We start from the raw sequence: 123,381 nt of genomic DNA, 5'->3' as shown, positions 1-123,381 counted from the left end.
TGTATACCATTCTCATGGTACTAATGGACTTTACAGAATCTCTCAATATAGTTATTGACGTTCAATATGCAGAAACAATTGTTTTACATTGAAACCATTGAACTTATTCCTGATGAAACAGAATTAACTTCATTATTTATACAATTACAGGAAATAGTCAGGAATAGAAATTATCCCATATATATATATAACATACATCAGATCCCATACAGGTCTGCCAGGTCCTCTAGCACAAGGTAATGATGAAATTGATCAGTTATTAATAGGAAATATGCTGGATGCCTCAAAATTTCATGAAAAAGCACCATGTTAATAGCAAAAGCTTAAAAAGGATTTTTCCTTGGCAACAAGCCAAGGAGATTATAAAAAAAATGCTCTACCTATTCCTTCTATAACCAAACTCCATTACCTGCAGGAAGTAACCCTAATGATATACAAAGAAATGAAATTTGACAAACATATATGTTTCATTTTGCAAAATTTGGAAAATTAAATTATGTACACCATACAGTAGATACATTTTCAGGATTTCAATGGGCAACTGTGCTGAGTTCTGAAAAGTCTGACTCTGTGATTATACACCTATTAGAAGTTATGGCCATCATGGGAATACCTGTATAAATTAATACTGACAATGCAGGCTGGGCAGTGGTGGCGCACACCTTTAATCCCAGCACTCGGGAGGCAGAGGCAGGCAGATCGCTGTAAGTTCGAGGCCAGCCTGGTCTCCAAAGAAAGTTCCAGGAAAGGCACCAAAACTACACAGAAAAACCCTGTCTCAAAAAAAACTAAAAAGGCCGGGCGGTGGTGGGGCACGCCTTTAATCCCAGCACTCGGGAGGCAGAGGCCGGCGGATCTCTGTGAGTTCGAGGCCAGCCTGGGCTACCAAGTGAGTTCCAGGAAAGGCACAAAGCTACACAGAGAAACCCTGTCTCGAAAAACCAAAAAAAAAAAAAAAAAAAAAAAGAAATGCTCAATAAACAGAAAGGGGGAACTAAGACCCCCAAAGACAGATTGCATAATGCCTTATTTACCCTGAATTTTCTTAATGCTAATGAGAAAGGAACACCAGCTGCAGAGAGACATTGGACTATAGATAAAACAACTGAATTAAATCAGCCTGTGTACTTTAAAGATGTGTTGACCTCAGAATGGAAACCAGGATATGTGCTCCGTTGGGGAAGAGGTTTCGCTTTTGTTTCCACAGGAGAAGAAAAGCTATGGATACCATCAGAATTGATAAAGATTCGATTTGAACAGGAGAAACCTCTTAATAAGGAGAAATGATGCTCATCCACCGATGCGACAATTCTACAAGTCTTTCAAAAGAAAACTCACCAAATGAAGGTCGGGACAGGGTTCTGTCTTTACAAGAAAATAAAAATATCCATCTTCAAGAAGACAAAAGACCTTGGATATCTAGACATCTAAAGAAGAAAGGAAAACTATCTGAAAAAATTACCAAGCAAAGAAAAATCTGACCTAATGGTACCAATATTCTATTCCGGGTAAAAAAAATCTCACTACCTATACATCAATATTTCTTTACTTCTCAAAAAAGTTGAAGTCCCAACTCAATTGAAAATTAAAGCTGACTTTGCAGTTGGACTGTGGCTCTCTCCTCTAAATCCAAGCATGTTGTTAAAAGAAAAATTCAGAGTCTCTGTCTCCTATCAGAAGAACCACCTGGTATGGGACAGAGGAAAACCAAAATCTAGGGACTAACTGTTGTCACAAATCTCTTTCCCCTCTTACTTCTTTTTGAATCTTTAGAACCTTTCTTTAGATATATATTACTATCTTAAAATTTAAACTTTCTGCTTTGATGTTAATAGTGTTTAAGTTTTCTACAATGGACAATAAATTTTCCTAACAGCGATCTCTAAAGTCTCCAGAAGGATGATGGGGCCCCACAACAATGATTCTACCACATTCATAATAAAGCTATTGAGTCCATAAATAACACTCAAAGATCGGCTTTGGACTACAAACTGCTCAGGATAATTCCAAGGTGACTAGCTGAGATGGTCCACTGTAGCTGAATTTTTCCTGTGTCCTACCTGGTCAGCAGCACCTCAGACCCAAGTAAACACACAGAGGCTTATATTAATTAAAACTGCTTGGCCATTAGCTCAGGCTTATTACTGACTAGCTCTTACACTTAAACTCAGCCTATTTCTGTTAATCTATATGTCGCCACATGTTCTGTGGCTTTACCTGTGTGCCATTACATGCTGCTCCCTGGACAGTGGGCTGGCGTCTGCTTACTCAGCCTTCCTGTTCCCAGAATTCTCTTTGTCTGTTTATCCCGCCTATACTTCCTGCCTGGCTACTGGCCAATCAGCTTTTTCTTTATCAACCAATCAGAGCAACACATTCACAGCATCCAGAACATCCCACGCAGTCTACCATCTCACACTGCTCTAGCCAGAACATCAGGTGTGCTTTACCCATTACTATGAGACTGGTTATAAATGTCACAACTAGTCCTCATGAGACTTAACCATTGTTTTAGTTTTTTACAGGATCCCACAAAGATACTGTCACCCCCTAGACAGCAGGGAGCGATTCTAAGAAAACAACATCTCCTCTCCCAACAAGTCTTTGTTTTCTCAGGGTTACAGGTAATTGTCATCTGTAGGGGTTGGTTATATATTATTATAGGACTGGGAATAGAACAATGAAGTCTAGACTCAGGAATCTCTTTTGGAATAGAAAAAAGGGGCATGGATAGGATAGGATAGTAAGGTAGATTATTGTATCTACTTGTAAACTAAAATAGAAGCTATCAGTTTTAGATAATTTGCATTGGTATGGATTCTTATATATTGATACAAATTCAAAATTATATTTGTCATATTGTATATATGTTCCTACTTATGTTTAAAATATTTTTGTATATTGATATAGACATAAAGTTATTTTTGCCATGCTGAATGTATGTTCTACTTCTGTTTAGGTTATTTTGTATATTGATGCAAGTTAAGGATATTTTTATCATATTGCTCTATACATTTCTACCTCTGATTATATTTTTGTACATTGTCACAACTTCAAGGTCATTGTCCTCAAGCTGTACATCCATCTGTTTAGAGATTGTTTATTTTATAATATGAAGCTTTAGACTTTAAGCTTTATAGGTTGATAAGTATTACACATCAATAGTCACCCATGTGTGTCAAACTTATAGTCATGTTAGTTAGGTTTTCTAGGTAAATGGAGATATATTTTAGAGGGATAGGTAATCTTCAAACACTTCAAAGACCCAGAGAATATGACATTTAAATGTTTTAATAACTTAGAATTCTGTTGACATGAGACACGATTGCTCCTGGTAGCACCAATCTATTCCCGAGAGGATGTTGGGTTTTGAAGACACTCCATATGGAGTTCATCTTCTTGGCAAAAGTGACCTGTTGGCCAGAGAACTGCCCTTGCCTTGACCGCTGACAGTAAGCACGCCGCTGTCCAATCTGGGCAAGTAGGACACAAGGAAAAGCGACTGTTGAACCTTGCCAAGACAGGGTAGGACAGTCTTTTAAAATTTTCTGCTTCTGAAAATGGTCTATCAGATATTCTAGGCCTGTAGTCAAAAGTGGATGCCCGAACATTGCAGAGAAACTTTGGGTGACTGTCCAGCTGTTTCTGTCATCTCTTACATTTTCGGAAGCTGCTTGCCTGCACTTCCTGCTCACTCAGGTAATATTATTTTCCTTCAGCCGGGTGGTGGTGGTGCATGCCTTTAATCCCAGCACTCGGGAGGCAGAGGCATGTGGATCTCTGTAAGTTCGAGGCCAGCCTGGGATACAGAGCGAGTTCTAGGATAGGCTCCAAAGCTACACAGAGAAACCCTGTCTCAAAAAACAAACAAACAAAAAATTATTTTCCTTCTCAGGTCTTTGATGGAGTTGAAGACTAGATAGTTACAGTTCTCTCATATCTTAGCCAAGAGCACATCAGGTACAAGATTCAGATTCTTTAGGCTAGGACAGCTATTGGAGTAATCTCTGTAATATTAAAATCTCTGGATATTTAGTATGTGTTTCTTGTTTGTTCTTGTTGGTTGTAGTTCCATTTTTGTTTATGTTATTACCTTTTCTTCTGGACAATACTTGATAATTGTTCTTATTGTATATAGTTTTGTGTTAGTATTAGAGCCCTTTTATTTAGACGGAAAAGGGGAAGTGCTGTGGAATTCATTCCATTCAGCCAATGGCTTTGAGGTAGAAAGCCCTAGGGCACGGCCTTGTCTGCACATGTGACCATTTAAAAGCAGAGGAATAGGGGTCATGCTCTCTCTTTGGGGGCTCATGTGGCATGGAGCAGCTTGTGGTTGGTCCCCATCTTCCTTGGATAGGACAGTGGCAGCTGGACCAGCAGGATCAGCACCGATATCTCCTTGCTCTGTATCAGTAGTCTGTATTTCCCCTGTACCCCTTAATAAATTATTAAATAGATTTGTGTGGGCTCACACTTCAGGCAGGTGGATTGTAAGTTTGAAGCCAGCCTGGGCTGCATACAGAATCACTTTTGAAAAAACCATGGGCAGGGGGTGTAGCTCACAGAGCCTTGTGGTGGTATTGTGTTCCCCAAAATATTGTGTACCCTAATAAACTTATCTGGGGTCAGAAAACAGAAAAGCCACTAGATACTTAGGATAGGCAGTGGTAGCACATGCCTTTAATCCTAGCATTCCAGAGGCAGAAATCCATGTGTTCAAGGATACAGCCAAGCATGGTGACTCACGCCTTTAATCCCAGAAAGCAAGCCTTTAATCCCAGGAGTGATGGTAGAAAGCAGAAAGATATATAAGGCGTGAGGACCAGAAACTAGAAGCATTTGGCTGGTTAAGCATTTGGCTGGTTAAATTTTAGGTTTTGAGCAGCACAGTTCAGCTGAGAGCCATTCGGATATGAGGACACAGAGGCTTCCAGTCTGAGGAAACAAGATCAGCTGAGAAGTTGGCCAGGTGAGATTAGCTGTGGCTTGTTCTGTCTCTCTGATCTTCCAGTATTCACCCCAATAACTGGCCTCGGGTTTGATTTAATTAATAAGACCTTTTAAGATTCCTGCTACAGAGCCTCATTCTGTCTCCTGCACAGCAGATGAGTGGATGAATAAACAAAGTCAGTTTCCATGAGCTGATTGACATCCCAATTAAGGAAATACAGAGCCTGGGGAAGGGAGCACCTGGAAAGTCCCCGCTACTGTTGTGACCCTTGAAATCCCAGCAGTTCTGAGCAAGACGCCATTCCCCTCAGTCACGGGTTACGTGCCCTAAGGCCAAGTTCAGGTTCTCAGCCTGGGGCTGGGATGGGGATGCCCGTCAGAGCTCTGGGGTGGAGGGTTGTGGATGCTCGAGGCGTGTGAATCACCAGAGGGCCTCTGAGGCACCTGACTAACTCATTGATCCCCCAGCATCAGGGACTTCCCAGGGAGAACACAGATCAGAGACACCACTGGAGCTCAAGGCTCCATCATCCTGCCGTCACCCAGGACACTTGCACACTTCAGAACAGACCACCTTACCCTCGTTGAATTTGAGAGTGATTTGCGGTAAAGGCTGTATTTTCTTGACAGATGGTGACTCACCCACTCAGCTCTTATCAGTCACAAATGAGAGAAAGGACTTTGACAGCAGGTCCGACCTGAGCTAGGGGCAGAAGGGCTCCAGTGAAATGGAGACACAGGGCTGGATATGTGGCCCAGTTGGTAGAGATCTCATCTACCACTCAGGAGGCCCTCGGTTCAGTCCATATAAATCAAGTGTTGAGGCATAAATCTGTCAGCCCAGCACTCGAGGATTGGAGGCAGAAGGTCAAGGTCATCCTCAGTTACAAGGCAAGTTTTAGGCTAGCCTGGGCTACTGTGCCTTTCTTTTGAGCAGGGAGGTATCTCTGACATCCCCGTTCATCCATCCCACTCTGCAGGCAGGGAGACACGCCCACACCAAAATCCCACTTCCACACTGTCCCCTGTCACCTCATGCTCATGCTAGCCGGGAGTCAGGCACCCTGCTTGTTTCTCAGCCACTTAAAGCTCATTCAGGGCCGCCAGGAGCCAGCAGGTGGAGAGAAGAACCTGTGAGGACGGGGAGGCTTGAGGGGGCTCCATCCGTCATCTCTACCCGAGTTTGTGGCCAGAATTCAGCACGTGACAGGCCGCATACCTTCCTTCTGAGTGGACTTGCTGCCTCTATGGAGACCACCCTCTGCCATTCCTCATCCATCCTGTTTGGTGGTCTTCCGTGGAGGAATGGCTTATGTGCCCTCTGGCTTCTGGTGGGTTCTGACAGGCACTACCCTGGCCAAAGTGTCCATGGCCCCCGGTTTCTCCTGAATGGCTCCCACAGGTTGGCCACATTCCTCTCGTTAAGACTCAGTTTCTCCTGCCCACTGCCCCATCCACCCAGTCTTTCCAAGTTTCTCCTGTCCTGGACCATTTAGGGGATGTGACAACTCCTGCTGTCACAGCCCTAAGGACCAGCAACATCACTGGCCACTTCTGCACACCCACACCCACTTCCTCGTACATGCATTGGTTAGTGGAGTCTCTCAACGGCCTACATGAAGGGCCACCCCTTTCCTGCTGTGACCCGCACAGAGGGGTCGGGAATTCAGGCCGGGCCTGAGCAGCCCCTTCCCACACGGAGGCCATAGAGTCTGGTGGCAGCTGATGTCACTGTCCACCTGCCCTTCACTTTACTGGTCTTTCTGCATGGGTTGCTTGTGTGAATCTGAGCCATGGTTTCCAGCTGTTTCCAGATCCCACGTGTGGTATGATCAGTCTGCACACTGGGGATCTGTCTCACTGACTCAGAGGCAAACAGTGTCTCTGCCTCCCTGAGATTTCTGTCTGTCTGTGGGCTCAAAAGCAGACTTCTTCCTGCAGGCCCAGGAAAGAGCTGATCTGTAGTCTGCAGCCTGATATACATTTCTCAATTTCCCATCCAACTGTCTTCATCCTGGGCTCTGCCCCTTCGAGACTTCTCTGTGATAAATTAGCCTAATATAGTGTTTGGATAGGTGGCAATGAACCAGTTCTTCCAAATTTCCCCAAGTACAGCAAGCTCTTTAAACCTTGAGCTGGGCAGTGGCAGCACACACCTTTAACCCCAGCACTCAGGAGGCAGAGGCAGGCAGATCTCTGAGGTTGAGGCCAGCCTGGTCTACGGAGCGAGTTCCAGAACTGCCAGGGTTTCCCCAGCCGCAGTCCTGGGGGATTTTTCTAAGAGGAGCTGATGGTGGCTGTCTTCTGCAGGGAGAAGAGGGACAGTACTGGTGGGGTCTGGTCTCCTTTTCCAGTCCGTGAGCCAATCCCATGGCACTTCCTGCAATTCCAGCTGACGCATCGTCTCATGCAAATTGGCTGGAGCTGGCGTTTCTCTCCTACAGGATGGAGAGGGCTAAGTAACATGTTTAGTCCCGTTATTGTTTGGTGCCCTTCAAGTCCCCTCCCAAGCCGTTTCTCCCTGTCAGTCCTGTGACTAGAAGTTCCCAGAAGGAGAGAGGTGCCCTTTGCCTGGGATGAGACAGAGGGGTTGCTGCCCCAAAGCCCAGGTTTAACTGGGAGGAGTCAGGTCACCCCGGGAATAATTGCAGTTTCTTCCTGGCTGAGGTTAAAGGCCTGGCATTTGAATGAGGATCTAGTTTCAGCTCTGATCCATAGATCAAGAGTTTAAGAGGTGGGTGTGATGGCTCATCCCTGTAATCCCAGCACTCGTGAGGCTGAGGCAGAAGGATTGCTGCCAGTTTGACACTCTGTTTCAAAAGGGCAAGAGTTTATGGGTATCCGTGTACCACTGTACCATTGAAAAACGAAGCACTCCCTGCCTCAATAGACAAAGGGAGAGAGAGCCCTTTTAATTCATTCTTTTTCTTTTGTAAGCTTGTCTGGGTCAGCGCATGCCACAAGTGGACATTTGCTACCACAATGGAAGGGGCAGACTCCCTCTGCAGTCTCCCACATTAGATCATCAGGCCAGGGGCTGCTGGGACTCAGTTGGTTGAACCTTGGCGTAGCATGCAGGAAGCCCTGGGCTCCATCCAAAGCACAGAAAGCCGCCGCCGGAGGCAGTGGTGCCGATCTCTAATCCAGCACTCAGAAGGTGGATGCAGGGTGAAGAAGCTGCCAGCGTGACACGAGGAAGGTTTGCACCGTGGACAGGAGAGAGAGAACAGCCGGAGGCATCTGGAAGAGCCCAGAGCAGAGAGAGAAGAAGTAGACTGAACATGGCTGGCAGACTGGACCTGGCCAGGGCCAGGAGAGCGGGAGAGCGGGAGAGCGGGAGAGCAGAGCGGAGATGGCGAGACAGAAGGAGCTAGAGAATGGGACATCGTGAGGGAGCGTGGGAGAATAAGAGGACAGACAGGACCAGTACTGAACAGTGAGTTATTAGGAGGGGAGTAGCTGGGGGGGGGGAAGAGCCGGAGACTAGGGGAGGGGGCTTTGAAATGTATAACAAGTACTTGGGAATAGGGACTGAGGGAGCCTGGAGGCAGCATGGGCTCTGACCTACAGCCACAGGTACTGTCCATGGAGAGCCACGTGTCCCTTCTGCCAAAGCGTAGGGAAATGACTCCCGTAGATGGGAACGGTTTTCACAAGCTCCCGAGGAATGCTGGCTTTTATCTAATCGCCGGAACTCCTCCTCTAGTCCAGGCTGAGCTCATTTCTGGATATTTGGACAGCCCGAGACTCCACAATCAGAAGTTCAAGGCCATCTTCTGCTATACTCTTGAGTTTGAGGCCAACCTGGGCTTTTAGAGACCTGTTTCAAAAAAAAAAAAAAAGGTGAGCCTCACGTCAGCCCCCCCCCCCCACCGGCCCCCGGTGAGCCCCACTTTCTGCCCTGGAAGACACAGCATGCCTCGCCCGGCGCTGGCACACACCAGGTGTACTCTCTGTGTACTTTCCAGAGAAGAGGCATCTGGTTCGAATATTATTAGGAAATTCATAACAAGCTGAGTCATGCCTGGCTTGCCCTGGCTTTCACTTATCTCAGGAGATAAGTGACCTCGGTGGCCCGGAATCAGCCGGCTTCAGTTGCTGGAAGTGGACTGGGTTCCCACTAATCCCACCAGGAGGAGTCGGGCTGGCAAAGTCATGGGGTGAATTGGAGAAGGAGGTTTCAGACGGGCTCCGGAGTGAGGCAGAGCGGCTCACCACAGCTGTGACGCAGACAGCGCGGTGCCACTGGGGCCCGTGGCTGAGACTAGAGGGCTTCTCCTTAACCGCGCCTGCTCCAGCAGGAAAATGCTCCCTAAAAAACAGGGCTGGGGGGACCCCTGCCAGGTCCCAAGTCACACCTGCAACTTCATCTGCAAAGGATTTGGGAAATGGGCTCCTCGGATCCAGACCCTCTCGGGGAGAAAGGGAGCTCCCCCAGAGGCAGGGTGGGCGTGAGGGAGGCAGACAGCTGAATTGGTAGAGTACTTAACACTCACAGAGCCCTGGGTTCCATGACCAGCATCCTGTCAACTGAGCAGAGCGTGCTCACCCTTAATCCCAGCTGTGGTGGTATTGTGTTCCCCAAAATACTGTGTGCCCTAATAAACTTCTCTGGGGTCAGAGAACAGAAAAGCCACTAGATACTTAGGATAGGCAGTGGTAGCACACGCCTTTAATCCTAGCATTCCAGAGACAGAAATCCATCTGTTCAAGGATACAGCCAAACATGGTGACTCACGCCTTTAATCCCAGAAAGCGAGCCTTTAATCCCAGGGAGTGATGGTGGAAAGCAGAAAGGTATATAAGGCGTGAGGATCAGAAACTAGAAGCATTTGGCTGGTTAAGCATTTGGTTGGTTAAGCGTTCAGGCTTCTAGCAGCAGTTCAGCTGAGACCCATTCTGGATGAGGACTCAGAAGCTTCCAGTCTGAGGAAACAAGATCAGCTGAGAAGTTGGCCAGGTGAGGTTAGCTGTTGCTTGTTCTGCCTTTCTGATCTTCCAGTATTCACCCCAATAACTGGCCTCAGGTTTGATTTTATTAATAAGAACTGTTAAGATTCCTGCTACACCCAGCAGTCCAGATGTGAAGGCAGGAGGATCAGGAACACAAGATCATCCTCAGCAGGGTAGTGAGTACCAAGCAAGCCTGGGCTACTGGGGACCCTGTCCAAACAATAAAACAAACAAAAACATTCACTTTCGACAGCATTCTTGTAAGCCTGGTTTATGACTTGTGCTAGTTAAACCTGTCATTCACTCCTTGCCTGAGGCATCACAGTGCTCTACCCACTGATCCATCTCACCCCCCAGTCAAGTGCAGAGAAGAAACAGCGTACACCTGGAAATGATATCTCGGGCATGGCAATACACTCAGTTGATTACAGAAATATGAAAGTACTGTGTTGCTAATCACGGGGCTTCAGTCTCTTACTGTGTGACCGTGTGTTTGCTGCTGGCCAGGGCACAGTATGAACAAGACGTGCCTGGCTGGATAGAATTTGGTTTGTACTGTAACGAGTCGGGGTAAAGGTCAACGACATCAAGGGAGTGGGAAAGAAGAAGAAAAATTGAAGTGAACAAATGTTAATGATCTTGGAAAATGATTATAAAGAGAAATGACTTGAAACTGCTCATGCTTGAATGCCTTAGAACTCGTATAAATAAAGTCGGCCTGGGCTAGTCGGGGCCGTCAGAAAGACAACCAGAGATCAGACTCTTCACTCTTCCTGAATTGAGGCACAGCACCCCGCTGGAGCTGGACCCTGGCAGCAACCTGGCGGTTGGCTAAGGCTATAGTTTTTCCCCTTTCGGGCAAGTTTGAACAAGTCCCAGGCGCTGTTCTGATCTGGTTACTGCCTGAGATACTGTGGGGGCTGGCTCAGACCTGGTACGGGCAGTTCCCCTCATCCTTGATGTCAGGGGCATTGATGATTTTTCCCCCTTTGTTCATGGCATCCTCAGAGACTGTGGTCTGGTTTCAAGAGGCAGGAACGGAGGCCTAGTTTTTAACAGAGTTATTCGGAGCCTGTCATGGTATTTGCCTGGCCTTCTCATTCCCCATTGCCTGGCTTTCTCACTGAGGATTCTAGGGAAAGGATGTGGTCCTGGAGGAGGGCATGCTGCCAGTTAGCTCTTTCCTCTGAGGTCATGGAGGGGCCGAGCCTCATTTCTATATGCAAAGTCCATTGTCGTCCTTATTTCTATATGCAAATTCCTCTGCCAGAGCAGGGACAGACTTCTGGCTAGCAGCAATCCACACTCACAGCACTAGTTGGGAAAATTTTCTTCGCTTTGTTCCTCAAAACTGCTCCCAAGACAGGCGCCTCTTCATTTCACTCAAGACCAAGTGTATTGGGTGACCCACGCCCAGGGCTGCACAGCCATGCCACACAGGAGGGTAACATGTCCACGGGGAGAAAGGAAGTCTCTCTATTTGTGAATACACTGTATTTCCTGACTGGATATTTCAATAATTCCAAGATTTGGAATTTTTGGCTATTACAAATTGTGTTGATGACACATTTTTTTTTAAGATTTATTTATTTATTATGTATACAGTGTTCTGCCTGCATGTATGCCTGCACACCAGAAGAGGGCACCAGATCTCATTACAGATGGTTGTGAGCCACCATGTGGTTGCTGGGAATTGAACTCAGGACCTCTGGAAGAGCAGCCAGTGCTCTTAACCACTGAGCCATCTCTCCAGCCCCCGATGACACATTCTCGTGGGTGTTACTTGAGGCCCCTCTGCTGGCGCTGGTACCCAGAGGACCCGCGGCATCACAGCGCTGATGGACCGCACTAACGTTCAAGGATACCTGGTTTTCTGAGTTGACACAGTTTCTGCTTCCCACAGCGTCGGCTTCAGGCAGCACTGTGTAACTCACCGGGCCCGGTCCCCATCTGCGTCCACATTGGTGTGGTGGGCCTCAGGGTGAGAGGCCAGGGCTGTAGTTCACAGAGTGAGAAAAGCCGGACAAAAAGAAACCACCCAGGCACCCACGTCCTGTTTATACCAAGCTTAGGAACGGCCAGGACCACCTAAGCTGCTGTAGCCATGTGGGGAGCAGGGGAGGGGTTCTGGGGGCTTTGCCTCCTCTGTTCCTCTGCCCCCCTCTGCCCCTCCCCCACTTCCCTCCCTCCCTTTCTCCATTCTTCCCTCTCCACTTCCTTCCGGTCAGGTCCAATTTCTGCCTGTTAGATAAAAGCCAGCATTTCTCAGGAACTCGTGAAGCTCTTCCCTCTACCAAAGGAGCCAGTTCCCTTATCACCGGCAGAAGGGACAAATGCTCAAATGGCTGTCTGTGGTCCTACTGGCCCACCAAAGTGCACGCTGGCCTCCAGGACCACTCTGTATCACCAGTACCTGCTACACATCACAGAGTCCATGCTGACATCCTGGTTCTTCTCACCTCCTCCCTTACTCTAGATCCCCCCCTCGCCCCGCCCCAGGAGCTCCCCTACCCCAGCTACTCATTCTCCTTATAACCCTGCTATTTCAACCACGCACGGTCCTTTATCTCCTTCCTTAGTCCCCTCTGTACCCTCTCTTGGTCCTCATTGCTGGTCCTCTCTTCGTCTTCTGCTCTCACACCCCTCTCTCTCCTCTCATGGTCAGGTCCAGTCTACCGGCCACGCTCAAGCTACTGCTTTCTCGCTCTGCTCTGGACTCTTCCAGAGGCCTCTGGCTGTTCTCTTCCTCATATCTACGATTAAAAACCTTCCGCTTAACCATTTCTTGGGTCAGTGATGTCGTCAGTTTATACACTTCCTACTTCTTTCTCTGTTGTTCGGTGTGGAGTTTGTATTGTTTGTTTGAGACAGGATCTTACCGGGTAGCCCTGGCTGGCCTGGATCTCACTGTGTAGCCCTGGCTGGCCTGGATCTCACTGGGTAGCCCTGGCTGGCCTGGGTCTCACTGTGTAGCCCTGGCTGGCCTGGGTCTCACTGTGTAGCCCTGGCTGGCCTGGAGCTCACAGACACCTGGACCTCTGAATTAAAGGCACGTACCAGCCACTCCGATCCTGCGGTTGGATTGTGAGACAAGTGCTCACTACTATACCACAGGTTAGTCTTGAACTCTTGACCCTGTATTAACCTCTTAAACATGGGATTATAGGAGTATACCACTTGGCCTATTCTACTCTGTATACAAGTTAGCAAGCTGTATTCTTAATTGTGCCCTTTTAGTTTTTTTTTCTAGATGTATGTGTTTCAATGTTTGCTTGCATGTGTATCTGTTCACCACATACATGTTTGGTGCTCATGAAGGTCAGAAGAGGGAGTCAGATCCCCTGGAACCTGAGTTACAGATGGTTGTGAGCCACTATGTGGTGGGTGTTGGGAACTGAACCTGGGTCCTGGAAGAGCAGCCAGTGCTACAGACCTCTGAGCCACCTCTCCAGCCCCCTGTGTACTTTTCCCACAGTCACATCTGCTTGTTTTTCAGTACTGGGCTGGAATCCAGGTCTTCGTACACACTAGCGAGTGTTCTACCCCGACCTGCTCCCCTACATGGTCTCCTATATCTTATACTAAACAAAAATGTCGCCAGGCGGTGGTGGCGCACGCCTTTAATCCCAGCACTCGGGAGGCAGAGGCAGGCGGATCTCTGTGAGTTCCAGGCCAGCCTGGACTACCAAGTGAGTTCCAGGAAAGGTGCAAAGCTACACAGAGAAACCCTGTCTCGAAAAACCAAAAAAAAAAAAAAAAAATGTCACAGAGTAGTCTCAGTCTCCCCTTTTCCACCTCTGCCTTCTCTCTCCACAGCATTAGTTGAGAACTGTCCCTACCCGAGTCTCCTTCGGCAGGCTGGCCTGGACAGGCGTTAGGACCTGCCCTGGAAAGGGCCTCAGCTTGGTGTAGGCTCAGCTCTGCCTTTATCGAAGTCTTTTCATTTTTGAGACAGGGTCTCATGTAACTCAGGCCAGCCTCCAACTTACCATGTACCAGAGGCTGGCCTTGAACTCCTGATCCTTCTGTCCCTACCTCTGGCATGTTAGGACTGAATGAGCACACCCTGACGTCTTAATACGTTTTGAACAAGGGGTGGTCCTTTGGACTCATTTTACAATGTGCTCCAGACACACCTTCTGTGGCCGGCCCTGCTCCTCAGACCCTGACTCCATCGGGCTCCAGAGGAAGACTTGGTCTTGGAGGGGCACTGGACTCTGATGGGGGAGGTGCAGGCTGCCTCAGCAACCCCACAGCAGCCCCCTCCTGTGAGCACTGAAGAGCAGGCCTGTCTGCATCAGGGTTGCTGAGAATCAGGAAGATCCCAGCCCCACCCCTCCATTGATGTCTTTTTGATGTGATAAAACACACACCAGAAAGTTTATCGTTGAGGCCATTTCTAGTTTTTGTGTTTTGGTTTTTTGAGACAGGGTTTCTCTGTGCAGCCCTGGCTGCCCTAGAACTCGCTCTGTAGACCAGGCTGCCCTAGAACTCGCTCTGTAGACCAGGCTGGCTTTGCACGCAGAACATCCACCTGCTTCTGCCTCCTGAGTGCTAGGATTAAAGGTGTGCACCATTAAATATGGCCAAAGATTTTGTGTGTGTGTGTGTGTGTGTGTGTGTGTGTGTGTGTGTGTATTTAAAAAGCTTATTTATGTGTAGAAGTGTTTTGTTTCCATGTATATGCACGGTGCTGGTGAGGTCAGAAGGGGAATTAGACCCCTTGAACTGGAATTATGGATGATTTGTAAGTACCATGTGGGTGCTGGGAACTAAACCCAGGTCCTCTGCAAGAGCAGCCAGTGCTCATAATCATTGAGCCATCTCTCCAGTGCCCAGAGCTAGGTTTTGCTTTGTTTTTTAATTTTTAAGGCAGGATAGAATGACAGGAAAGGTCAGGTATGGTCAGGCCAGGCAGGCTCTCATCTCAAAACAAAAACAGAAGCCGGGTGGTGGTGGTGGTGATGGTGGTGGTGGTGGTGGTGGTAGTGCACACCTTTAATTCCAGCACTCAGGGATGCAGAGCCAGGCGGATCTCTGTGAGTTCGAGGCCAGCTTGGTCTACAGAGAGAGATCCAGGACAGGCACCAAAACTACGTGGAGAAACCCTGTCTCGAAAAACCAAAAATAAAATAAATAAAAATAAAAATAAAAAATAAAAAACAAACAAATGACAACTAATCCCTACTGAGGAACTATTGGGAATTAACTGATGGCTGCCGGGGTAGGGGAGTCATTTTTCTGGGGGTAGGGCTGGTAGATTGCCTTTGGACAGGAAGGCAGCACTTTTAATTGGATTCATAGTGGGAGGGGGGCACATGTTGGTGGGGAGTGGAAGGGAAATTTGGGCATGAATATGATCAAGATATATTGTGTGTATGTGTGTAGGAAATTGTCAAAGAATTAAATACAACTCTTCAAAACAAAAACAAACAGAAAAATCCGTGGTGACCCCACTCTCTGTAAAAGGGTCTGGACACACAGCTTCCACCATCAGGTCAGGTTGTCTCGAGGTCTGTTCTCCTAGCCCCTTCCATCTCCGGGGATCTTAGCCATGACCAAGCGGGGCTGTGGAGGTGACACCCCCCCACACACACACACACGCTGTCTCCCACTAGGCTTCACTTTCAGTTCCGTACGACGGCCCGACGTAAAGCTGCTGTTCTCTGAGCGCTGGTTTCGTTCTGGGCTTCAGGTATAATAAGGAAGTTGTCAACTGAAACGGCGCCTGTTTTTCCTCCTCCTCCCTCTCCTGGGTAGTTATACCAAGCTTCCTATCTCTGGCACAGCCCGGAGGAGGGGGAAGCAGCCCAGGCGGGCAGCACAGGTAGGGTTGGGCCAGCGCTGTCCTCTGGTTGGCTACCTGTGAGCTCAGCCCCGGGAGACAGTGATATATACAGCCCAGAAGTTCTGAGCCCCTGTGAATATTGTCACAACAGCAGCTTCTTCCCGGAGGCACAGGAACCGACCCGCACAGGACTTCTACTGAACAGGGGCCATGCCCCGCTCCAGGAATCCCAGCCCAGGGATGTCCCGGGACAGCAGCGACTTCCGTGGTCTCAGGTGGGTTGAATCCTTTCCTTGTGTGTGAACCCGGGCAATGGGTGGGTATTTCAGGGTCCCGAATGGAAGCTAGACGCACTAGTAATAGACCCCAAGTCCAGACTTGGCTCTGCTTCTGGCTTGATGAGCCTCCTAGGGTTTTTTTTCTTATTTTTATTTTTGTTTTTTTGTTTTTTTCTAAACGGGTTTCTCCGTGTAGTTTTGGTGCCCGTCCTGAATCTCGCTCTGTAGCCCAGGCTGGCCTCGAACTCACAGAGATCCGCCTGCCTCTGCCTCCCGAGTGCTGGGATTAAAGGCGTGCGCCACCATCGCCCCGGCCTTCTTCTTCAAAAAGACAGAACAGGGGCCAGCAGGATGGCTCAGCAGGTAGAGGTTGCCTGACATCCAAGCCTGACAACCTGAGTACAGTCCCTGGAACCGCACAGAGGAAGCATGACAGAATGACTCCTCTGCCCTCCACATGTGTGTCGTGGTACACACCCCCCCCACATACCCACACACCCCTAACCCACACATACACACACCACACACAACTCCCCACATCACACCCCTGCACACACACGCGCGCGCGCGCGCACACACACACACACACACACACACACACACGCACTATACACACAACCCCCCACATCACACCCCTGCACACACACGCACACACACACAAAACTTCCCATCACACCCCTGTACACACACACACACAAGCACATCCATATACATGGACGAAGAGAACCCAGGTCAGTCTAGCTGACCCACCACAGTGCTCGGTGGCTGCTGAGGGGTCTCCTGGGACCTGCAGCTGTGTTCAGGAAGGCACTGTGCTGGTGCCTCTGGGACTGCAGAGGTTGGGACTCTGGCAGGAGCCTCTGCCCACCTGCATCTGCCCCTGGCCTCCACAATGTTTAAGTGTCCAAGGACCAGCTGGGAGCATCAGAGAAGGGTGCTCAGGTGTGAGGGAGCCAGGCATCACCAACAGATTTGGGGTAACTGGGGTGACAGACTGGAACAGTGTGGGGTGTGGTGGCTCTCTTTCTGTTATGTAAAGGAAGGCCACCACAGACTTCTGTTGAGCCCAAGGTGATCTGCCTTCAGACCCGGCCTCTGAGCAGGAAGGGGTCCTCAGAGGTTTCAGGAACACCTACCTGCCAGGATGGATCTGGAGGATTCCCACACTGCAGGGGGTGTTCTCGGCACTTTGTAGGAACGCAAGAAAGACCCTACTTCTAAAAAAGATGGAGGCCCTGAATTGTCACCACTTAACAAGTGGGGCCAGGTGTGGCACAGGACAGGCCCACCATTTTGGGAAAGCAAGACCACCGTGTCTCCCATTCCAGGCATGCCAGTGGAGGCTCAGGGGTCTCCGAGGAGCACCTCCTACCCGGCAACGGAGCACCTCCTACCCGGCAGGTGGGAAGGCAAGAGCTGTGGAAGTGTCGGTACCGTTGCAGGGGAGTCCAGATGATGCATTTGCAGTTAGCTTCTCCTGGCCCTTGCTGGGAAGCTTCAGAGCCTGACAGACAGCTGTAGGAGGCATGGGCCCACGGGAGACAGCCTGAGCTCAGCAGAGCCATTGGCCATGGGGCTGCGAGGCCCACTCTGGGCCCATCATCTTGTGTGTGGGCTGCGCGTGCATTGTGTTGAGAAGAGGTTGCTTGGTGCAGGAGTGAGAAGATGGGATTTGGAATGGGATGTGGGCAGAAGAGTGCTCAGGCCTAGCTCTTTGTTCCAGCTCTGGGACTCTGACAGTGTGCCAGTGGCTTACGACCTCAGTTCCCCATGCCAGACAGTCTGATTCTCGGGGCCCTGTCAGAGTCGATGAGATCATAGAGGTGAAGGGACTCACAGTGTGTTTGTGTATAATTATTTATTTGTTCCATAAATACTCAGGGCCTGCCTGGCCAGCGGTGGGAACAGCAGGGAAGTCGCTGGCCAGGTATCCCTCGTGGGCCTTAGATGTGAGGCAGCAGCAAGCTTGGCTTTTAGCCTCTTACACTGGAAACAGAGGCAGTATTGGACATTCTGAGTTAGGGCAGGCTGGCCGTGTCCAGGATGTGTTCCTGAGGGCCTTCCATGGTATCTGTGAGGCGACGTGTGTGTGTGTGTCGAAGCCTACAGGGGCGGAGGAGGGAGTGCTTTGAGGCATGTGAGGCCAGGCCAATGTAACGATGAGGTCAGAGTGCAGTTTAGAAAATATGCCAAACACAGCCTCGTGCTGGGGAAAACCATGCCAGCTTGGTGTGACTTCTTTGGTCCTTTGTGGCTGTGAAATGAGTTGCCGGAACCACTTTCCTGTCTTAAGCTCTGTGATCCACGCATCACCCAGGCATTTCTGGCTAGGGTGGACTTTGTTCTGAAAGCTCTCGGCCGTGCAATAAATGTGTTTACATCAGTGGCTGGGTTGCTATGGGCTCCTGGTCTGGGCCAGGTCAGGATTCCCCTGCAATGACCAAACATGTGAGCAAAACAGTCAGCTGTCCGTGATGACTCCTAGATGGGCAAACGTTCACACTGAGAACCTAGAAAGATCAGTGGCCGTGTAACATGGGGAAGCGGATCGCTGTCTTCTCAGGAAAAACAGACTATCCAACAGAGAAGGTCTCTTTGGGGTAACAGGCTCACCCACTCTGGCCAGCCACACTCTCTCAGCCCCGGACCTGGATCTGGAACAGTGTTTCTAGAACATTCCAGAGAAGGAGCAGGCAGAGGGGCCGAGGGAGAGTCGAGCTGAGTTCAGTCAGTCGAGGCCATCTGGAAAGAGTTGCCAGGAGGTGATCATGGGATTGAAGGCCAGGACACCTTGGGCAGGAGGCTGGCAAATAAGAAGTCATGGGCTTGAGGTCAGGAGGTCGTGGGGACCCTGGGGTGGTCCTTCACTGGGAAACTTCACTGGGAAGCGTTGTGGCACCGCGTGGGTGTGGTGAAGTAGCATAGCAGCAGGAAGAGGCTGAGCTCATCTCCACACTGGGGGAAACTGTTTCCATAGCAACTGCCCCTTTTTAAAGATGGCGGCTGCTCCTTTCTTTCATCTGGGTGGGAGTGCTCCTACTTGCGGTGGGATGGACCCCTGAGGCAAGCCACCTCAGGGAAGAAGAGGGGCCTGAGCTGACCTATGATTGATGGCTTCCATGATTTGGTGGAACAGCTATCCTGGCTAAGAGAAGCCCCGACCTGTTTGTCAATATTTCTGGCTCAGCTTCCTTTGAGCTAATTTATATAGTCAGGTAGTTCATTGGTCTGAATCTGCCTTCTCTTAAGCCCGCATGCCCTCTGAGCCCCAGCTTTATCAGTTTAAACACCAGAACGTTCTGTTTTAGATGTACGTGGCATCTTACTCATGACTGTATCCCAGAGGCATCACTAGTGAGTGTGGGCAAAGTCAAACATTTTCCTCATTTTTTTTCTCCTCCTTATCCCACCCAGAGCTGTATTTTGGAAACACAAAAATAAGGCATCTTACTCTGGGGCTCTCAGGAACATGAGCCAGTTTCTACGTGAGGTGCAGTCAGTATTGTGGGTCTCTGCACGACCGTATGTTCCCGCTAAGGAACGTTAGCCAGCGCTGCTTTCTAGACTGCCCACCTCCTCCCCTGGCCCAAGGACATCCTCACTTCCTTCAGGATGGTCCATGTGTGACACCAGCAGTGGTGTGGGTCTTGATGGCCCGGATGATGGTGACCTGCTGTGGGGTCCAGGTCTCCCACCCCAGACAGAGGCTTGAGGGAGAGAAGGTGTCACCTGCTGTCACCTTCAAATCTCCCTGTGCTCACCACAGCAGTTTTCCACGGTTTACTGTCCTTTCGTGTTCTTTGCACAGATCCCACGCAGGGAATTGTAAATCTAGATGTTTTGTTTGAAGTGTATTACATTTTAATTAATTTAGTGTGGTGTGTATGTGTGTGGACTCATGCCGTGGCACTAGATGAAACTCAGAGGACAGCTTTTCAGAGTCAGAGCTCTTCTTCTACCACAGGAGTCCCAGGGATTGAACTTGGGTCGGCAGGCTTGGCAGCAAGCACCTTCACCCCAGAGCCATCTCACCAGCCCAATTTCAGATTCCTATTTTTGCCTCTGTGCCAGACCTATCAGAATATATTTAAGATAATTTAACTGGTTAGTAAAGGCAAGGGATGTGATGAATACATACTTTATCGTGTGTGTGTGTGTGTGTGTGTGTGTGTGTGTGTGTGTGTGTGTATGTGAGATCTGCCATACATGTGACTGTGGATATGTGTGTATCTGCCATGTGGGGGTGCCTGTGGAGGCAGAAGAGGACATCAGATCCCTAGGAGCTGGAGTTGTGAGCTGTCTGAGGTGGGTGCTGGGAACAGAGCTTGGGTCCTCTGGAAGAGCAGTACACTCTTTCAACTGCTGAGCCATCATGCCAGCTCACGGCATTATATATATTATGTCATACACACACACACACACACACACACACACACACACACATATATATTCCAGGCACCCACATCAGACAACTCACAACAGCCTATAACTCCAGCTCCAGGGGGTTCAACACCCTCTTCTGGACTCTGGACACATGTACTCACATCCACAGACAGACACATATACCCAAATTTTCTGGGCATGGTAACCTACTCTTAGTTCTAGCACTTGGGAGGATCCCTGAGTTCGAGGCCAGCCTGGTCTACATATTGAGTTCCAAGACAGCCAGGGCTACACAGAGGCCCTTGTCTTGCAAAAGTAAACAAAATAAATGATAGAAAGGGGGGAAGGGGCGTACAGGAGACCACGCAGGGGCGTGGCCCATGTTCAAGGCGTGTTCAAGGACCTGGGTTCCAGCCCCGGTGTTGAAAACATAAATACCACATGTAGGAAAGAGCACAGATCATAACACAGCTTGCCTGCCCTGAGAATGAAATGGGCCAGGTCGGGCATGACCGTACACCTCAGGAGACTGAGGCGTGACCGAGAGATCGAGGCCAGCCTGGGCTACGGTTATGAGAACTCGTCTCTAAAGCAACAATGGAGTAAAGGAAGAAAGGAGGGAGGGAGGGAACAGCACCCAGAACCCCCTCTTCCCTCACCCCCTCCACACCCACCCCTGCTTCTTGCTCCTCTCACAGCAGTAACAGCTTAGGTAGTCCCGGCTGTTCCGGAGCCTTCCATGTAAAGGAGACTTGGGTGCTCAGGGCCTCTGTGTTTGGGTTTTCTCTGCCGTCCTGGCCTTTGATTTCGCAAGGAGGAATGTGAGGGTCCTGCTTCTGCGGGGACAAAGGTCTCCTGACAAACCCGAAGTCACCTGGGGAGAGGGGTGATGAAGACAGGTCTGTGTCCCTCTGGCCACTCTGGTGGTGCCGCAGACCGGCTGGAGAATCTGATTCCATTTCCTTCTCTGGAAAATGGGGGTCGGGACCCCCTTCCCTGTGGGGTTGTGGAGGACTTTAAACAGGACAGCAGCTTTGGAAAGCATCACCAGGAGAGGGTGACATCATGGCGACGTGTGTGTGTGTGTGTGTGTGTGTGTGTGTGTGTGTGTATGAGTGCAGGAGGCATGGGTAACTCTTTGACTGAAGGAGCTCTTTGTTTTGGTTGTAGCCCAGTGGAGACCCCGAGGGGCCCAAGGAAGCCTCCCGCAGACAAGAGAGCCCAATCCTTGGACCGGCAAGTTCCCAAGAAGGACCCTGAGACCTCGAACTCTAAGTACCCCTCCGGGCCCACTTACAGGAAGGCGCTTCGTCGGACGGCCAGCGATGGGGCCAGAGCTTCTGGGAGCCCATGTCACTTTGCAGAGGCCCAGGGAGCTGTGGCCCCAGCCCTCCCTCTGGGAGAGGAGAGTGAATTTCTCCCCTGTGAGCAGGGACCCCCACAAGACACCAAGAAAGAGAAGCCCCCGAAGCAAGCCCAGCAGAGCTGGATGAGTGTGTTGCTGAACATCTTACTCCTGAGGGTTGGTCTGGAGGAGCCCAGGGAAAAAGCCAGCAGGAAGTCAAAGGGGAAAGGGGAGGCGAGCAACTTCCCAGAGGCAGCCGAGGAGCCGGGCCTCAGGAAGAAATCTCCAGAGAAGAAGACGGGTCGCAAGAAACATAGTCACCGGAAGCCTGCTGCTGAGGAGCCCACAGGGCCCCGGAACTCAGAGGCAGAAGGCCAAGGGGACGTACTGTCCAGCTTGGCTGCCTCACACACCGAGGAGGCGGACCTGGGGCTGATCCGCAGGGGTAGGCAGAGTAGGGTAACCCCATTGTCCCACCCCAAGGACCAGGGTGCCCTAAGTTTATCTCCTAAATGTCCTCAACTGAGATCAGATGCGGAGAGTGGGGGACATTTCTATGAGGTTGAACAGCTGAGCACTTGAGATCCCATGGGGTGCCACTGTTCCACATTCTGTGTGGCCTGGGGCTAGTGACTCCCCTCTGGGCCTTAATGCGCCCCCTCCCCGCCCCCATCTATAAAAATAGATAAAATAGTCGCTGTCGCATGGGTTCACACAGCTCACACAAACGAGTGCTTGGTGTGGGTGCACACTAGCTGGTATAAGGCGATGAGGTTTGGGGAGGGGTGGAAGGAGCTGATCTCCCACCCCTCGGGCCTATGGGTGCCGGCCAGGTGCTCTGTCCAGCCCTGGCTCTGATGCTGTCTGCAGTGTCTGCCCCTGGAGCCTTCATTCCTCCGTGATGAAAGGAGAGAGCAGGCCTCCAGGCGCCCCATAGCTGGGGATGTGGAGCAAAGTCTCCTTCGCTCCCCGGAGGCCTCGGCTGTATGCTGGAGGCTTTGGTGCCACCACACTGTGACTCTCATGAGAGGGAGAGCTGGTGGGAGGGGGGCCTGTCCCTGAGATACCCCCCTTTTCACTGGGAAATCCTGGCCAGTTTCTGATTTGGGGAAGGCTTGGGGGTGGCCGCTGCCTGGCCCATCGCTCTGTGGGATCCACTCTGTGGGTTAACAAGGTCAGTGGAGTGTCACTAACCCTGGCGTCGACGCATCTGACTTCCAGGGAGACCAGATTCTGAAGTCCCCCAGGCCTTGCCCACTGAGGGAGGCCGTGCTGAATCCTCAGAGAATTCTGCCCAAGCTGCAGGTCCCCCGTCAGAAGAGGAGCCCCAAAAGCCTGACCGTGAGTCCAGATGGCTAAGGTCCTTCTCTCCTTGGGGGTGGGAGGCTGCCACAAACTAGAGGGGCCACTCGGGGTGACTACTGAGCCCTAGCAGGGTGAGTCTCAGAACACGCCCAGCTTTCTTGCCTATTCCGTTGCTTCTGGCACTGATTTTAGAGTCTAACCGGAGGGAAGCAGAGGTACTAGAAAGGCTGCTTAGCAATGCTCCTGCCTCCGTGCCAGTGGGCACGTGACTTTGCTTTCGATCTCTTCCAATGTATTTAAAAAGATAGAGAAGAGGGGCTGGGCTGGGGTGTGGTTCAGTTGGTAGAATGCTTGCCTGGCATACACCAAGTCGGTAGTTGATCCCCAGCATCCCATAAATGGGGTGTGGCGGTGTACACCTGTAATCCTAGCCCTGGGGAGGAGGGAACTTCTCCCTTCAAGACCCTCTAATGAGCTGTTATGGATCTCCGAGGGAACCAGACTGGCCATGTTCACATTTGGGAGTCCAGTTCCGAACACTGTCTGTGTACTTAGGAGTGGTGGTACCCGTGCTCTCTTGCAGAGGATGAGCTCATCTGGAAGATAGTGGAATTGCTCAAGGAAGCAGGGGACCGTTTGGAGGAAGAGGTGAGGCGCCAGCACCAGAGAACACCTGCTGGGCTGCTGCAGCTCCGGGTTCGTGCCCCACCTGCCCTTCCCAGTTAGCCTTACTCCCTAATTCCTGAGGCCGCCACCCACTCTGGGCTGTCCCTGTCCGGGGCTACCTTTACCCTGTCCTCACGGCCGGGGGGGGGGGGGGGGGGGGGGGGGCCTGACTCACATTCTCTCACCTCCCCCACAGCAGGCGCAAGTCCCTCAGCCGGAAGTGGTTCCACGAAAGCCAACGCCGCCGCCCCCCAGGAAGAAATCCCAGGAAAAGAAGTCCAGTCTGAAGAGAGCCTTGTCCCTCAAGAGGCTTGCCCCCGAGGAACCCAAGAAAGTGGGCGCAGCCACTGCCTTTGGCCCAGAAACCCGGCCCAAGAGGCCCAGCTTCCTACCCCTGTGTATCAGCAGCCAGCGACCTTCCACCGCCAGCATCCACGGTGAGCGGGCTCTGGCAGTTACCATAGCAACTGCAGCTTCCCTCCGGCTCTGGGATCTTCCCAGGGCTGGGATTGGCCAGCCTTGTTCTGATGCCCACACTAGACCTCCTGCAGTGTGGAGAGAGGCGGGGGTGGGGGGGGGGATGGGGGGGTGGAGATGGAGAAGGGACAGGAGCTGGTCACCTCCACATGGCCTCACCTGGGTGCAGGCAGCCCACCTGGGCCCTTGACGGGACTGTATGCAGAGTCCTCAGTCACCCCCATCCTCTGCAGCTGGGCTGAGGAGGAGGTTTTCGTGACAGAGCTGGAGACAGGGGCCCTGGTTCTCAGCTACAATTTTTTTTTCTCTTACTATGTGTGTGTGTGTGTGTTTGCCTACATGTATGTCTGGTTACCATGCACATGTCTGGTATCTGTGGAGGCCAGAGGTGGGCATGCGATCCCCTGGAGCTGGAGTTCCAGATGCTTATGAGCCACCGAGGAGGTGCTGGGAGTCAAAGCCACATCCTCTTTAAGAGCAGCGGGTGCTTAACCACTTAGAACTTGGAACTCTTAACCACTTAGAACTTGGAACTCTTAACCACTTAGAACTTGGAACTCTTAACCACTTAGAACTTGGAACTCTTAACCACTTAGAACCCCCCCCCCACACACACACACTCATTTTGTCGTTGTTTTGATTTTTTGGTGGTGGTTTTTTGCTGTTACTGCTTGTTTGTTTGTTTGTTTGTTTGTTTGTTTCTATCTGTTTGGAGACAGAGTCTCACGCAATCCAGGCTGGTCTCAAACTCCCTGGTATACCAAAATGTCCTTGAACTTCTGGTGCTCCTGCCCACTTCCTAAACGCTAGGGTTAAACAGGCTCGTGCGCCACCTCTGGGTTTCTGCGGTAGTAGGAGTTGAACCCAGAGCCTTGTGCCTGCCAGGCAGACAGTCTACCAGCTGAGTGCCCCAGGCCCTCCCCATTTCTCTCTCTATCATCTCGTCTCGCTGTCTCAGACTGCTCCCTGTGTCCTACTGTCTGTCCGTATCTTGGTTTGTCTCAGGGGAGAGGAAGCTGAGATCAAGGGTGAAGGGATGAGGTCATAGTCACGTGGCCCATCAAAGCTGGAGCCAGAGTTGTAGGGAGCAGGGCTGGTCACATCGGTTCTTCCTGGACCTCAGGGTGGGTGGGAGCCGGCCTCGAGGGACACTGTAGCCAGAAGAGTTTCTGGCTTAGAGAGCACGGGTTTGGGGTCTTAAGAGGATGGATTTTTCCTGCAAGACGGTTTAGGCCATGGACGTTTATTCATGCCATGGAGCCAGGCATCTTCTGTCCCCCAGTGGACCAACCAAAATGGTGGCTAGGTAGGGAACCCATGGAAAGAGGGAGGAAAGGGCAGAGAAGCAGAGAAAAAGGTTTCTCTGGAGGCTGCAGAAGCTTGATCTGGGACACCAAACAGAGCCCCAGACTCGGCACAGCCCAGAAGCTCACTGAGCCCAACGGAGCCTGAGGTCAGGGTACACTGGTACCTGCCTAGGCTCAGAGCCAGCTGCTGGGTGTGGCCGACACAGCACACTTACTGTGCCTTTCTGCTCCCCAGACTCAGAGGAGCCTGGATTCCAGGAGGTCCTGTCTGTAGACGGTGCGTGCTCACATCCCTCTGAACTTCACACCCCAGCTGACGGTCGTGGACCCACGGAGAAGCCGCGGAGGGACAGAGCCTGGGAATCCAGTTAGTACTTTGCCCCTCAGAGACCCCCTCAAAGAACCTGTCTTGACTCTGCCATTTGAAGAAGAGAAACTGAGGCAGAGAGAGGAATACTGAGGCCTGTTTCAGCCTCCCTTTGGGAAGCCGCTGGCCGTGAAGACAGAGCACACTTTATCTGCTAGCCTCAGTTTCCTCTTTTCGCAAGGGTGGTCCTTGCAAGTTGCTGAAGGTCCTAACTGAATCCTGGCCTGTGAAGTAGAGGGGGCGGACAGGGCGTGGCAGCTCCTGTGTGCTGTTATTACTGTTAGGTTGACTGGCTTGAGAACTGGGTGATGATGGGAAGGGGCAGAGAAGGGAGCCATTGTTACCACGTTAGTGTTGGCGTAACCAGGCCTGGATGTGAAATACTGTCAGGTCTGCACATCTGGAGACATCTGGGGACAGGGGGAGCTGGAGATAGCAGTCAGTATTAGTGCCTCATAAGCATGGGGGCCCCAGTTTGCACTCCAGAACATGAAAAGGGAAGAGAAAGGACAGAAGGGAGAGTGTACAGACCTGTCCCTCTGAAGCCAGCACCGGCCACAGAGGCTTTTGTAAGAAACCCTGTTCTTTCCTCAGGAGAATTCAGGCGGAAGATCCTGGCCCTACTCCAAAATGCAGAGGAACAGAAGGGAGAGGAGGTGAGGACTCCTTCCCCCACCCCGCTGCTCTTTGGGGGAACCCCGCCCCGTTGCTTCATCCTAAGCTCCATCACCCTCCTGCTGAGTTACACAGTCTAGGCCACAGTTTACCTTCGACCTTCTCGAGGTCAGGGGCTGTGCCTCAGTTTCTCTCTTCTTCCCCACAGCAAGCTCAAGTCCAGGAGGCAGAGGAGGCTGGAGAAAACCCTGCCCCAGCCTGCAAGGTGAAGTCACATGGGAAGAAGTCCAACCTCCGACGGGCCTTTTCCCTCAGGAAACATGGCTCCAAGGATCCCAGGAGGACAGAGGCCTCGGGGTCTCCGGGTGCTGCCAGCCCGGAGGCCCGGCCACCCAAACGGCACAGCTTCCTGCCTATGTGTGTCAGTGGTCACAGAGCTTCCATCTCCAGCGGCCCAGGTGAGCAGGCCTGGTGTTACTGTGGTAACTTCAAGTCTTGCCGTGGGCTTTCTGCTGTGGGATGAGTGGGGAGGCGAAAGGGCCAGTTTTCAGCAAGGGCACCCGCCAGAAAACTCAGAGTTCGCTCTTAAAAAACGAAGGCATTGCTAGATCTGTGATTGACTGTTAGATGTCACCTGGGAACGCTAACAGAAACAGACCAGGGCACTGAAGGGGACCGCACTAAAGCATGAGGACCATTGGTGTGCAGTGATAACCTGGTACTTGCCCAGTGCCTGCTGTATATACCACTAACACAGTACTATCTCATTTAACATGGGAGGTCTATCTTATGATTCTCATCTGATAAAGGGGAATGTGAAGATCAGACTGACCGGGCTGAGCCTTGCACATTTAAAGGGAAGATGATTTTGCTGGGTGAGAGCCATGGGCATGTCCATGTGCTTTTTCAACTGCAGACTGTGAGGAAGCAGAGGGCAGAGAGGGAACACTGAAATCCCCTCAGAAGCAGGGCAGGGCTGGGACCTCCCCGAGGAATGAGGCAGATGCCTAACTCATTCATTTTTCTGCAATCCTGTGCAGAAGACCTGGAGTTCCAGAAGCTGGAGGCTGCAGGAGGAGAACCAGCTGGGTCCCCAGAAGTGCCTGTCCAGGCCAGAAGCCACACACCAGATGAGCAGCCTCTACCAGAGGGAGCCTGGGAATCCAGTTAGTATATCCTGCACCCACAGGGATAACTTCCGACAGCTCCTCTCCCAGGATGCCCCAGGCTGAGTAGGGGATGCTCCTAAGAGTGGAGAAGGCAGCTGAACTGCCCCCGAGATCCTCCAGTGGGTCCAGGGACCATCGGTGTGCTCTTTAAATTGGGGCTGCTGTGCCGGTCCAGACGAGGCTTTTGGGGTGTTAGTGCATTTCACGGGTGTAGATGGTTCCACCTCGGTCCGACTCAAGCTGCCAACAGTTGGTAATGACCTCTCTGTGAGTTTCCTGCATACTTGAGCCCAGACCGGCACCCCAAAGGCTGCTAATGCAGCTGAGTCACCCTCCTGTTGTGGGGCACCAGTGGCTGGCCACTCCGAGGGCAAGTCTCCATTCCTGACATTAGGAGCCCTCCATTTCCCCGGGGGGCCGGTGGAGCCGAGTGAGGTCACAGTGTTTATTTGAACAGCTATGCTGCTGTGGCAGTCTGTCTGTCATGGGTGCCATGGCAGTCTGTGTGTCATGGGTGCCAGGCGCCACTGGCGACAGCTTCTCATCCTTCCTTTCTTCCCTCAGAGGACTCCGTCATCCATAAGTTGGTGGAAGGTCTCCAGGAGGTGGACAGCGAGCTAGGGAGGCAGGTGAGTAGCCCTCAAACTCTCCAGGCAGACACAGGGGCTCATGCACCCTCCTCTGAGACCTGGGTTCCAGCCCTCCTTCTGAGTGACTGTGGTCATGTCCCTTAACCTCTCCAAGCCTCAGTTCCCTTTATTGTAAAACAGGGCTAATTCCTGCTTGACCAGACAGTGCCCATGCAGAGCACACCTGACCCATGGCAGGTGAGGAGAATGTTAGTTTAAATAATAGGATGCAGGCAGGCTAGGGTGATGGCCGGCAGGGAAGAGATCCTGAGTTCAAATCCCGAGCACATGTATCAAGAAGCCAGGCATGGCCTCATGCATAAGCCCAGAACTGTATGAGGGGGAGACAGGAGGGTTGCTGGGGTTCAGTGGCTGCCAGCCTACCTCCAGGGTCAGTGAGGAACCCTGTCTCAAGGGAATGAGGCAGAGCCCTAGAGTGGGACATCCAATATCCTCTGGCCTCTATATGTACATGTGTGTATACATTACACACACATACACCACACCACACACACACCATACCACACACACACACCACACCACACACACACACCCACACACACACACACCACACATACACACACACATGCAAACAAACACACACACACCACACACACATACATACATACACACACACACACACACACCCACACACACACACACACACACACACACACACACACACACACACACACACACACCAGAATGTTCAATGGCTCCCCAAACCAAGTCCTCAGACCCCAGAGACCTCGTGCCCTCCAACCCTTCAGATCCTGCTGCAAGGACCCTTTCTGCTGTGGCCGCCATGCCGGTGAGCAGTTTAGCTGGATCCGGTTCTCTCAAGCTTGTAGCTTATCTGTCTCCACACAGGCTCCTGACCTCCACCATCAGTCTCCCCTAGAGAGACAGGCAGGTCCCATGTGAGGGTGTGAAAGTGCCTCAGCTTTCCACCTTCCAAGCCCAGCCCCAGGACATCTGCATCTCACTACCCAGCCACCCAGAGCACCCCCCCCACCACCACCACGTACAGTAGGGAAAATCAACACTGTGTACTTCCCGAGAGCATCCTCCACCATGGCTGCCTGGAGGGAGTGTGAAGACCCCAGCCCTCCTCCACACACCACACTGCCTGGGCCACCTTGTCCCAGGTCCTTATTCCACATCCGTGTGCCCGGAGGGGGGGGGGGGCACTTAACGGACGGGTGCTCACACAGATACTAGGGAGCAGGCTGGGGTGGGAGGCTCTCTGCCAGCAGCACTGACGACCTCCACTTTTGTTCCAGATCCGGCAGTACCCCAGCTTCAGGAATTTTTTTAATGAGTTCTCGGATGCCTCCCTCAGGAAGCTGGTGGCCACCTTAGACAGACAGAGGGCCCGCCTCTTGGAGGAGGACAGGAGCCTGGTCAGCAGACCCCCGCCGTGCGCCTTTGGCTCACTCAACAAGTTTGCCGCCAACCACAGCTGTGCCATCTGCACCCTCATGCAGTCCAGAGGCCAGTACAGGGGGCACAGCTATGCCCACTTCCTGTCCAGGAAGGCCCAGCAGGTGAGCGCCGGAGGGGAGGGCCGCAGCAGTGGGTCACAAGGGACAACAAACGGGATCTTCTGACTCTTCTGATGTGCTCAATCAGACTTTACAACTTTCTTTTAAAATGACATCTATTTATTGTGTGTGGGCACACACACCACGTGTGCGAGTGCCACGGCACGCACGTGGAGGTCAGAGGACAGCTTGTGGGAGCTGCCTCTCTCCCACCCTGTGGGTTCAGGCTTAGTGGCAAGTGCCGGTGCCTGCTGAGTCCTCTCTCAGGCCCATCAGTCAGAAGTTTTAGGCTTCAGTTCCAATGCCACCTCCCTGCTGCGGACTTCGGGGACAATTCTAAACCACAATGACAGGATTAAGCGGTAGTCAGATGTCAAAGGACTGGCGGCCGAGGCAGGGGAGCCAGTGGTCTCTGGCGGCCGCCAAGAAGATGGCAGATGCAATTTGGACGATCAAACTTTGGAGACTATAGCTGAGGTGGGAAGGCTGGGGACAACTGTTCACAGTGCGGGAACAGCTGCAAAGGCTAGTGGACCCAGCGTGGGTGTGGACGGGGGGGGGGGGGGGGGGGTAGGAAGCGTGCTGCGTGCAGAGTGGGATCCGCTGACGCGGCTGTGGCCTTTCCCCCTCCCAGAACATCACGAGTCCGGCTGGTCAGAGTCCAGACTGAAGGCCGCCGCCGCCGCCGCCACATCTCACACCCAAGTTCTGCCGGACTAGCCAGCAGCCAGCAGCTTTGGCACGGAGACCCCGAAGACACGCAGGACGGCCTGGTCTGTGCTTCCCAAACACGCCTGGAGACGAGCGTGGACAATGATGCCCTGCGCATTCGGCGCTGTCTGGGGATGCTTTTCTTCCTGGAAGCTGGACCAGAGGCCAACTGGGGGTGGGGACTGGGTTGGGGTTAGGAGAGCGGGCTCCGTCCACTGAACCTGAGGCGAGGTCTCACCTCTGCATCTCTCCATCCCACTGTCATGACGGCTGACTGACACCTGCCAGATCCAGCTTCCAATGAGTATTATCTAGGGTGTGTGTGTGTGTGTCTGTGTCTGTGTGTCTGTGTCTTTGGGGGTGGGGGCTGTGTGGGTATAGGTCAGAGGTCAACTTCGGTTGAACCTCCTCCAGTTCTAACTACCTTGTTTTTTGAGAGAGGGTCTGTCACTGGCCTGGGACTCACCAAGTGGGTTTATGTAATGTTGAGAGTCCAGGGATCCGCCTGTTTCTGCCGCTCCATTGCTGACATCACAAACCACCACACCCCACCATAAATGAGTCTTTGTTTTGAAAAATAGTTTTTTTCAATTCGGTCTCCAACTCAAAAAAACACACATGCATTCAACAGCTGAGTCTCTGCCACACGTCACTTACTCAGTTGGCCAAATAGTGTTTAATGCTAGTGGATTCATGAGACCCCTGGGAACTCTGTAGACCCTAACAGGAGCCTGGGGTGATCTATGGATTGGGGGAACCCCTGATCTCCCAGAATCCTATTAGCCTTGTGAAGATTCTGAAAGTTATCTAGTGTTATGTCTATAATTATTTTATTGTATTGAGACATGGTCTCAATATGTAGCTCAGGCTAGCTTCTCGAGTACAGTGAGTACAGATGTGTGCTATACCTGGGCTACTTTATCAGGGTCTCATCCGAAGTCGGAGGGCTTCCAGCTGGGCTGCCCCAGATGGCGGCACAGGTGTGCACTGCTCCAGAGCCTCATGCCTAGGACATGCAGTCTTTGTCCTGCCCTTCTGCACACTGTGGACGTGATGGCACGCTCCCCACTGATGGCTGTGAAGTGTCTCCAGATGGCTCCCTCTTGTGGGTGTGTCTATTTGCACAACTGTGAGGTGTGGGTGCAAAAGGCCCTGCCTTCCACCCAGCTGGCCAGTGACTCAGATGGGCAGTTTCTCACATGTCCGTACTCACACTTAGGCGATAAGGCCACTGACTCCCTGGGCCGGTGGCAGGAAGGCGGGGACCGTGGGGGAGGGTATTAGAGCCTAGATGGCAGACCGAGTCTTGTTATCCTTGGAGACTATCGGTGGTCACGTCAGGCTCATGGCAGGCACTATGGGTGAAAGACAGAATGAGGGTAGGCAGGCCTGGGCTCTCAGGTGGGACCAGCTTCAGCCTGAGGCATCCTTTCAGGAAGTTCAACTAAAATCGTCCTTTTTTTTTTTTTTTTTTTAATTGCTTCAAGGTGTTTTTATTGGCACTTGGTGACCTCCTTATAGGTTTATTTTAGGCAGTATTCAGGGATGTGTCACTGACGTGCAAGAACTAAGTTTTGAGATGAGGGTCAGGAACCTTCTGTACATAATTTATTTTTCTTTATTATTTTTATCAGTAAGACAATCAGTGTCATACATAGTCCAGGCTGGCCTTGAACTTGAGGCAGTCCTGCTCTGCCTAACAATAGCTGGGATTACAGGAATATGCCACTACATCCAACTGTACCATTTCTTTTATTTAAAGATTTTGTTTTCATTTTAAATTATGTGTGTGTGGGTTCGTGTACATGAGTGCAGTGCCCACAGGGGCCAGAAGAGGGCACTGTATCTCATGGAGCTGGAGTTGCGGTGGTTGTGAGCAGCTCACATTGAAACACTGAGTCATTTCCAAACTTTGGACATAGTTTCTTATCAGTGAGGACCTTCCGGGTGGTAGAGTTTTAGGTATGAGTTCCAGATGCTGGCATCCAAGTCTCGTTTTTGTACGTGTTGTTTGAACCAATAAAGATGCTGACTTTCTCCGAGTGTGATCTGGCTCTTTCTAGAGAAGCTAGATGACCACCCCCTTGCCCTATCCAATGGAAACAAAATGGCTGTCCCCATCCAGTAGATGTAGGATGACCACCACTCTGCCCCATCCAGGACAATCAGAGACTGCTTGATGGGGGGGCTCAGCCTCCCTGTCCCCTGCCCTGGGTTCTCTCTGGATATTTCTCATGTGATCCATCCTTGGGATGACACTGTGATGTCACAGTAACAGATGAGTCATAGGTTGGGCAGTCAGGAGCCCCAGGCTTCCCGTCTGCAATGTCGGGAACGAGGCATTGCCCTCGTGACTTCCACAACCCTGTGAATGTCAAGGTGAGAGGCACAGAGACTGGGTCAGCCATCTTTCTTTTTCAATAGTCCATGAAGCTGAATGTGACTGTGCGTAGACGTCGACGGGGCAAGAGGCCCTTCTATGCTACATGTCTGAATGAAAAAATGAGGACATGGCTGACGAGAGAGAAGGTTGATTATAGACATGAGGGAGAGAACAGCTTGAGGCATGTGAAAGAGCCCAGACTGAACATGCCCCGCAGACTGAACCGGGGCATGAGCAGGGCTTGGCGGGGGGTGGGGGGGGTGGGGGGGTGTTGAGAGAGGAAGAGATGGGGAGCGGGGGACATCGGACCAAAAGAGGAGCCATGGACTAAGAGACCAAGAGAGCGTATGGACCAAGAGGAGACAGCCAAAGTGGCTGGGTTATATAGGAATCAGAGAAGCTGGGTGCTGTGGGATGTTCTGTATGTCAAATGTGTAGCCCAGGCTGGCCTCGAACTTGTGATCCTCCTGCCTCCGCCTCCTTCAGGAAGTCCTACCGGCATGCGCCACCACTCAATCAGCATGACCATCCAATTTAAACTAACTTATAAACTAACCTCCAGTAACAGCTGGGGGTTAGGGGGGTAATGCTCAGGGACTGGAGAGGGTAGGGGGCAGGGTATGCCGGCCAGGAAGACTCTGTAACAGGTGCTTGTGAGTAGGGACTAAGGGAGACTGGCCAGAGTCCACTTGGATATGTTAAATAGGCACCTCTGTTAGCTATTTGTCCCGGGTTTCTTTGAGACCCAACAATATCCAGTTCAGCTTGGGCTATGTAAGACCTGGTCTACAAACAGAAATCAGTCCCTGAGTATGTTGATAGAAAAAGGAAAGGCCAGATGTGGTGGCCCAGGCCTTTAATCCCAGCATCCTGGAGGCAAAGGCAGGTGGATCTCTGTGAGTTCAAGGCCAGCCTGGTCTACGTAGTAAGTTCCAGGCCAGTTAAGACTACATAATAAGACCCTGTGCTTAAAGAAAACAAAGAAATAAATAAGGGGAAGAAGAGATTAAAGGGACTAATTAAATTTACCAGAGTTAGCAAATGAAAACACAGTCCGTCCAGCAAATTTGAATTTCAGGTAAATGACTATAATTTTGGGCACATACTGCCATGAAAATGATTGTTCAGTGTTTACCTGAGAGTTTCACTCACAAGCTGTCCTGTGTTTCATCTGCCAAACCTGGAACTAGAACAAAGATCTCTCTGCGTTGCCTCAAAACAGGAGAAATGAACACAAGCCAAGAGAGTCTGCAAGGGGCCCAGGATCCTTGGGATAATGGTGACGTTGGAAGCATCTGGGCTTGACTACTCACTCTGAGGGAAGACAGCTGTTAATGGCTGCTGAGTACCCTGTGCCGGGGAATTGTTATTTCTGGGTTGAGAAGGACTCTCCTGTAGATGAAGGTCCTCACATTTAGATGAAAGTTATGTCTTGGGGACCTGCGGCCACATGCCAAACTCCAGCTCCTGCCCCTCATGGCTTATACCACTGGATCAGCCAGAGCACCCCTGCCAGACACCAGGGGTCTCGATTTTAGGTTGGCAGTGGGTGGTACAGAGGCTGTCACATTGGAGACAGAGTCTTATGTAGCCCAAACTGGTCCCTCACTCACTGGGTAATCTAGGATGACCTTGAACTCCTGTTCCCTTAGAGTTGAGCCACCAGGCCCCTCTCTGGACCTTGATTCTTTGCTTGCTTTTCAAAAGCCCGTTTTGTTCCCTGAAACGACTGTTACGTTTAGGCTCCTCCAAGGCCTCCTTGTCACAGGGTCCCCCTTTCTCTGCTTACGTTTACCCCTGGTTCCTCAGTGGCCAAGTCCAACTTACAGCTGAGCATCAGTGTTGGTCCTAGGTTTTACATTTGAGTATTTGTTAAACAAATGCTGCTGGAGCCTGTGGGCAGCCTGGGCCTCCTTGCTGGGCCTGACTGGGGTGGTTTCCTTTCTAGGGAGCCGTGGGGGCACATCTTCCGCTGGACAGCCTGGAAATGTTGAGGTTTGTAGTGAGGCCCGTCCTCTGAATCTTAGCCAGAGTGACTCCACCTTGCAGCAAGCTTCAGGAGAGTCTTCACAGCAGACTTAGGCAAACCAAGCCATCCTTCCCACAGTCAGTGTTTGTAGAGACTCAGAGAAGGGCAGGCAGGGGGTGCAGGCAAGCATGGGGTGCGGGCAAGCACGGGGTGCGGGCATGGAGTGCGGGCAAGCACAGGGTGCGGGCAAGCATGCAACCCCAGTCTGCTCAGGCTTTGATGTATCTGTGCTTCCCGTCAGCTGAGCCTGTGGCCATCTGGATTGCTTCAACCCGAGGTTGTATTCGGTAGGCCTCAAACCCGGGACAAAGGGCTGAGATGCCTACTAATGTATCAAAGCAGATGCTGGCTGCCAGGGTCTCCCAGCATCCCTCAGTCCCTACCTGCTACCTGAGTATACCTGGCTGGCATACCCTGCCCCCTACCCTGAACTCTCCAATCCAGGGGCTGGGATACCTTCCCCCAGCTGCTCTGTCCTATATAATCCAGACATTTGGGCCACGGGGTCCTCTTCCCCCCTCCCCCCCGCCCCTCATCTCCTCCTCACAGCTTTGATCAAGGCCATGTTCACTCTGGACTCTTCCAGATGCCTCTGGCTGTTTTCTCCTGTATATCTACTATAAACCTTCTCCCCTACCATAGCGAGGAGCAGTCACGTCCTCCTTTTTATCTCTCTTTTTTTTTTTTTTTTCATTCAGTGCTCTCACAGGATCTGCATCAGTTCTGCTGGAGACCTGGAGTGTGAGGGCTAAAGTTACGTTTTAAGTTTAAGTTACTGTGCTTAAGAGATGTATAAAACACAAATGTCTCTAACCTGTGAGCCCCACCGGCCCAAGGACAGATAACTTCCTGAAGTGCTGGGGGCTGCTTGTTCATGGAAGGTAACAAACCGTGTGTTTCCACTTCTGTAAACAAGGTTGGTTGCCCCAGCTGCACAGGATGTGCTTGATCACACGAAGTAGGGGGTGTGTCTGGACGTATGCTTGCCCATGATTGGATGAAGGTGGGAAGTCTGTAGCCTTGGGTGTTTTACACTGAACTAAGGTAATTCATGGACATTCTCTGGAAATCCCAGATATGGACCTGACCAGTACCCATCGTCCTGGCCTGTTTTTAATAAAGCTTGCTTCAAATTTAGCTCAGAAATTGTGGCAATGGTCTTATTCTTGCCTGGTGGGATTAACAAGAACCATACACAACAGGAGCTCGGCTGGTGACCTCAGGAATGCAGCTCTCCAGGGAACTGCTTTTCTCATTTACCCCTCACGGTGAACTTGAACAAACCATTTTGGGGCTGCTATGCCATGCCAGCTTGAGTGAAGATGTTTAATTTTACACGTCCCCCAAAGCATCACCCAATGAGGCTGAGGATGTCTTCCTTGTGGGTCACGGTGACAGCTGCGTGAAAGACACTCTGCCCTCACTGGTGCTGGGGGAAGGGACATTTGGTCCTCGACATCTTTCACTGCTGCCCCAAGACTCGGAAAGTCCATGGCTGCCGGTCTGCATGGCTGAGCCATATAATTCCAGGGGGAGGGAGTTCAAAACACCCTGAAGCCCAGAATGCTGGTCAGGTCCCTCTCTTGGGGGATCCCAGGGAACAGCTTGGGGAGGGGGTTCTAGGGATGATAAATGGAGACTTCAGTGGGCTGGAGACTCTTCAAACAAAGAAACACACTGCAGTGCTGGTGGCTCAGGGCGTCCCCTGGTCCCAAGACCAGCTGCCTTGGGTGGGAGGCTGGACCTGGGCTCCAGGTCACTGGGGGCTCTCCTGCTTCAGCCTAGGAGTTCTGTCCACCTATTCCCTAAGAAAAGACAAAGAGTCATCATTTCGAGCGTCCCCAACTAGGACATCCTGGCCTTAGTCCCACAGTGACCTCCTTTTTCAGTGTCCCTCTGTGGTACTTGATCAAAACCTGAGATCTAGGATCATCCCGAAAGCCAGTTTAGGGGTTCACTTTATTATCCCAGACCCTTAGCTGCTCTGCAAAGGGGGTTCCCCATAAGGAAGTTATTTAAAAGGTGTTTGAAATGTTATTCAGTTTATAAAAGATTAATTGGTTTTCCAGGGAGGTGGGGGTGGAGTCCCTGCCCAGTTTAGCTGTGTGGTTGGTGTACAATGCCGGGCATGTGAAAGGACCAAGCAGATGTCATAACAGGCTGCTCAGCCTTCTCTCAGAGATCGGACCTCAATTTCAGTTTCCTGAGACTTGAGCAAGCAGTTTCTGGGAGAGCCATGAACAAAAGACATAGTCCTTGCAGTAGCTCCCTTTCTGCATGTACTCTGACTGCTCAAAGTTCAGCCAGATGTTTACTGTCTGGGGCCCCTCACCAACTTAGAGTTATGTGCATGAGTCAAGGACAGAGCCTGGGCCACTGAGTCAGCCTCCACAGTCAGTACATGCTAGGCCAGCCAGCCTCCATGGCAGCTCAAGGACAGAGTCTGGACCACTGAGCCTACGTGCTAGGCCAGCCAGCCCCCATGGCAGCTCAAGGACAAAGCCTGGGACTTGTGCCGGACTGCCCCCAAAGTGATAATTGTAACCCCCAACCAGTAAATTCAAAGGTTAGATACGCTCACCCAATTAAAAGAGAACAGAGATAAAAATAAACCAATCCGAGTTGTACCCGTGCAAACCGCCCCCCCCAACCCCCCTGAAGGGCTTGTGGTTTTTGCCTTTAAATAGCTAGCCTCACAAAGAAAGAGCAACTCCTCCCTGCCTCACTGTATTGGGTGTAGGAACGAGTTCCCTGTCTAGACTTGTATCTACAGAATAAACCTTGCTGTTGCATTCTGGACATCCATGGTCTTCGGTGGTCTCTTTGGGGTTGTGATCTGGGCATAACACATGGACGCAGGTGGATCAGAGACATATGGGTATTCTTTGGAGGTTATCTGTGTGCTTCTGTTCAGCTCTCTTCATTTTATTTTGTTTTATTTTTCTGAGACAGAATCTTGCTATGCAGCCCTGGCTGTCTTGGAACTTGATACGAAGACCAGGCTGACCTCAAACTCACAGAGATCCACCTGCCTCTGCCTCCTGAGTGCTGGGATTGAAGGTGTGTGCCTTTACCTCCTCCAGCATCCCATCTTGCCTCTCTCTCTCTCTCTCTCTCTCTCTCTCTCTGTCTGTCTGTCTGTCTGTCTGTCTGTCTCTGTCTCTTTCTCTTCCTTCTTTGGTTTTGAGATAGGGTCTCACTGTGTAGTATTGACTGGCCTTGAACTCGTTATATAGACCAGGCTGGCCTTAAACTCACAAAGATCACCTGCTTCTGCTTCCCAAAAGCTGGGATTAAAGGTGTGCGCCACCACCACCCGGCCCCACAATTCACTAGAGTTAACTATTGGCTGTGCCAGGAAGGGAGGGAGGGAAGGGCAGAAATGAAGTCAGAGGACATGCTCCGGGTTGATACAGCCCTCCAGGACAGGAGAGGCAAGGTCACCCAGAGGGAATCCATACCTCAGGGCAGCTGTATTCTTGGATCCGGTTGGGATGAGGCTTGTAGGTGACCCAAACTGTCTTAGAAGTGGAGAGTACAGGAAAGTCCAGTGGGCAAGGAGCGGACCTGGATTCCAGAAGCCAAGGACGCATTCATGAAGGGAAACAGGAAGAGCAATTAGAGTTCCAAGCCATTTCACCTGCTGTGTGACCCCAGGGTAGCTGCTTGCCCTCTCTGGGAAATGACAAGATTTTTCGGAGCCCACCTCAGAGGTAAGTGTGGTGTAGATTTGCATCTTCATGGATAGGTTTCGTTGTTGCTTTAATTTCAAAGTTATATTTATTTATTTACGTGGTGACCACAGTTCCTTATTCAGGGGGTCCCAACTGGACCCAAAGATTGGGGGGTTCCACCAGCTCCTGGGTAACATTGCTGTGGGTGCAACAATCACGAGGGAACCTCGAGCATTGGCCCTCTGAACAGGCAGATGCCTAACTCATCTGGTCTCTGCCACCACCCTCTGCAGCCAGTTCTGAGTCGACGGGTCCAGCAACTACGTGAGAAGAGGAACTACTTGGCAGCTGCATAAAAGACGAGTTCGTGAACCCAAGAGGGATGTGGAAGGAAAGTATGGGGTCAGCGAGATGGCTCGGTGGTTAGAGGTGTGTGTCTCCAAGCCTGCCACCCTGCATCCAGTCCCGGGGACCCACAGAAGACAAGGTCAGAGCCGACGCCAGAGTGATGTTCTTTGACCTCTGTGGCACGCACTCATGCATGTGCACAAGTGCAAACAGTAAATAAATAGATGTCAAAAAAATCAATAAAAGTTTCTACCGAATGGACTAGAGAGTGCTTGTAAGCAAACAAGTAAGGTGTCTGCTGTCAGAAGAGTGGCATAAGCCAGACATGGCGTCACATGCTCATAATTCCAGGACCGGAGCGCTGGAAGCAGGAGGGGATCGAGAGTTCAAAGTCAGCTTTAGCTGAACAGTGAGTTTGAGGCCACCCTGGTCTACATGGTGAGTTCTAGGACAGTCAGGGCAACTCTGCTCAAAAAATAAATAAGCCGGGCGGTGGTGGTGGCGGCGGCGGCGGCGGCGGCGGCGGCGGCGGCGGCGCACGCCTTTGATCCCAGCACTCAGGAGGCAGAGCCAGGTGGATCTCTGTGAGTTCGAGGCCAGCCTGGTCTACAGAGTGAGATCCAGGACAGGCACCAAAACTACACAGAGAAACCCTGTCTTGAAAAATTAAAAAATAAATAAATAATAAAAATTAAAATTAAAAAAAAAAAAAAACAAGCCGGGAAACACAGAAGCTTCCCATAGCTGCAGGTGTCCTGGACCCATGGTGCCCTTCCACATGCTGCTTCTTGAATGGCTTCCCATTCACAGGGTGGCCTGCACTGTCCCCTCACAGGCTTATGAGCCAGGTCACCCCTGCTTTGCAGGTCAGAAAGTGGAGAGTCAGAGAGCCTAGATGTCCTAGCTGTAAGCTCCGAGCTTGCCCGGCACAGCAGGGACTTTCTGTCCATTAATCACAATTGTTGGGCACTTACTGCATTTTGCTAGCTGGCTTCTTGGACCGAGGGTTTCTCTGGAAGCACTCTCTGGTGGCATTTGTCTTCTGTTTCTTCTTGAACATCTTTTTTGTCCTGTTTGAATCCACAGCAGGACTGTCCCTGGGCAAAGAACCAACGAGGCGGTTTGTTATGGCCTGAACAGCGTCTGCCATCATCAGAGTCCTGCCTCAGCTCAGGAGACTGTGGCACTGGCCAAGGTTGGAGTCCCCAGCAAACATTTCTGGTTAACGTTAACTGTTTATCTGGGCAGTAACAGGCCAACGAGACAAACAGAGAGTCACACAAACATAACACATACTGTCAAAGAGTTTTCAAGATTTATTTTTGTATGTATGTGTATGTGTGTCTATATGTAAGTATGCATTCATGGAGACCAAAAGAGGGCGTCAGATCCCCAGGAGTTGGAGCTACAGGCTGCTGTGAGCTGCCCAATGTGGGTGCTGGGAACTGAACTCAGGTCAGGTCCTATTCCAAGAGCAGTTTGTGTTCTTTTTATTTTATTTTATTTTTATTTCATGCACATTGCATATATGTCTGTGTGGGGGTGTTAGATCACTGGAGTTACAGACAGTTGTGAGCTGCCATGTGGGTGCTGGGAATTGAACCCGGGTCCTCTGGAAGAGCAGCCAGTGCTCTTAACCACTGAGCCATCTCTCCAGCCACACACCCCCAGTTGTAGAGATAAAATTACACGTAATGGGGGTACAGGTACATCTTAAGTTTGATGTGAAACAAAATACAAATGTCTAAGGAAGAATGCCCGAGAGCATGATAGGACACACCTCTGTCTCGGGACTCGGGGGGCAGAGGCAGGGCTCCCAGCTCACTGCTAGCCTGGGCTATGGAGTGAGGCCCAGATCCAACAATAGAACAAAAGAACAGAATATTTCAACCCTGCTTTTCTAAAAGACAAAATTGAAGGGGGCAGCGGCTGTCTTCCACTGGCCAATCCAACTGTTACCCAAACAGCAAGGGATCCTGGGAAATGTAGTTCCCAGGGATCTTTAAATACTACAGCTCTCCAGGCCTGTCACGCCTGCAGAGATGATGGAGAGTGTGCCTTGCACAACCCAGACAACTGAGGCGTTCTCTCTCAGTGGGGCTCCTGCAGCTGTGGTAAACACCCTGACAAAGGCAACCTAGGGCAGAAAGGGTTTATTTGGCTTACTCTTCCAGGTTATAGTCCACCACTGAACGGAGGTGAGGGCAGCCTGGTCTCATCACATCCACAGTCAAGAGCAGGGAGCAATGAACACACGCATGCCCGTGCTCAGCCCTCTCAATCCTTCTTATCCACCGCAAGGTTGCAGTGCTGGGGTTCGAGCCATGCACTACCATGCCAGCTTCGAAAGGGAGATTCGAGAGTCCATCACACCATCAGGGCTACCTGAGGCTAGGATGGTGTGCCTGTTAGACCTTTCCAGGTGTGGCGTCACCCAAAGTGAGATCCCGGACCAGGAGTGCACACACTCCCATTGCCCTAGAGCAGGGAGCATCCAGTGTGTGCGGGAGGGAGGCAGTGGGATGGCATCACCCCATCAATAGGCATGTGGCGCCTCACTGGGGGAGACCGGAGAGGGTGTGAAGGGTAGCCTGTTGCCCCACAGACTAGAAGAGCCAGGTGCTGCGTAGGCAGCCATAAAGGCGGAAACCTCACTCTGCTGGGCCCCTCCCCTGAGCAAGGGCAAGAGCATGTCCTGAGGAAGGAAAAACTTACAGCAGAGGCTTCTGCGGGGCTTGCTTCCTGGTGCCCGGTGCTGCTGAGCCGGTCAGCCGTGAAGAGGCGGGAGGCCCTGCAGCTGGAGTGAACACAGGGAGGTGTGAGGGGGACGGCAGGTAGGGGGTACCGGGCCGTTTTGTAAGTAACAAGTGACAGCAAAGATGCCAGATGTGGCACAGCACCCCTCTAATCCCAGCACTCAGGAGGCAGAGGCAGGCGGATCTCTGTGAGTTCGAGGCCAGCCTGGTCTACAGAGCGAGATCCAGGATAGCCAGAGACACATAGTGAGATGTCAAGAAAAACAGTTTTTATAATTTCTTTTTTCTTTTTTTGGTTTTTTTGAGACAGGGTCTCTCTGTGTAGCCCTGGCTGTCCTGGAACTCACTCTGTACACCAGGGTAGCCTTGAACTCACAGATCCTTCTGACTCTGCCTCCCAAGTGCTAAGATTAAAGGCTATACCCAGCAAACATAGTGTTTTTTAACTATTTTTTAAATTTTATGTGTATGTGTGTTTTGCCTACATGCATGTCTGTTGTGGAATATTTAACTATGTGAAGGTGTGTTACATTTGTTTATGCTGCATTTGTTTAACAACGTAAAGATGTGTGTTTACTTATGTAAAGATGTGTTACACTTCGTTTCGCTTTGCCTAAGGCTCCTGATTGGTCTAATAAAAAGCTGAAGGGTCAATAGCTAGGCAGGAGAGAGAGGGACAGGTGGAGCTGCTGGGCAGAGAGAATAAGTAGGAGAGGGGGAAAAAAGAAGAGGAGGAGGAGGAGAAAAGAGAGGGGGATGTTTGGGGTTTTAAGCCAGGCAGCAGACATAAGAAGCAGTGAAAGTAAGATATGCAGAAGGAAAGAAAAGTAAAAAGCCCTGAGGCAAAGCGTGGATGAAGAGAAAACAGGTTAACTTAAGTTAAAAGAGCTAGCCAGAAACAAGCCTAAGCTAGGCTGAGCATTCATCACTAATAAGAAGTCTCTGGGCTGGAGAGATGGCTCAGAGGTTAAGAGCACTGGCTGCTCTTCCAGAGGTCTTGAGTTCAATTCCTAGCAACCACATGATGGCTCACAACCATCCATAATGAGATCTGGTGCCCTCTTCTGGCATGAAGGCATATATGCAGGCAGAATACTGTATACATAACAAATAAATCTTAAAAAAAAAAAAAAAAAAAAAAAGAAGTCTCCATATCACGACTTGGGAGCTGGCTGGTGGCCTAAAAGAAAAGGCCTGGTATATATGTCTGTGTACATATGTGTGCAGTGAACTCTGAGGCCAGAGGCCATGTGGGTGCTGGGAGAGCAGCCAGTGCTCTTAACCGCTGAGCCATCTCTCCAGCCCCTCAATTATATTTTTTTGAGAGAATTTCTCACTGATCTGCCTAGTCTCACCATCCAGTGAGCTCCAGGGATCTGCCTGTCTTCAAGACTCCAGAGCTAGCGTGTACAGACATGAGCTGCTGTACCCAGGTTTTATGTGGGTTCTGGAGATCAAATTTGGGGGCTCATGTGTTTATTTTTGTCAGTTAAACATTTGTAAATTGTGTGAGTTCCAAATATAGATGGCTTACTATAGTAAAGTCTTTAATATCAATATTAAATTATTTACTTATTATTTGCTTGTTTGTTTTTTTTCAAGACAGGGTTTCTCTGAATAACCTTGGCTGTCCTAGAACTCGCTCTGTAGACCAGGCTGGCCTCAAACTAAGAGATTTGCCTGCTACTGCCTCCTGAGTGCTGGGATTAAAGGTGTGCACCACCACTGACTGGTTTATTTTATTTTTCTAAGGTTTATTTGATTTTAGCCAGTCAATAGTGGTGCATGACTTTAATCCAACCAACTAGTATTTCTCGGTCCCACATCATTAATTGCTTGCCTAAGGGCCAGGGCAGGTGGAGTCACACCTGTGGGCTGCTCTGGGCCCAGCTCCTCCACAGGTGGCAGGGCAGGTGGAGTCACACCTGTGGGCTGTTCTGGGCCCAGCTCCTCCACAGGTGGCAGGGCAGGTGGCGGTGAAGGACTGGAGGGCAGAAGTCCAGGGGCTGCCGTGGCTTCGTGGGAGTGTCTGAGCAGCAGTCCAGAATGACCAAGGGATTCAGGCGCTGTAGCAGGCATTGGGAGTCGAGCCTCTGAGCTGTGTGTGTCTGCAGCTGACGTCGAGGTGTGCAACACCAGCGGCAGGTTTTTTGTGCCTTGGCCATGGTCGGTGGCCAAGTCCAGTTCATGACCGCCCTTCACTCCTTGCTTCAGGTTTGGAGTTTGAAGATTCATCGGGCAAATGTCACTGGGGCCAGTGGGCAGCCCCGGCCTCATTACTGGGCATGGCTGGGGTGGGGCTGGGGTGGGCTGGGGTGACTCCACAACCCCTCTGGCCCTGGATTCCGGTGTCTGCACTGGCGGGGAGGCTGGAGAATGGCCATTCTTTTTGTCCTCTTTGGGAGCCCCCTGTGCACGGGGTTGTGAGGAGTCTTCATGGTGGCCCCTCTGGGCTGGGAGGCTTGGTTGATTTTGAGCTGGGGGCTCATGGCCAAGGGCGACCTCTATCTGGCAGTACACTTCCACCCTCGGGAAAATCACCCTCTTGCTGGGAGAGTCAAGGTACACAGCGTCTAGGAAAACCACAGCACATCAGATTGGATATTTGATACGCTCATAGTCTACTATAGGGTGTGTGCAAAATCTACATAAATCCGTTACGTGACCAGCTGTGGTGGGGCAGAGGGAAGAGACTGTAAGGACAGAGGACAGATTAAGAGGGATTTGGTAATAAGGAAGTGAGGGAAGGTGGGGGATCATAAAAGGGCTCCAGGAAACTTTTGTTTTCTTTTTTGAGACAAGGTCTCATGTAGCCCAGGCTGGCCTGGCCTCAAACTTAGTATATAGCCAAGGATGACCTTGAGCTTCTGGTCCTCCTGCTCCTGTCTCCCCAGTTCTGCGATTACCTCATGTACCACACTGTCAGATTTATAAGGTACTGGAAATTAAATCTAGGTTTTCATGCGTGCTAGGCCAGCACTCTGAGCCTCAGCCCCAGCCTCTCCAGAAAACCTTGGGGGTGAGGGGTGGTGCATGGGTAGGAGAACCTCGTGTGTGTGTGTGTGTGTGTGTGTGTGTGTGTGTGTGTGTGTGTGTGTATGGCTGCTGGCCACAGCTGGGTGCAGACTGGCATCCTTCAGCTCCCTCCTGGTTTTTCATGCGGGGGGGGGGGGGGGGGGTTTGAGCCGGGGCCAGCGGCTTCCCAACTGCGGGAATAACTGGGGTGGGGTCCAGGGTGTGATGACTGCCTCCCCCGCAATAATAAGCAATCTGAGTGCTTCCAAGTGGCGGGTGGGGACTCATAGTGAGGCTCTGGGTACCAGCGGGAATCTCCCAGTAGCTCCTGATCACATCCGGTGCCCGCAGAAAAATCCAAGAGGCCTCGCGTGAGGGAGGGACTCGTGCGTGTGCGCTGGCGCCACCTGGTGGGAGGTGCGCACATCACAAGGAGCCTGGGACGAACCCGGGCTTCCTTGGCAGGGGGACAGGTACCTGCGAAGGTAGTTAAGCTGTGACCCGGGTGCAGAGGGGTGTGCCCTGGGCTGGGGAAACGGAGTCGCCTCCCAAATCTAAGTATCAAATCATAGGATCTTCCTGACCTCAAGTCCCCGACAAACACCATCACCCAGGAGAGACTGGAGGGCTCCCCAGCTGGTGGCCAAAGGATACTGGCCAACCCCCTCATCCTCAGGCTCTGGGAGAAACAGGGGTGCATGACTCTGATGTGAAACCACCATGGATGTGCCGTTTGTATTCACAGTAAAACTCTCGGAGGCAGTCACTACCATTGCCCCCCCCACCTTTACAGATGGGGAAACTGAGGCCCCAGGAGATTCATTACTGGACACTCCATAGCGTGAAGGTGTCAGGAGCTGGGGTACAAGCCCTTCTTTATAAAACTAGCAGTGAGACTCAGAGGGTAGAAGTGATTTTTCCCAGACACACAGCTTCGGGGTGGGGCTGGGAACTACTTGTTTCCCAAACCCTGGGTTCTCTCTCTCTCTCTCTCTCTCTCTCTCTCTCTCTCTCTCCCTCCCTCTCCCTCCCTCTCTCCCCCCCTCCCTCCCTCCCATCATTCTGTTTTCTCAAGTCCCTGGATGCCTGGGTGGGAGTAAGGACCCAGGAGAAAGTAAGGAAGAGGTAAGGGAGCTGGAGAAGGCAGGAAGAAGATATGAAGAAAGAACGTATTTCTAGTGTACGTTACAGTACATATTATAGAACATATCATGCAAACCCGAGTTTCACCCCAAAATATTTCTTTTCCCAAGTTATTTTTTTAAGTCACAGAGATGTGTAGGCTTGTCAGAATAAGGAATGCTTGGAACTCAAAGCCACGACACCGAGTGTGCGACGAGACTTTGATAGAAAATTATGCAACTACCCTGAGATCACACAAGAAAGACTGGGCCAGCGTCAGGGAAGCGCCCTTTGTCCTGGACTCCCTCCTCCTGAAACCAGACTCTGAGGAGGTAACCCTGAGAACAGGTGCTCGGCACACCTTCACGGAGCCTGAGCGTTTCTCCTCTGTACTTTTTCTGTTCATCTGATGAAGACTAGAGAAGACCTGGGTTGGGTCCAAACCAGCAAAGGACAACGGCTCTTCCCTTTGGTTCACTGGTTACAACGTCACTCAAATGTAACTAGTCACACCCCGGCTGGCCTGGAAGAAGCTATAGCCAAGGATGACCTTGAACTTCTGGTCCTCTAGCCTTCTCTGAGTGCCAGCATCGACTCACGCACCACCCCTGTCTTACACAATGCTGGGGGTTGAACCCAGGGCTTTGGGCATGCCAGGCAAACACTCTACCAACCGAACTGCTTTGTTTTGAATTTCATAAATGTGTGTTTAGAAATAGCCTGGGCACTGACCCACATGTCAGCCCACAGCCACAGTGGCCTGTCTAGGGCTGGGCAGGCTGCCGGGTCCCCTCGTGCCCAGCTTTCTTGGCTATACCTAAGGAACAGTCCTCTACCCAGAATTCCATTCCCACCCCTGCCATACTCCCTGCCCTCCCTTCCCCAGGCCCTAGCTACTCACTCAGCCTCCGCAGGTATGAAACGGCGTCGTCATAGCCCCGATAGTAGTAATCCTGCAGGATCTGGGCGGTGACACAGGAAAAGGAACGAGGCTGCGGCCACCAAGAGAGTCACTGACCCCGCCCATAGGCACGCTCTGCATGCTGACACCCCCCTCCTACCCAAGGCCATGTCCACAAGCCCTGGGCTGCACTCTCCGCTCTGTCTGCCCAGGAGAGCTGGGAAGCAATTGTTGACATGGTGGGGGTGGCAGCATGTCAGTCTCCCGCTGCCAGAGTGTCACCAACCTCTCCTACAGGAGAGCGTTGGGTGTTTCTGGGGAACCAGAGACTGCACATCTGGGTCATAGGAAGGATAGTGTTTGGGGTCTGGGTTCAAGTCCCAGCGCTACCCTTCACTGGCTGTGTGGTTGTAACCATTCACAGTCTCAGTTTCTCTACCTGTCAAATGGGTATAATGGCGGTATCTTTGCAGAGGATGTTGGGAGGGGTGTGTGAGAGGTTCCCTCCACAAAGCTTTTTCTGAGGAGGGCTGATTGGAAACACTTTGGTCTCTGCCAACCACAGATTCTGCCGCGGGATTTTGTTTGTTTTGAGACAGGTTGGCATGTAGCTCAGGCTAACCTCGAACTCCCTGTGCATCTAAGGATGACTTTAAACTCCTGATCCACTTGTGTCCACATCCCCAGCACTGGGGTTACAGATGTGCATCCCTGTGCTCAGTTTATGCAGTACTGGGGCTCAAACCCAGGGCTTCAAGCTTGCTCAGCCAGTTGAGCCCTGTTCGTTTCTAGCAATCTTTTAAACATGGAAAAACCCTGGACCCTTTGAGGGGAGAGCCGCAGCACCGGGGTCCCCCCGATCCGGGTCCCACCCTGCCCGTCCTGTCTCTCACCACCAGGTCTGGGGGGAACAACGCATGTGTCATGCGGGTGATGTTCTCCAACGAGAACTGGAAGGAGAAGTTGAACATTCGGAAGTCATGGAAGATGGCAGGGCAATCTCTCGGACAGATATCCTGCTGGCTGCTGAAGGTGGAGATGGTGATGGAGTCCGTCCAGAAGGCACAGGGCTGCATGCTGGTGAAGCCACCGTCAATGTACCTCTGCGCGGAAGAGAGACACTCAACCAGAGAGGACATGGAGGAACTGCGGCCATGGGACATCAGGGCCACAAGACCTTTTGGGACCAGCCTTGAGGCTGAGGTCCCCAAAATCAATGGTGGGTGGTGTGGAGCAAGGTCACTTGCTGTGTCCACAGTAGCCTCAGGACGCCTAACCTACCGCTCTGACCCTGGACTGGCCTCCCTCTGCCATCCTGGTGATACGGGCCTCCGTGTGGTGTCCATGGAGACCCCGCCCCTCCCACGGCCTCACAGCGCACCCACCTCCAGCTCCTTTCTTTCGGGGTGGGGGTGGGGCTCCTGTCAGTTTCCTCTCCTATGAACTGAACAAGAGGTGACCAGTACAGAGGTTCTGTGCCCCGTGGGAGCCTGAAAAAGGCTTGCTGACAGAGCATAATGTCTGGCTGGACCAGGGGTTACAGCCCCACGACTCAGACTGTAGCCAGGAGACTGGTCAATGGTCACCTTGAGGCCAGCCAGAGGTGCAGAATCCTGGCCTGCCCAGATCTTCTGAAGCAGGTTGTTTTAGGACTCCTCGGAGTTAATCATGGGCACATGGAAGCCTGTGACCACTGGCCCAGATGGCCCCGAAGGTCTCCTCAGGCAGGGTCTCAGGGCCCTGCGTTCTGCGCACTGTCTTCTGGGAGAATGCGGCAAGCCTTGGAACCCTGACTTTCGGAGTCCTCTACAGGGTGGGTGGGTCTAGAGGAGGCCCCTCTTAAAAATCCAGGCATCCATCGACATGAGGAATTCTGTGTGGAAAATGTTCCTCCCCTTAGGACGCCCCAGGGTCTCAGCTCACCCAGTCACTCACCTCACCCCGATACGTCGGGGGGATGAAGCCGCAGTAGACAGGAACAAAGCAGCTGCAGTACAGGGCCTGCGGAGAGGAGAGACGGGCTGAGATGCCACAGGCCCTGGAGTAGGTGGTAAAGACACACAGGTGCCACTGACCCCTGACCCCTACCGGTCCCCAGTTCCCTAAAGTAAGGGTACTGGCCTGGGACACAGAGTCTTTCACTCAATTCCCATGCTATCCTTAGTAGGGTCTTAGGTAGTCTACTGGGTTAGTCAGACCCGATGTCCTAAAGAGGGGGTGGCCTTGACATATCCAGGGGCACTGCTGACCACCAGCCTTCCGTGAACCTGCGGCCGTCCTGGACCAGGCCCTGGCCTCAAAGGAGGCTGAGACGCCGTCCTTGGGAGTGTACAATAGCAAAGAGGTGAAGGAGGTGAGCATGGCTGATGTGGCCCCAGAGGAGGAGGCAAGGCAGGGCGGGATGAAGGGACAGGAATATGGTAAGCAGCGGAGGCTGGACCGGAAGCCAGAAGGAATAGCTTGAAGCAGATGTGGCCTGGTTTGGGTGTGGTGAGCTGTGATGTCGTGATAAGAGCAGGAGCTGGGAGAGGCTGGGAGGGAGACCGCAGCCATGGCAGCCATGGCGTGAGGGGGTGTCCCTCAAAGAGTGGAGAACGAGTCACCTTAGGGGTCTGCTGTTTGCTCACCCCAACCCCTGGACTGGGCCAGACTTGAGCAGAGGATGCTGAGAGCTGGACATAGGCTTGGGGAGTGGAGGAGAGTGGAGAGAGCAGATGGACAGTCTCATGAAGGAAAGCTGAGCAAAGCCGGGTCTGCTCAGTGGTCACAGCTGATCACTGGAATCTGTATCCGAGAGCTCCAGCTCAGCACAGTGCCATCCACGTCAGGGTGGGTGTGAACTTATCTAAGCGGGAAACCGTGGAGGGAAAAGTCAACCATTTTTTGTTTATTGACTTTTTTTTTTTTTTTTTTTTTGGAGACAGGGTTTCTCTGTGCAGCCCTGACTATCCTGGAACTCACTCTGTAGACCAGGCTGGCCTTAAACTCACAGAGATCCACCTGTCTCTACCTCTTGAGTGCTGTGATTAAAGGCATGCACCACCGCAGCCCGGCTTTTATTTTTTATTTTTAAAGATTTATTTTATTTTGTGTATGAATGTTTCACCAACATATCTGGGCACAACTTGTATGCCTAGTGCTTGTGGAGGTCAGAAGAGGGGATCAGAGCACCTGGAAATGTAGTTACAGATGCTTGTGAGCCACCATGTGGGTGCTGGGAACTGAACCCAGGTCCTCTGGAGGAGCAGCCAGTGCTCTTAAACACTGAACCATCTCTTCAGCCCCATTAATCCTTTTTAAAAATATTTATGCCATGTGGTGGGGGTGCACACCTTTAATCCCAGTAATGAGGAGACAGAGGCAGGCAGATCTCTGAGTTTGAGGCCATACTGGTCTGCAGAATGAATTCCAGGACAGCTAAGGCTACACAGAGAAACTGTCTCAAAAAAATAAAAATAAGCCGGGCAGTGGTGGCGCACGCCTTTAATCCCAGCACTCGGGAGGCAGAGCCAGGCGGATCTCTGTGAGTTCGAGGCCAGCCTGGTCTCCAAAGCGAGTTCCAGGTAAGGCGCAAAACTACACAGAGAAACCCTGTCTCGAAAAACCAAAAAAAAATAAATAAATAAATAAATAAATAAAATAAAATAAAATAAAAAATAAAAATTTAAATAAAATAAATAAAATAAAAATATTTATTTTTATTTATGTGTATGTATGTGTGTGTGTGTGTGTGTGTGTGTGTGTGTGTGTGTGTGTGTGTGTGTGTGTGTATGTGTGTTTGTGTGCCCTGTGTATAAATGCCCAAGAGGCCAGAAAAGAGCATTGGATCCCTTGGATCCCCTGGAGCTGGAGTTACAGACGGTGGCTCACCACCCAATGTGGACTTGATGACTAAACTTGGATCCTCGAAACAACAGGTGCTCTTAAAGTGGCCCCCACCTTTCTAGACAGGGTCTCCTGTAGCTCCAGCTGGTCTCAGCCTTGCTGTGTGTGGATGGCCTTGAACTTCTGATCACCTCTGCTTATATGTAGGGGTGGCACCCAGGGCCTCCTGCGGGGTAGGCAGACACTACCAACTGAGCTACAGCCCCAGCCAGATAATTCAATCTCTGTCAGGGCTCATGAGGACCGAGCGGGAACATGGGTACTGTTCCTTATCCTTTCTAAAGCTGGGGGTACGCTGAGACCCAGGTCTGGAGGTCTCTGGACTTGGGGGGCCACCACTAGGCTTCTAAAACCCCAGATTCAGCCCTGAGGCCCTTCAGGATGAAGGCAGAGGAAGGGAACATGGTGTGGAAGTCATCGGGCTGGTGGCGGACTCCGGCTGGTGGCGGGCCTCTGTCTGTCACCTCCTGTGAAACTGCTCCTGGCAGAGATGCAGGCAGGGAGGAAGCAAAGAGCCAGGCAATCAGGGAAGGGAGGAAGGGAGGAGGCTGGGACGATGCTGCACGGGGCTGGGACCGTGCTGCACGGGGCTGCCCAGGGTCCCCCAGGGGCGGCACAGTCAGGGCCTTGCCTCGATGAGCTCCTCCTTGGACCTGTACTCTGAGACCACCACGTTCTCTCCGTCCGTGACTCTGGTGAGGCTCACGTGCAGCTTCCCGGTGGCGAACTTGTAGGAGTCTTCAGGCAGCACGTTGTACAAAAACTGTCGCATCATCTGTACCATCTTGCAGGACGGGGACAGAGGTCCCAGGAAGTACTTCTTCACCTCGGCCAGGCCCGCGTTCAGCACTCTGAGGTACTCCTCTGTGGAGGGAAACAGAGGGGAGGTGCACCATGAGCCAGCAGCACAGGACTAATGGGGGGCGGGTGTTGGGGTCCACAGAGGTCTCCTAGTGAGATCTGAGCTTGCTTTACACAGCAGGGCTGCACTAGGGATGACTTGACCATGTGCCATGTGCGTGGTCACCAGGTGCTTGGGATGGTCTGCACTTGGCTGTGCTCAGGGAGGTCTTTTGCTCCACCCCTTGGCGTTCCTTTAAAAGCCCTTCTTTAGAAGAGACAGAAGGGGCCGGTGGGTTTTGACCCAGGCCCTCCTGAGGCTGTCCTGCGTTTCTGTCTCTCTCCTCTATATTTCTATCTAAATATTTCTCACTTCTCCCTGCTCAAGAGTACCCTGGGGGGAAAAGTGGGAGCAGACCCCCCCCACGGGGGTGCCCTCAATGATGTCACCACTTCACCCCACAGCTCATAGGGACGAGGCCTGGGATCCACAAGCCTGGGGTACTCAGGAACAGGCCCGCCATTGCGGACAGCACAGAGCCATGAAGGAGGAAGTCCCAGGTCTCCCACAGCTAGGGACCCGGGTGTCCTGCTTCTGACCATGTGTGACCACACAACAGAAACTTTCAGTGGCTAAAAGATATTTTCTCCCTGCAGACAGCTCCCCCAGCCGCCTATGCCCACGCCTGAGGTCCGCTACCAGGTGGGTTTCTGAGAGTCCCGTATGAGATTCTTTTTTTTTTTTTTTTGGCTTTTTTTCAAGACAGGGTTTCTCTGTGTAGCTTTGCGCCTGTCCTGGAACTCGCTTTGTAGCCCAGGCTGGCCTCGAACTCACAGAGATCTGCCTGGCTCTGCCTCCCGAGTGCTGGGATTAAAGGCGTGCGCCACCACCGCCCGGCCCGTATGAGATTCTTATGCTTAGAGGCCACATACCCTGGACAGGCCTCACCCTCACTGAGTAGCAGAAGATGACCTTGAACTCCTGATCCTACTGTACCCGCAGTAGTGCTGGGATTACAGCCTGTGCCGTGCTTGGTTTATGCTGAGCTGGGGAGAGAACCCAGGGCTTCATACATGCCGGGCACGAACTCTGACAACTTAGCTCCAGTCCCTTTCCGACAAGCAGGTTGTATCAAATTTATTTTTATTCATGTGTAAGTATGTGCACGTGTGTGTGTGTGTGTGTGTGTGTGTGTGTGTATGCGCGTGCGCGCTCACAGAAGCTAGAAGAAGGTGTAGGATCCCCGCAGCTGGGAGCCGTCCGACATGACTGCTGGGAACTGAACTTCCGTCCTCTGCAAGAGCAGCAAGTGCTCTTTTTTTTTAAAAAAAAAAAAACTTGAACTTTTTATAAACAAAAAAAAAAATATACGGAACGGTTCACGCATTTGTGCTCTTAACCAATGAGTCATCTCTCCAGTCGTACAACTATTATTTTTTCTTGGTGCCAGGGAGTGGACTCGGGGCTTTGCACAAGGTAAGCCTGTTCCTGACCACTGAACCACACCACCAGTCCTTCAACAAATGCCTCCTATGGAAAATTTCGCTGTAAGTTCCTGTCATGAATATGCAAGAGGGACGTGTGCGGTCACGAGCTCGCTCTCCGCCGTGGGAGGCAGCCAGGCGGAGGCTGCATGTGCTGCGCCGTCAGCTTATCAACGAGATCCGAGCGTGGGCGTGAAGGGCTGAGTCTTTGCAGCTCGGAGAGTCTGGCGTTCCGAGTGCCTCGCCATCGGTCGTGAGCAGACACACAGAGGAGGAAACTGACTTGCCCAACGTCACACACGACAATTTGGACACAATGAAAGGACAGTTTATTCCTGTCACATGTTATAGTTCACAGATTGTACGCCACTGGTCTAACCTTGGAGACCACGCTCCTAATGCTGGAGTACCATTATACAGATCTGGACACTGAGGCAGGGTAAGTGTCTTGCCTGCAGTCACACAGGCAGGAAATGTTAGTTTAATGTTGTTGTTTTTCTGACTCCGAACCATCACCCACACCCAGACGACATCTGCATTAGTAGTAGGGACCCCGTCCTTTGCTGTGAGCCCACCACTCATGCTCCTTCCTGGGAGCCGGAAGCCTGGCAATTTCAGCAACTTCAACCTTAGCATGCATAGGCATGAGCAAACAGCATCTCCCCTCTAGGAGGGTGGTGGCCAGCGGGGGAGTGGTCCTGGCATATGGCTACAAGGTTTCGGGTCACTGAACTGGTCTCATCCAGAAGGCAAGTTAGAATGGAGACATGTGCTTTTGGGAATTGGTTTCACGTAGCCCAGGCTGGCCTCAGACTCCTCACTCACTATATAGCCAAGAGTGACCTTGAACTCCCGATCCCCCTTCACCCAACTTCCCAGCATGCATCACCATCAGATGAACTGTTTAAAACTGTTTATTATTTATGTATGCATATCCCTGCCCCAGTTACGTGCACCATGAGTTTACAGGTTCCCCCAGAAGTCAGAGGGTGATAGATCCCCTGGAACTGGAGTTGCAGGTGGTTGTGAGCTGCCAAGTGGGTGCTGGGAATCGAACCCAGGACCACTGAAAGAGCAGCCGGTGCTCTTAACTGCTGAGTCACCGCTCCAGCTCTGTTTTTGAGTTCTTCACGGGCTGACGGAGGTCACTGACCTCCTCTTCAGCCCTGCTTCAGCTTGTTCTACGGGTCTGGAGAGCAGTGGCGGTGCCCGGGACGATGCAGGGACCTGTGCTTCTGTCACAGGAAGCGCACCTACTCATGTGGGGACACGCCAGACAAGTCAGATGCAGGCAGGCATGCAGCCACAAGTCTACTGCGGTCCCTGTATGCGGGAGGTGGAGGCAGGCAGGTGGATCGGGAGTCTGAGGATAGCCTGGGCTACACGACCCTGCCTCAAACAAACAAACAAAAAAAAAACAAATCGACAACAACAAAAACCCAAACAAACCAAAACAAGGCAGAAATGCAGAGAAACGGAAAGAAAAAGACAGCCTCAGAATTCCTCCACCCGGAAATGGATGTTTGGCCTATTTCCTTAGATCATCTATGTTGTTTTCACTCCCACAGGGAGCTGGGCTATGTATTATTGTACACACTTGTAGCTTACTTTTTAAACCTACTATGTGATGTATATATTTATTTGCCAATAAATGCCTACGTATTTGTTGTTTACTTGTTTCGGTGTGTGTGTGTGTGTGTGTGTGTGTGTGTGTGTGTGTGTGTGCGTGCGCGCGCACCTCCCTTTGCATGTGCACATAGAGGACGTGATCTCTCACTGACCCTGGAGCTCACAGTCCCCACCTGACCAGCCGGCCATCCAGCCCCTGGATCCTCTTCTCTGTGCCCCACCCCCACCCCAGTGCTGGGTTTCAAGGTCACAACTCCACACTCAGCTGTTAATGTTGGTCCTGGGGACCTGAACTCAGGTCCTCATGCCTCCAGCAAGCTCTTTACCCCTGGGACCATTCCCCTGGCCCTGTTTTTAGTGTGTGTGTGTGTGTGTGTGTGTGTGTGTGTGTGTGTACAGGTGCTACAGGATGCTTGTGGCCGTCAGAGGACAACTTCCTGGAGTCAGTTTCCCCTTTCACCGTGTCAGTTCCAGGAACTGAACTCACCGTCAGGCTCTGCAGCAAGCCACACCTTTACCTACTGAACCCTCCTGTTGGCCCCTATATGTAACCCAGGCTGGCCTTGAACTCACTACTGCAGTGGATGATGACCTTGAACTCTAGATCCACCTGCCTCCACCTCTTCTGTGCTGTAATTACAGACCTGTGTCACCATGCCTGTCGAAACACAAGTTTATAATGTCTTTTAACAAAATAGCCTGTAACCAGGTGGTGGCGCACGCCTTTAATCCCAGCCCTCGGGAGGCAGAGGCAGGCGGATCTCTGTGAGTTCGAGGCCAGCCTGGTCTACAGATCGAGTTCTAGGACAGCCAGGGATATACAGAGAAATCTTATCTTGAAAAACAAAAAAATAACAAACAAACAAAAAAGGAAGAGAGGAAGAGAGGAAGGGAGGGAGGGAGGGAGGGAGGGAAGAAAAGAAAGCTGGCCTGTGAGATGGCTCAGTGGGTAAAGTCCCTTGCTGCCAAGCCTGGCAACCTGACCCACAAGGTAGAAGGAGGGGACTGACTCCTCCAAGTTGTGCTCTGACGCCCACAGGTGCGCGCACACCCACCAGGGAACACGCTGTATTGGCTACGTTTCCGCCGCTGTGAGAAAACACTACGACCAAGACAACACAAGGGAGGAGGGCTGGCTTGGGCTCGGGGCAGAGGGCGAAGAGTCTGTCATGACATGGGAACGCGGCAGCAAGCAGCGGAAATGGCGGCCGGAGCGGAAGCTGAGGGCTCACCATTGGAACCACAAGCCAAGGGCAGAGAGAGCGCTAACTGGGAATGGCTCAGGCTCTTTAGCTCACAGCCCATCCCCTGGGAAACACCTCTTCCAGCAAGGCTGCCTTACACCCCCTGAACCTGCCCAAACAGTTCACACAACCTGGGACCAAGCATTCAAACATCAGATCCTATGGGGGAGATTCTCACTCAAACCCCCCCACTCCCACCCCCCCACCCCCACGCATACAGTTTTAGAGATTAGCCTGCCACAGGACTGGAAGGATGGCTCAGTGATTAAGACCACTGGCTGCTCTCTCAGGGGACCCAGGCTCAAGGCCCAACACCCACCTAGGACTCACAACCATCTGTAACTCCAGTTCCAGGACATCCAACGCCCCCTTCTGGCCTCTGTGGGCATTGCATGGTGTTCATAAACATAAAACACAAATAGATGAATTATAATATATAAATATACCAGGAGGAACAATCCATGCTAAGTTCTCTGCCCAGGCCCGGGAGTCTTCTCTTTAGGACAAATTCCTAGGCGTGGGAGTGCGGGGTCAAAGGTCTGCAGGTCTCCAGCCTAAAGTGCTTATTTTAATTGTGGCTTCAGAACTAGAACAGGATTCATTCTGAGCCGATGCTCACCCACCCAGTAGGGAGGGGTGTGACGGGGATGAACAGCGGCGGCAGAGGGAGTGAAAATAGTGTTGACATTTCCGGGGTCCTTACATCTGAAAACGGTTCGCTCTGGGAGTCAACTGTGTACCGCCTAGACACACACCGCCGGGGAGGGAGGGGGCGGCTGCCTGGCTTCTCTCCGCCTGGCATTTGCTTTCCAATTCTCAATGCAGGCACACACCCAAAGGTCCCCATCTCTCTGCGTCTTCTTGTTTCTCTCCTGGTTTCCGTGTGTCTGTCCTCGGGGACAGATGGTCTCTCTCCTCTCTCACTCTTTCTTTTTTGGTGACGGGAAGAGAGAGGGATGACTAAGCAGGTTAAACAAGTCTCCTGCGGTGGAGAATCAAGGACCGGCAGGTGTGATGGCTCCTGCCTGTCACCCCTGAGCTCAAGAGGTAGAGGCAGGAGGATTGCTTCAAGGTCGAAGCGAATCTGGTCTACATAGAGAGTTTTCCAGCCGTGCTCACATGGTGAGACCCTGTCTCAGACAGCGAGAGAAGCAGGGGGGAGAGAGAACAGAGAGAGTGGGGGGAGAGAGGAGAGAGAGAGGGGAGAGAGGAGAGAGAGAGGAGACAGGAGAGAGAGAGGGGAGAGAGGACAGAGAGGAGGGGAGAGAGGGGAGAGGGGGGGGAGAGAGGAGAGAGAGAGAGAGAGAGAGAGAGGGAGGAGAGGAAAAGAGAGAGAGAGAGAGAGAGAGAGAGAGAGAGAGAGAGAGAGAGAGAGAGAGGATTGAGCCCCGCCCGCTGCTGGGTTTGGAGTCTTCTTTATGCACCCTTGACTTTCCAGCACTTTCCCCCACCCTCTGGGATGGTTACTGCCATCAGCTAGAAAGGACCTAGAGTCACCTAGGAGACAAACTCCTGGCCATGTGTGTCAGAGAAATTCTAGATTGAGTTCATTGAGGAGGCAAGACCTGCTCTGAATGGGGCAGAGCCGCTGCACGGGCTGGGGTGCTGGGCTGCCTGAGGAGAAAGGGGCTGAGTGTCAGCATCCTGCTCCCTCTGCTTCCCGACCAGCCGTCTCGAGCTCCTGCCAGTCACGATGGACGGCACCGCACTGTGAGCCCAACAAAGCCTTCCTTCCTTAAGTTGATTTTTTTTTTTGGTCAGGTGTTTGTGTCGCCGTAAGTAGTGGCATTCTCCAGGCTGCCAGGCTCCTTTGGTCGTGGTTTCTACACCAACCACAGCAACACGGGGTTTGAATGTAGCATCTTGGGCTCCGTGTGTTCTGCTCAGCAGACTCCAGGTTAGCTGCCCCCACCCAGTCCCCACAGGCCGCGTCTACTTCTGTTCTGAGGAGGCGGTTCTCCCATCTCGTCAGGATGCTGCATCAGCAGAGACCCTCAGGAGCCTCTCAGATAGACTGGAAATCCTCCAGGGCCAACATTCCGCCACCCAGCCAGTCTCCGGGACGGTGGTGGACGCTCGTGTTTGTCCAGTGGCGGTGAGACGGTTGAGAAAGAAGAAACTGTTGCTTGACTCCATAGCAAACACCCAGCAGTGAGGTCGCGCAGGCAGACAGGCAGCAGAATCGATTACGATATACGATCTCATATATCCCAGGCTGGCCTCCGACTTACTACATTGCCAAGAATGGCCTTCAACCCTGATCCTCCCCTCTGCATCTCCCAAGGGATGAGATTACAGGAGGGGGTGCTGTTCCCGAGATCAATTGTGTTGACTAGTGTGGTCACCTCAGGCTTCATAAGCGCAAGAAGCGTCAACAGGATGTGAAGGCAATATGATGCTGCGGGGGGGGGGGGGGGGGGGGGGGGGGAGTCTGGGGATGGTGGTGCGGAGCCGCAGCACCGAGTTTCAGCTGCTCGGGAGTCTTGAACATCTTCTACGACACATGCGTGTACCGCAAAGCCAAGCACTTTGGCTCAGATCCCAGGGTCACACAAGCCATCTGGGGCATCACTGGTTAGTTAAGTACCTTTATTCGACCTCAATTTCACTGTCTATCAAATAAGGGGGAAAGGGTCCAGCGAGATGGTTCAGCAGGTAAAGGCACTTGCCACTTAGTCCGAGGTCTCTCCCTGGGACCCATAGAGGAGAGAATTAATTCATGCAAATTGTCTGCTGACCTCCGCAAAGCACATGTACCATGTGTTCTCCCATGACCGCGCATGAACAAGTGTGTTCACATACACACACATAATTAAAAAAAAAAACAAAAAACCAGAAAGTTGGTTGTGAAGCGACGCTAGCCCACTCGAACTTGTGGCTCTGGCAGACCTCGCCCTCCGTGCTCCCCTCCCCCCATTCCCTCTGCCTTGGTGAAAACCATTAGATTACATCCCTAAAGCTAACCCCCAAGGTCCATTCCTTATTTGGCCTCTTCCTCCTCCTGAGGCTGCTACCAAGGTCCAGCTATCAAAGTATTGAAGTCCAGCGTCAAAAGCCCCCTTTGGCTCCCCTAATTAACATGCCCAATTAAAAGTAAACACCTCATCCTAACGTGGGGTTTCCTCTTTACTTTTATAAACTGCCATTTGCCTATGTGCCACGTCTGTCTCCTCTCTATCCAGAGGTGGTCCTCTGTCCTCCAGGACAAATACCCCGCCCCCTTTCCTTGTCCCTTCTCTTCTCCCTTGTCCTCTGTCTCCTTTACCACCGCGTCTTAGCCCATTCCAACACAGACCTCCCCTTTTTCTCTTCTTAACAATTGCTCCAGCAGGCTGGGCGGTGGTGGCCCACACCTTTAATCCCAGCACTCGGGAGGCAGAGGCAGGCGGATCTCTGTGAGTTCCAGGCCAGCCTGGTCTACAGAACGAGATCCAGGACAGCTATGGCTGTTACACAGAGAAACCCTGTCTCAGAAAAAGAAAAAAAGGGGGTTGGGGATTTAGCTCAGTGGTAGCAAGCGCAAGGCCCTGGGTTCGGTCCTCAGCTCCGGAAAAAAAGAAAAAGAAAAAAAAAGTCACACCTGCAAGGTCATTCCCTGCTGTTTTCTGCCTCAGTCAGAAAGCAGCTAGGGTGTGGTTTGTGCCTCATCCAGGGTCCAAGGAGAAAGCCCCCACTGTTCAGGGGTCTCCTTCAGGTTGTATATTTTAAGTGTGGGTACAAATGTCTGCTTGAGGTCTGAGGGTGTGGCCCAGTTGGTAGAGCGCTTGCTTGCCTAGCACGCGCGCAGTCCCCGTCCACCCCCAGCGCTGCACACTGGACATAGTGGTGCACACCTGTGACCCCCCACTCTCTGGAAGTGGAGGCAGGAAGATCAGGAGTTCAAGGTCAGCCTTTGCTGCCAAGTAAGTTGGAGGCCAGCCTGGACTCCATGGAATCCTGTCTCAAACAAAACAAAAATCAGTAACCAATATATTGAGTCCTAAGACAGTTTGAAAGCCCCCTGCAACAGTATGCACTCAATGTTGGGTATGCCGGAATAACTGCCCATGTGGCTTCCACCGAACAAGGTCATTCTTGTCAAGATGTGACAAAGCAGGGTTAGAGAGATGCCTCAGTGCTTAAGAGCAGTGGCTGTTCTTTCAGAGGACCCAGATTCAATACCCAGCACCCACACAGTGACTCAGTACCTCCTGGAACTCTTCCAGGGGATCTGATGCCCTCTTCTGGTCTCCATGAGAACTTCACACATGTGGTACACAGACACATATGCAGACAAAACACCCAAACGTGTGAAAACAAATCCATTTAAAATAAAATAAAATAAATAGATGGACATAGTAAAAGCATGGCTGATAGGCTGTGCCCATGGTCTGCGGAAGCACAGGGCCAATCTGGCAACAGGCCTCTCTTATGGGGGAGGGCTAGAGGCTTAGTTCAAAAAAAAAATCAGGGGCTGGAAAAATCACCGGAGGGGAAGAAAAGAGATAACTTGGTGCACACGTATGTTATTTGATTAAGTGGGAAATAATTACCCCCTTCCCAAGAGCAAAGAAGTCTTACTAATCCTTAGTATCTGATACAGTGTCTGAAATCCAGGCAGGCACTTAATTAGCTGAATGCATACATAGATAATGAATAAATTAGTGAACTCAAGAAATCAAAAAGGGGCAGCCGGGCGATGGTGGCGCTCGCCTTTAATCCCAGCACTCGGGAGGCAGAGGCAGGCAGATCTCTGTGAGTTCGAGGCCAGCCTGGGTTACCAAGTGAGTTCCAGGAAAGGCGCAAAGCTACACAGAGAAACCCTGTCTCGAAAAACCAAAAAAAAAAAAAAAGAAAAGAAAGAAATCAAAAAGGGACATTGAGGCCCAAGAGACAAACAGCTGTTCAAGATGATTCCAGAGTTAAAGCACAGGCCTGTCTCCCTTCCCCCACACAGACAGAAAGGGCACTGGAGGCAGGCCCTTTAAGTGGCTGGATCCTGTTCCTGGGTGTGCAAGAATCAGGCCTGCTGTGTGGGATGGACCTAGGATGGAGGATGGGGTTGCGCACACATGCACGCGCACCCAGTCTCAGTGGACTGGTAACCTAGCAACAGCCTCCATCTTAGCCAATCACAGTTGGCCAGCCAGCTCTCCCTTGCATGGAGATGACTACTCAGGGAAAGATGAGGTGAGGTGGTCTCTGGGGAGGCACGGGTGAGCAGATTCCCAGGGAAGCCCTGGCAAGGCTCAGAGTCCCTGCACGGGGAACCTGCAAGCCTGAGACTCCTGTCTGGCTCCAAAGTGCAGGCAGAAATCCCAGCTGTGTTTTCCCAGGGGTCTGTCTCCACTACCTAACCACGTTCTAATAATAACTGCATTATCATCTTAATGGAAGGCGTTCACCCAAACAGGCTTTCCCATCTTGTCTGTTTTTCTTCACAGTGACAGTTAGACCCTAGGGCCGGTGACCCTGGTTCATGTGCCACACACTGCGGAGGCATCTTGCTTTAAAGTGACACTGTTACTGGTGGGAAGCCCGTGGGGACCCTCTGGTACTGCCAATTTTCAGCCAGAGGAGGCTTTGTGCCAGGCATCTCTAAATTGGAAACTGAGTATATCAAACAACAAAATACATGGCTGGTAAGGGTGGAAGCAGGATTGGTCTTGAGCCCTGTGAGACTGCCCGGTCCCATCTAAGATAAGGAAACCCCACAAAATTCCTGGAAATGGGCAGTTCTAAGATCCTAGGTCAAAAGTACTAGATGCAGGGAGAATGGATCGGGGTTAAAATGCTTGCTGGGAAGGCATGAGAGCCCAAAGCTGGGTGTGCTGGTGTGCACTCGTAACCCAGTGCTGGGGCAGGAGTGTCACTAGACCCTGAGGTCACTAGCCAGCCAGTCTAGCCTGAATGGAGAGCCCCAGTTCCCCGTGTGAGAGACTTAAAAAGACAAGTGGGCGGCTCTTGAGGAAAGACACGTGAGGTTGATTTCTGACCCCTGCCCCCCCCCCGCCCCCGCACAGGTACACACAAATGCATGTGTACCTGCACACATATGCACTGACAGGCAGCCCCTCATACACAAATACCAGCCCAGACCCCATTTGTCTCTTTTTACAGGGAGGAAGCCAGCCCAGGAGAAGGTTGAAGCTGAGTAGATGGGTAGATGGATGGGTGGCTAAGTGAGTTGGTGGGTAAGGTTGTGTGTGGGGAGACAGATGGATGGGCGGGTGGGTAAGTGGGTGGACACTCTGAGCCACGCACCGTATGTTAGCAGAATTAGACCTTACGGGAAAACTCACACCTTCCACCTCTGCTCTGGACATACTCAGCCAAGAGCAAAAGCTCTGACCTGTGTAGTGCTCATGACAAAGCAGGACAACAGCTGGGCTTCCCAGGTGGTGACAGTCCACCGTGTAGACCCTTTCCTAACCTCACTGTTCTAGAAAACGGAGTTCAAAAGCTTAGATCGGGGGCAGCAAGACGGCTTAGTGGGTAGACCCCTGCCACTAAGCCTGGTGACATGAGTGGGATCTCCCGACCCAGGACCCATATGGTGAAGGAGAGAAGGGACACCCGCAAGTTGACCTCTGATACACGCATGCGCGCACACACACACACACACACACACACACACACACACACACACACACTCACAAATGTAATTTTTAAAAACCCTGCTTAATAGAATTGTTTTAAAAAGCTACACTAAAGTATGGCATGGTGGTTCACACCTGTAACCCTACTCAAGAAACTGATGCAGCAGGATTACTATGAGTTTGAAGCCAGCCTGGACTATCCAGTGAATCTGAGGCCAGCCTAGGCTACTGTCTCAGTTAGGGTTTCTATTGCTGTGAAGAGACACCATGACCATGGCAACTCTTATAAAGGAAAACGTTTAATTGAGTGGCAGCTTACAGTTTCAGACATTCAGTCCATTATCATCATAGCAAGACATGGCGGCATACAGGCAGACTTGGTGCTGGAGGGGTAGCTGAGAGTCCTTGCATCTTGACTCACAGGCAGCAGGAAGTGGTCTGTCTTCACTGGGCACGGCTTGAGCATATATGAGACCTCAAAGCCCGCCTCCTTGGTGACACACTTCCTCCAACAAGACCACACCTACTCCCAACAAGACCACACCTCCCATTAGTGCCGCTCCCTTTGGGCGCCATTTTCTTTCAAATTACCACAGCTACATAGTGAGATTCAGTCTCAAAAACAACCAAATGGAACTCAGATAATCAGTTCCTGTGGGAACAGGCTCATAACCTGGGTTTCCAGCCACGTGTCTTCCTTGCCTTTGGACACGAGTTTGAGGTGTGTTCTCACCCCTGTGCACCTCTTCCTAAGAATCCAGGCACACTCTCCAGGCATTCATCCTGTGGAAGAGTCTTACGGATCATCCTGTACTAACACAGAGAAGGAGTAAATGTGTCTAGAAAGTTCTCTGGAAACTCATTCAATACCTCAGGGCCATCACTCCCCTGATTCTCTCTGTCATCTTTGAAGTTTGTGTTCCCAAGGTAGAACTCCACCCTGGCCCCATCCATAACCTTCCTGCCTGACTGGGGGATCCTAGATGAAACCAGAGCACCTTACCCCAGGTGATATTGGGCTGTGTGTGTGGCAGGGTACCTCCCAGCACCCTTTCAGCTGCGACTCTCTTTAGTCAGGCACCTCCGCAGAGCAAGGCCAGGCCTCTTGCCTGTCACGGTCTCACCCTCACTCTCGGCCATGATAATGAGTCGGTTCTGCTACTAACAGGAGTGCCTGGCTGCCTGAGGCTCCCACTGGTCAGGCCTCCTTCCATCCATCTCATAAGCCCCTCTCAGTCCGATTGCCTCTGCAGGGTCCTGCCCTATCCCTGTGTGATTGCCTCGGCGGGGTCCTGCCCTACCCCTGTGTGATTGCCTCGGCGGGGTCCTGCCCTACCCCTGTGTGATTGCCTCGGCAGGGGTACCCTTCGTGGAGCCTCTTTGATACCTGCCGCTGAGCTGGGCTCTGAGTTCAAGTCCTCGACACGCTGCTTTCATGTAGGCAGTAGAGCTGTCTCCTCTACAGAACAGACTGAGGCTCAACTGGCAATGTACCCAGGGGCACACAGGTGGCAGGCAGAGGAGCTGGCCTCCCAGCCCTGAGGGGCCACAGGACAGGTTTATTCCGTCACAGCTGGCCGCCTCTGTCAAGGAGATGTCCTCCATCTTGCCACTGCCCCCCTATTTTCCCTCACCCTGTTCCCTGTGTGTGACAGGAGGACCCTGTACCTCTTCACAGGCTCTTGGGGATCTGCCTTCCTAGAGTTCATCTGACCAGCGTCCATGGGCTCAGACAGCCCTGGGGAGAGGAAGTCTTTAGAAGGCTCCCAGGCCCAAGAATCCCTTCCCAGGCCAGGCAAGTCTCTTCTCCAATCATTAGACACTGGAAAACCCTGCCTTTCACACACACACACACACACACACACACACACACACACACACACACACTGCCAATTAAGAGTACACTGGGGTTCTTGCAAAGGCCCTGAGTTCAGCTCCCAGCATCCACATCAGGAGACACACAGCTGACTGTAACTCTGATTTCAGGGGACCTGGACTTCTCTTCTAGCCTCTGAGGACATCTGCACACATGTAGAACACAGACATACACATGAGCACACACACACACAGAGAATAAAATAAATAAATCTTAAAAGAAATTGTAGAAAGGCCTTCTGGTCCCTTATGAGTTAACAAGAGCAGCTGTGCCACATGGAGTCACACGAGTGTCTCTTCGCTGGGACTCCTGGGAACCAGTTTGGAAACCTAGGTATGTTCTACCTCTAACCCGCTCCTTTCTCTCCCCGAGTCTAAATACAATCCCATGTAAAATGAGGGTGGAGCTAGGTGACTTCCACAGCATCCTCTGCGGTAGAGGCTACACCTCACACTTAGAACTGACGAGGTAAATCCTCAAATAGAAAAGACATTCACACATCATCCACCAACAGCCAACAGTCAAGTAGCCCCTGTTTCATGTGGGCTGGGGGAGCCCCAGGATCTAAGTTTGTTCAGAGATTGATCTGACTGATGACATAAGACAGGAATCTGAATGAATTAGGGTAGCACCAGAGCAGGGTGAGGGCAGTGGGCAGATCGCAGAGGGGAGGAGAGGAGGAACTGGGAAGGAGGGCGTTTGTGCCTCAGGAGAACATACCTCCAGAGAGCAGAGCAGGTCAGCCTAGACATGGAGTTCAGTGCAGGCACTGCCCAGGCCTCTGCAAGCCCAGGACACCACAGACGTCCCTCCCCAGCCAACACAGCCTTATGACATGGTGGCTCTCTAGTTCCAGCCTTGGTCTCAGGCAGGGGACAGTTTCCCTGTTCTTTTCCTTTGTGGTGGTGCTGGGGTCGGACTGGGGGCCTCCTGCACTCTAGACAAGCACCGTGTCATTTTATGCCACCCAGTAACAGTTGCTGCCAGAGACGACTCTCTATCATCTCCTCTGACTCAGTCATTGGCTCTCCATTCCCTGCCTACATGTGGCTTCTCCTGAGAGCAAGCCTGCATTTCCCAGTCTCCTTTGCTACTAGGCAAGGCTATGTGACTAAGTTCTGATCCACAGATGAGGGCTAATAAGACGTGTGTCACCTCCAAGTCCCACCCCGGAGGAAAGGGGTGTGTCTGCCTCCTCTTCTAACTAGATGCAATGTGGACATGGCCATGGGGTGAGGGTGGGGGGTTGGTAAGGGGGGAGAACACCTGTGTGCACCTTGATGGTGTTTTCAGACTCTTGGGGTCTATTGAGAATGCCACTCAGACCTTGGGGGACCAAGAACACGCGCTGTAGAGCAGCCCTCTTCTGCAACAGCCTCCTGGGGTTTCAGAAGGCTCCAGAGCTCTGACTCCAAGAGGGCACTGTGCCAACGGGGAGGCTGATGGCTCTTCCACTGTACAGCAGGTCCAGGAAAGTCACACACTGGCCAGATGATATCTGGGACCAGAGTGGAGGGGGATGGGGAGAGAGTGGACCAGACTAGCTTTGGCCTGAAGCCTTTTCCCTTCTTCCTAAACTCCACCCAGAAAGGCCACATGAAAGCGAGCCCTGGAGTGGGTCACCGGACTGCAGGGACATCGGCAGCTCCTGTCTCAGGGTGGACAAGGCTGTGACGCTGATTCGCACTCCTCACTGGGAGATTCTCGCCTCTGCCGCTGCCTACCGGAGAGCAGGCTGAGGGCCCCAAGAACTGAGGGCAGGGTTTATGCGGTGCTGGAGATCAAACCCACCTCCTGCCTGCTAGGCGGCAGTCTACGGACGGACGGAGTCACATCGCCAGCCCTCAGTTATTTTTTAAAGCCTTCTACAGTAACAAAGCAAGGTCAGGGCTGGGGTAACGTGCCCTCGGTCAATGCCGCAATCAAACAGGACTCGAGGGTTTGTAACATCATCCTGTATCACGTGCTCGGCTTTTTCCGTGTTAAAACAAATTTTTAAACGGACAGGAATGTTCACAGAAGCACTTTTCATAATAGCTCAAAGTAAAAACAACCCAGATGTCTGCCATCAAATGAATGGATAAACACATATGCTGTATCTACCCAGTAGAATAATATTCAACCATTAAAAAAAAATGACTGGTCATGCAACATCCTGGTGAACCTGGATAACATCATGCTGAGGGAAAGAAGCCAGATGCAAATTAGCACACGCATTGCATGTCTCCTTTAATGTTAATTGTGAAGGATCATGTCGTGTTAAACGTGCTCATCTGAAGAGATTGAAAAGTGGATCCGTGACTTCTGGGGACTTGGGGGAACAGAGGAATTAGGAGTCAACAGCTAAAGAGTAGAAGGTTCCTTGGTGGGTAATTAAAGTGTTCTGAAGTTGACTGTGGGGCTTGTTGCGTAACTGACAAGGCAAACAAACTCTCAGAGGGGTGAGCTGCACGGTAAGTAAACCATGCGTCAACAAAGCGAAAGCCTCTGGTTTGTGTTTGGTTAGCCTTTCCCACCTGCAAGCCCCTGTGAACTGAAAACCGCCTCTCTGAAGCTGTGACATCGGGTGGACACACAGGTTTCCCCACTTTGTCACTCTGTCCTCCCACGTCTGTGATGTCGTCATCCTCACCCCACAAGCACCTGCTGCTCCCTCAGGCAATCCTGACTGCAGGGGCTGGCCTCACTGTCTGTCTAGGACCCGGGTGGCACTTCCTCTCATGTTAGAACTACAAAGTGGAAAGCCAGGCATGGGGAGACTGTGGTCCCAGAACTTGGGAGGTGCAGACAGGGGGAACATGAGTTCAAAGCCAGACTTGGCTACATAGAGGCTAGCCTGGTCTACGTGAGACCTGTCTCAAGAAAAGAATGAGAAAGACAGGGAAGGAAGCAGGGACAGCAGGAGGGAAGGCTTGCCGTACTGTCTTTTGCGGGGAGGGGTTGTTTCTGTAGTAGCAGCTGAAGTGGGTGGGGCTGCCAGACCAATAAATCTTTATCCTTTGATAAGAAAAAGAAATTACTTTTTTGAGGGGGGTGGGGTGGGGCTGGAGAGATGGCTCAGTGGTTAAGAGCATTGCCTGCTCTTCCAGAGGACCTGGGTTCAATTCCCCGCACCCACATAGCAGCTCATAAGAGTCTGTAACTCCTGTTCCAGGGGATTCAACACCCTCATACAGACATACATGTAGGCAAAACACCAATGCATATACAATACAAATAAATAAATTATAAAGAGATAAATTATTTTTGGGTTGGGAGATGGGGTCCTGTGTGTAAAGGTGCTTGGTGCTAAGCCTGAAGACCTGAGTTTGATCCCTGGAACCAGCGTGGTGGAAAGAGAGAATAGACTGCCAAAAGCTGTCCCCTGACCTCCCCAGGTACTCCATGGTGCACCCACACCCACACACTAGAGGAATGAATGCACGGAATTTAAAATACCCTCAAAGAAATGATTTTCAAAATACAGAAAATTCGGCTCTGTGAGAATGTGTCCCACTTCTGGCCACATCGGAAATTCTGGAACCCCGCTGGTTGTCATGGAGACTGCCTCTCCTCAAATAAATTGAAGCGGGAATGGTGATGTCATCTCCAATGAGAACCAGGCCGGGGTTAAGTGTTTTTGCTCCATCCTCATACAGAGTGAGGTAGACCCCATCCATGGACCCCCCCACCCTGCAGTCTCCACTTCCTGGGGATGAAGCAGTCTCCAGTCACAGAAGCCCCAAACCAGAGCAGCTTTGAGGAAAGAAGTGGGGCTGAGCTTAAGAATTTACTTAAAAAAAAAAAAAAAAAGACAGGGCACCAGTGGGATGGATTAGCAGGTAAGGTGCTTGCTGCCAAGTCTGATGGCCTGAGTTTGATACCCAGGACTGTGGGGAGCAGAGGAACCACTAAGTGAGTAAGGCTGAGTCAACGTGTGCTGTTGGCATGGGCACTGCCATGCCCGGGATCCAGTGCCTCAGCCTTATGGGCATAGCAAAGTCTCTAGTCTGGGGGTGGGTGTCGCTAGTGTGTGCAGAAAATGTCCACCATCGCTTTCTCCCCCTGGTATTTCCAGCCTGCAGACCGCCTCCCTGCAGAGACCCCTCCCACCTCGATTAACTAATCCTGCCTCCTCGTCCAGCTGTATAATCACAGGCCTCCTGGTTTATCTGTACGCAATACCCTGCCTCCGTGTTCAACTGAGTATAACAAACACATTGAGCCTCCACGGTGCTGTGGTTTCTCCATCAGAAAGGCCCACCCACACCATCCTAGCCTATCCTGTCTGCGTGTCTGTCATTTCTCCATTCCCTTGACGGCCCTAGTCAGGGTTCGAGGACCCAAGCTGTGCAAGGACATGGCATAGGACCTACATGGTAGAAGGAGAGAACCAACTCCTGAAAACTGTCCTCTGACCTCATGCTCACTGTGGCCCTTGTGCACCTGCACACGAACACACACTCTTTCATGCACGCACGTATATGCACAATAAATAAATGTAATAAAAGTAATTTCAAAAAGCGACAGATCTAGCTGGGCGGTGGCGGCGCACGCCTTTAATCTCAGCACTTGGGAGGCAGAGCCAGGCGGATGTCTGTGAGTCTGAGGCCAGCCTGGTCTACAGAGCGAGATCCAGGACAGCCACCAAAACTACACGGAGAAACCCTGTCTCGAAAAACAACACAACAAAACAAAAAGCCACAGATCTCCAGTTCTATACTCAGTGACCACACATAAACTATGAGGTAATGAACACACTTTTACAGCTACTCAGATGTGTGCCAAATGCCCGAGAACAAGAGCAGTGTGTGGGGGAGGAACACCCTCACACCCTGCTACTGCAATGCTGAGCCACCAGGAAATGCCGTGGGAAAGGAAATCTCCTCCCAACAGTAAAAACCACAAGAACCTTAGAAATAAATCTATCCCAGGAGGCTGAGGCAGGAGAATCACCATGAGTTCCAGGCTAGCCTGGTCTATAGAGTGAGACAAAAACAAAACAAAACAAAAACTCCTAAATCGATAAACCTGATAAATGACGCACAGTGTCTTCATTAAAGGACATAATGAGTAGAGAGATGGGTTATGTTTATCATGGCAAGGTATAATTTCAGATAAAATCTCAGCTTTCATGTTGGAGTGGGGAAAGGGGCTGAGAATAACTGAGGCACGGTTTGAGGAGGAGGGAAAGAGCAGGAGAGGAGGAGGGAAGAGGGAGAGGAGGGAGGAGGGGGAAGAGGAAAGCAGATCTGTGGGCACCAGACAGGCACGTGGAGCACAAACATACACGCAAGCCAAACTTCCATACACACAAAAATAAAAGATAGATACTCCATTTCTTTAAAGATGTCTTGAAAGTGCAGGCCATGGTGGCACATGTATGCATGGGTATGCTTGAAATTCTGGCACTGGAGAGGCAGAGGCAGGAGGATTCATGGGGCCCTCTAGCCAGGCAACCTAATTGGTGAGTTCCAGGCCACTGAGAGACTGACTCAGTGGAGGCAGACAATGTTCCTGAGTGTGACATCCAAGGCTGTCCTCTGGCCTCCACATAGGAGCACACACACACACACACACACACACACACACACGCACACGCACACGCACACGCACATGCACACGCGTGCACACACACACAAACACTCCTGTGTGTCTCTGGGGATTAAGCTGTACACTTTCGAGAATCCTCTGGCACGCCATAGAAGAGCCCACGACAGACTCCCCTGGAGTCAGAAGGGCTAGCGTGCATTATGGGCTAGCGTGCATTAGGGGCATGCCAGACACAGCCAACCTGCTCACTGCAGTACTGTTTACAACCCCAGGACTCGGGGTGTGCATCCACAAAGTAATGTGCAGGGGTCTGGTGTTGATGGCACTTGGAGACCTGGGTCTGGACCCCATTGAGCTTCCAGTAACGGGTCAGCACCCTAATCACTTGTTCTGTCTACATAAAATGCTCTCCTCAAGGTGTTCTCTTTAATTTTTTTTTAACAAAATTTTCTTTGGTTTTGGTGTTTTGTTCTATTTTGAGACACAGTCTCTCTACATAGTCCTGCTGTCCTAGAACTCTCTACTAGACCAGGCTGGCCTCGAACTGAGAGATCTGCCTGTCTTTGCCTCCCGTGTGCTAGGATTAAAGGTGTGCACCACTAGGCCCAGGCCCAGGACGTTTTGCAGCCCACCCTCTCAGAGCATCAGGCCTGGGAAAAGCTCTCCTTCCCCCATAGCTAACGCTGCAGCCACGAAGACAGCGTCCCACGGGAGCAGCATCCCACGGGAGGAGTCCGCTCTACTCAGCAGCGACATGGCTATATTGAAGTGTCCACTCTGGCCAGACTAGGTTCAGGTTGCACCTTCCCAAGCACTGTTTGTATCACTTCAGGCAAGTTGTATAAGTACCCTGTGACTCAGTTTCCTCCTTTGTGTCATGGGAGATAATAATAGTTTTCACTATTTCAGGTGTTGTGGGGTCTGGATGACTTAATATGTTAAAAACTCAGAATGGGGGTCTGATACAAAGGACATGCCGCTTATCAGGAAATCACCAGGCAGTAAAATGGCTGAGCTGGATTGGTCCTCACACCTCACCCCTGCTTACATCCCGCCATGCTCATGAGCCATGCTGGGTCTAGGCCTTGATCCCTCACAGAGGCCTCTTCATGACTTCCTTCCATTCCCCGAGTTCCATGGCGGCCTCAGGCTAGCTAAGCAGGTTTCCTATTTCTCCAACGGAATAAAGTGAATTGATTCTAAAGTCTTGCCATAAACTCACTGGGATGGTATATTTTTAAGAACTTGATATAGCCGGGCGGTGGTGGCGCACGCCTTTAATCCCAGCACTCGGGAGGCAGAGCCAGGCGGATCTCTGTGAGTTCGAGGCCAGCCTGGACTACCAAGTGAGTCCCAGGAAAGGCGCAAAGCTACACAGAGAAACCCTGTCTCGAAAAACCAAAAAAAAAAAAAAAAAAAAAAAAAAAAAGAACTTGATATAAAGGCAGCAGGGACTGGGACTGGGGTAGAGTGCTTTCCTAGCATGTGCAAAGCCCTGGGTTCAATTCCCAGCACCACAAAAATGGGCATGGTAATGCACACCTGTAACCCCTGGAAGGAAGAGGCAGGAGGATCAGTAGAAGTTAAGGTCATCCTCGGCTACATAAAGAGTTCAAGGCCAGCCTGTGCTACATGAGACCCTGCCTAAAATAAAACAAAAGGGAGGGTGGAGTGATGGGGGGGACGGCACTAGTTAAGGCCAGGGCCGCCTCCTCCAGGGAGCACTGCCTCCAGGGCAGGGAGTCTGCATCCCCAGGAGGGACCAACTCTTACCCTAGACCCCTTTCTGAAGGCCTGGCATCTTTCCCACTGGACGGAAAGGCATTGAGGGAGTACCCTCAGAGGGCCTTGTGCCTAAGAAAGATCTGGAAAGATCTTTTGGCCCTTTCTTTGCCCCGTCTTGGGGAGGAAGAGTGGGTAGACTAGGGCCTGCAGGATGGGTAGAAATTTTAACTCTGTTTTCCCATCGTTTCTTACACACTGTTAGAAAGAAAAGGCACCTTGCACATACGTGGTACTTAGTGAGCACGTGACTGCCATGCTCTCAGATAAAGTCCCACCCTCCGGAGCAGAGGTCCAGGCAGCAGGGTACCGGGTGCCGCCTCCTCAGAGACATCTAACAGCTGACACTTCAGTTGGTCTCATCAGCTCTACCTTCGAGCACACTCTAAACCCAGTCTCCCATCCTTACACCATCCACATGGCACATTCGTCTCCTACCTGGTGTCTACCTCCAACCCAAGCTGCCCAGAAATCGGGGATCCTTAAAACCCCCAAACTAGATAGTTGGTGGTTTCCAGCACTTCCGTGCCCCAGTCACCAAGCAGTTCACTCCTGTCAACACGGTTCCTCCTTTAACCCCAGGTCAGGGCATCACGGGGATTGCCCTGATGGAGGAAACTGAGGCGCAGCAAGTTCAGCAACTGGCCTCTGTTTCTGCAGACTGGAATGCCAGGGCTAGGACTCGGGGGCACACTCTTGGCAGCCCACAGCTGTCAGCACTGGGTAGGAGCTGGCCGCTGTAGTCTCAGGCCACCCGACCCCTCAGTCGCCTCCTCCAATCTCCCCTCACCCCGCATCCCCCTCAGGCCCATCACCCCGGGCTCCGGAAAGGTCCTTCCTCTGCACCCCACTTTATGCAACATCCACTTGGACGCCACCTCCTCAGCATGGCCCTCCCTGAACATCTTTCAAACACGGTGCCCCTTTCTCCCTTCATCCCGGGCCAGCTTCAGTTTCTTCACAGAGCCCTGGGTCTTCCCATCATGACAGGGGAGACATCCCTATTTAAATTTATCTCTTTTCTTTCTGAAACACTCTAGAACTTCAGTTCCACAAGGGCCCGCATCACGGCGTGGCACTGAGCAGCAGGGGTGGTGGTCGGGCCTGTGCTCCACGCAGCTAGACAGGGAGCCTGTTGCTCATAGCCCCGGGTCAGCACTGTGGCCTGTGACCCACCAGGACAGAGACGAAGCTCCTACTCTGTGCCCCACTCTGTTCCTGCCTCTCCTCAAACCTCAGACTTGCAGCTTTCCGGTGGGAATGACTTCCACATGAGGAGGATGAGAATCACTGCTTTTCCCTGGGTGTTTGCCTTTTAGAGGGAGCCTCACCCTGCCTCACTCATGACAGGACTGAGGGAGGAGTGTGTGTGTGTGTGTGTGTGTGTGTGTGTGTGTGTGTGTGTGTGTCTGTCTGTCTGTCTGTCTGTGGGTCGGGAGGGACTGTGCTTCCTTCCTTCTGGCTTGGGCACAGGGCAGCCCACAGTTAAGGGCGCCGTGGAAGGTCTCTGCTCACCAGTGGGTACTCTGGCACACCTCGAGGCTGACCACGATCCTACTGACCATCTCATTTCCTAGCTGCTAGATCTGGCTTTGTCCCCAAAGCACTTCCAAAGCCGTTCAGGTCCTGCTCAGAGGAGTCCCTCCAGCAGCCCCCGTCACCCGCCCCCCCCCCCCCCCCCCCCCCCCCCCCGGAGACCTCAGAATAAAGGTCTTACCCATTTCAATCCCACAGATGACCAGGGCTGCGATCACCGCGCCAGCTGACGTCCCTGCAAAGCGGTGCGCCGTGTCCAGCATCCTCGGGGCCAGGTCTCGCAGAGCGTCCACGGCCCCAGCTTGGTAGTAGGAGAGGAACCCGCTCCCCGAGAAGGAGATGGAATGAGGGGTGTCTGGGTCCCCCTTGAACACCTGTTCCTCCATCTTCGGGGCCTCTGGCCTCCCGGTGGAGGAGGAACCTATCTGCCTTGGCTCAGTGTCTCCTGCCCTGCCAGCCAAGAGCCTGGAATGTGGCGACTCTACTGTCCCAGCCAGGCACCCATGGGTGGTTCACTCAGCCACTTCCTGGGCCTGTTTAGCTTTGCTAGGAGGCACCCCAAAAGACTGATAAGGGGCCCCAGGGCCTGGATGAAAGGCAGATGGCCCCCAGAGTCACGGGCAGGGTCCTACAGACCCCTTGCTGGCTTCATGGCCTAAGTAGACTCACATTGGGCACAGGTTCCCGACACAGCCCTCTCCACCCATCCCAAGTGCACCGAGGAGCAGGGCATTCCCTGCTCCCTGCCCGGGAGGCGGTGCCTCTCAGCCCTCGGCAGCCAGTTGCAAAATCTCTGCCAGTGCCTCGCCCTGTGCCTCCCTCACTGACAGGCTGCCCCAGGGACAGAGTGACAAGCCACCCTCCCCAGGTGTCCCCCTGACTTCCACCCGCGCCCCTCCCCCAGCCCTCCCCAAACTGGAAATGTTCTTACATAAGCGCCTCTCTTTGTTTATTCTTGCGTTAGGACTGGCTCTGGGCAAAACTGTAACAGAGAAGAAATGTGGCTCTGGGGGTCTGGCCTGGCTTGCTCTCTATGGCTGTGATAATACCATGGCCAAAAGCAACTCGGGGGAGGTATTCCAGGTTACAGCCTACGGTCGGTCATGAAGGAAAGTCAGGGAAGCAAGAACTGAGACAGAGGGCACGGAGGAATGCTGCTCACTGATTGCTTTCTTAAATAACCCATGACCACCTGCCCAGGGGTGGGACGCTCCACAGTGGGCGGGGCCCTCCCATCAATCATTAATCAAGGACTTGCTCACGGGCCAATCTGACCGAGGCAAACCCTCAGACCAGGCTCCCTCTTCACAGCCTGTGTCAAGTTGACTCCTACCCATCTCTCATGCCCTCTCTTTTTCTCTGGCCTGGTCGACGGCTCACCTGCTTCCAACCCCTGTGCGGGCTCGCCATGTTATTTTAGTCGCCTGCAGAGGCCAGAAGAGGACATCGGATACCCTGGAGCTGGAGTCACAGGCAGTTGTGAGCTGCCTGATGTCGGTGCTGGGAGCTGAATCCGGGGCTTCTGGGAAAGCATCAAGCACTGAGCCATCTCTGCAGCCAATGTGCGGCCTTAAGTGTACAGGAGGAAAGCTAGATCACCCCAAGATGATCGCACAGATAAGCAGATTGTGGGTGGGAGGGGCGGTCATGGGCTTGGGGACCAGGCTTAGTTCTAGGGCTGCCCAGCATAACTCCTGGGGAGGAGTGATTTTCCTCACAGCCCAAAAATGTCACTACAGATCACTAAGGCTGCAAAAGCTTCCCTGCTCCCCCTCCCTCTCCTCATCTCCCCCCTCCTCCTTCTCCTCCTCCCCTTCCTCCTCCATGGGCACAGGAGTCATCATCACTATTACCGCACAGCATCAGGACCAGAATTAGAACTGAGACACCAAGTTGTCCCCCTCCAAGTCTCAATCAACCCTGGCCTCTCTGTAGGTGGTGACATCAATGTCTTTCCTGGTCCTAGGAGCTCCCATCAACTCGGATGGTTTTGCTGATCCAAACTGGAATCACATAGTAAGGGCAATGTCCAGTAACCACTGAGGAGGGAGTGGTCCAGCGTAGATATGTAGGTAGCTTCAGACATCTAATTGTCAGATTTGGAAGGCAGCTTTTGATTAGGTGTGTGTGTGTGTGTGTGTGTGTGTGTGTGTGTGTGTGTGTGTGTGTGTGTGCCTGTGTGTGTGTGTGCAGCTGTGCGAACATGCTAACGAGGCAGAGGCGGGGGGGGGGGGGGGGGGGTGACAGGAAGGAGCCAATGGCTTTTGGCAATGGGAACAAGAAGTGCCCGCCACCCCCACCAGCTTCCCCAAACCAGATACTAACAGGTTTCCTGGGAGTCTGACAGGTAAATGTGAAATAACCAGAGACCCATCCAAGTCACTCTGTAATTAACTACTAAACTGTGCAAGGCTGGATTGCCTCAGGAGGAGTGAAGAGGGAGGGGGAGCACTGTGAGCTGGAACATCAGAGAAGCCGGGGACTAGAGACTGGATATGATGTGGGGAGACGAGGAGGATGCAGGGCAGGGGCGGTGTCGGAGGCCTGATGGGTTCAGAGGCTCAGGAGGAGGTCTTGGGACCAGACAGACAGGCTGACTCCTCAGCTCTGCTATTTACGTGCAGTACGACCCACACAATGCACTTGCTATTTTCCCTGTTTGCAAAGCAGGCAGTCATTCCCAAGCTAAACAGGAGTTATAAAGACTGCGAGTGCCTGGCAGGCGGCATGCCTGTCGTTATCAGAAGACAATAAAGTCCAAGGCTTCTGGAGCAGATGGAGCCTGGAGTCTGCGGCAGAGAAAGGCAAGGTCAGAAGGGAAACACCACAGGGCTTGAAGTGCACTCCAGCTGGAGCGCCATGGAAGGGAGTTGAGGTCAGGGCTGGTGAGCCGGGCAGACAGGGTGGCCAGGCTGAGTGAGGACTAGTCAGCAAAGCTATTGCCACAGAGAGTCCTGGATGTGAGACTGGTTGGATGAGCGACGTGATTCACAGGCAGATAATGCTTGGTTTTCAGCTTGAGGGTAGGGAGAGGCAGGGTACTTTTGGCAGACCAAGAAACTGGGACACAGCCTAGGAAACTGGATGGAGGAAGATTTTATTGTTTATTTTAATATCTGGGGGCTAGAAAGCCAGCTCAGCAGCTAAAAAGTCACTGGCTTCTCTTCCAGAGGACTCGGGTTTGAATTCCAGCACCAACATGGGGACTTAAAGCATCTGTAACTCCAGTTTCTAGGGGCCTGGTGCCCTCTGCTGTCCTCTAGGGGTACTGCATGCACATAGCACACAAGCCGTACATGTGGGCAAAACAGTCGTACTCATAAAATAAAAATGAATTTCAAATAAAATATTTTTAGCTGGGTGGTAGTGGCACACGCCTTTAATCCCAGCACTTGGGAGGCAGAGGCAGGTAGATCTCTGAGTTCGAGGCCAGCTTGGTCTACAGAGCGAGTTCCAGGACAGCCAGGGCTGCACAGAGAAACCCTGTATTGGAAAAAAAAAAATATTTTTTTTTAAAAACTGGGCATGGTAGTGCAATGCCTTTAATACCAGCACTCAGGGGGCAGAAGCAGGCAGATCTCTAGGAGTTTGAGATCAGGCTGGTCTACACAGTGAGTTCCAAGCCAGACAATGCTACACAGCCAGATCTTGTCTCAAAATAAGTGTGTGTGTGTGTGTGTGTGTGTGTGTGTGTGTGTGTGTGTGAGCTGTGGTGCACATGTGCAGATCAGAGGATAATTTTCTGAAGTAGACTCTTGTTATAGTTAGCTTCAGCTGTCAACTTGGCTTGCCTGGGAAGAGGGAACCTCAATTAAGGAATTACCCCCATCATAGCGGCCTGTGGGCATTTCCTCAATTGCTGACTGATGCACGTGGGCCCAGCCCACAGTGGTACAGTGTGGTCCCTCGGCAGGCGGCCTGGGGTATAAGAACGGAAGCTGGACGTGAGTGTGGGAACAAGCCAGTAGAAAGTCCTGCCACTGGGTTCCAGCCTAGGCTTCCTCCACCAAGGACTGTGATGGCGGGGCCCAATTAACCCTTTCCTCTCCAAGCTGCTTTTGGTCATGGTGCTATCATGCAACAGAAAAGCAAACCAGAACAGCCCCCTCTTTCCACCACGTGGGACCCAGGAATTGACCTCGGGTCCTTGGATTTGGCAGCAAGCGCCTTTACCCACAAAGCCATCTCACTGGCTCACAAGTTATCTAATATTATTGTGCCTAGTTTAAACCTCACAAAGGAGAAAAGGGTGTTGTCATGGTACATGGGATGTCCTGTATCAGTGACTTCTCACGTCGCTGTGACAACCTACTTAAGGAAAGGAACTTAGGAAGGGTGTTCAGGTGTTAAGGAAGGGTTGAGGGTGTGGCCCATCCCGACGAGGCACTGGGCAGGACTGGAAGCGACTTGTCACACTGTACGTGCACTCAGGAAGCAGGGAGGTGAATGCTGGGGCTCAACTCATTTTCTCCTTTGTACTCATTTGGGGACCCTGGCCCATGGGGTAGTGCCACCCACATTCCACTTGGGTCTCCCCTGTTCAGTTAACTCCCTGTGGAAATGTCCTCACAGACAGGTCCAGGGGTGCATCTCCCAGGCAACTCCAGCTCTAGTCAAACCCAAGTGAAGATGAACAGCACAGGGCTTCCGGGGCGTTGACACTGTTATTCTTTTTTTTTTGGGACAGGGTTTCTCTGTGTAGCTTTGCACCTTTCCTGGATCTCTCTCTGTAGCCCAGGCTGGCCTGGAACTCACAGAGATCCACCTGCCTCTGCCTCCCGAGTGCTGGGATTAAAGGCATGCGCCACCACTGTTATTCTTAATATACTGGGCTCATACACGGGTGTGGATTTGATTCACAAAGAAGTGGGTTCAGCAGGATGTGGTGGTGTATGTCTGTGATCTGAGCACTAGGGAGGCTGAGGCAGGACGACCATGAGTTCCAGACGACCAGCCTGAGTTGTCTGCATAGATTTTTGTCTTAAAAATAAAAGCAAAAACACAAACCACTCCCCCAAACCTCTTCTCTCTCACCCTGCACCTGGCCCAAATTGTACTCAGAGGTCCCCAGGATGGCAGCGCCTCCCTGGCTTCCCCTGCTTGTCTTTAAGCCCCTCAGGGAAGGTGTCTGGGCACAGCAGATCCCAATTCATAAACATCTGCCCAGTGAGTAGAGGCTCTCAGCAGCGTTCTGTGAAACAGTGTGACACTGGCGACGACTGGCCATTTGGCAACAGAGAATTGTGCTCCGGTCACCTCAGAAAACCACACCCTGAAAATGCCGATGGAAGGGAGCCCATAGAGAGACAGACATGCTCATGAGCTCAGAGAACAAAAGCAAGCAAGATGGTGGGGGGCGGGAGCTGGATCTCTATGATGTTTTAAGTGAAAAAGCAAGCTTCAGGGAAGGGGTGCGGTGTGCTGCGGTCTGTCAGGAGGCCAGCAGAGCACGAGAGGGTTCTTCTGTCACTGAAGTGGAAACCTCAGAACACACAAGTGCCCACAGACATGGGCAGCCTCCAGGGAAGGGACAGACCTTCTCAATGCTCCCCCACTTGTATAGGGTTTTGATTCAAAAATTAGGTAATTTTTAAAACGTGCTACATTGATTGACTTACTTTGTGTAGGGTGGGGACACACACATGCCACCTTGCCTGCAAAGGTCAGAGGACAACTTGGAGGAGCTGGTCCTCTCCTTCCACCGTGTGGGTTCCAGGAATTGAATTCAGGTCCTCAGGCTCGGTGGCAGGCATGTTAACCCACTGAGCCATCTCCACGGCTCTCAAAAAGTAAATAATTTAAAGCTGGGTATAATGGTGCACACCTTTGATCCTGGCACTCGGGAGGCCGAGGCGGAGGCTACCGGATCTCTGAGTTCCAGGCTAACCTTATCTACAGAGCATGTGCCAGGCCAGTCAAGGCTATACAACGAAACCCTGTCTCAAAAATTTTTTTCAATAAGTTTAAGCAATTTTTCATTGTATTTTAGATTTTGAAATGTTTATGTGTATGAGCATCTCAGCTGAGTGTAGTGTGCACACTACATGTGTGTCTGCTTCCCGCAGAGGTGGGAAAAGGGTGTCGGACCCTTAGAACTGGATTACAAATGGTTACGAGCCACCACATGGGTGTTGGGAACTGAACACGGGTCCTCTGGAAGAACAGCAAGTGCTCTTAACCCGTGAGCCATCTCTCCAGTCCCCAGTTTTGTTTTTGTTTTTGTTTTTTTTTTGGTTTTTCGAGACAGGGTTTCTCTGTGTAGCTTTGCGCCTTTCCTGGGACTCACTTGGTAGCCCAGGCTGGCCTCGAACTCACAGAGATCTGCCTGGCTCTGCCTCCCGAGTGCTGGGATTAAAGGCGTGCGCCGCCACCACCGCCCGGCCCAATTTTTTTTTTATTTAAAACAAATATACCTGCCTCTTAGAATGTGTAAGGCCCTAGGTTCAATATGCAACACCACACACGGGACCAGATGTATTTTCTCTCTACTACAGTCCACGATTCTAAGGCAAATGTCCCATCCCTCTAAGACTGCTCAGCTGAAGACATCTTCAATACCACAGTTCAGGTTCACATTTGGGAAGAGTCTCATCTGATAAGAAGAACCACATGGGGGTCAGGGCGCTGAAGAGATAGCTTGGGGTTTAAAAGCTCTTGATCTTGCGGAGAACTTGGGTTTGGCTCCCGGCGCCCACATGGCAGCTCACAACCATCTGTAACTCCAGTTCCAAGGGATCTGGTCCCCTCTTCTGGCCTCCCTGAGCACCAGGCACAAACGTGGTACACAGACATCCCCACAGACAAAACACCCTCATACAAAATAAAAATAAAAGCAGACCCACAAGGGAAGAGAGCCATTGTCGTGAAGAATAGAGGATCGTTACAACGCCAAAAGTGTTGGGAGCGTCTTCAGTTTTCCACAGGCCTCAAAGCTGCCACCAAAGGCACTGAGCTGGCAAGGGACAGCTGGCTTTTTATGAGTGAGGACCTTCTGCCAGCTCTGAAGCATTCAACCAGACAGTCCTGTCAGGAGAGCCCGTGGCGGCTGCTGAGCCACCGAAGGCCACAGGCACCGCGTGGAGTCAAGGGAGGCGGCTCAGCCTTGCTGCTCTCACACAGTCAGCTGCACACTGGGGACAGGGGTGGCTCCTGCCTGCTCTGCTTCTGAGAAACAGATGAGCTGGGGCGGGGGGCGGGGGAGGCGCCCCCAGACTCTGGCCTCCGTGTCCTCAATGTTCTGATCTTCGCAGGCAAACCACCCTTGGCATGCCTGTGTGTGGACTTACCCTTCCTTGACTAGTTGCCTTTAAGCTGCCACTGGGAGGCAGTGTGGTCACAGGGGCTGAGACAAGGGCACGGAGCACGGAGTCAGAGGTCCCGGGTCTATGAGGCATAAGAGGCTAAGGACAAACGTGGCCAAGAGCAAACCAGAGCATCCCAAGCCTTCACGGCTCACCGTGGCAGTGGGAGTGAGCTCGCTATGGCCCTGGCAAGGTTCTGAGGGCATCTTCAAGAAGTGTCTCACGTGTTTTTCCTCAGACAAGGTTTCATCTACACCAGTCTGGCCTCAAACCTGCTATGCAGCAAAGGCTGACTTTGAACTTCTGATCCTCCGGCCTCCACCTCCCCAGTGCCGGGATTGGAGGCCCTGTACCACTCGCTGCACTAGGGAAATCCTTACCCAGACTCCACGAGCACCCTGGAGAAACAATTGCAGCACTCACAGCGGCGCTGTTCCTACACCAGATGCCCTCAGTCTACAGTGAGGAAGCAATCAGGATGCCTCAGAGTACTCAGACAGACAGACAGACACCGCGCTGACTTGAGACTATTACCACGGGCGCAATAAAAGCAAGCTGTGGCTAGACATGGTGCATGCTTGTAATCCCAGAGGTGGAGGCAGGAGGATCAGGAGTTCAAAGCTAGCCTTGGCTAGGAGGCAAATTTGAGTCTAGCCTGGACCACATGAGACCCTGTCTCAAAAAAAAAAAAAAAAAAGTGGGAGATGAGGTTTGGGTGTGGGGTTGGCAGAAGGCCGAGTGAATAAATCATGTGTTGCAGGTGTGAGGTCCCAAGTTCCAATCCCAGAAGCTACAAAGGCCAGGTGCAGGGACACACCGCTGTAATTCCGATGCTTCTGAAGTGAGATGGGAGGTTAAAACAGGAGAACAGAGAGCCTTCCCTGGACCTGGAGTTCTGAATCACACGATCGCAAATTTGAAGTCCTAAAAGCTAAGGAGGGGAGACGGAGGAGACATGGTGGTAAGGGGAAGAGAAGAGCCTTTGAAGGTGTGAGGGGTGGAGGGGTGGAGGGAGAGCTCACTCCCAGGAGAGCGAGGACCCACAGCCAATCCCCGGGCACACCACAGGGGTGTCAGGTCCAAAACTGAGTCACCCAGTAAAAAGCCACCCCGGATTCCTTAGGAAGCATGCAGGGTGGCCCCCGTTTGCTGCCAGGAGAAGCCGTGGTTTTCTAATCTGCTCCTACGGCCCCCAGGACGGAGAGAGCTGCTTGTTCTCTGGTAACCCAAACAAGCCTCCAGCGGATCAGAGCCCCACACTGCTTCCCACGCCGGTGGTCCAGCTAACGTGCCCGGCCCCGCTCCCGCTGCCACAGCAGAGCCCCTTACAACTGGCAGGGCTCTGCCGCCACTTGTGCTGTCCCGCGCCCACAGCCCAGCCATTGCCGGTCTTCTCTCTCCCTGCTGTCTCTCTCTGTTCCATTCCCCATTCCTTGAGATAGCCACAGCAGACTCCCCCAGATGCCTCTGGCTGTTCCCTCTCTCTTATCTCCGATTAAAAAAAAGAAAAACAAACCTTCCCCTTAACCACAGAAGGCCCATTATTTTCAGTGGTTTCTATTCCGCACAACACGCATACAAGAGGCCTGAGCAGGGGCCCCTCCTTAGGCCACACCTCAGCCCTCGTCCCAGCAGGGTCTCCAATCTCGTTTCCAGACCTTGGCTTCCACACAAAGCTTCCACTCAGAGTCTATCTCCCTGACCCTTCTTATCCCTGACAACACCCAGCCCAGAGCTGACTCTGGAGTCACTTCAGCGTCTTCAGCGCCTTCCTGATCCGGGGTGTAGGAGATGTGCCTCTGTGGACCAAGGCCAGGCAACAGCGAGTGGGCTCCTCCAGTCCCTTTTAATCCTGCAGCCAGTGACCTTGCTCTGTTGTTGCATCAGAACCTGCTCTGTTCGACTGACAGGGAAATGAGGGACAGAATGTGGTGACTCAGTGGCAGGGTACGTGCCTGGTTTATACAAGCCCCAGGCTTCACCCCAGCACTGCAACAAGCAATCAAACAAATAAGAATATGGCATTTAAAATGTTTTGTTAACTTAGGGCTTTTGACGTCAATGAGACACATCTGCTCCTGATCACACCCATTTACTTCAGAGATGATGATGATGGGCATTGAAGAAACTCCTTATGGAGTTTGCTTTCATTGTGGCAAGGTTAGCCACTGGGCAAAGAAACTGCTCTTGCCTTTGACTGCTGACAATGTGCTTGCTGTGCAGACTGAACATGCAGGACACACAGGAAAAAGACTGTTGAGCTTTGCCAAAACAAGGCAGGACAGTCCTCCAAAATTCCTGCTTCACAGAAGAGTCTGCCAGATATTCTGCGGGACACACAGGAAAAAGACTGTTGAACTTTGCCAAAACAAGGCAGGACATGCCTTTCAAAATTCCTGTTTCACTGAAAAGTCTGACAGATATTCTGGACCTGTAGGCTGAAGATGGATGCTCCAATGTTGCAGAGGAACTTTGGGTGACTGTTCAAGCAGCCAAATGTCTCTGTTGTTAGATAACATTACGTCCTTCTGGGTCTTTGATGGAGTTGAAGACTAGATAGTTATAGTTGCAGTTTTCCTTAGTTATGATAGAAAGTAAATTAGGTGTAAAATTTTGGATTCACCAAGATAGGATAGATAATGCATTTTTTTTCCTCTGAATATGCTAGCTACAAATAGGCAGAATATTGTGAATGTAATCCTTACTTGGTAACTGTTATTGTACATAGTCTTAGTATGTTTAAGTTAAAAACCATTCATTTTTATTTAGACAAAAAGGGGAAATGTAGTAGAATATTATTTTCAGGTGTGTTAGTTTTGTTTATGTTGCATTTGCTTAATTCTGTAAAGCTGTGTTACTTTGCTTGTGTAAAACACCTGATGGTCTAATAAAGAACCGAATGGCCAATAGCAAGGCAGGAGAAAGGATAGGCGGGGCTGGCAGAGAACCGAATGGCCAATAGCAAGGCAGGAGAAAGGATAGGCGGGGCTGGCAGGCAGAGAGAATGTATAGAAGGAGAAAACTGGGAGGAGAGATCTAGGAGCTGGAGAAGGTAAAAGACTCCAGGAGCCAGCCACCCAGCCACACAACCAGCAAGCCACGGAGTAAGAGTAAGATTTACGGAAGTAAGAGAATGGGAAAAGCCCAGAGGCAAAAGGTAGATAAGTTAAGAAAAGCTGGCTAGGGACTAAGCCAAGCTAAGGCCAGGAATTCATAATTAAGAATAAGCCTCCATGTGTGTGACTTTTTTGGGAGCTGGGTGGTGGGCCCCCCCAAAAGACTAAAAACCCCCAACAACAGAGTTCTGAATGAAAATGGCCCCATAGGCTCAGATATTTGACTGCTTGGTCACCAGCTAGTCGAACTGTTGGGGAAGAATCGGGAAATGTAGCCTTGTTGGAGACATGTCCTGTCACTGGGAGTGGGCTTTGAGGTTTCAAAAGCCCACATCTGACACACTCTCTCTGCCTGCTTCCTACGGATCAGGATGTGAAGCTCTGAGCTACTGCCTGTCTGCTGCCTGCCATGATCATGGACTAATTCTCTGAAACTGTAAGCAAGCCCCCTGATTAAATACTTTCTTATAAGAGTTGCCTTGCCTGGGCGTGGTGGTGCATGCCTTTCATCCCAGCACTCAGAGGAAGACAGGTAGATTCTGGAATTTGAGACCAGCCTGGTCTACAGAGGGAGTTCCAGGACAGCCAGGACTACAGCAAGGGCTACACAGAGAAAACCTACCTCAAAAAGCAAAACAAAAACAACAAACAAACAAGGGCTGGAGAGATGGCTCAGCCATCAAAAGCTAGGCTCACAACCAAAACTATGAGCTGCCCTGGTCAGGGTGTGTCTTCACAGCCACGTAACAGTCAACAGGACATCTGCCAATGGTAGAACTTCAGGCATCGGCCTCTGGCCAAGGAAAGATCTGGACATAAGGCTAAGGGGGTGCCATCTCTATTGTTCATCACCAGGAGGCCTGAGGACAGAAGTGCTGGAGGCTGGTGTCCTCCAGAGCCCAGCGGCACAGATGAGATGTAGACAAGGGTTACTGTACTACTCTGAACTGCTCCTGTGACCTATTTTACAAAAAATTGGTGTGGGGATCTGAGTGGCATTTCAGTCCTGCAAGACACTCCTCTCACAGCCAGGTGAGACATGCCTCTAGACTGAACCTGCAGGAACCCACCTCCAGGGCAGCTCTCCCTCCCCTCCTCCTCCTTCCCTCCCCTCCCTAGTCAGGGTTCCCAGGTGACAATCATCCTTCCTGCAACTATGAGCTTTTTGAAAGCAGCTAGGAAGCAGGTCTGTGGTGTCACAGCGTGAGTGTTGGGATGGGCGGGCAGGTCTGGAGCTACTGTGGACTCACACCACCTTGGGAGCACACATTGGATGACTCGGGGGATGAGGGCAAAATCTATTCAAGTCAAACTGTATCCAACTCATGATGGAGCAGGTCACCCCTGGGGTCACAGCAAAGGGAAATGGCCACTGTGCCCATCAAATAACACGTGTGACGGCCAGTCATGTCAGCACACGCTCTAATCCTAGCACTTGGGAGGCAGAGACAGGCAGATCTTAGGCAGCCAGGGCCATAGAGTGAGGCTGCGCCTTAGAAAGATAATAATAATCACACATGAACATGGGGGCAGGCTATGGGAAAAGTAAAAGCATTCCTAGCAGAGTTATTTCCAGTGCCCAAACTGGAAACGCCCCTGTCCATCAGCAGAATGGACACACACACAGTGTTCGTATAATGAAATTCCACTCAGCAGTGAGAGCAAATGGCTATATGAACCACAGGACCGACTCAGAAACACAAAGCTGAATGAGAAGCCAGACGTGGAAATGCACGTGGCGCACGAGTCCATGCACATGGAATTCCCCAAAAGGCAGTCCCCGTGAAGCAGAGTAGCGATCAGGAAGGCAATGGAAATGTTCTGTATTTTGACCTGGGTGGAGGTTTCACAGCTGGATCCACTAGTAAAAATTTATAGAGACTCAAGCTGTATAGCTGGTGTATCTTAGATACTCCTTGTAAAGCTGCGTCTGAAACAATTCCAGACTTAGCCTCAAAAGTGATACGTCCACCTAAGGTGAGTGACCTCTCGTCCTTGACGCGGACAGTTCTACCCAAAAAGCAGAGACAGGAACTTGCCATACTAGCAAAGAATTATATGGTCATTTGTTGACTCATTCCTTGATATTTGCATGTGGAATGGAATCTGGTCTGCGGCCCATGTCATAGTTTGAATGTGAAATGTCCCCACCAGCTTATGTGTTTAAACACTTGTTCTCAGGCTCGACAACGTCAGGTCCAAAGGAAACTCCATTTCTCAAAATTCCAAAAGGCAGAAGGGACAAATGGCTGTAGTGTCTATCAGCACACCAAAGTGCATGCTGGCCTCCAGGTTCCCTCATTCTCACAAGTACCTGTTACACACCTTCTCCCCTACCTAAACTGCCCAGTGCCTGGGCTTCCCTCCCTGCAGCTACTCATTCTCCTTGTAACCCTAGTGGGCTTCTGACGCCCTCCCTCTCTGCTCCTGCTTCTCATGGCCAAGTCCAGTCTGCTGGCCACGTTCAGTCTACTTTTCTCTCTCTACTCTGGACTCTTCCAGACGTCTCTGCCTGTTCTCCACCTCATCTACAATAAAAACCTTCTCCTTAACCATACCATGGAGCAGTCATGGAACCTTTAGGAGGTGGAGTCTCACCGGAGGAAAGCTTTATGGACTGGCATCACTTCCTGGTCAGCACTCTGCCTGACAGGATATACCTCTCTCTCTCTCCTCCCCCACCCACCCCGCACCTTTCTTTTTGGTAGGCCTAGACGCCTCTACCCTTTCCCTTCCCTAATAAAAACTCTTATAGTGGGTTCCACTGTACCTCGTGTCTTCTCGCACCTGGTAAATAACACAAGACAAATAACATTGGTGCCATGACAGGCCTTCTCAGCAGGGGATCCTGAACCAAGGCTGGTTCATCTACAACTACTGCCCACTTTCCAGCTGCCCGGCTGTCAGATCGCTTTGCACAACACTGGCTACTTGATTGGTGAGTTTTCCCTGTACCAGTCAGCGTAAACAGTTCCCTGGACCCGTGGGAATGACTGCTGATTGTCCAGCATTCCCCTGGTGTCCTTGGAAGTGGGGGTACCCCTGTCCACGGTCTTTAACGGCTACAGTCGGCCCTCATCGCAGACTATCACCCGCCATTCCCCACAACTTTGGTCTGAGGCCTCATTTTCATTCATTCCTCGTCTCTCGGATCCTCATCCTCAGGCTACCAACCCAGACCTCGGTCTTTGCTCAATGGAATACTGAGCAATCTGTGCCATTATTGATCCTTGCTTAATCTCTGGGACGCCTAAGATATTTAGCCCTACATCTCCTCTGGGATACCTTTTGGAAACCTTCAAACCTATCAGCTTAATGCCCTACTTACAGATCTCTAAGCTTATCTGCCCCTGCAACTAAAAAATGGCCTAAATATTCCTTAGATAACAATAAAAATGGCCATCTAGACCTGCTGACGTCCCACGCAACCTAAGTCAGAGCTCATTTTTTAGTAAAAGGGGGACCCGTAGGGCCCCGGCCCCTGTTTTGGGTAACTGTTGCCTTGCTTGCTGACCTTGACCTTGATATCCTCCCTATGCTAATTCCCTGCCGGGTTTCACCCTCCTGAATGCTTAAGGAAAGTTCCTTGTCTATGTATCCTGCATAATGGGCGGTAACAGCTTAAATGCAAGATTGTAAAACATCTGTAGTGAACTTCTGCCCTCTGGGGTTCTCCCATTGTGCTGTAAGCCTGTATTTAAGATTGACCTCTTCCCTCTTTCAATAAACAGCATTTGGCATAAAAAAAAAATAAAAATAAATAAAATGGTCCTCAAGCTTTAAAAAAAGGATTAATTAAACACATGAGAAATAAAGTGCATAGAAGCATTAAAAAAAAAAAAGGAAAAAAAGTGGCCACCTAATGGCTCGCTGGACCCCGATATTTTACGGGACTTATCTAATTTCTGTCAGCGAATGGGCAAATGGAAAGAGTTACCTTATATCCAGGCCTTTTTCTATCTGGGCTCCAAACCCTCTCCTTGATTCCTATTCCCTGCCCATATGCTCCTAGCTATGCAACCTGAACCAGAGGAACCCCTCACTGCTACTCCAGACCCTGCCAATGAACCCCCGCCATTCCAACCTCCCACTCCTTCCCCCTCAGCAACTGTTCCTTCGGCTCTTCCAGCCCCTTCCTCCTCTCCGGTACCAGTCTCTGTGCCCCAGTTGCTCAACTACAGAAGGGATGGCAAAGGAGGCTTGATCTTTCTAGTCTCCAGTCTGGTGAGCGTGCTGAAGGGGTGCCAGGATGCCAATGGAGCCACTTCTCCAGCACAAAAAGGACCTCGGCCAGAGAAGGTAACGGGAGGCGTGGCAACCCTCAGGACCATCCTCAGCTCCCAGTCAGGTCCTCACACTCACCTGTGGGATCCAAAGGACAGACAAGCCCGTTCTTACTGACCCTGCCTTCAGAGAGGTGGGTGGAGTCAGGATAGGAGGCCCCACCCACCAAAGAAACCAAACACAGCACAGAAAACCACTGCCCATTAGAACATTTATTTCTCAGAGAGAAAATAAGAGGTCATATTATAGTAGGTAAAATTAACTCTCGTATTCTTTACAGGCATAGACTTTTCTGTTTATTACCTCTCTTATAACCATCTGTTATAAACAATTCTAGAAGGCAAATAAAGTCACTTTCTACAATAAATAGAGCATCGTGTGCTTCACAGCAGACGCGACAGAGGCGCGAGGCCCCATGCCACAGCAGGATCTGAGCCGCACCCTGTTCTAAAAGACCAGTTCTTAGATGGGACTCAGAGAGAGGGAAAGACTCAGAGACTGAAAAATAGAAGATAGTGTTGGGGGAGGGGGGAGGGGGAGAAAGCCCCGAGATCGTACAACACAGGTTTAGACAAGGGTCACAGAGTCCACAGCTGACCAACTACCTAGGGAGAGGGGGACGCGTCGGCTCCTCTAACTAGACCACACTGCGTGGCTGCACAGTGGAGGACCCCGATAATGGAGAGTATAGGCCTGAATAACTTACGACAGTATCTTACAGTTATGTACACCCGTCCTGTCCCAGCTGTTGCTGTGCTGTTTACTGGACGGAATCCCGCCCTCTCTGTGAGTTTTGTTGGTTCCCTTTTAAACTCTGGCTCATGTCCCAAATGTGTAACAAGTTGGTGGTTGGCTGTATTTTAAAAAGTTTGAGTATGTAAAAATGGCAGTGATCTCCCTAGGGACTTTTTTTTTTTTTGCCCAAAACTCCCCTATGAAAAATTTAAAACAATTAAAAATAACATCAAGGTAGAAATCAACATGGCAATCAGCGGTCCGCAAACCCGCCTGCGGCTTTGGTGCTTAAGAGGTGAAAAGAAATGTCAAGAGCAGAAGCCTCTCAAAGTTGCGTTGCTTAGTCAGTCAGCATTCCTCATTCACAGTTTGTCTTCCTTCCTTTTGGAGGGGAGGGAGGAGGCGAGGAGGTGAAGGTGAGGAGGGGTTGAAGGCCGGGCATGAAAGAAAAAGGCTCTGGGAAGCAGGAGCAGCAGAGCCAGGGGAGGGGAGGGTGCTGGAGGGCAGCCCATGCCCCCTGCGGTGACGGGATGCAATAAGGCTTATGTCTGCTGCAGGAAGAGAGAAGCCCACGAGAAGGGCATGTGCCACCCTCAGTACCCATCCAGCCGGGTGCACGGGCAGGGTCCCACCCTCAGCACCCCTCTGCAAGACGGAGGGAGGGCAGGAAGCCCACTCCCTCCACAGGGCATGCGCGTGCGGCTGGGCAAGGCATGTCGGCAGTCCAAGTGGAAGTCTGTGGGTGTGGGAGGGGTCTACCTGGGGCTCGGGCGCCTGTAGACACCTACCGAACATAGCAGCTGGCCAGGAAGGGCATGGGCAAAGAAAAAGATCAATTTGGTGATGCTGCTGTCAGTTTGGCACGAGGGAGAAAGGAGGGCAATGTGGGAAGGAGAGCCTGGGCTGGGTGAGGATGGGTGATGTGGGGGGAAGGGGAGCTCAGTGGGTTCCCGAGGGACCCTGGCACATCTCTGGGATCAGTGTCAGAACCTTGCCTGCCCTGAGGTATGGTTAGCTGGGAGAGGCATGGAGGAGCAGTTGGCCCCAGAAAAGCAGCCTAGGACCTCCTGCCCTGTGGGCCAGGTCCACCTCCCTGGCTGGCCAAGACTCTCAGCTGTTTCTGCTTCTAAGTGGTTCTTCGGGGGAATATCCCCAGGGACCTCGGGTGGGAGTTTTTGGCACACAGCGGCCCTCCAGGGGAACCACATGATTGGTCAATACTGGGCCTTGCCCTTGGAGACCCAGTCCAGTCAGGGCCTGCCATGAGAGAGAAGCTGCCGGCCAGACACTTGGCAAGGGCAGAAGAGGCTTCTCGTGCCTCAGGGGCAGAAGAGAGGCAAAGCAGGCAGACACAGGCCCAGTTCCACTCTCACAGGTAGCTGGAAGTGACGAAGGAGTGGGGTCCACGTACTCGGCTCAGGTGGATCATCGCACGGTCATAGGCCACCTGCACAGACTTGCGGATGCTGGTCTTGCGGCCTTCCAACATCTTGAGTTTGTCCACGGTGTCCTCCACACCCAGAGGCAGGACTTTGTCCCTTGGAAGCCACTGCCTGAAATACAAGCAGAGCTGAGCTGCGGCTGCAGGAGACGCCACAGGGCTCCTCTGGGCCCAGCTACCAGGTCCAGCAAGATCAAGGGGAAGACAGGGAGCCCCAACTGTTATCCAGCAGACAGACTTGGTAACCCCGCAGGCTTGAGCCCTGCCCTGGGGCGTTTCTGTTACCAGCAATTCTGCCTCCTTTTTACACGGAGCCAGGGGGACAGCACTTGTTAGCCACTGGCCACCAAGCCCCTCGTGAAGGACACCACATTGCCCAGACTCCCTCAGCTGGCGAGGTCTGTGTTCAGCTTTCGGTTTAGGCCCGTTCCAGTAACTGGCTACCATGAGAGCTGCCCACCCGAGGTCAGGCCTGTCCCAGGGAACAGGTGGCATTCAGTGACTGTTGGCGTAAGGGTGCAGAGATCCTCAATTCCCAACACCTCTCCCCAGCTCTACAGAGAAGAGCTGAGGCCTCTACTCGAAGTGTGCTGAAGCTGGACTTTCCCCACTGCCTGGGGCTGCGGCCTCTCTCCTGTGGCTTTCTGGGCTACCTGGTGAAAGGCTCCTCTTGAGGAGCTCCCCAAGGAGGCCCACTCCACCCTGACTCTAAGCACCGTCAGGTAGTGTCATTAGGACCAGCGACCATGGGCCAGCAGCATGGGCCAGCTGAAGCTGCCTCCTCACACGGGGTGGAGCCTGCACCCTGGCAAGGGTCCTGCGGCAGCTGCGCCACTTACCAGGTGCGTTTGTTGTCAAAGAAGAGGACAAGGAAGAGCTTCTCTCCAGCCTCTGCCTGCTTCTGCTCGCCCAGCTTCAGCACGTCCAGTGGAGGGACAGGGATGGGGACACCATTGTGCAGGAGGCCCTCCCGGGGCATCTTGGGATCGATGATCTGGAGGCAGAAAAGGAGACAGGCTCTGAGCAGGGGAGGATGGCCATCAAGGCACTGGAAACCTAAGCACCCAACCAGGTGATGGAGGGGCTGGCATGTGATCCTCTGCACCTCAAAACAGAAATCTGGACTGTGCCCCAGTCCACTGTCCTACCCTCTCCCCAGCCTCGTCCAAACAATCCTCTGGATGAAAGAACTTGATTGGTAGACTGAGTAGGACTGAGCAGGCAATTCGGAGGTCCAAGCCAGAGAGGCAAGCCCTCTCCTTACAGTGTCTCAGAAAAGGACTACAGGGCGGGCGGTGGTGGCGCACGCCTTTAATCCCAGCATGCAGAAGGCAGAGGCAGGCGGATCTCTGTGAGTTCGAGGCCAGCCTGGGCTACAGAGCGAGTTCCAGGACAGGCACCAAAACTACACAGAGAAACACTGTCTCGAAAAACCAAATTAAAAAAAAAAAAAAGAAAGAAAATGCCTACAGGCTGCTACCATGTTGGTCTCTGTCCCCTTTGCAGCTCACCTCCAGTACTCAGGGCCTTGCCCCATCGGGCACCTAGGTTCTCACTATGCAGAAAGCTCAGCCCGGCAAGAAGGCCAACACTTTTGATTCTGTGTAACAGCCTCTGGCTACGCACCTTCCCAACGGGCGTAGGGCCAGATACCTCTGTGGTAAGATTGGAGAAGAGACAGAAAGACAGCTGAAAGGCTCCGGTTTAAGGGAAATACAAAGCACTAATCTTCTAGGCAGCAGCAGCTCTCCAGTGAGCAGGAGAACATCACAGCTCTCCAGTGAGCAGGAGAGCATCACAGCACAGCTCTCCAGTGAGCAGGAGAACATCACAGCACAGCTCTCCAGTGAGCAGGAGAGCATCACAGCACAGCTCTCCAGTGAGCAGGAGAACAGCACAGCACAGCTCTCCAGTGAGCAGGAGAACATCACAGCACAGCTCTCCAGTGAGCAGGAGAACAGCACAGCACAGCTCTCCAGTGAGCAGGAGAACAGCACAGCACAGCTCTCCAGTGAGCAGGAGAACATCACAGCACAGCTCTCCAGTGAGCAGGAGAACAGCACAGCACAGCTCCCCAGTGAGCAGAAGAACATCACAGCACAGCTCTCCAGTGAGCAGGAGAACATCACAGCTCCCCAGTGAGCAGGAGAGCATCACAGCAGCTCTCCAGTGAGCAGGAGAACATCACAGCTCCCCAGTGAGCAGGAGAGCATCACAGCAGCTCTCCAGTGAGCAGGAGAACATCACAGCTCCCCAGTGAGCAGAAGAACATCACAGCACAGCTCTCCAGTGAGCAGAAGAACATCACAGCACAGCTCTCCAGTGAGCAGGAGAACAGCACAGCAGCTCTCCAGTGAGCAGGAGAACAGCACAGCAGCTCTCCAGTGAGCAGGAGAACAGCACAGCAGCTCTCCAGTGAGCAGGAGAACAGCACAGCAGCTCTCCAGTGAGCAGGAGAGCATCACAGCACAGCTCTCCAGTGAGCAGGAGAACAGCACAGCAGCTCTCCAGTGAGCAGGAGAACAGCACAGCAGCTCTCCAGTGAGCAGGAGAGCATCACAGCAGCTCTCCAGTGAGCAGGAGAACATCATCACAGCAGCTCTCCAGTGAGCAGGAGAACAGCACAGCACAGCTCTCCAGTGAGCAGGAGAACATCACAGCAGCTCCCCAGTGAGCAGGAGAACATCATCACAGCACAACTCCCCAGTGAGCAGGAGAGCATCACAGCAGCTCTCCAGTGAGCAGGAGAACATCACAGCAGCTCTCCAGTGAGCAGGAGAGCATCACAGCAGCTCTCCAGTGAGCAGAAGAACATCACAGCAGCTCTCCAGTGAGCAGGAGAGCATCACAGCACAGCTCTCCAGTGAGCAGGAGAACATCACAGCACAGCTCTCCAGTGAGCAGGAGAGCATCACAGCAGCTCTCCAGTGAGCAGGAGAGCATCACAGCAGCTCTCCAGTGAGCAGGAGAGCATCGCAGCAGCTCTCCAGTGAGCAGGAGAACAGCACAGCACAGCTCTCCAGTGAGCAGGAGAACAGCACAGCAGCTCTCCAGTGAGCAAGAGAACATCACAGCACAGCTCTCCAGTGAGCAGGAGAACATCACAGCAGCTCTCCAGTGAGCAGGAGAACAGCACAGCAGCTCTCCAGTGAGCAAGAGAACATCACAGCACAGCTCTCCAGTGAGCAGAAGAACATCACAGCAGCTCTCCAGTGAGCAGGAGAGCATCACAGCAGCTCTCCAGTGAGCAGGAGAACAGCACAGCAGCTCTCCAGTGAGCAGGAGAACAGCACAGCAGCTCTCCAGTGAGCAGGGGAACATCACAGCAGCTCTCCAGTGAGCAGGAGAGCATCACAGCAGCTCTCCAGTGAGCAGGAGAACAGCACAGCACAGCTCTCCAGTGAGCAGGAGAGCATCACAGCAGCTCTCCAGTGAGCAGGAGAGCATCACAGCAGCTCCCCAGTGAGCAGGAGAGCATCACAGCAGCTCTCCAGTGAGCAGGAGAGCATCACAGCAGCTCTCCAGTGAGCAGGAGAGCATCACAGCACAGCTCTCCAGTGAGCAGGAGAGCATCACAGCAGCTCTCCTAGTCTGTGGAACACTTTCTGTTCCCAGGGCTCCTAACTATCCACACACCATCTCACTTCAATCTCTGACAGGCTGCAGCAGACAGAGGGAAGCACAAGCACAGAAGGATGGCACTCCACCTCGGCTCACAAAGACCATTAGGCCTGTGCTCCAGGCAGCCTCCAACACAGCCCCCACATCCAGAGCAGCTGGCTCATAACCTCTCTCTGTGCACAAAGGCCAGAGAGACTTGGAAACTGACAGAGGAAGCAGCCCTCTAGAGACAGAGCAATCTTAATTCCTATGCCCTGTCCCCGGGGATCTCCTCTCATAACAAACTGCTCTCACACTCTTGGGCATCTGCCAGCACCCCATGTCCCCCAAGACAAACAGCTGAATGCAGGTGGTCTGGTTAAGAGTTCACTCTAAGGCTCCGAGAGACAGCTCAGCAGTAGGAGCACTGGCTGCTCTTCCAGAGGACCCAAGTTCAGCTCCTGGTACCCACAGGGTGGCTCACAACCATCTGGAACTCGAGTTCCAGGAGACTCTGACACTTTCTGATCTCCTCGGGCACCAGACATGTACGTGGCGCACATACATACATACATACATACATATAAGCAAAATACTCATATACATTCACATGAATAAATCTAAAATAAAAAATGTAAAGACTCTAAGAACAACCGACCTCTAGCCCACCCACCAGCTACGTAGTGGTCAAAACCACCTCCAGCCTGTCACTCTTCCTGGAACTGAACTGAAGATGTTAGGGGAAACAGACCCGGCCCTAAGCTTCCTCAGCTACCCAAGAAACAGTGGGGTTACTCTGTTCCACTTGCACATGCTGGTTATCAAGAACGGACTGTGAAGACCTGCTGGGGGCAAGAGCAGGGAGGGTGAGTCGACACCTGAAGACGGCTTTCACACCCCAAGACGGTAACGGTCCATTCACTCACTGAACAGGACGCAGGTTTACAGAGCACAGACAGGAAGCTCGTGGGAAGGCTCAACATACCATACAGTCAGAGTGCACACACCGTCACAACTGTACATGATCACAACTGTAGTACATGAACAGTGATAAAGGGAACAGTACAAATATGTAGTCAACATGCTAGAAAGGGGTGGTTTGCATTGTTTTCTGTTTTTCCAAAACACCCCCCCTCCACGTTTATTTTAAAAAGATAAAATACAGCATAACATGCAAAATCTACATGCACAGGAAAAGGGCCGCAGGGCATGCACCAAAATAAAAACACAGGTTGTGTTCAGGTGGTGATTGAATTTCTTCCTCGTAGTCTTTCTTTTTTTGTTTCTTTCCTTTTTTGGGGGGGGAGACAGGGTCTCACTATGTAACCCTAACTGACCTGGAACTCTGTAGACTGGCCTCAAACTCAATGAAATCTACCTGCCTATGCTGGGATTAATGGCATGTACCACCATGTCCCAGTGTTCTGTTTGTTTATATTCTAAAGACTAGTTTTGGATGTCACTGTTGCATTGTGAAGTTTAAAAACAACAGCAATAAAAAAAAACAAAAAACAGCCGGGCAGTGGTGGCATATTCCTTTAATTCCAGCACTCGGGAGGCAGAGGCAGGCGGATCCCTGTGAGTTCGAGGCCAGCCTGGGCTCCAGAGTGAGATCCAGGACAGGCACCAAAACTACACAGAGAAACCCTGTCTCGAAAAACCAAAAAAAAAACCCAAAACAAAAACCCAAAACCAAAACCACTCCAAACCTGCCAGCATTAATTGCTTCCTTAATGACTAAGCTGTGGTCTCATTTTTATAGGCCTTCCAGTTCAGTGTCTCCAGATACTGGACCAGTGTGGATTTTCCACACCTGCCGTAGTAAGGGGGAACAAGGTAGGTAAAACAAACCAATATGGCTCCAGGAGGTGGTATGACATCACTGAGACAGGGTTCCTGCCTTATCTTAGGAGGCTGCTGTTGGGCTCAAGAGTCACAGAGAGGCAGGGCTGGGGAAAGCCCAGAGCTGTGCATGTGAGAGCATGGTTCCCACCAGAGCTACAGACCCTAAGAAACGTCTGAGAACGCTGATGCCTCAGCCCAGGCTCTGGAAGGCTCGTCAGGTGTTCTCAGGTGGAGCTGACTTTGTACGCCCTAAAATCTCCCAGATGAGTCTTAGAAGACCCAAAGGACCCCAGTGGGTGCCGTCTTCAGGGCCTGTGGCTCCCAGTCTGGGACAGTCTTAGGAGACTACAGCCAAGGTGGTAAATAGTTGTTAGCCACTACTAGTGGGAGTATAAACCAGAACTAATTTCCGGGCAGTTTGGCAACTTGTGCCAGAATTCTGTATAGATGTTAGCCCTAGTGGGCACTCCTAAGAAACAATCACAATTGTGAGCCAAGATAAAGCTAAGCTGTTCACTGACAACAGTGAAAGGTAAATCTAACCGGGGAAGTAGGGAATGGTCCAAGCGTGGTACACGAGATCAACCGAGGGATGATGTCATCACTAACAAGGCCATCATGTGAGACGGGCATGTTCACGGTACGCTGTGACGTGGGAAGGGTAAAGGCGGTACTGCCTCATGTGCACACTGATGCATGGGGAAGGGGCTGAGTGCAGTCCCGAGAGGACAGGACAGGTGGCTCAAAACAAAGGCTTTACATCACATTTTGAGCTCCGGAATCCAATTCCGACCCTGCTGCTAATATTAGCTGGCTGACAGTGGCTGACAGACCCTGCTCTCCTCCCTACGAAACAAGATCAACCACTCTGCCCCTGGCATTCCAAGGATTTAGTATGGCAGATGTTTACTAACACAGCTAAGCATTATTAGCAGCATTTTAAAACTCCACTAGGCAATGTTCCTCCTCCACAGAAGCAAATGAACAATGCTAAGGAAGCCCTGAGAACCTGGTTTCTGAACACCTGGAGCCTTTGTCCTTGTGGAGGGGGAGGGGAGGCTTGCTGGTTTGCCCCGGGAAAGCTACGGTAAAGCCCCCAGCCCTCTGCAGCTAAAGGTGCCCTGACTCCCATCACACTCTGCCAGCTCGATCCAATCGGATAGTCCCCCAAGGCAAGGCAGGGGCCAGAGCCACCGGGGGGAAGAGGGGACAGAAGGGTGTCGTCTGGGGCAGACTCACCAAGGCAGGGTAGGAGGGGTAGCCTCGGCACTTGGCCCACACCAGCTCCAGGGGCTCCAGGTCTCCGCGGTCTTCAAAGGGCATCAGGAGGCTTCTGCCTGGGGGTGGGGGAGGGGAGGAGACAGAGCCCAAAGGGGACTTGGCATGATGCCCCAAAGTCTGCCTGTGGCTTCCATCTAACTGGGGCAGCCCAGGACCGAGCCAGCAACACCACTCCACCCTTCCTTTTCCTCAGGAGTTCTTGGACTGGGTCAGGTGTCAGCAAACTAACCCTCTAAATGGCCAGAGTAAACATTTCATCCTTTTAGGAGCTACGTGGTCTCTGCGGCTGTAGCAGGGAAACAGAGTCCAAATGAATGACTATCTCTACTCACCAATAAAACTAGTGTTTCTGAGACTGAAATTTGAATTTCATACGATTTTCATGTTATAAAATACCATTCTTTTCATAACTTAAGATGTAAAACCATTCTTAGCTCATGAGCCACATAAAAACAGGCAGCTATGGTTTAGCAACCTCTGAACCTGAATTCTGGAACTGCTTCCCTGACAAAATATAAGGGCTTCATCTCCAGGGCCTCTTAGGAGAAGGGCCTTCCCCCAGCTTGAGCGGACATGATGCTGTCTGCACCCGAGTGGGGAGTCGTTTTCATGGATGCTTCATAGGGTAAAAGTGCCAAGAAGTACATCCCAACAGAACCATTTGCTGAACATTTTTCTGACCAGGCCACAGCGGGCCATCCAAGCACCTGGCTGCACCACAAACCAACAAAGCCAGCCAAGCAGGTTGGCAGGTCTTTGGTGACCCTACGTGACCGTTCACTTGGCTAAGGAAAGGGGTCAAATCTGAGAGGAGTGATGTATCATTCCTAATTAAGAAGGAAGGTGCTGTTGCGACACCAGTGAGTGAAGAACACTAACAGTGAACGGATAAAACCTAACACTGAGGAAGGCTGAGGAGAAACCAGTGCAGCCACACACCGGAGAAACCGTAGACCAGTCCAGCCCTTTGGAATGCAATTATGTGCAATGTGCCAGGAGCATTAAAATAAATGTATGAACCATCTGCTCCAGTAAACTTCTTCTTTGGCAATTTATTATAAGAAAGGTAACAAAAGGATTTTGGGCAAAAATGTGCATTTATTATATTCTGTATGTTGAAAGCTGGAGTTAACCCAGTGTCCACTAGAACACACAAGTCAATCGCAAAGCACTGGTTGTTAAGATAGATGGTTCCAGTAACACAACAGCACAGAAAGATCATGAGCCAACAAAGAAAAAAGTATCCGAGCAAAAACTGATGAGTACAGAAGTGTGCGTGTTGGATCTGCACTTGTTAAAATGTGCCTAAAAGAAACGGAAGCAGCACAGGGATGGAGACAGCTGTGTTCCGATGGCGAAGCTATGGGAGTGCAATTCTTTTTAAATATCCTTTGGCATCGTTTCTAGTATGGGGGTTTAAAAAGCAGGAAAAAAAATGTCACCACCAGAAGCACAAAGTGTGTCAGATCCACTTCCTAGCTTCAAGCTTAGATGTACAAATCCATCTGGACACGAGACCTGTCATCTGAGTGCAAACAGTTACAAAGTAACGAACTCAAAGGCATGCACCCGTCAACACACACTGGGAAAGGGGCGACACTATGGCAGAAGGGAGAGGCTGGACCAGGGAAACAGCCCTGTGCATCAGAGGGAAACTTCAGAGACAGGCCATCCAGAGTGCATGTGACCGAAAACCATGTTCAGAAGCAGGCTGCTCTGGACCTGCTCCGTCTGGGAACCACCCCCAGCCTCACCCCGTTACCCCTGCCTTGTCCTCATTTCAATTAGGCTAAACAGGCACGATCTACAAGCTAGAGGCTTGAGTGACACATGTTCTCACTGACGACTCTAGAGATCACAGCCAGGTAGCACCAACCGAAACTATAAATACAGCCTCCCTCCAACCTCACAGTTCCAAGGATGAAGTGACCTCTGCACACGTAGGCTGCTCAACGCAGCCCTGACGATGAAGACACTTTAAATGTCTGTCTTTGGAGGGCTGCAGTGAAACCAATGAAGAGTCCTCCCATACAACGGGCCACTGGGGAGCTGAGAGAGAAAGCCAAGCGTTTCCAGGGTACACTAGGAACTACAAAGAAGGAATGGCGGGCCCTCGACACCTCTCTCCAACATACACACAGGTTTCAGCTTGGATACACGTGAAATCGCTCTGAAAACAACAACCACAACCACAGCTAGCCGCTGATGTTCCAGAGAGGAACGCAGACTTTCCTTCCTAAGAGCCTTCTGGAGTTCTGTTACCACGGGCACGTGCTAACTACTCAAATTGTGCTGGCTAGCTGGGTTTTGTTTTTGTTCAACTTAGACACCAGCTAGAGTCATCTGGGAGGAGGGAATCTCAACTGAGAAATGCTTCTATTACACTGGCCCGTGGGCAAGTTTTGTGGCACATTTTCTTGATCAGAGATTGATATGGGAAGATGCAGCCCACTGTGGCTGATGCCACCCCTGGGCATGTGGTCTGGGGCTGTGTAAGAAAGTGGGCTAACAAATCTTGGAGAGCAAGCTAGTACCCAGTTCTGCTTGGGTAGGATGGCCTCTGCTTCAGTTCTGGCCGACTGCCCTTCAGGATGGACTACAAGCTGTACGGAGAAGAAAGCCTTCCTCTCAAGTTGCTTTTGGTCATGACCATCATCACAACAATATAAACTCAAAATTCAACACCAACTGAAGGTAGTTTAAAGAAAGTGTTGGTGGCCCAGGAGTGCAGGCCAGATCTCTAGCCAGTGTCTGTGTGGGGGCCCCTCGCAGACTGACAGCCAGCTTGTGGGCCCTGCATTGCAGCAGCCTGTCCACGGCTTGCTCCTCAACAGTTGCCCCAGCTCTGCCTCAACAGTCTCCTCACCTGAGCCACTGTGGTCCGAGTCTCCATTCACACCGTCCAGGAAGGGCACTCGCGACAGGGCTGGCTTCCCACGGCTGCGTTTGGGAGGTGTCAGACCACTGCACACAGAAGAGCGTTGATGTGAGCAGTTAATTGGAAACAAGCCCACTCCTGCTTTTCCATCTCTAAAGGCATGGAGCTACAAAGGGAAAGACAGTGGTTCCATCTACTCGACAGGCCAGTGTTCATCCATGGCACGTGTGACCAGAAACCCAGTCCATCCTCGAGGAGGGACTGCTTCCCCTACACAGGGGAGCGTTTCATTCAGAGGGAAGGCCGTGGGGCTGGGAATGGTGGCACACGCCTTCAATCCCAGAGGCAGAAGCAGGTGGATCTCTGTGAGTTCCAAGCTAGCCTGGTCTACACCATGAGACCCTGTCTCAAAAACCCCAAACCATAAGAACACTAACACAGAGAGAAGGCCATCATCACCCAGTCTCAACTCAGCCTCTCAGGGACAGTCCGGCCACAAGGAGGCCCCCTCACCTGTCCAAATCTGCACTCTGTGTTCCACATGCTTCATCTTCAGAAACCAATTTATTTCTGAGGTCCAAAAACTCGCCTCTTTTCTGCATGTTCTATAATAGGCGCCTCCTCTCTCCAGAATTAGCAGAGACATTTTTAAATTGAAAAAGAAAAAGAAACCCACTTCTCACTTCAAATGGTTTGTGTGTGAAAGTCTTTCTTGGGTAGGATTTCTTTTTTCTTTTTACCAACTAAAAAGGAGAGCAATTTCTTTCTTTAAACAAGGCTACAGCAGAGAGGTGAAGTCTGGTGGGTGAGATGGCTTAGTGGGCAAAAGCGTTTGAGTCCCCAGACCCACACGGTGGAAGAGTACCAACGTCTACAAGTTGTCCTCTGACCTCTACCAACATGGAGGCACACATAAACACACACATAAATGCAATAAAATACTTTCAGGGGTTTCGTTTTGTTTTGTTTTTCAAGACAGGGTTTCTCTGTGTAGTCCTGGCTGTCCTGGAACTCACTCTGTAGACCGGGCTGGCCTTGAACTCAGAGATCCACCTGCCTCTGCCTCCCGAGTGCTGGGATTAAAGGCTTGTGCTACCGCCACCACCCTATAATAAAATACTTTTTAAAAGGAAGTTAAATCTGGGCATGGTGGCACACGCCTTTAATCCCAGCACTCGGAAGGAAGATCTCTGAGTTTGAGGCCAGCCTGGTCTACAGAGCGAGTTCTAGGCCAGTCAGGGATATATAGTGAGACCTTGTCTCAAAAAAAAGGAAAGAAGAAAGAAGGAAAAGGTAAACTATACAAGAGACAAGGAAAAGAAGTGATAACCAAAGCTGAACCAAGGCCACCAAGACACTGAGATTTTAAAAGAGCTCTTCATGCAGTTTTAATGATCAATCTAGAGCTGAGAGCTTCTGGGCAAGAATTGTGGCAGGGAACCCCCACCTCCATCAAACTTTAAAAAAACCTTACTGCTGGAGTCTGGTGGCACATACTTTTAATCCCAGTATTAGGGAGGCAGAAGATGGAGCGCTGTGATTTTTGAGGCTACAGAGTGAGTTTCAAACTAGATGAGTTACATAGCAAGACTGGGTCTCAAGAATAAATAAAAATATTGCTGTTCTATAATTTTTCAACTAGAAAAATGGTTAAAAGACCAGTCAATTTTTACAAAAAAGCCAAAATGCTTAGAAGACCCTGGGATAAAATGCAGCAAGGGGTGGGAATGGCTTTAGTGTGGTACTCAATTTCACTGAGTCAGAACTGAGTTTTTGCTAAGAAAACTCAGCTTAACCCAAACCATGACTCACATTCCTGCAGTAAACGAGGCTGGCACCTGTTTGGAAAACAATACCAGCAATACCCAATTCATATGGAGGATCCAGTGCACTCACCCTACAAAACCTGCCTACAGACTTGAGAGGCTGACGTGTAGATGCAAACACTAGTAATGTCACAACAAGTCTCTCTAAGTTCACACCCTGAACCTGGAGATATCTTAGGACACAGGAGAAAAAAGCAGGGCAAGGCAGCTGAGAGATGAGTAAAGGCAAGGCCAGCTTGTCTCATCACCTCTGTGATGCTGACCAGTGACTGCCCAAGTGGTGCTGTGGAAAATACACACACACACACACACACACACACACACACACACACACACACACACACACACAAAATGTACTCTGGGAATGGCTTTGTGTTTTCAGGTCTAGTATCACAGACCACTACTGTCATACCACAGAATGCCAGTACGGGCAGGGAAGGCCTTGGAAACTAGGCTGCTGCAGCTGCTCTGTGTGGTTCTGATGAGTAGATGGTCGTCACTGAGGCTTGCTTTGCAGACCCAGGTCAATGTGGTACAGCCAGTCTACAGTGACGTACGTATAATTTCCACCTACCTCCTCTACAAGATAAACTCTAGGGACTGACATGTACCTCAACAACATGACTCACACCATAGGTGTTGAATTACCAGCACTTGGAGGAATGACCCACAGAGGCGTGGTGGGGCCTGAATGTCATTCTAGCCCTCAGGAGGTGGAGCTAGGGGGATGAGGAGTCCAAGGGCCAGCCTCAGTCACAGTGCACTCCCAGTCTGAGTACATGAGACTGTCATGGAGTGCAAGAATGAATGGAAAGGTGCTCAGAAGACCATGGGAAAAGACCAACCGTGGAGCAAATGGGCAAGAAGGGCTGCAGATGGTAAGTGACCAGCGCACGCCTTTAATCCCAGCCCTCGGGAAGCAGAGGCAGGCGGATCTCTGTGAGTTCCAGGACAGGCAGAGCTAAGATGAGAGACCCTGTCTCAAACAACAGACCAGAACAACAAAAAAAGGTAACATGCTTCTGTCCAACAGATAAAAGCTTCCTTTATATTCTTCCTAGCAGACTGGAGAGCAGGGGGACTGGGATGGAGAGAGAGAACCCTGGAGGCAGAACCCTTGGATCTCCAATTTTACTTACTTTCATTTTTTCTTAAATGTGTGTGTGTGGGGGGGGGGGTGCCGGCACGCACCCATATGTGGGGAGGTCAGAAGGCAGCCTGTGGGGCTGGCTCTCTATTTCTACTATGTGATCCTGGGAACTGAACTCACATCACAAAGGCAAGCATCACCTGAACCAGCAAGCTAGCCTGGCCTGCTTCTTGTGACTCACAGTTGGGAAGCATGCCCTTCGTGAGGGAGAACAGTATCCTTTCCACCTCAGCCAAGGACTGGAAGGGAACCGATGGTTGGCCTCACTCCTACCACCTCCAGTAAACTGAATTTCCAAGCACTACATATTTGCTTAGCTTTAGTGTTTTGTTTTTTGCTTTTTAAGCAGGACTTTGCTATACAGCCTGGGTTGGTCTTGAGCTCATGATTCTCTTATTTCAGTTGCCTAAGGGTCAGGGTTACAGGTATGGGCCACCGGGCCTGGCTTAAGACCTATCTTTGAAGGAAGCCAGGAACTCCAACCCGAGAGCAAGCAAGAAGCATTTTCTAACATTTTGAAATCTGTCTTCTCTAGCCCTGGTAAACTATTTCTACTCCCATCAACTCTCTCTGTCTTTGGAGTCTTTGACAGACAGGGAGCGAGCATGGGCAATTTTGAGGTTTCATGGGGAGGACACTCAAAGGGATTAAGGCAGGAAGCCAGTGTAACTGGAGGCCCACACAGCTCCACCTGGGAGCTCAGCAGGTAAGCAAGTGTCAAGAGCACACATGCCAGTAAAGACCGCTCGGAAGCCTTCAGACACAGACCAGCCTTTCGGGGCTTTCCTAAACCCAGGATTCTCTCAGCAATCCCCTCTCCCTGTGGTACCAAGGTCCTCTCACCCAGGCACCCCACTCTACCCAAGGTCATGAAGAGCAGAAAACACAGGGCAATGAGCTCATAAAACGCTTAGACTTGGGAGAAATGAAGGTTCTGGGCTGAGAAATCCTTCCTTCAGGTTAAAAACAACAGAAGCCCATCCTTTCTCAACAATGACGGGCAACCTGGAGCCTTTGAAAAAGGGGCCTTTAAAATTTCATGCTCGGTCATCCCCACACAATATCCCTGAAGAGGCACTAGGTGTAGCTGGGAAATGCCACCAGCCCAGTACCCGGGAAGAGGGGGTTCAAAGGTTGAGAGCTGGAGGCTACCTCGAGCTGTTTAGTTCAATCCTATTTCAAAAAAAAAAAAAAAAAAAAAAAAAAACAAGGGTTAAATCCAGACAATGATATATGCCTGCAATCTCAAAACCTGGGAGACCGAGGCAATAAAACTACACAGCAAGATCCCCTGTCAAAGGGTTGGGGAATTTAGCTCAGTGGTAGAGCACCTGCCTAGCAAGCACAAGGCCCTGGGTTCAGTCCTCAGCTCTGGGGGGAAAAAAAAAAAAAGATCCCCTATCAAGAGACAAAACCAGACCAAGACCAAAAGAGGCTTGGGCTGCAACTTACGGGTAACACGCCTGCCTCGCATGTGTGAGGTCCTGGGTTCAACCCTCAGCACCACAGAGCAGAAGTCAAAACAAATCAGAGGCCAACCCTATGAAACCCTAAGAGGCTTAGTCAAAACCACGTCCGCAATGAGCCAAGTTCTCCAGGGGTGTACGTACCCGGGCATGTGAGTCTCAAACGGTAACTTCACTGAGCCATAGGAGATTGAGCCCCGCTAACCTATCAACACTACTCTTCTCTTAGAGCAGATCTAGAATCTAGGATCAGCCCCTTTTCCTCAGGGCTCCCGGTTCCAAACTAGAGCCTGAGGAAATGGTAGCGGTAGCGAGAACCAAGGAAGAAGGAAGCCCCACCTGTCACTGAATGGGGAAGTAAGGAAAAGGTGGTCTCAGGGCTGCCCGAGCTTTGTGGGTAAGCATCCTTACCTGCCAGCTTCAAACGCCAGTCCTCCACTGAGACCCAAACTACATTCCGAGTCAGACCCGCTTTCGGTGTGTTTCCCGAAGCCGTTAGTCACGCCTGCCAAGGACACACAGAGTGAGCCCTGAGTGCAGAAGCCCCTTCCCTGACACATGCCTCAGAGGACTGGAGTGGGTGGGAGGCTGTTCCTCCCCTGGAAGGAATGCATCTTTGGTGGCAATGGGCAGACTGCATTACCTGAGCAGCACACACCTGACTACTGAGGAAAAACGTAAGACTTTTCCACTCAGGCAAGCTCACAAGTCCCTGGATCTGCTCTAGTTTTGAACCTCAATTATCAGGGAGTTCCTGTGCCTCAAGGAGCCACCAGCCTCTGCTGATAAGCGCTCCCGAGCCCTCCCCATCCCGGCTGGCAGCAGTAGCTTCCTTCTTTGGGTATGATGGCAGAAGCTAAGGCAGGATAAGGGCTCAGTGTCCACCACACCCGGAGATATCTCACAGAGCTGGGGAGAGCCGAAGAGACTTTAAGGGCCACGGCAGCCCAGATCATCGCAGAATGGAGCATCAGAACCATGACTCCAGGCTGAGCTTGGCCCCTGCCTTTTGTGAAGCAGAGGATGCTGTTGGTCTGACTCCTTTTGCAGCAAGGCGCCTCCGGTAGACAGGGCTGTTTCATTATCCCAGGATCACCTAACCATGAAGGCTTCCTTTTTTTTGACCTATTGAGTCCTAACTCCAGAGTTCTACGACTCTGACCGTTGAACAGAGACAGACTGAAAGTGGATCGGCCCAATTTGAGAGCTGTGACAGACACCTTGGCTAGAAAATTGTGAGGCCAGCCACACTTGTGAGAGCAGGTGCCTGAGTCAAGATGTGGCTCTCCTAACCCGGCCCTCCCTCTAGTCTGACGACCTCAATGTGTGTCATAGAACCCCACCGTGCCTGGCCTGTAAAGGATCAGCGCCTGCTTTCTGAGCTCCAACTACGGTTGTGTACAGAAGTGTTCCTGAGTGCCGGCATGTGGGGGCTAGGAAAGGAAAGCTTATTTATCATATCCCCAAGCAGTAGGGCTCCAGGTTGATGGGCCTGACGTAGGGACTAGCAGAGGCTTTCATTTTTAGTGCACTGTTCTCCGTGCTGTCTGGCTGAGACACAGAGTTGAAAGGACGACAAAAACTGCTCCTGCAGCCTGCTAGCTGCTGTGTTCCAAATCTGCTCCACCCTTAGCCCCACATCAGTAAGCCACAAACAGGCTCTGAGGGAACTCCCCTCCAGGCCACAGAGCCAATAGGAAGTCGGGATCTGAACTTCAAGCTCCTGCCCTAATAGCCTAAACGTCTAGCCTACTATGGAGAAGCGTGGCCGACGGGAAGGGAAGAGAGAAAAAGCAAGTCCTGGCCCACAGTTCGAAGATACCACACAAAGGATGAGTGACAGGAGGAGTGAACGTGAAGAGCCGCTGTCCTACCCCACCAGGACCCAACTCACCTGCGCCTTGGTTCCCGAGGCTGCAGTGAACACCCACTGAACTGTCCTAGAGAGAATGTCTTCCTCCTTGTCACATGCTCTGAAGGCAGGCCCTGGGCCCTTCCCACCAGCTACCCTCACCCTCAGGGCCAGCTCAGGTGCCACCTTCAAGACAAATCTCAACTCCAGGTCAAGTTCTCTGAATAGCTCTGGCAGTGTTACCCCACGCCCGACCCCTCGCTTCGGGCTCTGATCTCTCAGTGACTTAGAGGACCTCTCTACTTTCTCCTGGCCTGGGACTCCTGTGGAGCTGGAACTGGCCCTGACGTATTCCCCTCTCCCACCGGGGACCAGCTCGCCCTGGGCATGCAGTCAGGACTCCAGTGACTGCGACCCGCTCTGCCACCTCCTCTCCCACCCACCTCTGCTGCAGCTGGTTCCTTTGCTGCTCTGGACACGCACGTGAGTTCCCACCCTCCGAGACATTTCATCTGTCCTCAGGACAGTCTGCCCTTCTTCACTCCTTCCAATCGTTATCAAACGTTCCCTTCACTCTCTGCCCTCTCCTCTGATGGACTGATGTGTGTTTTTTACAAAGTTTCTAATACAAGAAGAGCTCTCACATGCCTTTAGTCTATTTCTTCTGTAAGAGATTTTCATGTTTTGTTCACTAATCTCCCTCCAGTGCCTAAGACAGTGTCTGATAAAAATATCTCAAGAGCACACTGAAGTGAAGGTAAAAACCATTTTACCACATGAAATCTTACATTCCCCTAAGGCCAGTGATCGTCCCGTAGACAATCTGGCCCTCTGAAAACAACTGCTCTAAGCCTGTTTTCTCACAGAGGCCACCGGAGATGGCGGACGGGAGGAGGAGGAGGAGGAGCCCCCTGGCGGGGCAGAGCAGGGAAGCGGGTGGGAAAAGAAGTCACAGGCAGGATCACCTGGCTCTTCCTCCTGCTGAGGGGACCTGGCCCCTTCACTGTCACTACAGCCCCTGCTCCTTGGCCGCTTCCTGGAACAGTGCTCGTCTTCCGTGCTGGCTGGAGAAGCAGGAGAGCTGACAGCACCATGGTCCTCGCCATTCTCCAGGGTCCCGTCTGGATTCCTCTGCAGCTTAACCCCATTCTTGGCCTTCTTGAAGAGGACTGATGTTCGGCGGCCCACCCCACTGAGGGGGGTACCAGGAGGGCTGTCAGGGTTCACGGGAGACAGTCTATCAACGCCATTGTCACTGAGCAAGCATCGCAAGGGCTCACTCCCCAGCTGCAGGGCTGATTTCTCCAAGAGCTCATCATCTTCCACCTTCCGGGACTTTAGGGACCGGCTGGAAGGCTTGCTGTCACTGATGGGTTTCAGGGTGGGGGGGTCTGGGGGGGATTCCTGTTCAGACAAGGATGGTGCAGGCCCGGTAGGCTCCAGGGTTGGTGGAGCAGGCAATTTGGAATCATCTGTTAGAGAAAAAGAGAATCTGCTTGAACATTCTAGCAACAGTATGCTCCTACAAGCCAGATACTGACTCTGATAAGCAAGGACCAAAAGCATGATGAACTATTCCATGGCTTTGATGCCTTTTAGGCCTTAGATCTAAGCAAAAGTTAAAGGAGGGGTAAGCTTTGTTCATACTTAAAAGTTCTCAATCCTCACTGTGTGTTAGAATCAACCACGAAGTTTTGTAAGTATGTTAAGCCTGGGGCTGGAGAAATGGCTCAGTGGTTAAGAGCACTGGCTGTTCTTCCAGAGAACCCGGGTTCAATTCCCAGCACCCACATGGCAGCTTACAAACTGCCTGTAACTACCTCCAGGGGACCCAATACCCTCATGCAGACATAGATGCACACAAAACATCAATGCACATAGAAATAAAAATCATTAAAAAGTAAAAGAAAGAAAAGAAGGAAAGAAGAAAGAAAGAATTTTAAGCCTAAGTTACACTCCAGACCAAATAAGCCTAATAGTGTGTGCTGCGAACACCACGCACACTTGAGCAAGCTGCCTTGGTCAACAATCAGGTGAGGTTTTGGCTGGACAGACTGGAGAATTTTACAGCTCTCACCTGACCTCAGCTCTGTCCTGTGAGGGCACAGCAGGCAGAAAAGGGGTTTGCAGATGCAGGGGTTCCCACACAAGTCTGCCCTACCTGGAACTTTACTCCTAACCATAGCCCAGATCTCCCAATATGAACCTCTGCGACTTTATCTTGAACCCTCTGGGGGATGCTGTCACTGTGCATGAGTCAAGGAGTGGAATTCGGATGACATTCGGACTGCCATATGAAAGTGACAAAGAGTCACAATGGTCACATAGCCTTCTGATGTCCCATGTGGCTTCTCAATCATGTCCCCAACCTACAATAAAACGCGCCAATCTCTTCAATTTGAACCTTACCAAGTAGAGGTAACTCCATGTTTAGACTATGTGAGTCTCCCCAAACCTTGGGCTCAGGGCAAGGGCAGGTACCAGTAAGATAATTCTGTCCTCACCAAAGGGAAGGCATGGGAAGCAGCTCAGCTCATAAACAGCTCCAAATCACTAAGGCAGGGGACAGTTTAGAAAGCTTACCAGGTGACTCTAATACATTGGTTGCAAATGTCATTTACACTTGAGAAAGCCACCTGCTTAAATTAATTAGACTTTTTTTTTTTTTTTTGGTTTTTTTGAGACAGGGCTTCTCTATGTAGTTTTTGTGCCTGTCCTGGATCTCACTCTGTAGACCAGGCTAGCCTCGAACTCACAGGGATCCACCTGGCTCTGCCTCCCGAGTGCATTAAAGGCATGTGCCACCACCACCCAGCTTCAATTAGACTTTTTATAGTCTGAAACCTCTGCCTGGGATGGCCTACAGTCATGGCCACCTGGGATCAAAACCAAGAATTAAGCTGGTCTTTAATCCCTGCACTCAGAGACAGAGGCAGGCAGATATCTGTGAGCTCAAGGACAGCCTACAGAGAGAAACCCTTCCTCAAAAAACCAACTAATCAACCAGCCGAACAAGTAAACAAAAACCCCAAGAGTCCAGGCCAGAAGAAGGGCCTTTACTTCCCTCTCACACTCTAGTCTAACCGTCCTCAGAGCTTCTCCAGAGTGGTAGAATAAGCTGTACCACGCAGTGCCACTCTGTCAGGTGCAAAATTGCCTCGTACTTAACTAGTATGAAGCTGCTGGGCTCCAGCACCCTAATCTCTATGACTCTCCGACAGCCCTGCCCCAACCCTTCCAGAACCTCTGGGTCCCCTGGGAGCCCGGACCCATACAAGAGCCAACATCTACTCTGACAAATACATTTTGTTCTCTATTGATTGCTAAATATTTGGGTTTTTTTTTGTTTTGTTTTTTGTTTTTTTCGAGACAGGGTTTCTCTGTGTAGCTTTGCGCCTTTCCTGGAACTCGCTTTGGAGACCAGGCTGGCCTCGAACTCACAGAGATCCGCCTGCCTCTGCCTCCCAAGTGCTGGGATTAAAGGCGTGCGCCGCCACCACCGCCCGGCTGATTGCTAAATATTTGTAATAGCATCCCAAATATGTTATGAAGGGAGACCCCTTCCAAGGGCTTTGTTTACCTGCAGGGTCAGGCCTATACTCTGAGGAGAATACTCTCAAGAGATGTTAGCCTTTTATTCCTCCTGACTACCCTACCCACCCCTGACCCCTGCCTGCCTGTGACCCTCTCTCACCTCTGTCCCCATCGTCTTCTGGCTCTTCCTGCAAGGCCTGCTCCAGCACAGCTGCGTCCCCCCGAGGGCCTGCTGGCAGCTCCCCATTGGACACTGTCTTGGTCACTGACAGCAGCTGTGGTGGCGCTGGCTGTGCGAGCTTTTGCCGAAGGGCATTGATCTCCCTGCGTAGCATGCGGACCCGACGGGTGCGGGCCCCGCTGGACCGCATAGCGCTCACCAGGTCCAGTTTCTCCAGCAGCTCCTTCAGCTGCACCTCTGGTGACAGGTGGGCCCGGTTCTCTGGGATGAGGATGTTATCCACTGCCAGGGAAAAGAGAGGATAGAAGAGGCTGAAGGACGTGCCCAGCGCAGAGCAAGAGAAATCTTCTGGATGGAAAACAAGGCCCCGGAATGCCCAGGCCAGTGACTTGCAGCAGTGTCGGTGTGGGCCTTGGCCCTACAACACCGCTGTCTAGAAACGATAGGTCGGTGTGTGGGAACAACTACAGGAAGCAATTCAGTTTCAGCTATGGCCATACAGCAGGCATGCGGCGGTGTAGCAATCCCTGGCCTGAAGGATTATGCAGCAAGCAGGGGCAGGCCGAGTGGTGTGGTGCTCATATCATGGGCACCCTACTTTCTGGCCCCCACCCCATGCACCAGTGCACACTCAGGGTGCAGGAGAGACTCCAGAGAGGCCTTGGCTTTCCAGACAGCCAGATATGCCTTTCCGACCTCTCAACAGGCACGCAGTGCACCGTTGAGGCCTCAGAATTATTCTAGCCGCACACTGAGCACACCCATTGGCTCCCAACCACAGCTCTGCACCCCCAAGGCCCACCCTGATCCTGGGCTTTCTGGGCCCCGTCCTCCTGCCGCTCTTCCTGGTCCTCCTCCTCCCTACCCATCCAAGCTTCTCACCATCCTCCCAGGAGAATCGGTAAAAGTCTTCCAATTTGGGTGACTCGGGCAAGTGGGTGCCCCTCTCGGGATCATAGCCGATGTTCTCTGCCTGCCGACGGGCATGCCGCAGGATGGCCCCTCCCAGGTCCCGCAGGCGGACAGCTGCTCGGTGGAAAATTGTGTCTTTAGCATTATACTTCATGCAGTTGGTAACTATAAGGTTAAAGTCCTCCTCAAACTCCTCCAAGGTGTGGTACAGGTGAGATTCCAGCTTCCGCCTCATAGTAGAAAAATCCATTGGCTTGGATATGAATTCCAGGTAATCTGGAACCTAAACATATAAAACCTGTACAATTACAACAACTATTTATGAGCCACACAGGCGCACCCTTCACTGCTACTCCTGACCTCCCAACTCTGCTGTTGCCGTGTTAGCCTCACTAAGAGCCGCGGGGCATGGTCCACCCAGACAACGGGCAAGTCTACTAGCCTGCCAAGACACCACCCCACCCTCAGTTCTGGACGCCCTGTGGCCCAACCTCTTCCTTGGCCTACTCAGAGGCTATTTCCAGAGCAGGCTTGCTGCTTGGAGGGCTGACTTGCCTCACTCAGGCTGACAGGCTCAGCAAAGATGTGTGCAGGGTCCTTCTCCTGCAGCAGGTCCAGAGTTGTCCTCAGCAGAACTGTGAATGGCATCAGCTCCAGCTCCATGGCAGCCTGCTGCACCCTGACCTGTAATGAAATGAGGAATAAGCAGAACACCTCAACAAAGACTCACTGAATCTTTAACCGGATTGTCAATCACGTGCCACAAAGCTAGCTCCACAAGGTATGAAGCTGCCCACCCCCGTCCCCAGGATAAGACACCAACAGTGCTATGACTCGAATGTCTCCCAAAAGTTCACATGTCAGAATCTTAACTCCCAGTGCATGAGGGTGGAGAGGTGCTGGCATCACGTGGGCCTCACCCTCAGGATGGATTCGGAATCCTGGGAGTGGGCTGTCAGGAGTGGCGGTTGTGCAGGCACACTCTCCCATATGTGCTCTCCACCAAAACAAGCTGTGGCATGAGCTCTCTCACCAGCCTGTCACCATCCCCATACATAGCCTCCAGAATTGGGAGCTAAATCAACTTTCCTTTGTAAATGACCCAGGCTAGGATAATCTATTATAGTGGCAGAGAACAGATTAGAACAGCTACTTTATAAATGTTTTCTATGTATCGAGACCATACCAAAACTTACAGAAGCAATAATAATTATTGATTACAATAATTAACACTTTTATAATTCATGTTAGGTCCCAAGTAATGGCCTAAGCATTTTTAAAAGATTTATTTTTAGTTATGTGTCTATGTTCTATGGGATGTATGTGTTCGGGGGCCAGTCTAAGCACTTTATGTAACACTGAGTATGTCAGGAGGTACAGACAGACATTTCACAAAGAAGTGGAGACAGAGAGACCTGGCTCCAGGTCACACAGCTAATGGGGCTCCACTCAGCTTCTAGAGTACTCCAGACCATTATGCCACACTGCTCTTCTCCCTGTATTACCTCAATTAATACTCCCACTTTATAAATATGGTACATGAAATTTGGTGACAACATGGTTGAATTACCATGAGTTACCTGGTTGGAAAATAACAGAAAGCATTTGAGCCTGGGCCTTAGTCCAAGCACACTGATAAAACTGAATGTGAGCACATGTGTATCTCACAAGCACTGAGAGCTCTCGCTGAGAACATCTGTGGACCAGGTTAGCAGGGAGCCCAGGCTCACTGCTCACGCAGCACCTGCAGTGGTACCCTGTACAATGATATTTTACATGTATGCCCTGACATGAAATACCACAAGGCCACGGCTGAGACTGACAAGCTCCTTCCTGACTCTTGTCTACATCAACATAACCCTGCCTACCCACCCACAGCTAGGGCCGCCGCCGCCTCCTCCTCCTCCTCCTCCTTTTTCTGAACCAGAGGTAGGAAGATAATCTTAGCTATAGGACCAAGCCCAATACAAATTATAGTTTGACCTGTGGAGACCTTGAGGGAATCTCCCTGGCCACTCATGCTAAACGCAGTGAGAGCTGCCCAGGATGCAGAGTGGAACTCAAGCTGTTGCCCTAGGAAAGAAGGGCTTGTGCTTGAACTGAGTGGAAGGAGAAGGAACAATTTTAACCCAGGCCTTGAAAGCATTCGAGTAACAGCTGCTATTCTTGGACTAGAGAGAACAGTTTGGGCTTGTCATCCGTTCAATTAATAATATTTGCTCTGTGCCATGTGCGGAGCACTCCAGCAGACACTCCAGCAGGGCAGAGTATCAGTACTACCATTAATAATAACAGCATACCACCTTGCCAGCCCTGATGATGCACCAGGCACTATTCTCAACGGTTTACATATATGAATTCATCTCTTTATGCTGTCAGCTCCGTCGTTATCTCTTTACTGAAGTCGAGGAAACAGAAGTATTCAGAGATTAAGCAGTTTGTTTAATGCTACAGAAATAGAAAGTAACAGAGCCAGGTTTAGACTCAGTCAGGCAACACACCTCATGCTCCTAAACCACATGCTATGCCACCGACCTTATCATTCCCTGTAGTCAGGGACTTTTAGAATGTTCTTGAACTGAGGCTGGAAATTTTAAATGACTCTGAGTCCACAAATGCTTAAGGCCCAGGGAGAACCTCAGGCTGGAGGCTGTCATCTTGCAATGTCATGTAATGGCTCCAGAAGCTTTTCAAAACATCCAGGTCAATCTCTCTCCAAAAACTCCTAAATCAGAAATTCTAGTCATGGGCTCAGGTCTGAGGGACAAAGCTTAGGCTCCAGCCCAAATGAGCAGAACCACAAAATACAGAAGCTACCAGAAGCATTCCACCCAATACCAAGTGGGCAGACCACAGAGCCCACAGTGCTCAGCACAAGAGGGAAGACTGAATGCTGGCACCAGAGAGGTGGTCCCGAGTCCTCTGGTGCCACAGAGAGAAAGGGACCCTAGCGAGAGCCTGGCCGGGCCTCTGCTCACCTGCTCCCGCTTCAGCTTCTCCCGTTTGCGGATGAGCTCGATCAGCAGCCGGGCCCGCTCCAGGTCATGCCGGAGTTTCTGCCAGTACTTCAGCTCCTCCTTCACCGCGCTTGTCTTCTCGTCCTGCTCCCGCTGAGCAAGGCAAGAACAAGAGGGCTCTGGCCTCCTTCCTTCCCACAGTCCCTGCTTCAACATTCAGGACTCCTGACTCTTTCCGGACCCAAGGTTGCTGAGAGCCCTTTCCCAACACCACCCAGGACCTTTCTTCCAAGCTTCCCAGTGCTACGATGCTTCCTTGGTGCTGAGCAAGAGCAAACAGTGAAGAGTAACCTGGGGTTGCTTCCCCAGTCCCAGAGACACGGTTGCTCAGCTATGGCCCTCAGAGCTGGAAAGAATTTCAGGAGAAAACTAGCAAGCAGGGGTTGAAAGAATCTCAACCTAGAGCTTTGCCTTGGCTAGAGAACAAAGTCAAGTTCTCACTAGTAGCTTGTGGTTTGAAAATACTTTTGTAAAACAGCAAACATCAGTGAATGCAGGGCTGGAAAGATGGCTCGGTGGTTAGGACCTGCAGAGGACCCAGCTTACAGCAACCTCCTGTAACTCCAGTTCCAGGGGAGTCTGCCTCTACCCTCTACAGGTACCTGCACTATCGCACAAATTCATGAGCACGCAAATGCACATGCACACACTTAAAAAGTAAAAAATTAAAGCCGGGTGGTGGTGGCGCACGCCTTTAATCCCAGCACTCGGGAGGCAGAGCCAGGCAGATCTCTGTGAGTTCGAGGCCAGCCTGGGCTACCAAGTGAGTTCCAGGAAAGGCGCAAAGCTACACAGAGAAACCCTGTCTTGAAAAACCAAAAAAAAAAAAAAAAAAAAAAAAAAAAGTAAAAATGAATCTGAAGAAAAAAAAAAATCAGTGACTCCCATCCTGGAAGAGGTCACTATTGCTGAGGGAAGGAGGAAGCTCAGCATTTGAAACATAACAATGTAACGGCTTAAAGCAAACAAAAACTGGTAACATAAACTAGAATCTGTGGACACAGTGATCCATAATGTCAGATGTAATACAATGGTCAAGGTGAGAATCAGAACAAGACTTGCTGGGAGGAGTTTGCTAATGCTGCAGAGACTTCCGGGAACCAGAGGTTCAAGGGGGACCGGATAGCTGGAGGAGGTGGTGACGGTGGTGGTGGCAGCAGTGCACGACTTTAATCCCAGCACTGGGGAGGCAGAGGCAGGTGGATCTCTGAGTTCAGAGGCCAGCCTGGTCTACAGAGTGAGCTCCAGGACAGCCAGGGCTACACAGAGAAACCCTGTCTCGGAAAAAAAAAAAAAAAAAAATGGGGGGGAGGGGGGGACGACCAGATAGAAGCTATGATTCAGGGGTTAGATATGATATGCAAACAGGATGCCCGAGGCACGGGTCATGTGAAGTCTTGTGCTTCTCTGCAGCAGAGTGAGGAGACCCAAGGAGAGATGGAATGGAGCAGCTGCGGCAGGGATGACCAACGATGTGAATGTGGGAAGGGAACCAGGAGCAGAAAACACTTAACTGCAGTGACTGCTGGTGTGAAATGGCTGCCACAGCTGGCCAGGCCGCAGACTATTTACCATGACATGTCTGGGGGCAAAGGGCACCTGCTCTTCCTTTACTCAGTGGGCCCACACTGGCTCTCACTCAGCCTACCTCTTCTGTGACATCTGGAGGGTTCGGACTATGCAATTGTGACATTGGGCTCTTCACACTGCCCTAGAGTTTGTCCTTAAGTCAAGCCTTGTAGTGATACATTTTTTAACAAAAATATCTCTTGGCCTCAAAGAAACTGAACTTTTGGCAGACTCTACAGCCGAGTTAATAATATGCCTTGAGATCATTTAAGACTCTGTACTTAGGAGGCAGAGGCAGGCAGATCTGAGTTCAAGGCCAGCCTGGTCTACAGAGTTCCAGAGCGGCCAGTGCTATACAGTGTTAAAAAAGACTATGTACTCAATCAATCTGCTGTCCTACTGTGTACTCAGCCTGTTTAACCTGCCTTCAAGAGACAATGTAATCAACCTTACTGGCCTTGGATTTCCTGTGCAATCAGTTTTTACAACCTAAGCATAGCTTTCATCTTGTTATGTTCTTTCCCATGTCTCTGACCCAAACTAGAATGTGGATGAGTGTGTGTGTACACTCGCCTGAGAGTGCATGAGTGTTGTGATAATCATTTGCTAAAAGCAATCAACAGATTAGAAGCAAACTTAAAACAAATATCCACCATAAATTTTGGGAACAACGTGAATATCGCTTGTTAAGGTTTCTTTGCAGTATTGCGTGTTTCTGGGTCAGCTGGGGTAAAATGACTTCTTCCTTATAAAACTGTCAAAACTTTGTGTAAGGAATTTGGGCTGGAGAGATGGTGCAGAGTTATGAGGACTGGCTGCTCTTGCAGAGGACCAGGGTTCAGTTCCCAACATGCACATGGGGGCTCACAACCATCTATAACTTCAGTTCCAGGTCATCCAACACCCTGTACTGGTCTTTGTGGACAACAGATACCCACATGGTACACAGACACCCATGCAGGCAAAACCCCCATGCACATAAAATAAATTTAAAACAAAGTCCCTCCTTGGTTCCCATGCCATGTTTTCTGTGCTGTTCAATTAATACAGAGAAAAGCCCTTCATTAGGTACAGGTACAGGCACGATAGACATCATACACAGGTACAACTCAGAGGCACGACAGACCACACACACACACACACACACACACACACACACACACACACACACACACACACACACACACACACAGAATAGGCAACAGACAAACTACAGATAGGCCAGACAGATGTAAGACACAGGGAGAGAGAAGTAGAGAATTGAACTTTGGTTCAATCCAAGAGGAATGGCTTCTCTGAAGTTCTTTAGTACATGAAGCAATGCAAAGCATCTCCCTTCAGAAGAGGCCACTGTCAGGTCTGAGGATCTGCAGACTGTTCCTGGACAGATCACTCTGAGGTGATTCCCTACAGGCCACGGCTACTGGGAAGGCTCAGGGAGGAGGAGTGCCTCCCCCTCCACTGCATCCCTCCCGCAGCAGCCTCCACCCTCACTGTACCTACCTGCTCAGCGTTTCTCTGGGACTGTAAGTGGGAGTGCAGGCGCCTGATGAGGGGCACACCATTCCGAGCCTGCCGTTTCAACAGCCAGTAGTTGTGAAGCCGCTGCATGAACTGGTTTTTCCTCTGAAAGGACAGACCACTACAGATCTTGTTCAACCTTGAGTAGAGGCACAGGGGGGAGAGACAGGTCAGTGGGAAGCTCAGGCTACACACAGCTGCACATCCTATCCAGGTCTCAGTTCACTTCTGACCTTACAGAGGAAGACAGAATAGAGTGATCAAATGCCTCACCTCAGGGGAGAGCTGAGAAAAGACAGCAGAGTTAAGCAGCTCGGACCCAGCAAGACACGTGTCACCTGCTTTTCTGTCTTGCCTTGCAGTCCTGCTCCTCCCAAGGAGCTCTGTCACAGAAGCCCTACTGTCTGCTGTCACATGCTTTCAGTCCAGGTACTGAGGGTACTAAGAAGGGTCTGACAAGGGTCTGTGCTCCTGAACCCACAGCCGCCTCTTGATGGAAGCAGCAGAAAGAAAACAGGAATCTGAGTAAGCTGAGTTGCTATATGGCCAATTTCCTGCCCTCTGTGGCCGAGGATCTCACCAGACCCTGGGACAGCCCACAACCAAGCTCAAAGAAAGTAAGCCAGGTTACTGCTTTCTGCACCCAATGTAACCTCTTAGAGTAACCTGACCTCTGAGGGGTTTTGTGTGTGTACATATGTGAGAGATGAGGGTCTCACTATACCACCCAGGCTGGCCTGGTACTTACGATCCTCCTGCCTCAGCCTCCCAAGTAACTGGGGTTATAGGCACGTACCCAGCTGACCTTTGATTTTTCATTTAAAAACTCTTAGCATCCTAAAAATGCCTAATTTTTAACCAAATGGAAAAAGGAGAAGAACAACAAACATCTAAACCTAAGAGGACAGAAGCTCTAAAACTGCAGCCAGCCAAGTCTTAAGATCTGGGTTTAAACTAGTACCACTTGTGGAGGTGGAGCAGGGAAGGAGCCAGTGAACAGCTTCAAGAGCAGCACCGTCCCCACATCACAGAGTACGGGCAGGCACCTGAGGGCCACAGGTAGACCAACGCTCCTAATGCAGCTGAGACGGTGGCCCTCGGCGGGACCTGAATCCGTGACCCCTTCTCTACTACAGTACACGCCACGGTAAGCAAGGCCCCGTGCTCTCGTGCTTCCCTCTGCTCTAGCTCTCCGCCCCACTCCACAGAAAGAGAACCAAGTGTAGCTAATCGAGGTGAAACTTCAAGATGGGCGTGTTGGGCGGGCACTGCCCTTCAATGCCTTCTCCATCTCCGGTCAGATGTTCTTGCCCCAAAGCCAAGCTTACCGAGGCCTTTCCCCAAAGGACAGATCCCCACCAACACCCATGCCAAGCACACCTGCCCACCTGCAGGCCAGCCCCCTCCCCCTGCCTCTTGGCCACGGTGGGGTCAACAGCATTTGTGCAGGTCGGGGAGGAGTAACCGTAACACAGCAGCAGCAGCAGCAACCACCGTTTATTGAGCGCTTACTCTCTGCCAGGTGCTGTGCTAAGTATTTGACTCACATTGCCTCATTTATTCCTCACAAGTCTGTCGGGTGAGTTTGCTCACAAACCCAGGCTTAGAGCGATTAAGCAACTTACCAAAGGTCACACAGAGTATTAAATGGTGTGTTTGTTCTTAGCCAGTGGAGAGGCTCCTCAAACAGAAGCTATGACAACCAAAAGCTAGCCCCAGGGTACAGACACCCTACATATGGGGACTAAGCACGGACCTAGTGACCTCAAGAAAGAGATGACCAAGGCCAGCTCTGTGTCTAGAAGACACTGAAGTTCCCGACAGAGCCTCCCTGTCCTCATCTTGTCCTGGTATCTTCCCAGGGCAGCAAGTCTGGCCGCCTGTTCCCTCGCACGACTGATGTCTTACAACCCGCCAATACTCCTTTATCTCCAACCTTCTCATCAAGACCCAGGCAGGAGACAGCCCAGAATCTGCCCCTCTCCATCTAGCCCCACCCCTTAGAACAGGATGTGGCATGTAGTAAGTGCTCAATAAACACCTCATTGAATGAACAAAGGAGCGAACAACTTTACCTCCTGTGGCTGTGGTTTCTTCATCTAGGAATGTGGGAGAAGGTGCAAGGACTACATTAGATGAATAGTCTCCAAGATTCCTTCCTTCTCTAATGCTATAGACTTTCCTTTCTTTCCTTTTTTTCTTTCTTTTTTTTGGACAGGGTCTCACTGTGCAGCCCTTACTGGCCTAGAACTCCCAGAAATTCACCTGACTCTGCCTCCCAAGTGCTGGGATGAAAGGTGTGTATCACCACATCCAGCTACCATTGTATACTTTTTAAAAGAATCACCTTGAAGTGGCCTCTGCTGGGAAATCTTCCCTAAGCTCCTGACGCTCCCGCAGCCCCAGCTACCGCACTGACGGTTTAATACAGCATAGTGATCTCTCTGCAGACTCAGGGAGGTCCGGGCAGCTTGGTTTACAAAGCTGAACTTTCCCCTGAATATAAAGCTTCTCAAGGAGGACTGCCCCGCCCACATCCCTCGTAAATAAAAAGTCCCCATCTTTCCCAGGACAGAGCTTTTTGGAAGGCAAGTGTTGAACCCTTAACACAGTAGCTCCTCGTTTAGAATAGCTCTGTCTTCACATGGGTTTTGGGGAGCCTGTGTGAGAACCCTTGGGGTTGACACACAGATGAGGCAATGTAAAGGACACAGCCTGCATAAACAAAGACCAAAGATGGTAACCACCTAGAAATCCATGGAATAGTTAACAGTGGAGAATTATACTGTTCACAATACCATTTAGTGTCACTGTGAAAACTATCATCCTTAGTTGATACACTGTCACCCGAGTTTCTAAGCAACGTAAGTGATTTATGTCACTCTGAGCCAGAGGAGACACGTTACTTGGAGGGCACGACAAAACTACAAAGAGGCCCTGGTTCCACAGAACAAGCTTGAATATGGGAGCCCAGAGGAGGTCAGATGTCCATCAACCATATTTGGAGAAGACCTGGCCTAGGGTGAAGACCAAACCAAGAGCCCTTCTGATGAGGCTCACCTGTAAGAGGGTATCTGCGGGACAGTGACCATGGGGACGGTGGTGGAGGGTGTCTCCCGGCCAGCTTCCTCTGGCTCCTTCATCTTCTGCTTTAAACTCATCTTATTCTTCTTGGACACCGCCTTGAGCGGGCTGCCCACCCCACCTTGGCCTTCCTGATCTTCCTCCTCCGCTTCTTCCTCTTCCTCCTCCCTGCCACCCTCTTTCAGCCCGTCCTCATCCCCCACCTCACTGAGGCTTCTGGGCGAGTCACCCTTTCTCCTGGCAGTGGCAACACACGGAGAGTGGGCCTCACAGTACGCGGTCTTTCGCACGGTAAAGATGGTGCCATTGAGGCTGGTTTCTCTCATGGGCTCAATCTTCATGAAGAGTCCAGCCCGCTGTGCGCAGGTCACATGGAAGGCAGTGTAGCAGTTCACTTTATGGCACTGGATGGCTGCACCCAGCCCTTTCTGCTTGCAGATATAGCAGGTCAGTTTCCAGCGAGCAGGTGGAATGTTGTCAATGCCCTCAATAGGCTCCAGAAACACGGTATTAGCAAAACAGACTTCAGGGATCCAGATGGCACAGACTACATGGGCCCAGTGACCATCGCTGGTCTGTTTGAAGGCCCCACCTTTATTGGGGCAAAGGACACAATCTACTGGCCGAGAGGGGGACTGCAGGCAGCAGCGGCAAAGCCACTGGCCCTCTGGGATATAGGGGACACCATAGCACTCCTGGTGTACAGCTAAGTTGCAGATGTCACAGAACAGGATGACGTTGCTGTTGTGGCATTCATCATCCAGGCACACACAGCAGAAGGCATCTTCATCAATTAGCGATTGCTGAGCCCCACTGCTGCGACTTTCCAAGTATGACTCCTTCTCAAGCCGGTCCACCAGCAGCTCGAAGGTATCTGGTGACACCAAACTGTGCCCATCTACTCGACGCTTCTCGTTGACCATGTCCAGCCAGGCAAGGTCCTCCTCATCCATGTCATATTCCACCTCTGCATCCAGGTCTTCAGGAGGCTTCTCAATGTAGCGGTAATAAGCGGCAGGCAATGGGGGTGCTTCTTCCGGCTGGCTACCTGTATCTACCACACGAAAGCTGGGCTGCGGGAGGTGGAAGGAGGTGCCAGATGCATGCTTGGAACAGGACTCCTTCTTCTTGCCTTTAGACGAGGGTTTCTTGGACTTGGCAGGGAACTGAGGCTGCTCACTGTTTTCCTTGTTACTGTTGCACTCAGTGATATCCTGAGCAGTTAGCTCATCTTCAGTGATGATCTTGAGTGGGTCATAAATGCTGATACGGTGTAGGCGGCCATCGATGTCGACCTCGACGATCCTCTGGGCTTGGGCATATGTCAAAGTCTCTCGTGTGGGTGAGCACTTAAGACTGTATGGGGATGGGGATCTCCGGCCCTCGGCATTCTGCCGTGGCTTGCGTCGAGGCTTCCTCATGGCAACTAGAAACCGCAAGGACAAGCCTAAGGAGAGAAGGCCACAGAAGTGTGAACTGGATAGTCGTTGCTACACGCGCTCATTCACCCTTCCATCAAGTGGACCAAGAGATCGGGCTGTTTCCTCCACACAACAGCCCTCTAAAGCATCCACGAGGCATCACCTTCTTTAAGTCTTTTTACAAACATCACTTATCAGTAAAACTTTTTTTTCCAATTACTTTAAAATTGCAAATCCCAGCCAGGTGGTGGTGGCGTCGGCGCTCGCCTTTGATCTCAGCACTTGGGAGACAGAGAGCTGCAGATCTCTGTGGATTCCAGGCCAGCCTGATCTACACACTGGAGTTCCAGGACAGCCAGGGTTACACAGAAACTGTTCATTCTGTTTTTATTTTCTTTTTGGTAACACCATCTTCTACGCCACGTAATTTACCTATTTACTGTGTTTATTATTTTCTACTTCTTTTAGCTAGAATATGGACTCCATGGAGGAAAGAATTGCCGAACTATCTCATTCACTGCTGTATCCTCAGTGTCTGGAAGGATACCTAGATAAGTGCTAGGTGATTGAAACTAGATACTTCTGTGTTTGTGTGTATGTGTGGTGTGTGTATGGACATGTGTGCCTGTGTACCTGCCCACTCAGGCACATGTGGAAGCCAGAGACTGAAGTCAGGTGTCTTCCTCAATTGGGCTCCAAGAATTTTTTGAGATGAAACCTCTCACTGAATCTGGAGTTTGTGGTTTCAGTTAGAGTGGCTGGTCAATGAGCACCTGGGATCTGCCTGTCTCTGTCCCCCGATACTGGAAGAGGTATAGACCTACTCTGCATTTGACTTTTAGACGGGTGCTAGGGAGCAAACTCAGGTCTTCATGTGTACTCAGTAAGCCCTTCACCCACTGAGCCGTTTCCCCAGCCTTGAAATTTAACACTATGATCCCGGTCCTCAAGGAGCCCTATATCCAACTAAAGGGACAGAACACAGACAGATCCTTATAAAACACAGGACGAGATCTAATACTGTAGTGACACCTGCAATGCCATGAGACATTGATTATGGGAAAAGATGATGGTTAAGGATCCTGAAAACAACATACTAAATCAGAAGGATTGCTTGAGCCCAGGAGCTCAAAGTCAGCAACAATGCAAGACAATGTCCTGTTTGTTTGTTTGTTTGAGGGAGGATTTCTCTACCTAGCCCTGGCTGTCCAGAAATTCAGTATGTAGGCTGCCATGCCCAGTTAAGGGCATGCTTGTTTGTGTTTTGTTTTGTTTTAAAAAGGGAAGGCAAAGACTATAGTGGTGACAATAAGACTATTATCTACTTTCTAACAACAAAAAGCAAGACACAAGAAAAGGCTGGGCAGTGGTGGTGCGCCACGCCCTTAATCCCAGCACTCAGGAGACAGAGGCAGGCGAATCTGAGTTCAGGGCCAGTCTGGTCTACAAAATGAGTTCCAGGACAGTCGGGGCTGTATAGTGAGACCCTGTCTCTAAATAAATAAATATATAAAATGAAACCACAGGTCTAAGGCCTCTCCCAAGACATTTACCATGGTTAGAAACCCTATCTCTTGGCCCTGTCAAGAGTAAAGACATCTAAAATGCTTCAAACTGTAGTACCCAGGGTACTTCCTGCAGAAGGCAGCAACTAAAATAACTGCTTAGGACATTGCCAACCACAAACCTTACAAGCTCTGGGAATGCCTCTAAGAAATCTTTTAAATTTTAAGTAGTCTGTCTGAGCTCTTCATTGGACTCAAGGACAAGTTGATTGGGGTAGAATCTGAGGTGAATTCTCAATGTACTATTACCTCAGGAATCTCTATCCTATGACACTTATATCTAATCTACCCTTGGGTACCAGAGAAAGCCCTATGCTTCCCACAGCATTCTCTGGATGGAGGGAACTATGCCAAGGCTCTAAGGAGCAGTGACAGGCAGTTACTATCATTACCAGGAAGACTTTTGAGATATGATAATAGTTCAGCATACTTTAACAAACTACAATGGTCTTTTCTTTTTACTATTTCTCACAACTACCTCGGGAGGTTGTGCAGACATTGTTATCTCCATTTCAGGCATGAAGAAACAGAAGCTCAGAAAACTGTGACTTAGCCAAAGCTGATGTGCCTCCAGATCTCCTGTTCAAGCCAGGAGGTTAAGAACACCAGTGAGCCGGGTGGCAGTGGTGCACGCCTTCAATCCCAGTACTTGGGAGGCAGAGCCAGGCGGATCTGAGTTTGAGGTCAGCCTGGTCTACAG

General features: G+C 51.3%; 3 protein-coding genes and 1 long non-coding RNA gene across 10 annotated transcripts; 2 read left to right on the top strand and 2 right to left on the bottom strand.

Moving 5' to 3' along the window:
* The first annotated feature begins 15,573 nt into the window (after nucleotides 1-15,573).
* Bnip5 (BCL2 interacting protein 5) lies at nucleotides 15,574-32,524 on the top strand. Of its 4 annotated transcripts, XM_052744436.1 has the most exons (12): nucleotides 15,574-15,966; nucleotides 21,523-22,142; nucleotides 22,919-23,038; nucleotides 23,586-23,650; nucleotides 23,865-24,105; nucleotides 25,688-25,819; nucleotides 26,414-26,475; nucleotides 26,643-26,892; nucleotides 27,475-27,600; nucleotides 28,168-28,232; nucleotides 29,516-29,779; nucleotides 30,411-32,524. In XM_052744436.1, exons 1-12 carry the CDS (start codon nucleotides 15,902-15,904, stop codon nucleotides 30,444-30,446), a joined length of 2,046 nt encoding a protein of 681 aa, XP_052600396.1. In that variant the 5' UTR covers nucleotides 15,574-15,901; the 3' UTR covers nucleotides 30,447-32,524. The 4 variants fall into 4 exon arrangements, with proteins under 4 accessions (XP_052600396.1, XP_052600394.1, XP_052600393.1 ...); XM_052744434.1 differs by lacking the exon at nucleotides 15,574-15,966 and having other exon boundaries at nucleotides 17,546-22,142; nucleotides 23,586-23,698; nucleotides 29,575-29,779; XM_052744433.1 differs by lacking the exon at nucleotides 15,574-15,966 and having other exon boundaries at nucleotides 17,549-22,142; nucleotides 23,586-23,698.
* Nucleotides 32,525-36,206: 3,682 nt separating this feature from the next.
* Pnpla1 (patatin like phospholipase domain containing 1) lies at nucleotides 36,207-74,253 on the bottom strand. 3 transcript variants are annotated; one of them, XM_052744439.1, is made up of 11 exons: nucleotides 74,034-74,253; nucleotides 73,284-73,337; nucleotides 51,232-51,464; nucleotides 48,651-48,716; nucleotides 47,609-47,818; nucleotides 46,716-46,776; nucleotides 43,546-44,250; nucleotides 41,637-41,718; nucleotides 39,896-40,018; nucleotides 38,361-38,466; nucleotides 36,207-36,704 (listed from the first exon to the last, which is right to left on the bottom strand). In XM_052744439.1, exons 2-11 carry the CDS (start codon nucleotides 73,285-73,287, stop codon nucleotides 36,681-36,683), a joined length of 1,614 nt encoding a protein of 537 aa, XP_052600399.1. In that variant the 5' UTR covers nucleotides 73,288-73,337; nucleotides 74,034-74,253; the 3' UTR covers nucleotides 36,207-36,680. The 3 variants fall into 3 exon arrangements, with proteins under 3 accessions (XP_052600399.1, XP_052600397.1, XP_052600398.1); XM_052744437.1 differs by lacking the exon at nucleotides 74,034-74,253 and having other exon boundaries at nucleotides 73,284-73,938; XM_052744438.1 differs by lacking the exon at nucleotides 74,034-74,253 and having other exon boundaries at nucleotides 43,603-44,250; nucleotides 73,284-73,938.
* LOC128114441 (uncharacterized) lies at nucleotides 51,342-54,598 on the top strand. Its single transcript, XR_008219768.1, has 3 exons — nucleotides 51,342-51,456; nucleotides 52,098-52,143; nucleotides 52,892-54,598. It is a non-coding gene; the product is annotated as an uncharacterized LOC128114441 (long non-coding RNA).
* A 13,747-nt stretch (nucleotides 74,254-88,000) lies between the features above and the next one.
* On the bottom strand, nucleotides 88,001-121,236 carry Brpf3 (bromodomain and PHD finger containing 3). 2 transcript variants are annotated; one of them, XM_052744426.1, is made up of 12 exons: nucleotides 119,672-121,236; nucleotides 116,594-116,750; nucleotides 113,483-113,614; nucleotides 111,060-111,188; nucleotides 110,475-110,787; nucleotides 109,572-109,874; nucleotides 106,843-107,349; nucleotides 104,437-104,530; nucleotides 99,572-99,669; nucleotides 96,664-96,761; nucleotides 90,819-90,973; nucleotides 88,001-90,091 (listed from the first exon to the last, which is right to left on the bottom strand). In XM_052744426.1, exons 1-12 carry the CDS (start codon nucleotides 121,114-121,116, stop codon nucleotides 89,908-89,910), a joined length of 3,615 nt encoding a protein of 1,204 aa, XP_052600386.1. In that variant the 5' UTR covers nucleotides 121,117-121,236; the 3' UTR covers nucleotides 88,001-89,907. The 2 variants fall into 2 exon arrangements, with proteins under 2 accessions (XP_052600386.1, XP_052600388.1); XM_052744428.1 differs by lacking the exon at nucleotides 96,664-96,761 and having other exon boundaries at nucleotides 89,977-90,091.
* Between the last annotated feature and the right edge of the window lie 2,145 nt (nucleotides 121,237-123,381).

This window comes from Peromyscus californicus, unplaced genomic scaffold (assembly GCF_007827085.1).
Source record: "Peromyscus californicus insignis strain IS unplaced genomic scaffold, ASM782708v3 Scaffold_19__1_contigs__length_69161282, whole genome shotgun sequence".
NCBI classification, from domain to species: domain Eukaryota; kingdom Metazoa; phylum Chordata; class Mammalia; order Rodentia; family Cricetidae; genus Peromyscus; species Peromyscus californicus.
The sequence above is the reverse complement of the archived record's forward strand: the minus strand, read 5'-3'. Positions and strand labels throughout refer to the sequence as shown.

Coding starts and splice junctions, on each gene's coding strand:
- Bnip5 (XM_052744433.1), top strand. CDS start 21,242: ATGAAGACAGGTCTGTGTCCCTCTGGCCACTCTGGTGGTGCCGCAGAC. Junction 26,476..26,642: donor AGGAACAGAAGGGAGAGGAG/GTGAGGACTCCT, acceptor TCTTCCCCACAG/CAAGCTCAAGTCCAGGAGGC. Junction 27,601..28,167: donor AGAGGGAGCCTGGGAATCCA/GTTAGTATATCC, acceptor TTCTTCCCTCAG/AGGACTCCGTCATCCATAAG.
- Pnpla1 (XM_052744437.1), bottom strand. CDS start 73,488: ATGGAGGAACAGGTGTTCAAGGGGGACCCAGACACCCCTCATTCCATC. Junction 47,819..48,650: donor CCCCGACGTATCGGGGTGAG/GTGAGTGACTGG, acceptor TCTTCCGCGCAG/AGGTACATTGACGGTGGCTT. Junction 38,467..39,895: donor AAGCCAGCTAGCAAAATGCA/GTAAGTGCCCAA, acceptor TCTGGAATCCAG/GTCCGCTCCTTGCCCACTGG.
- Brpf3 (XM_052744426.1), bottom strand. CDS start 121,116: ATGAGGAAGCCTCGACGCAAGCCACGGCAGAATGCCGAGGGCCGGAGA. Junction 111,189..113,482: donor AGAAGCTGAAGCGGGAGCAG/GTGAGCAGAGGC, acceptor ATTTCATTACAG/GTCAGGGTGCAGCAGGCTGC. Junction 110,788..111,059: donor AGCCTGTCAGCCTGAGTGAG/GCAAGTCAGCCC, acceptor TTATATGTTTAG/GTTCCAGATTACCTGGAATT.